The 122,167-nt window shown below is 40.5% G+C and overlaps 1 protein-coding gene across 3 annotated transcripts; it reads right to left on the reverse strand.

The window, feature by feature from the left end:
* Positions 1–2,605: 2,605 nt before the first annotated feature.
* On the reverse strand, positions 2,606–120,503 carry VCAN (versican). 3 transcript variants are annotated; one of them, XM_080372552.1, is made up of 15 exons: positions 120,093–120,503; positions 111,992–112,067; positions 99,748–100,119; positions 87,491–87,665; positions 87,253–87,380; positions 73,622–73,915; positions 58,279–61,452; positions 34,873–40,371; positions 32,586–32,699; positions 30,161–30,274; positions 23,072–23,230; positions 22,211–22,293; positions 6,752–6,896; positions 5,619–5,801; positions 2,606–5,156 (listed from the first exon to the last, which is right to left on the reverse strand). In XM_080372552.1, exons 2-15 carry the CDS (start codon positions 112,059–112,061, stop codon positions 5,026–5,028), a joined length of 10,641 nt encoding a protein of 3,546 aa, XP_080228678.1. In that variant the 5' UTR covers positions 112,062–112,067; positions 120,093–120,503; the 3' UTR covers positions 2,606–5,025. The 3 variants fall into 3 exon arrangements, with proteins under 3 accessions (XP_080228678.1, XP_080228677.1, XP_080228679.1); XM_080372551.1 differs by lacking the exon at positions 120,093–120,503 and adding an exon at positions 119,314–119,482; XM_080372553.1 differs by lacking the exon at positions 120,093–120,503 and adding an exon at positions 119,314–119,472 and having other exon boundaries at positions 61,036–61,452.
* Between the last annotated feature and the right edge of the window lie 1,664 nt (positions 120,504–122,167).

Genomic DNA, 122,167 nt, shown 5'->3' on the forward strand with positions numbered 1-122,167 from the left:
TGAGAACTAAAATTTGCCATCAAATTGCACTTTACAGGCTCTTGGGTTTCCTTCCAGGTCTACTGCTGGAGTATTCAATTTATACATCTCTTTCAGAGTGATATTTCTGTCCTTACAATGACTATACTTGTTTGCTTCACCAGGCTAACAAGTTTTCATGGCTCTGCAAGCTTTTGTCTGTGATTTGTCCAAACTGTTTGTATTCCTTTCGACATTTGTCAGGAAAAGCAGTGTGCTCATGGAGTCATATGTACATTACTGCTTACAATCAATAATATAAGTTATATGTTTTCTCTGAAAAAGAATACATTTGCCTTTGTGCATTAACACTGTTGCACTGAAGGCAGAGATTTTTCTGGTAATTTTTGATATGCTACACCTTAAATGTTTCCTGGTGCTATTTTCTGCCTGGAGAGCTGAAGTCTACAGACAGCTTGAGCCGTCTTCTACCTCTAGGACGGCATGTTGCAAGACTTTTAACTGAGCAAAGAACATGACCACCCTTTTTCCCTACCATCTGGACTATGAGATAGCTCCGGTTCAGACCAGGAACGATTCACACCCCTCTGCCTGCAACTGCCATTGAGGTTCACAGCTCTGCCTTTAAGCCCTAGGAGGCATCTCTACAGCCGCTGCTCCTTCAGCAGCCCTACTCATGCTGAAGAGGAACCATCTGGTGGCTGTCTTGCGACAACAGCAGCAAGACTTCTTAGCAGAAAAAAACACGGCTCTCTCAAATGCAATAAGTCAGCATTTACAATATGGAAAAAAGAAATCAAACCCCAAAATTACTAGAGGTGCAGAGCTTTGCTGAGGATTTCGTTATATCCACATGTGATGCTCTCAGCAGGATCCAGGTTTTCAGAAGTCACGTAACAAACCTTTACATTGGTAGCTGCTCCTCCTCTTGCTTCACGTCATCCTTGGTCACCCCATGCTGCTGTGCTGCTGAGCCTTTTACCGGTCAAACTTGCACCAGATGTTGCAGTTTCAGCATCCCAGTGCCAAGGGAATGTCTCTGCTTGCATGTGCTGGGTTTGTTTATGATTAGACCGAAGATGCTGCCTACTGAAATTAAGGCTTTACACTTCAAAAAGTGTTGCAGATAGAGGCCTTAACCATACCTATACATTGAACCTCAGACAATGTTCCTCCAGCCACTGCCATGGCAAAGCAATTCTAACTGCAAAGCCCTCTTTGCAGTCTGTTGTTTCCATTGGCAGCCCCTAGACAGCTCGTCTGCATCTCGCTGGCCCACCTGTTGCATTTCCAGGGACTTGTGTTTTCTCCTACGTGGTTCATCCATCCCCAATCTCTGATGAGTCACTACTTCCAGCTGTACCTCAGGTGAGAGGTTCCCTAGAAACCAATGTCCCTCAAGGAGACCTGCTATCAGGGAGCTGCCTCTTCTTCCCTAGCTTCAAGGAGTTGTGTATCTTTCAGGGTGTAGCTGGAATACAGGAATGTTTCCACTAACTAGCACCTTCTCTTGCTATTCGAGAAGCTCTACTGAAATAGGTGGCCTGGCTTACTTCTGTCCTGTGTGGTGTCAGCCTCCGCAGGAGGTGAACCCTGTGCTCTCAGGTTTGTGCCAGGAAATCAAATACTGTCAATAGCTGAAGGGAGAGGAGATGTTCAGAATAATAATAGCCACTCTGCTGAGATTTTCGTGAGCACACAAAACGCAGTTGCTGTCGTGTGGCATTTTGAGCTCGGTGCACAAACCTGCAGCCTGAGCCTTGGCTGAACCAGATGCTCCACGTGCTGCTGGCAGCAGCCCCCAGGGTACGCGGTGTGCATCTGAGCCCCTTTAGGCTGATGGCTTCAGTCAGTGCCCCATCCCCTCCTAACCTGTCTGGCTCCCAGTCTGCAGCTGTTTCTGTATCCTTTGAAATGGCAGACTGTGTTAGTAGAGACAAAAAGTTTATGCAACAGCGGAAGCAGTAAACTACAGGAATACCACTCTGATATTTGTCTTGTCTGTACTTGGAAAACACAACTGAAAACAGTCTTCTGCCTCTGCAGTAGATACAGGCTAACACTGAAAAGTAAGTTATAAAGAATTCTGGTTTAATTTGAAAGCAAGAAAGCAGAGCTAAGAGACACTCACTCAGAAAAGTCAGTATTAAAATCTCCAGTTTTATCTCCTGGCCCTCTATTCCAATCCCAACATCCTTCCACGTACTGGAGTTCCGCGATGCTCCACATAAAGGAACCACGGCACTCGTGCCAGTGTCCTGCCTGCACAGCAGACCTCGTTCTGTGATCTGAGTGGGTGCATTTTGCAGGGGTTTGGTATTGGAACGTTTGTGGTTTAGGTCAGTATTAGAAAAAAGTCTCCAGAGCTGAATAAAATTCCATTCTCTGTCTCAATAAACAAGCATGGGTAACAGGGTTTTTTGGTTTTGTGTTGTTTTTTTTTTTGTTTTTTTTTTTTTTTTTTAATAAGGAATGTTGTCAGTCCTATTTTATTATGCGTAATAGAAGGAGTTGAAAAAAAGCAATATAAGCACTGTATCTAACCTATTTAAAACTACAATCACAATGTTATCTGAATGCCTTACAACATCGTTTAAATCCAACAAGTAGACAAGAGAACAACAAATCTATGCAGGGTTTTTTATACATATGGTGAAAAAGTTTGCAAAGTGTTAAAATATATTTTCTGTTTCTGTATGTTTCTGGTACAAGAAAGTGATGTGTAGAATACTGTATATTTATGAACAGAGCCTTGACTTATACAAGCAATAATCGACTTCAAAACATACAATGTATATCTTAAAATATCCCCTAGAGCTGCTCATATAAAGTCAAATCCAGCACTACTAAAGTTCAGCCAGCTGACTTCTTTGACTCCAGTGGGCACTTGACTACGCCCATGATAACTGTGAAGTACCTGACAGTCTAATTGCATTCATATGAAAAAAATCACATTGCATAGATTTAAACAGGAAGACATGCAATAACAAGACAAATCACAGTATAGCAAAACCTTGTTTCTTTGGTGAAACAGAAGCAGATATAAAAGTTACAAAGATTTTAGACTTTCATTCACAAAAAAACCAGACATTCACATTATACACTATACAAGATAATAATATAAATAGAGAAAAGTATTATGTGCATTGTTTGGGGGCAAGGGGTGGGGAATGAACCAGCCAACACAGTGATGCACTGCCATGTGGAACGCACAAAGATCAGGTATACTCAATGGCGCAGTCACTGCAATTTCTTAAGAGATGTTGTCTGGAACTGTAGCTACTGTTCCCAATGAGCTACGGCAAGGTCGCTCCATGGGCAGCTCTGCCTGGTACAAACTCTTGCATGTTGGCTGGGTCTCAGTTCTTTTTCTTTCCCTTTCAACTTTTTGCATCGTATCCCCACTCTAACACAAAGACGTAAACCTCCCATCTGTGTTTGTATTTGTAATGTTATTTTTAAAGGTATATCATAGGGAACTTACTGTTGTTTATTTTCACTTTTTTTTTTTCTTCTTTTTTTTTTTTTTTGTCTTGTGCCCAAAGGTGTGCAAGGCACTTGGCAGAAATAAGGACTTGGTAGTCCTTTCTGTGGAGAGGTCGTTTCAGACGTTACCTTCTACACTTACTGTACATATCCAGGTCAGTCACCGAGCTGACTAGGGTAAGAAATCGTAATAGAAAACTCCTACGTACACACTGCACCAACTACAACCTATAATCTTCTTGTGCACACACTTCTTTCTAGAAAGCCAAGATTCTGATTTTTCTGTAAGTCACACCGTTCTCACCCATCTAACTGCAAACAAATGATCCTGTTTAGCAGGAATTTTGCTCTCCAGGGAAATAGCAGTTGAACTTGAAAGATGGTTGCAAAAGTGGAGCTCAGGGGCTAATACTGCACTGGTGAGCTCTTTTAATCTTCTTTGCATGGGTAAAATAACATCCAATAAATTAAATCAGTATGGCTTACTTCATTTATTTATGTACGCTTCACAGCTGCAGCATTCATACACAAACATTCATTACTTTATAAAAAGATTAAAAAATGGTTATATATACAAAATTATTTACTTTTTTTATTTTTGTTTGTTTTTTACAAAAAAAATCCCCCAAACACCAGGTCTATCTCCATTTTAGAATGCAGAGACCTGTAATATAGACCTTGTGGTTAATGTTGTGAAAGCAATTTTTTAATTTTTTTTTTCCTCTTTTCAAAAAAGTGGCCCTGGTTGATAAAGTTAATGTATTAGCACTTGGATTTTTACAGGCCCTCCTTGTCATACACAACTCCTCCATGCAGTCCTTTCTCATGAATGGTGAAGCTGGAATGGAGGGCAGAAAAAAATTTCCACATTGCAGTCCCTAGTTCATGCTTTATGCCACTTCTATGTGCTCTGTCTAAACTTTGCATCACACGGATGCAAACTGCCTTGGACGGGAATTGGCATAGTTCCCATTAAAAAAAAAAAACAACACCACCAAACAAACAGAACAAAACCTCATGTAACTTGTGTGTTTATCTTCACCTGATAATAGCAAATTTCAGTCAGTGAAGTTATTTCAACCATTTCCAGCCTAGGTAAACAACATAAAAACGACATCATAAATGACTGAGGACCTCTGAGGCCATTCTAACCATAAATATGCCTGAAATTAGTGTGACTTTTCATTTTATATACAGGATTTTAAAAACAACACACAATTAAACACATTAAAATCATCTTATTTACATTTTCATTGGTGCTAATCGAGCTGTTTAAATATTGCAGAAGGCTGGTATACATCATAAAATGGTCCACACTGATGGCATATAGAAGACTAATAATCTTTATAGGCTGGAAATGGTTTCCTTTTATCCCCATAAGCACTTTCCTTTTTTTTAAAAAAAAAATCTGATAAACACCGTATTTTTGCAAAATGCATTGTGAATACCGCAGTCCATAGTTTCAAAACAATTTGATAATACTCCTATAAGTGATAGAAAAGGCACAGAAAGTTATGACTTTGGCTGAAATGGTGGAAATCCCCATTCACCATTTAGCTCTCAGCGCCTTGAGTCCTGCCACGTTCTGATCCAGCGATGATAGTGTTTTGATGAATTTAATGATGTTCCCTTTCCTGATGAAGAGTGTTTATAGTAGTATTTCTTAGAGTAAGTCCTTTGGTATGTGGATGCTGCAATGAGAAGGAAGAATAAAAGGAAATTAATTTTAAATTATTTAACTTTGAATGGGCTGGTTACACTTCACATTACAGTTCCACTTATTCTTGATGAATTAGAGGGTTAACAAATGATTAACTGGTTCTATGACCATGTTACAGACAGGAGAAGCATCGCTTACACACGGTTAGACCACAGTTGGAGCAAGAATTGTTAGTGTTACTAGTAACCTGTTGATTTCAGGGGCTTTGAAAAAGTGCTTTTCAATTCAAAAGAATCTTAGTGGCTTCTGTAAAGACAGATATTTTCATTAGTTTTGAAGTCCTGATGTTTTTTTCCCACAGAGTGAGCAGTATTGCTGTCATAATCTGTCATACCAGATACACACTTCTCTTAAAATATAAGTTCATTACTTATTAATCTTAAATTAGCCTATTGCTTCTGATCCAGCAGTGGTTTGCTTTCAAAGAACTCACGATTCATGCAAGTAATTTTAGGCATATCCCATCTTCCATTCCCTTGACACCGGATAGTTGGAATGTGACGCTGGATGAAGCCATCTTTGCAGTGATATCTGATAAGGGAGTTGATCTCATAACGAGGTTTCATCTTCCCAAAGGTCTTTGCGTTTTCCACGACGGGAGGCTGACCACATGCAACTGAAAGGAAGAGAGAACATAACCCAAAACACGAGTTTGTAAATGCACTTCTGAACATGGTACTGACCTCGAAACTCCGGCTAAGGGAAGATGTCAAGGGACCTCAGTTAGATTCCCAAGACACATCCAACTAAGGACCGGGAGATCAGTCTTTTCTGTAGTTCTCCTCCAGTCTTGCAGAGCAAATATGATAATGATGAAAACTGAAAACCAGCAGATTGTATGGTTAGTATTCCCTTTCTGGTTTAAATTTCTGATGTAAATTTGAGCCAAAAAGGCTGGTATACTCACATAAGTGATTTTCACTGGAAAGCTGCAAAACCTAAAAACTAGTGAAGCTCTTACAGACATTTAAGAAAAAAGTCTCATTTTCAATAGTTCTCACTTCCTCAACAACAGACTATTTAAAAGCACTCAAAACTGATGGATCCATCAAGGTCCAGGGACCACGTTAACAAAAAGTTGTAAATGATAATTGGGAACAATGGAGGCAAACACAAGATTCTGGCTGCTTCTTTACTTTCCCAGTCTGAAGAGCCAGAGGCAATTCCTAAAATATTGCTGCATAGCTCCTGGTGGACAGTGAGGTTTCCTGTCAGTATCAGCTCTAACAATGTATAAACCAAATGCGCTTTTCAGATTCTAGAACTGCTATTAAACTAGATGGTTTTGGAAAACAGGAAGACATAGGTCAGCATTATTTGACGGTGAAAATGATGCCTAACTGCAGCTGAAAAGCTAACTGCATACCAGTGGTCAGCTGCCTGCTCTGATTGCCTACATACTTCACAGTGATGACATCCCAGGAAGGAAGAGCTCGTAATATTTTCATGGTGTTCATGCTGTAAAGCAGGCCTGCCAGCTCACCAGAAATCACTTAGAATTTGTCATTTTAACTTTACAAAACTGGAATTTACAGAATTATGCTATTGTTACTGGGAAGGTTTTACCTGTTCCTTTCTTGCAGGTATAGGTAAGGTGATAATTGCATGGTACGTCATTCCACTGCCCATTCTCATGCCATATTATAACAACACAGTCTTCTCCAGCAGAAAAAAAACTGTCTGGTTGGTTTGGTCGCCAGTTCTCATATTGCTGTGGAAAAGGGGAGCAAAACCATTATTCGCAGTGCAGGAGTATATTTACATTCCATTTTACAGAAGAGCACTCAATATTACCTTTGGTGAAGAGCAATCTCAATTGTTTGATTCAGGCTGTTAAGCACAAATTAAACAAAGCTGGGTTTATAATTTCCTCCCATGTCATTAACAGATTATCTCAATGGGAAAAAATATTCTGATCTAACTTCTCACCTACTGTAAACTGATGTCAGGTGTACAAAACAAAGTGACCCAATTCAGTGCAAGAAAAATCTGATCCCAAGTGTGCTGAAACACACTTTTTCCTGCATAGACAGACATGAGGTGGAACGCCAGGCAATGCACTAAATAGCCCATAACACTCATTTACTCCACATCTGCTAAGTGGCAAATTACAGAATAGCTTCTCAGACTCAAATTATTTATTCTCTGACCTCATTTAATGAAGTCATTCAATGCGATGATGTGCAGAATTAGGTGAAAAATAAGTAAAAGTGTCAGAATGTGCCTACAGATCATTGCAGATTGGTATTTCCCTTAAAAAGGCCTAGGTGGCAGACTGAGAATGTACAGCAGCCTTTCAGCTTTAGAAATGATGATTCAAACTCCGCCCTCTGTAGAAAAAATAAATCCAGACATCTATGAATATATATGAATAAAACTAGAAACTGGCACACTAGTTTTAGAAACAGAAATCTGATTGTTGGTATGTGACAAACAAACAAACAAACAAAAAAAAAAACACCAAAAAAAGCCTCCTTCAAATGGCTGAAAAATATCTTTAGCATTAACGATAATAATAAAAAAGAGTTTCTTAGCCCTGCACCTGGGACACACATCTGGCATATTGATTTGGGCAGGCTGCGTTCTTCAGGATCCAAGCTGGCTACATGCCAGTCCGTACTTACTTAGCTATACTGCTCTGCAGCTTTCACCGCTGCATCTAACCTAAAGACCTGTCTCTACCAAAAGCTGTGGATGCTGGATGCTGGCAGGCTGCGCACAGCTCCACACATGGGCTAAGCCCACCTTTATGCCACCGTAAAATGCACTCTTTTGAGCACAGCTAAGTTCATCACTGCACAATGTCATTTTCGGATGAAAATTAGAGAGGATTCAGTCTGTTTTTTGATCAACAAGCAGGAAAAATAGAAACAAAGGGAGTGTCACACCGATTGAAAATCTGTGCAGTAGTCCTTGGTAGGGGATGTATAGCCTACTGTCCTTGCAGTCAGCAGAGGTAGCATAATCTTTATTACAGTTCTTGTTTCATCTTGATCCTAAATGAAGCACAGTAATTCAAGATTTGCATAACATTATGTAAAGAAAAGCAAGAGAAGATTTGGGAAACTATTCTTAATGATTTTCTTTGGGATTTCTGTTTGTGTCACTCCAAGAAGAATTTAATGAAGGATAAAAATAGATAACTGAAAGAACTGGAATTCACATAAACGCCAGACATTAACCAGGCAGCTAGCCCCTTGTATGGTCAAAATGACACAGTTTCTACAGCGCCTATATTTTCCTCAGTGCTTACATCTTTCTGTCTAGAGCTGGCCCATATAAATGTCATAAAAGTTTAGCTTTCTATTTTCTTAACTTTATGAAATAGCCCCTATTCACTGCCTGGGTGAACACATTTTAGAAATAAAGTTAATATACCCCACACAAGTAGTATTTACCTTACAATGAATCAAACTGAAAAAACTGAGTTAAATACTTAACCTTTTCCTACCACATGTCATCTTACCCATCACAGGTTTTAATTATCCAAGCGATTTAACAATCATGGTCTAAATAAATTTGTTCTGCGCTGAATTTATTACCTCTAATAAAACATCCCCCTTGTTATGTGGAACTAACTTAATTCCATCACTACATTCCAGTGTTTAATAGTCCTAAACTACAATACTCCCTAACTCATTTACTCAGTTCAGCATTTCACATTAGCTTATAAATCAGAGCAAGAGTTTTGCGAGCACAGTAGCCAAATACCACACGTATGAGTCAAATGGGATCTGAGGGCGGGGGGGGGGGGGGGGGGTGGGGTGTGGGGTGGGGCGGGTAGGGGGGTGGTTTCCTGCAACACCTAGCGCAAAAAAGAAAGGCAAGCTCTGTGTGTACCTCCTGAGCCAGCGGGAAGGAAAATGGGGAGGAAGGAATATGCCTGTGAACATTGTGTATTAATATAACTCAGAGAGTGCCCCAACACTCCTTCTCCAAAAGGGCATTTTTGAATGGCAGTAGCCAAAGGTCTAGCACCTTTTTACAGGTTGTACAGGTTTTTAAGGTTGTAGGAATCTGATCAGTAAAGTTCATGCTACCGCAACACGGAAACCTACTGCCTGCTGAACCAGGCATAACTGAGCACATGCACACACTGAGAGCTTGGGCTCGCCGGTGGTGCTGCCCCAGATACCTGCTCCATCTCCTCTACGTAGGGGGCTGTGATGCACCTTCAGGAGCACCACAAACCGTAAGGCAATGAAGGAAGTTTGGTGTAAGTGTCACTCATGCTGCAGGGAAGTCTGTCTGAGTGCCGCAGAGGTGGGGTAAGCAGAAAGAAATGATCACCTCTCACTTTGACCCCTGAATGGCGTACTACCCAACCCAACTGAAAAGTAAGATTTGCTAATGTCAGTCACAAGTGTACGTTAGTTACATTGCTCAGATGATGGGCAACAATTTCTTAAACTGAGGCAATCCAATCACTTTCAAGAATATGCCCAGAAAGACATAGAAAAATTACAGAAAACAGCCAGGTTACTGGTAGAAAATAGCATGATCAGTAACATCCTGACAGCAAAGGAAAGACTTCAACAAGTATTGCAGCTGTTTCTTGTGGAAATTATGCTAGAGAGCCATTTGCTTCCATAGGGATCAGAGTGTGGGAATGAAGGATATTTAATAGCTATTGGGGGCATATGAGCTGAAGGTGCTCAGCAGCTTGCCAGCTCCCACCCTAAGCACATAGACTCCATATGCTCTTACTTGCCTGGCCATGACTCCAAAATTTGTCTTTGCTTTGCTGGCCGGGCTGCCATAATGGCAAAGGATTATATCTAGGCCCTGTGGTTTATTCAAGAATGTCTGATATCCTCCAGTGTGCCTTGCTGTTACCTCACATCTGATATCGTCATTGCACGGATTTATTTTGGCTGAATAACTCTGATTTTGCTTGGGGTTAGTGCCAGAATTGCTTAGCAGAGGAAGTTCCAGACTGTTGAATTGCTTTCTTAGGTCTCCACCCAGCTCTTCTGTAGTTTTTCAATTCCTTATTTAGCCACTGGTAATGGGATAATGATAGAAAAAGATTCTCACAGTTTGAGCAGCATATGTGCTAAACAAATAAACAAATATTTTGCTTTCCCCTGATGGATTACATTTTTGCATGACCATGAGCATGATTCTGGTTTTCACTTACAACAGTGTAAAACAGGCAGGGGTGACTGCACTATCTCCAGTAAAGCTACATCAGCAAAAAAATTGATAGGAAAGAACCAAATCACGTAAGTCACGTACTGGTTTGTACTGTTTGTTTTCAAAAGTATACCTTACAATCTCTCATACCAGGTTTGTTAAGTGTAAAGACTTCACTACCCTTGCAATAAGTGCAGTAAGCATCTAAGATACTCAGGTCATAATTATTCTGCTGGGAAACATTGCTCAAAATATCCTGAATAAGATGCCCTTTTTGAAGTGGCTATGTCATTTAAGAGCCTTGTATTTCAATGCATTACTGTCTTTTAGAAAAGTGTATTATACAAAAATAATAATAACAAAAAAAAAAAAAAAAACAAACAACTTCATTCCTTGGCAACATGTACTATTCAGGTTTGTTTGTTTTTTAAGATAACGTCCAAAAAAGATCATCCGTATTCACAGACAAGCCAAAAACTGCTGGCATTGTTCCAGCCACCCTGCTGCGAAGTTGTATCTTCACGTACATTGTTACTGTCCCAGCAGACCAAAAAACCATGCTAAGGAGCGCTGTGTTTGTACTGGTACAGCCCGAGACATCCTCTTGCCGACATCCGAGCTTCAGTCAACACCTTTAGCAATACTCTTAGCTGTATCGTTTGTAAGGTACGACTGATGTTTCTTGAAAACCTGAATTCAGATGCTAGGTTGATACACGGAAGAAAAGCTGCTACAACCATTTTAGTCCTCAGCATAAATAATTACACGGGGTGATTGTTACTACCCTGGTTTTTAAACAACTCTACCATAAGACCTGTGAAATTTTCCCCTGGATTTAAATGCAAAGCACTTCCCGACTGTACAATCTTAATTATGCACATGAGTCAAAAGGTACCTCAAAGGAGGTGTGGCCCACTACACTCTTCTCCAGCTATGAAGCATCCTTTGCTGAGGTGGCCGTGGAGAAGAAAGTTCAGAGCAACGCAGGGGAGTGAAGGCTGGAAGCACACACTGCAGGCTCAGGCAGATACCGCTGCACCAGCCACTCTGCAAAGCTCTCAACATCCATGATGGCAGGACACAAGTCTTTTTATCAAAAAAACTGAGGTCTCTGTGCAATCAGGTTATTGCAGGACCTAGAGTTGCAGGCAGGATTTTGGTCCCTCTTCATTCATTTGCTCCTTTGGGAGCCACAACACTAGCCTGTCTTGCCATCATTTCAGGCAGAAAAGTGAAGCTCCTGTTGTGCTCTTTACACCTTTAATTATACTGTAATAATTAATGAGTCTTTCTTGTCTAGTTTTTTCTTTGTTGTTGAAACCAAAGCCCGAGCTGACACATTGGATCTACTTGTTCTAGCTTTCTCTGCTGAAGATTACTAAAAACCTTCCTGCAGAAAGAGGGTGGATGGTCCACAGGTTAGAGTTGCATCTGGGACAGGGTTCAGTTCTTCAGGCTTCCCATGTGGCATGAAACAATGCACTTGGCTGTCTGATTCTCCGTCTGTAAAACTGACAATGTATTCTTTTGCCTCACAGGAGGAGCTTGGTTATGACGGTTACAAAACCCATGAAGATATTTTATTAAGGTCCGTAATTTGGGGGAGGATTTCCTTATATGGCATTGAATTAACTCACAGCCATAATCTGCTGGTTGGGTAACAGGCTGACTTTTCACATAAATTAAATGTAAGAATGCCAGGATTAGAGCAAGCACTTCGAAGAAGCTTTATTGTTAGTCACTACTTTTTCTCATTCAGATGGCTGCTAATTAAACTGAATGAGCATCGCCTTCCCATCACAAACAAGATCTTACCTTGTGGGAGATTTATTATTTAAATTTTCAGATAAGCAGCCTTATTTGAGGGACTCATTTCCTTATTAACGAGTAATCCACTCAGCTCTTTCAGATGTTTGCACCGCCAAGGTAAACCTACGAGTAAGCAGTATCTCAGCTTTGTGACACTGATTTGGAAATGTCATCTGTTCCTTTATCTCCAAAAGGCACACCAAGTGGCTGAGATCAATCGCTTGAATTTTGCATTCCAAAATAGTCAACAAGCACTGTGTTTAATAAGGCGTAAGAAAATAAACTATTGATGCAAACAGAACTTTACTGCTTGACCTCCTTATTGTGGAAAGGCCAATAATCTTTTGTACATAAGTAAAGCCAGTAAATAATTTACTTGAAATACATTTATTTAGATTTACAGGGTTAATGCTTTTCCTCCTGAAAAAAGGAAGCATGTTTTCAACATGTTTAAATAAGCTTAAAGTACAAATCCGTCCTCATACTTTTTGACACTTGTAATTTCCAATGTGATTTTTATTTTCTTGCATTCTGGCTGCTTCCCTATCTGATTGCTTCTTAATGCACGGCTAATGAGGCAAATCAAAAAAACAAGGAAAGATGTAGGGACTTGTCTGACTGGATACTCTCTGTGCCATTACATTTTAAAGTAAAGCAACATTTCCTGCCTGGTATTTATCACTAAACTAGCAGAAACCACCAGCAAAGTTATGGCTATTGTCCTTTTCCCTCCTTGTAACTGCTAAGAACAGGAATACACTTTATTCGTAACAGCAGACAAATTCTTAGAAATCTTTGTTAGGAAAGCCTCTGAACAAGTCCCTCACTGTGGAGGTTCTCTTAAAATTGGATAGCTTAACCAAAAATTACATCTCACTTTCAGTAAGACCTGGCAATTACCCACTTCTATAGGCTGGCTGAACTACAGCAAGATCAGCACAAGGCTACAATGAGTATATGGATCAGCTCAGAAAACCCTTGTTTGTGGCTCATGCTGTTATACAGCACTGACTCTGGTACATGAGACACTCCTGGGACGTTTGGAAGGGATGGCATTTCCTTTTGATCGAAAAAAAGTAAGACAGATTACTGTGAAGATCTGGCAGTGCCTGTAATACTTCCACTAAATTCACCTAGTATTTAAATGCATTTACGCATTGGGAAAGACAAGAAACGACCTTATAGCACAGGCCTTGTTTTACTTAATTTCACCCCAGTCCTGCAAAGGATTTTTCTGTTCAATCTTATGAATGGGAGCAGTCTGACAGAACTTATCAAAAGCATTCGTAAGATTAAAAAGTCCATTCATCAAGTGTTTAAGCATATAACTTGCTTTAATGATTTAAGTGGTGCCCTAAATACTATAGGGTAGATCACATGCACAATTCAGACACATGTTAAAATAATTTGCTGAAGGAGGGGCCAACCTAAGTGTGTTGGTAAATCTTTGCTGGGAGAAATCCTAGTCAGTTTGACTGCAACTGCTGCCTTTAAACTTATCTACAAGTACACCCAAAAATCACATGTCATGATCCTGATATTTTTTAGATCATAGTTGAATGGCTTCCCTCAAGCCCTTAATCTGAGCTTTATTTGCATGGGATTTGAGAAACTGGCAGGATTTGGATCAGGCAGACACCCAAGACTCCCCATTACAGAGTCACACTGTGAGCAAGACAAACTCCTAGAAGCAGCTTTGCGAAAGATTTCACTTGAAAGGGATTTTTTTTTTTTTTTTTTGGTAACAGAGCAGTGGGATGTACTGAAAAACTCTTTGATTTCCTATGCAACAGCTTGCAAAAAAAGGACTGAATAACATACATTCATGTTTATCTAGCAATATCCACAAGCACTGATTGCAGACTGAGTAAGCAGTAAGATCTATGCCAAAAATAAATAATTTGGGAAGGAAATCTAAGGAATACAAATGAAACAAGTAAAAAAGGCTAGCTGATGAAGCTGCAACATAAAAGCCCTACCAGCCCTATCTTTTGGGAGGAGCTGATCGTGTGGTGGAGCAGATGGCTAGCTCTTTGACATTTTTTTTTTAAAAAACACCACCATAGCCTGACAGCTTTTCCAAGAGCAGCAGAAACCGCCGAGTACGGCAAGGAGCTCCCACTAGAGAGCACTGTCTGCTCACGGCTGAGGTCGGACACCGAGGGAGCAGTCCGGAGCGGTAATTATTCAGAAAAGACACTACTTTTATTAACTCTTTAAAAGCTAATTAAAGCCAGTGGACACAACTCCATTGACTTTGACCTGATCTGTACTGACTCTTCATAGAGCAATAATTTTCATCATCGTTTGCACGCTGCACGGTTCAATTTAGCGGGTGTGCTGGGTGCGCTGCCGGGCTTGCAGAAGTCACCTTAGCAAAGACTGAACGATCAGTAGCAAAGAGCTGGCGAAATTTTCTTGCTAACGGGCAGGTTCTACTGTGGAAGGTAAGTATGGTTGATTGTTACATGTTGGTTGGTATAATCCACGTTTTTTGGGAGTCACACCAACATAGTTATATATTATCAACATGATGACAATTGCGTGGGGTGTGACTTTGTCTTTTTGTGCATAATTACCAGCAGGGTGACATAAAAAAGGAAAATCCTGCACTTTGTCATTGATGTCAACAATTTCTGCAGGTTTGAAGCTGTCCAAGAGTTTTAGCCCAGAGCCAGCCGAAACGAGACCCTGAATTAACTGCTGACCCCCCTGGTAAAAATGAGACAAAAACCCACTTTGTCCAAGAGGCCCTCCTTACTGCCTACGACATACTGAACTGAAAATATACCTGTCATTAATAACATTATGTAGCTCTCCTCCATTTAAATGCAGGTCAAATGAGCATCTTAAAAAGAGGCTGTAATGACTGACTGCAGCACAAAACCAAAACATTTGGTAGATTTAAAATCTCCTTCTCCAAGGATCCAGAGGGACATGGGCACAATGAGCTTTTTGTTTGCAGCTGACTACAGTACTTTTTAGTTTGTTTTCTTTATTTCACCCTCAGAAGCAGGCTCCTTCTCTACAATAGTCCATGCCTTTTGAAGGTTTTTGTGTTCGATAGTTACTCTTTCTGAGAGGGGTGCAGTTACAGATTTGCTCAAGTTAAAGCATTCTGATTCACTGACCAATAAAGGAAGGAAAAGAGGGGGCTTTGTTTTTGCCAGAATTAAACTTCTGTTTCGTTTTCCCCTTTTTTTTTTTTTTTTTTTTAAGTAGCTACCTAACACTGACAACCTGAGGTCCAGCACTGCAAAACACAAAGCATAAACGCTCCTATGCCGAAGGGAAGAAAAACTAACGGAGAGTCTCTGGACAGTTTTAAACGTGGCAATATGCCCCATTACTTTCCTAGCTGGCAGCATTCTCTGAGTGACAGACAATATGGCCACAGACACTAGCCAGCTCCTTATTACAGCACTAATCTTATGTAATGGGAGTGAGCTCACTGCCCTACAAAGCACTAATTATCAACAGCATTTTCCAAAGGATATGAATAACTCCCCTTGTGAGACGGAGGCCCAAGGCACAACCCCAAGTAGCTATATGCGCTTAATCCATAACATGAATAGCTCCAAAGGACTCCTTTACTGCTGTGCCTGCTCACAAGGGTCCTTAACAGTGAACCACCAGCAATCCAAATACAATGGAGAAGCTGCCAAAAGCAACACCAGACTTTTTTCTGTTTGGATGGGTGTGCTTTACAGCTGTAAAAGTTACTATTCACAGAACTAAGTGAATTATTTAAATTCAATTTCCCTAAGATATTTTCAAATGTCATGTTCGTTCACTCTTCATTTCATCAAGCCAATTATTAAATGTTTTCACTGATAATGTAAGTGTTGTTATTCTGTATTTTGCATTACATCAGATTTAAAGTATACAAAGATCCAATTAGGCATGAACGAATTCCTCTTTTCACATAGTTGTGTAAGTATCTATGCCTTGCTTTCTTTTCCTGTATTACTGTGATTTCCCCAAAGGTATTTGTTCTTATTACTTACAGCTTTTTATGATAATTGTGGGATGAGAATTGTCCATGATTCATCCTTAAGGAGCTGTTCACTATCACAGAAATGCTGGGAGAAAAGTCTACTGAAAATTGCAAGAATAATTTTAATTCCATAATTTTTAGAATGTAAACAAAGTCTTACATATAGCCATTTTCATTCCTGTGTAGAATGTAAATCAGAGGAAAACTAATGCTTTCCCACACCAAATGCCAACAGAACAGCCCTATAACTACACTGCAATAGAAGAAAAGCAGAGCTAGCAAAGCATGCTCTTTAAAATACTGTATTACTTTCTTATGCCTCTTGCATCTGTCAGTGTAATTGTACCTGAAACGTCATGAGCAGAAATTGGCCTGATTTTCAGGAAGTTATGAATAATGAAGCTCTAAAGATGCTGGGGTGCTGCGAATTCTCTGAACACACTTCAGTAGCTGCTTTCACTAAGGTTACATTTGAAACAAATTATCTGAAAGTGTGGACTAGGCAGATACACCAAAGTTTGAAGCTTACAAATTCCCTTCCTACTGGCCCATGAGATCTTGGACGTTGCTGGTATTCCGAGCCCATGCTTGTGGCAGTGGCCCCTGATCTTCAGCTCTCACTGAACTTGCACCACAAGTGAGGATCTAGGTTTTCAGAAAGAGCATGCACTTTTTATGTTGTACTAACGTGTCTGCAATCAGCCGTTCCCCTTGACACAAAAAGGGAATGGCTGCTGCTGCCAAAGCATTTTTCATGTGGCCCATCAGCTCCAGAACATGAATCCACCTCTCCCAACCACCAGAAACACCGGAAAATTATTTCTTTCAAAAACAAAAAAGCAAAAAGAGCAGGAACCTATTGTAGATGAGAAAAGATTGCTTCCTACCATACAGAGACAGTACAAATACAAATAGAAAACACAGTACAGAACAAATTAGAATCATATGGGTGGCCAGCAATGGATTCCACAGTTTAACATAATTATAGCTTATTTTGTTCTGCATATTGGACAAGGTAGCCTAAGCTTAGCCAAGGAGCTCCTTTGAAGATGTGCTCTGACCTTAGTCAAGATGCTCCCAATTTATTTTTTTTAAAGAAATCACAAAAAAGACGAATATAAGCAAATTGGCCTGGCCAATGAAACCCTGTATAATGAAATATCAGTTACCTGGAAAGGAATTTGTTTATGGAAAATTAACACCTGGACTAACAAATAAACTTTAGGGCATGTGAGGTATGACCTAACTTATTTATTCATGTTATTTTGCACTTTTCAAACACAGTCTATGTTTGGGAAGCTCTAGGTACAACATGCTGAAAAGGTGTCTTTTACCAGGAAACGGTGAGATTTTATCTGCACAACCCAATCCATTGCATAAGATTTTGCCAGTCCATTTTGCCTGAAAGACAGGAAACTGCTGAACAGTTTTCCATTAAAAAATACTTTACAATTAAGAAAATTGCATGCCAAAATCCCCTAAAAGCACATAGATAATTATGCATCGAACACTTCTGTAAGACAGATCAAAAAGCCTCCTCAAATTTCTTGCAGGAACAGAGCCTGCAACGCAATGGTTTAGGAGTGTGCCCATTTCTATATTATTGGGATAATTTTCTTGTCTTAAAAGTTCTTGTTGTGGGAATTAGGTAGACTCAATACAGATACGGGCAAATGTCATGTGGCCCAAAAATTTTTGAATACTATTCCTTGATTTCTCACTGAATTCATTGTATTTGCTTTGTTATTCAAGACACCAATATTTTTCTTGAGGAACTCTGAGAATCAGAGCATGTATTTTACATGATGGCTCTTCGTTTATTCTAAGACTTGCTTGCTGGCATTAATTTTGCAAGTTAAACATACATTCCAGTTGATATATGAAAAACTTGCACAGGTACAGAGGGGCTTTTTGACTGTTGCTGGTTTTGATCAATTGCTAACGCCCAGTATTTTCTATAATGTTTAAAAGAAAAGAATGCCAAGATATCAAAAGTGGCTGACTCTAATTACTCCACCTAAATAATTGTCTCTGTTTTCAGTAGGGCTGTGAGCCTGTCACGGGTAGTTTAGGGTCTGTGTAGTTTTCCCAGTAAGAACCTTAATTCTATGTGTTCACTCTTTAAAAATCTTGGTCACCTTAAAAACCAAACAAACCTCCCACACCACTGAAGGGGCATGAACTCCTCTCATCTGGACACTGCATAGAAAAAATGGCTCTTGCTTATTTGTTTGGCGAAACGATCATCCATGGGCTCATGAGGTAAAGGAAATTTCTGCAACCTCATCTAAGAATTTAAGCTTTCTCACATTACTAGGCCAATGACAAAGGTGAGTTTATCAAGCTCATCTCACATGAATTGGCACAAAGTGTGCTCCCCTGTATTTGGGGAGCCCGGGGGAAGTGAAACAGCACAAGATTTACATGCCAGTGCTGCATATGACTATGAAGTCCACAAAAAATAGCTGAGGTAAGCATGTGTACTCAGTAGCTCATTGTAGCTAGAAACAATGTGCAGTGCACTTGGAAGTACATTTGTTGGTTTACTCTAAGGAACTCATGTACGTGCTTTGTCCAACTATCTTACTTAACAGTGGCTGGCACTTAGCTTCAGTTTAAAGAAATCTGGAAAAACACAACTTGGCAGAAGCTGAAAATGTCAACAATGACTGATTTCCTTCCATTGAACTCATTGGTTGAAATACCTTTTAGGTGCAAGGAGGAATAAAAGTATTTGATCCCTTTTCCATAAATTGATAATAAAATACATGACAACACCTGGCAAGAGTTCCTTTCAACATACTGAATATTTAAGTTGTGGGTTTCCTTATGTCTGTGGGAAATGAGTACAAAAGTAAACCAAACCTTGTTCCATAATCTCCAATGATAGAGCCTGAGGTTCAGTGATTCCCAATTCTAGGGGAGTATTTTGGTTCAGAAAGAAAACTCGTGTGGAAACTAAATCACTAGAATGTATCACAGCCATTTCAGCTGGGCAGTACTGGGTCAGCTGCAGCACTGGGCCAACAATTCTACCCATAACATGTCTTGCTGTGGTGGTGGTGGTGTTCATTTGTTTTTTATTTTAAGTCTACCAAGCAACAGAACTTTTTTTTTTTTAATCCAAAACCTAATAAATTAATGTAAGCATGACTTTCAGATTAATTCAAGCTGTTATTGGCAGAAAATTCAAACAAGTGTCAAGACAAAGATGAATGTACATCACTTGTAGATGAACAGCCTAACTAAGAGCTGCAGTGACTTTCTAATACAGTTTCCAAGAAAACTCTTACATCAGGGGAATCCTCAGCAGACTTGACACATTTTCCTCTGTGCCAGACGTGTGGAATAGAATTGTAGACAGATAATACTATTTTGGAACAAGCATGGAGCTGGGCAACAAAAAGTTAGAAACAGCTGACTTACAGATGCACCCTGATATGTAAAACACAAGAAGGTTATTTAGACATTGGTTATATGCAAGAGCTACCTCTGATCTCAGAAATTCAAGTTAGAACCTGGGTGTTGACAATAATGCTGATTTTTATGATCACAAATTATATTAGAGCATTTAATGCTGACATGACTACTGTTCAGCTGCAAATACATAAATAATGAAATATTTTGACCTACACACTATCCAGATTCATTGGAATTTTAAGACATCATCAGGGAAATACATTTGCTGCAAATATTTTAATTTTTTTTGTTCCTATTAATTACTGGAGAAGTAATAAATCACTGTAACCAGAAGAGTGGTTAGAAAGTATGAAAAGTAAGTTAAAAACTAGGGAAAAGGAGCAAATGAGAAAGCTTCTCAGAGCCATGGTATCCAGAAAACATATGGAATAGGTTTTGAGGGAAAGCTATTGAAGCAACGAACACAAATGATTTCAAGAGACACCTAAATTGTTTCCAAAGGAAGAGACAGAGGGAAGTTGTTAAAAAGAAAAACACAATAAAGTCAAAAAAAGATCAATCAAGAAAGAAATCTGTTGGACAGATGGTCTTATTCTGGTCATAGAATATCTTCATTTCTTAAAAATGAAAATTAAAGTAAAAATGTAATACCACATTTGCCCAGTAGCCTTAATTTAAAAATAGAATCTCAGTCCTAATTTTAATTTCCTTGAAGTCATCATTCAGTGAGATATCAAATTCGTCTTTGGAATGTATGAACATGTATCTTGATGTATACTTCCTAATGTAAGATGGGCTGCCTCTTCAGGCACTACATCTATGCCCAAATTTATCTCACCTAACTTTAGATCCCTTAGTGAAGTGTAGGGTCCTTGACCAACCACTGCAGATGGCTAGGACCACCCCTGAACTCCAGCCAAACCTAAACCACGCTCAGAGGGTCCCTGTTACAGTTAGTGAGGTGTAAGAGCCGTATCAGGAGACAGAAAATTAACTCATCCAGAATGAGTAGAGTTCCTGGCCGTGGCCCATCTTGTGCTCTCAAAAATACATGAGGATAGGCAAGAGAAAATGATGAAATAAAACTCTTCTACCTGCAAGACTTTAGGGTAAAAAAGCTAGTGAGCAAGTCCTATGAGGAGCGGCTAGGGGGCTGGGGAGGGTTTAGTCTGGAGAAGAGGAAGCTCAGAAGGGGACCTTATCGCTCCCTACAGCTGCCTGACAGGGGGCTGTGGGCAGGTGGGGGTCGGTCTTTTTTCCCCCGATAAAGAAGGACAGGACAAGAGGAAATGGTCTCAAGTTGCACTGGGGGAGGTTTAGGTTGGGTATTAGGAAAAATGTCTTCACTGCAAGGGTGGCCAAGCACTGGAACAGGCTGCCCAGGGAAGTGGTGGAGTCACCATTCCTGGAGGTGTTTAAAAGCCTTGTAGATGCAGTGCTTAGGGACAGGGTTTGGTGATGGACTTGGCAGTCCTGGGTTAACAGCTGGACTTGGTGGTCTCAAAGGTCTTTTCCAACCTTAATAATTCTAGGTTTCTGTGACTTCGTGCAAGCAGAAATGGGTGCAATCGTTACCACCACAGATGCGCTGGGCAATCAGTCACACAACAAAAAAGTTTCATCTTTTTCTTCCCCCTGTACTGTCACCTGCCACACATGTTAGATTCCCTAAGAAATGCCTTATTTACAAGTCAGTTTAGAGGACTTTAAACCTCTGGTTATTTACATGAAATGGTAATAAATGAAGCCTGTCTTTGCCCCAGGTGTCTTTCTACATAAGTTGTAGCCACATGGTATGCAGCAATGATCATTGCGTGCATGTGTGAGCATGTGCATATATGTGTCCAGATGCTTTCTGCTTTAAGAATTCACAACTGGAAAGGAAAATAATAAGCATAACCAGTTTGGGGTGGTTTTTTTATGTAATGTTCTTCAATGGGTGTTAAACAGCAATAAATCACCTGTCCCTTCTACAAAAGAGACTGTTTTGAATTGGAAAGAGTTCAATCATTTCCAGCATCCATCAGCTCTTTGCTTTAGGTTAGTTAAAGGTGGGTAGAGAGTGATCTCCCTCTCCTACTGATTTTTCTTCTTATTTTAAGGCAATAAGAGGTATCAACAGCACCTTAAAATTTTATGCACAGATTATTGGTTACAGGCCTCATGAACCACCTAAGGATATCTGCTTCTCCATCTTAGCTGTAAAGCTGCCATATAGACTAGGACAGTACTTGGGAGGCTCCTTGGTGCACTCTTACAGATCCATCAAACACAAGAGCTTGAACACCATATCCTTGTCCAAAAAATGCATTCTGGTCCATGTACCCAAGGGAGAGGAGAATTGCCACATACACCCTTCTGTAAAACCAGAAGAGCACAAATCAGCTCCAGAAGACCCTTAAATTACAGTGTCAGACTTCTGGAGTTTTTCTGTTTGGAAGCTTTGAGAGCTCCCATATATAAAATAATAATAACTAAGAATAAGATTTTAGAACCATACCACAAAACAGCAGTTATCCTGAAACAAGAGTTGGCTGGCTGATTGCTTGGGTGCATATTTAGTGACTGCATTTTTTCATGCAGTTTCCCTCATTGCTGGTGGGAATTTGATAAGGCACCACAAAAATAAATGAATGAGTGATTTCATTTCAGAAGCATCTTACCAGCGGGCTACCATCAGTCCAGCGGAAGTCACGCTCAAACATCTTGTCATTGAGGCCAATCCACTGGTAGTCATGCCCAATACCTAAGGAACCAGAAGGATATTTTTATTAACCTTCCCATAAATGGAAGAGATTTCATCAAAGAAAATAAAAAGAATTTGCACAGAATGAATCAGACATCCTGTTCTCAACATCCTTCTACTCATTATGCAAACAACTATTTACAGGCTGTTTTTCAGCTTTTTAATTTTAATCTAGGATGCCTATAAAAATGCAGATTCTCATCTAACAGTTTTAAAGAATCCTGTTTCTTCCCTTCTAATGGCATCTCCCAAAGAAAGCAGACTGGTTTCCTATTGGAGCACATATGACAGGGAGGAAAAAAAAAAGCAAAAAAGAGTAAAATAAGAAAAGTACATATTCTAATCTACATTTTTCATGTTTTGGTTAGGCTTTGACCAGTTTTGCCTAGATTGTGCAACACAACATACAGGGAACATTTCTTTATGCCTACGGTAATACAATACATGGTGGTGGTGTCATTGATGTCAAGTGCACCAAAAGTCTAAAGCCTCCAGAAAAAGATGTTTCATCAATTTCCAATGCCAAAACAATAGTTCCTGTTCTCTTCCTCAAAAACAAAGTAATTTTTATGTAACAAACAATAACTTTCATATTGATAGGGTAGGGAGCTTGCATTGATTGCAGAAGTAAACGTGAAGAACGTGAAGCGTGCCATTTCAACATTCTAAAAGTCAATTTTAAGATGGAGATGTAAAAGGAGAGTGATCAGGAGGATATTTCACCAGCTCCCAACCCTCAGTGCCTGCTTTTGTTTAGGGGAACCTCAACAGTACATACGGTTCACAAAGATCTGCTCCTCATGAGACAAGATGCTAGTCAGGTGTGCTCCCTGAAGACGGCATTCCCTTTCAGCTGTGTCCCACGTACGCCGATGGGCAAAGTATTTGTAGCACTGTCCTTGGAACTTGTGCCAGCCATAATCACAGGTCTCCGTGTCTGTGACAAACAAATACATCACATCTCTGTTAATGGGTGTGAAGCACAAGCGCGTTTCATGCAAGTGGAAGGATTTTCTGCAGAGCAAATGCTCGAGAAAATACTTGTCAAGCAGTACAAATACAAACAATCAACACTCATTCTTGAGACCTCACTACTTTTTCAGGTAGTTCTATTTACTCATTTTCTGTACAAGCTGCAAGAATATTATTTATGTAAGGAGTATAATTGCAACTAAAAACTTTGTGAGCTTCCACTGGTGGAATTGTGCTGTATTTGGACATCTTCAGTCCATAGCTCTTGACGAATGAAATGCCTGGGTGCTGGACTGAAGTCAGTCTACATTTCATCTGATTTTTCTGAGTCTGTATATGGCCATGGGGATTTTTACTTGCAAAGGCAAATAGGTCTTTGAGTGACTGTACTGAATTTCCGTGATTTGGAAGAAACTGATAACTGAAAATAACATGAAGAAAAGTGCTTGTGACTGTTCAGCGCACAGATGCAAAGCTGCAGTATTATCTTTCTGAACTTACCCCTCCAAATTCTCCTTCAAAACTCATCTTCCCTGACAAAGTATAACTTAATAAACTTTAGGCATCACCTTCTAAGGAATGCTGTAAAGCTGAAATACAAAGTGATGAAGTGCATATTGTCTGTGCTTGTATGAGGGATGGTACTGTTAAGAATGCATTATAGACACAAGTTCACATCAGCCAGTATATCCTTTCATCTAAAGAGAAACAAACACGAGCCTTGGAACGGTAACAATCCTTGAATTTCATGTTGATTGTTTTGTCAGTTAGGCTGCTGTAAGCAGAATAGATTGCAAGAAACAACAAAGTTCCGTTTCCAAGTTTGCTTCTGCATCAACACTGCAGGAACGATTCAGAGACAAAAATCAGCATTAATAAGATGAGCATCACAAATGTGATGCATGAATGTGTCTGAGCTGTGATGGATGGTGAGAAGATCTTGCCACTGAGAAAAGAGTTTTAGGGAGGAATGGGACAAACAATAGGGAAAGCTCAAGCTGGTTTGAGTTATGGGAGATGAAATGGCACCATAAAGGACTCTTCAGCACAAGATTACAGCTTGTTCAAACTACAGCCTGTTTCAGCTATCTTAAGTACATGATGGCTCACCCTCAGGGTCTCAGTTGCAGGATGCTGAAGAACAGAAATACAAAGCTTGACCTTCCCCACCCACCAAACAGGAATTTGCCACTTCTCACCAAGTTTCATCAATCCCCACACAAAACTGTGCCTGAAAGCAACTCTCTAGCCTTTCCAGTGGTATAGATATGTTCTGGGTATGAAACTGAATTTCTTATTTTCAGTATGTCAATATAGTCAATAACATGCTTTGGTCAAAGGTCTTTTTGCATAGTACAGAAAAGCCAAATATTACAGAATATGCCAATGACGTATAACCAAAGATTCTTTAACTATGATATTTCTGACGTTTGAGCAGCTTTCAAAAATTTGAAAGACAATTGTGGAATAATTTTTTTCACAGCACAAGGCTGGTTCTTAATTCATAGCAGGCAGAGGCCATTCAGATCCTGAAGCACCAAACTGTCTATGTCTTTACCTTTTTTTTGAAATTTCCTAAGATAAAAACTAGACTTTACATGTACATAAAGAGATCTAAAAGTGCAAACATATAACTTCAGAGGCTTACCACAATTTCCCTGACAATTCCTGGCAACACTAATAGCACGGCTGTCATTGTCTTAAGAGTCTTGTATCAAAATCATTTTCTACTAGTCATCAGTCAGACATAAATGTACCGAATACAAAGGCATAATAGAGCTCACACTGATTATCTCTCTTCTATTTTCAACAGGTTAAGCTGTAGGAAACTGCTTGTGCTTTGAGTAATCCCAGCTAGGAGAACAGGAATACTACCGATGAAACAGGAATTTAATCTATACTACCAACTTGCTAGTTTTTTATATTTACCATCTTTGTGTTTGTACGAGGTTGAAGGCTGCAGATACAGCTTTAACCTTCGGCATCTAGGCCATTTTAAAGTTTAGTCTGCCTTTGGTTTTCGAGAACATGTGTTTAACCACACGATGCTGACTAACACTGCTATGTGCTTTGTGAAGGCACTTAAGATTTTATTATTCATCTTGTCCAGGGACTCCCTCATCCCACAGGAAACAAGACAGATAATAACAAGCAGCATTGCATGCTGAGCAAATCATGGCCAGAGAGCATTTCCAGGCTATTGTAGTCAAGCCTTCCCTGGCCTCTACTAAGGTGCATTATTTGAGACAAGATCTGCTGAAAGGTACATGGGGGAGGCAAAGAGGCTTGAAAACACAAAACCTAGAAGACTGGGTTCAAAGAATGAGATATCACGGCCTGAGCATGAATCACAAATTACAAAATTTCTGTTTTTAAGCTAGAACATGCCGAACAGTGACATAGGTGCACTCAGTTGAAAAGCATGCGCTGCAGTGCACACACAGCTCCTCCCTACCATCCAAAATGGCATGTGGTTTTCCAAAAGGGAGAAGCTGAATAACTTCTGCACCTGTTTGTAGCCCAGATCTACAAAGACAGAAAAACACAGGGCTGATGGCTATAAAATACATAGGAGTTTTAGAAAGGGAAGAGAGAATTTTCTCTTTTTTTTGAGAGATGTTGATCAGAAGAGGGGGAAAGGAATGGGGAAAGGGAGAGTCAGGAGGATAGACGATGAAATATGCAAACCAGGCAAGTAAAAATGTGTGAATGTTTCATCTCTGCAGTCCGTTGTCCTGAGGCAAGTAAATATGTGTGAATGTTTTATTTCTGCAGCGCTTTGTCCTGAGTTTGTGTATCTTACTACACTAAAAAAGCTGAAATGGTGACACAAAGGGGTAAAGGCTCCATATGGGTATAAGTTTTTAATGCCTTTACTGAACCAGTAAAGTCTAATTGCAGGTGGCTGTAAAATTTCCGACTAAATCATCTGTGAGCAGAGTAGGTGCAGGCACTTGCTGAACACAATATTCCATGTTCATTGTATACTTACCCAGGAAGGTAATCACAGTTATTCCAGCACATGAAGGAAAGACTGAAACGCTGCTTGCCATATTTATGGTGTTTTAAAAGTTGTCTGACTAGTCTTAAGATTTATGACAATTTGCAGGCTTTTTTCAGTGATGTGCACAAGGAGTTACTTACACAGCTTCTGTTCTCTGTGACTGCAACTGTATATGTATAAAAACATCTCTAAACACTGCATTAAAAAAAAAAACAACATTCTCTGTAGGTTTAATGCATAAATAGGTACCACTTTTTCAACAGCTGCAATAAGCTGCTGACAATAGATCCCTTGTCTTTAAAGAAATTCCATAAGAGGCTTAAAGAAAATAAAGACTGAAACACAGGTACTAGAACATAATGAGAGTCTTACTCAGCTGTAAATTTTGTTTGTGACTGTCTGCCTTCAGCTAATGAACAAATGCCTGAGGCCCATTAGCCCACACATCTTGAGGAGAAACGCATTTCTCTGGTAAATATTAAAAATAATCCCTTCTCAGCTGAAAGACATCAGTTAGAGACCATCTGTTTTCAGAAAGTATCTTTGCACTGAGCTTTTCTCAAATACTTCCATCCCAAGCTACCAAACCCTGGGAACAAACCGAATCAAATGAGACCAAAGTAATCACAGACATTTGAACAATGAACTTGGGTTATAAAAAAAACATCGTTCCTGACATGATGAATAAAAAAAGCCATTGTTTTGTTTTCAGAACCTGGAAGAGAGCAGCTGGTTGTATTATCCCAAGGAGGTATGTCCTGTAACAAACACATATGTGCCCTTTTGGCACGCAGGTCCATGCATGCAGCTGCATTTGGTAAACAGGCTAGCCTAGGTGTGCCTGCAGACACTCTGCAGTAGAGAAAGCCAAATCTTAAGTTTAAAACACAAACGCCATTCCTTGAAAGCAGGTAGACCCCAGTTAGAATAGCAAAAGGAGAAAAGAAAAGGAAACTTTAGCCAGCCAAGGAAGGAAGAAGAAAATCTAAACATGTACTCATTCAGTTCCCATAAAGAACGCTTATTCTTGAAACTGAGGCTCAGATTGTAAGTCTCTACCATTTTATGGTTTCCCACATAACTGTTTGTGAAGTAAGGTACTCTTCACCACAAATGCAGGTGGCCAGATAACGCAACAACAGCCTCAGACTCATGCACCTCACTAGTCCCTGGGAACTATTCTCTACAGTTGGTTCCACTAGCCCAGAGTGACTCTGGGTATCAAACAGCTCTGCTCTCCTCTTTCCTCAAACACGGAGCTTGCAAAGCAATGCTTCGGGCAGGGAAACCATCAGGAGCTGAGTTCTGGGCTCATTTATCTGGACACTGGGAGCTCTCGTAAGGGCTTTACACAGAAGGATGCAATGGAAAGACTGATGGCTCCGCCAGGATAAGACTCGCATCAAGATCTACTGTAACCCACAGTGCCACCCTTTGAAAAAATTGTTTTGGGGATATTTCTGCATTTTAAGAAGTGATGTTCAAATGTCACCAAGTGGCATGCAGAATATGCATCTGTACTTTGAAAAGATACATGTGGTTGGCAAAAGAGGATATTGTCTAACAGAGGTACTTCATTCACTTTTAATCTAGTCCGAACCAGAAACGATGCTGGCTTGCTGAGCTACCAATCTAGTTTAAAAAGGAAACACCCTCAGCTGCTCTGTTTCGAACATCAGACAACTTTAGCTCTTTTCAGGAAGAAGTTCCTGGGCTCAGATTGTCTGCTGAACTGTTTCCACCTGGCAAGAAAAATGTCTGTCAGGGAGCCAACTACAGCTCACTGAGTCTCAGGACTGATTCCCCTCACCCTAGGTTAGATCACCCTGAAGGCTCCTCTAACTTCCACCACCTGCTGGAGCTCCCTGTCCTCTGGTCACATCCTAACACCGACACAAGTGTAATACATCATCCAAAGATTTCTTAAGCCTAGAAAAATCTCACGGGGGCATTCGGGTGAAATTCTGAGCTCTACATTTTTTCCACACCAATATCATGGGACCAGGTCATGGTGGAGTTGTCTCCTGCTTTGAGCCTCATTTCCAGGGGCAATTCATGCTCGCTGCTTCTGTTCCTTTCCATGGCATTTTGAATACTCAGCTCTGTGTCTAAGAAAGCCCTTCAGCTTCATTTTCTCTTTTTTTTGGAAGTTTTCTAAAATTAGTATATATTGGAGGAAAAAAAAAAAAGTAATGAAATACAATCTTGGTGTGCTCAACTCCACCTTTTCCTGTGGCACCGAGGTACGCATTCTGTCGTTCTGGCTGGTCTTTAAACCTAGTGAGGTCAGGACTGGTGCCTTGAAATAAAGCCTGCTTGCCAGACAACTGTGTCTGAATCGCCAACACAGTTTTATTTTGTCTGGTGGAGTGGAAATTTGGCACTGAATGCTTTTCCCAAGTCCCAAACCACTGCAGGACTTTAAGTGGAGGAAATTTAAATTCCAAAGCTGAGTGAGCAGGGCTCTGGTTCTGATTGACAAACTAGGAAATGTTCCCATTAACCACCTAAAATGCACTCTCAGGTTGGTCATAAAAAGCAGCTTAAAACTACCATGGTACTCAGAGTCACTCGCTACTATGGATTTGCTGGAATGAAGGGGAGGAGGAAGGGAGTGAGAACATTTATTTCGTTTGTTGTGAAAACACTGTCAACTTATAATTTTGGAGAACAGATTCAGAAAGCCCTTTCAAATTACAAGGTTAACCAGACTACTGAAAAAGTTAAACATTGAAAAGTGGTAGAGCTGGTCAGCTTTAAAAGTTTTCAGCTCTAACAAATAAATCTCCATAGGTTAAGCTGAAAGAGCTTGCAGACTGCCTTTCACTGAAGAGGAGAAGCAAACATAAAAACACACAATATTAATTAAACAAATCCAAAGGTTTAGTTCATTCCCCTGTGACAGAAAAAATTCAGCTGAAGAAAAAGAGAAAAGTATTTTAATAAGCTTTAGAAAGTACACTTTGAAATATCATTTATTTTTCCCATGGAAATGCCTTCATTAATTTTACTGACAGAACAGATTTTGCTACCCTTATTCCTCCTATTGCATGCACATACTGAATAAGCATCTTGCACTGTAAATATTTCTTGTAAATACAGTGGGATTTCTTGCAGGCAATGTTTTAACAGTTACAGAAACTTGATGTTTAATCTGACCAGTTGTCCAGTTTAGAAAGACTTTTACAAGCTCCTTGCAATGGTGATCCTGCACTTGTTTTTCCTAAAATGATCACAGAAAAAATCAATTTGAAAATTCTGGGATGAAGTTGTCAAGGCTATGGTCCCCAGTGGATGGATTTATGATCTCGTATATTCAGTAGACTATTCCTACTTTCCAGTGATGCCTATTGGAAATGACATGGTCTGATATGTTTTTCACACTGTATATGATTTTTTAAGAGAGAAGTGTGGTCGTAGAGTAACTCTGCCCCTAGTCATTATCCTGTAAGCATCACTACAGTAATAAGACAACCTCGTTATGTGTATTCCCAGTAGTTTGCAAGCCAACATGAGCAGGCCGTGCTTGCCTTGGAGCCACCTGAAAACTACGGCTGTTGCAATTTTGACACAGAAACTGCCCAATATATCAGTTTATATTAGGTACAGCAATGTGACTTGCAGTCAGGTTAGCATGTGGATAGACTTTGCTCTTATCCCTCTGCAAAAAATGGTGCAGATGTAACCTTAAAGAAAAAATCCTGAGCTACAAATCACGGGAGTCTAACATACTCAAAAATCATAATCTCTCCTCATCACTGATGACATCCCACAGATTTTGACAGTTTCATCCAACCTCTTGTTTTTACTAGGCTTTGCCTAGTTACTCCACAAGGGTGTTGAAATGGAAACAGATGACCCAATCCCCACAGATTAAAGAATACACCTTACCTTGTTCACAGAGAGCACCTGTATAGCTTGGCAGACACAAGCAAGTAAAGGTATTGAGGCCATCTATACATGTGGCTCCATTCCGGCATGGGTTAGACTGGCATTCATCGATATCTACAACATAAAGATAAAAGTGTTTTTATGATACACCCACCTCCTGGAAGGGAAATGTTCTTCAGCCTTAGTCATGCTTATTACTAGGACCAGCGCAATCCAGAAGAATGAAGTATTGCAAAAGGTCCAAGTGACCGGTTTATTTGTGTGATAACTGATTTCACTATGCACAGCCTTCCTTTCTTTTCATCTGCAAGCCAAGAAGGAGTTTCCTCAGGAAATGTGACATTACTGATCCACAATTTTCTGTCCTGCACTTTGAATTCTGAGTTAATTCCTAAAATCCAGACCTTCAGTTCCTCATTGTGTAGCTGAAGAAGAAGTGTTGCTGTGCAGTATGTAGTATTTTCCTGTACTGGTGAAAAATTTGGCTTGAGTGAGTGACCACGGCATGAAAAATTTTCATCAGGTACAGGAGACCTCAAATATCTTCACGAATCTCAAATACTGGAAATCTTATCATACCATTAAACAGACTGTTAATTTCAGTCTGCAAAGCAGCATGCCTTAGCATCTTACTGGTTTGCATTTCTCTTTTCTTCCTTGTCTAATCTTATCAGGATAAGGACAAAGCATCATAAAGACAATCTCAGGCAGATAGTTTACTGCTGAGTCTATAGCTCCAGAGTAAACAAACATTTCTTTCCTCTGCTCCTCTGGCTACTAAAATACCTTGTCTTTGCCTTTTAAATTGGAGCACTAATTCATTTAATATAATTTGTGCATGTATTTGCACAGGTTATAAACTAGTATGTCTCATAAAGATCATACGAGGTTTTTTAATGAGTGCTGTTCCTCTGAAACAATCAGCTTGAACTTCAATGTAGATTTTGCAAACATCTTAGTCCAAAGTGAACTGCTGGTAGCGATCAACTATTAAAATATAAAAGAGAAGTTAAACATGACTACAGACCAACAAACAGCTGTGCAATCCTAGGAATCATTGCTGCATCGTTTGAAAGGCGCTTTTAAAAATACATTTTTATTTTAAAAAACTACTTCTGTTCAAATTTTAAGCTAGATCTTATTTGTTCCAGCCATTTGGAAAGCTCTCAATATATGTTTTATGCCTTATATCCAGAATATCCCTGAATCCAGGGCTAAAAATGCTGAGGTTTACTTTCTTTGAACACCACAGAACATATTTCTATATGGTGAGTGGCTGTGGAGTGTCTCACTCCAATTCATTAATAAACATAAAGAGTTCTGGGTGACAACTGGCCATATTATCCTTTTACAACCCGAAAAAAGGGGAGAAAATTATTATCTGACCTCTGGTTTGCAACCAGGGGATGCTGTATTCCTTGACAAAGAACATTTAAGATGCAACATCTAAAACTTGGTATCTATCAGCAACAACCCACTAAGGAACTAGCAAACTCATCAATATGAGCTAGGCAGAGAACACTGGCTAATTATATTTTAATCACATACTGTCTTGCAGAGCAGAAATAAAACCATAGCAATCCTAACAATTATGCTGCACTGATATCAAACTTCGGGTAAGGTTGGGGTTTTTTTTGTTATTTCCAAAGCCATATATATGAAAGGAGTTGAACCCATTTTATCAATGTTGAATGAGGTTTTTTCTTTCAAATTTGGCAGGCAACTGTGTAATAGAGAAATCCATGGTATTTATCAGGAAATGAGACCTACATCATTTCAAAAGACTAAACCAGCTGTACACTAAACAACAAAAACTACCACTTTTATCATACTTCAGTTTGCTGGTTGGAAGGAAAAGCTGGTTATTCTAAACTGTACTGGTGAGTTACTTGAAACCCACAGTCAGCAGGAAAACACAGATGTCACAGGCAGCTTGAAGAGGTCCTCAGCTAGAAAAGTTATCAAAATACTAATTTATACTAAAGTTGTATATGATTAGGATCGTACTTACAATTTCCTTGAAAAAATATCTAAGTGGCCTTCAGTGCTCAGCTTCCCAATCACATTTGGAATTAGTTTATTTTACTCCTCTTTCCAATAATTACACAAAGCTCCTCAGAACTATGCTAAATATTAATGTTTATTTGGCGTTATTTGATGTACTTATGAATGTAACGTTATGAATTCTGAGTCATGTAGTTTACTTACATTCTCTTCTGTGTGTGTACAAATCTGTGCGCTTCGTGGGGGGAAAGAAAAAGGATAAGTGGACCTCCTTCATTTTATTGTTCTCTTCTTAAGTAAGGCCTCACTGTAGGATTTTTCAAATGTCTATGTGTTCTTCAACTTCCAGACACAACACTTCTGCAGATGTCATGAAAACTTTATGCTCCATTTAATCAATACCTAGATGGCATCAGCTTACCTAATTCACACTGCTCGCCGTTGAAACCTGGCAAACATGTACAGATGTAAAATGAGCCACGTGGATAGCAGGTACCACCATTAAGGCAGGGGTTGCTTTTGCATGGATCTTGGCCTGTTAAACAAGTAGGAAAAAAAAATTGATTCTGTAGTTTCAAGGAACTGGTGTCTTCCTGATTTTTTGGAAAAATAAATCTTTGGCAATTCCTGCTTTGACATTGCAGACTTTACCATACTTAAAGAAATTCTATCGATATAATACACTACTGAGAATAAGATAGTTTTGTAAAACAGTAAAGCTTGTTTTCAGGCATCACTATTTTCAATTTTAACAACAACATGGCATTTACTACGAACCAGTATAAATAATTTTCAGAATTACATTTTTTCATAGCAATTTGCGGTATATTTGGCAGTCATGATATTCTATTGAAGATTTAGTTTGCATGACATGACAATTAATTAGAGCTGAAAAAAGTTAAACATATGCGAAATGGGTGGAAAATGCTTTTTTTCTTTGAACAGGGTTAGTTCATGTAGAATGATTGGGTACACAGAACATACTGGCTGGCTGCTGTTGTTTCACTTTGTTATATTTAATCAGTCAATGCCCATGAAGTCTTATTTCTTTGAAAGGATGTTGTCATACATACACATTTCCCACCTGTCTTCCTTAAAAACACATTTCAAGAATACAAATGAAGGTACTGAATACATTCATAGCTGAACTAAACAGTAAGATAAAAGCTTACCTGTTGTGAAATCCTCAGTTGTTACAGCAGTTACCATTTAAATAGCTTTTCCTTGCAGAGCTTTATGACTTCTAGTGATGTTTATTTCAACTGAGTTTAGATACCTAGATATTTGCATTTGATTTAATGCCTATTAATGATCACTCACACAAACAAGTATGCACTAGGTAACCATTTCTAAGTATTAGCTTCTCAGAGTCAGATGAAAGTCAGGAAGACAGTCCTGGGATACGAGAAGAAAGCCCTGGCTTTGAAAACTTACAAAATTGTTAAGAGAGTTCTGTGACCTAAGTTAATTCAGAGAAATGAGAATAGTTTAGATTTTTGGTTACATTTTTCCAAAACAATCTGATTATGATTTATGAAATAAAAGATAATTAGCATCTCTTTTACCCTCGCAAGTTAGACATTCAGAGAAGTCTTCTTAAAGTACCAAGCTCCCTATACAGTCACTGGAAAGCAGAAGCTTCTGTTGAAAACCTCCAGAAGAAAATCCTGTCTACATAAATTTGGGATTGTAATTAAGTGGGCATGATCTCACTTCGGAGATTTCAAAAAGAATCTGATCATATCCATAAAATAGGATGCTTGGTTTAGGACTGCTTCACTGCAAGTTCCCAACTTGGGGCTATGCTAAGTACTTAATGATGTTTCTTGTATGTTTACTGTCCATTTGTCCTCCTACGGACTGAATATTTTCCCAGTAAACATTTTCAAATTGACAGCTACCTGGATTATTTGAGGAAAAATAGTAGAAAGCCCTACAAAATTAAGCCAGTTCAGTTCTTGGTCCTCAGCTATATCTAAATAAAATATGAACTGAAGCAATGCAATTCATACCATCCTACTTGCATCATCTGTGTATTCGGTGAAATGGTGTCTAATAACCATTATGTAAACCAAAATACTATGGCAAATGATGTCTAACAATGAGACCTGTAATTTATAAAGAGACAGACACTGTATCGACCAGTTAGAACTACAGACAGGCTGAAAACATGAAGTCTCTGTTTTCTCTTGCCTGGAATGTTATTTTGTGGACTAAGAGTTATTAATTTTTATAGAAAATGCTGATCTTAAAATGTGCACTAAATCTACTCTCTAAGTCAACTGCAAGATGTTATAATCCAAACCTACCTGTAAATCAGTTGTGCAAGTCCTATCATCATGCCAACACAGAAAAGCTATCATACAAAATTATATATTGGAAATTGGAAAATTAAATAATTACAGATGAATTCTGTACCACAATCAGTGTTACCTTCCTGTCTTTTAGAACTGGCTGATCACCTCAAATCTGATCCAGAGCTCCACGATGCAAACACTCGGGAAATGTCACTGAGCTTGAGTTTTGGTACCCCCATCCTCCTGGATTTTGCAGGGGTTACAATCATGTTGATTTCAAAGCTTGAGGCTTATGAGTTCTGTTGTTATATCACACGGTGCTCTGATTATTATACCTCTTATCAGAGTTAAGACACACATTTACAAGTATCACAACAAACATATACAACATTGATCATATTTGAAAGTTACCTGGAATTTGCACTGCTGTGCCTTCAACTGAACCCACACTGGTGCCAATCAGGAAATCTGATCCATTAGTGACTTCCGAAAGGGAAAATGATGAAGTTACAAGTTCAATGGTATTTGGCTCCTCAGAGCTTATCGTTGACTGCTCATTTTGAAACGGGCTGTTTGCAGGGGCAGTGCTGTTTGTTGCAATGTTAGAAGCAATTGTTGTAAACTCCCCTTGACCAAACAAAGGTGATTGTGTTTCCATGCTTCTGTCCAAAGGTTGTGAAGATGAAGCTAGCATTGTAACTGCTTCCTGGTCAGGTTGAAATGCTTCGCTTTCAATATGACTGGGTGAATCTGAAACAGGTGTGGAAAAGACCCATGGGATATCTCTGTCAGTACTCCTGCCATCTTCTTGATGGGGTTTGTTCACTCTCCCTGAGGAAGCTTCAACTTCTATTGTGCTAACGTTCGGAACATCCGTGCTCACTCCTTCTCCAAAATTCAGAAAAGCAGTAGGCAAGACATGTATTGATGGAGAATCTCCAGAAACAGTAGAACCTTCCTCAACAGCCAAATCAGTTACAGAGGTTTCTGTCTCCTCTGTGCTGTCTGTTACAAGTCTAGTAAAATGAGGAGTACTTTCAGTAGCTGTGCTTTCTGAAACGGGCTTAGAAGAGAACTCCAACAGAGAAGACTCTGTTCTGTCAAGAAAGTCTGTAGTGGGTGGTTTATATGTTGCCGCAATATCAGAACTAACCTCTTTGAAGGTTCCTTCTGATGAATGATCAGACTGATCTGTATCCTTTAATGATGACGTACTTGGAATGATTACCTCAGGATACTCAGATACTCCATTATCTAACTGAACAGTTACTGAGGATTTAGGAGTTTGAGGTACAGAATATAAGCTCACTGGATCTATCTCTTCATACTCTGCTGATGCTGATTTTGTGTTTGTATATGCTGTAGGATGCTTTTCTTCATTCTTGCTAGATGATATGGTTGTCAGTTGGGATGTATGCTGTGTGGTGACAGTGCTTACATCAAGTATGTCAGTTGTCAAAGCTTTTTCTGCCTCAGTAGTTAAAACTGGTGTAACAGAAGGAACCACAGGCTGCTTATCATCTAGTTCTTCTTGGCCCATTCCAGAAAAGCCAGAGACAGAGATTGTTTCGCTTTGATCTGCTATTACTTGGTTGTTTGCTGAAGTATTCAGCTTGTAGATGTCTTCTGTTGTGCTTGTTGTATGCTTAGACTCATGCAGCACATGAGGGCTTGCCAGCGATGGTGCTGTAGGAAGGAAAATGCCCAGATCAGAGAACTCAGTAGTGATGAGAGACTCTGTTGCAAACTTCATGGCATTCCCTGAACCAGAATCCTTGTCATATGATTTTGGCCTGTGCCCAGCTGTTACTGACTCACTACTTGGCTGACTGGAAGTAGTCAAAGAAAGACTATCACTGGATCCAAGTGTCTTCCCTTTGGTTATGGAAAATTTAGGTGTTGAATCGTATTTCTCCCCTTCAGCTGTCATGCTATCATCACTGCCATATGTTGATTGTATAAAAGGATTTGGCATTGTCTGCACACTTATTATATCTTCAGGCATTGATTTTGAGTGATCCATGTCTATAATAGTTGTCTCTTCTGACAGGATTTGAAGTCGTTCTTCAATTAGTGTAATATCACCATAAACAGAAACGTTCAATATAACACTTCTTTTATCATCAATCACAGGAATAATTTTCTCATATATCCCAGTATCACTTGTTAGTTCTTCTGATGTAGCTGTCTTTGGTTGAACAGCAGATGGATTTGCCACATCTTTTTCTTCTGTAAAAAGGGATGGTAGTCCTGTGATCACAGTCTGTGATCCATCTACCGGTACCTCTGTTGTCATAACTTCAGAATAAACCTCCCCAGGAACACTAGATGAATCATTTATTTCTACTTTTGACACAGGGGGTATTGACAAATGAGTAAACATATCAGGAGAAGATGAATCCATAAGACCAACCCAGCCAGATCCTTCTCCAGAGCTTTCAGGTAATACTCTGCCTGGCATTGATGTTGGTGGTGTTACAGGCGATTCTTCTGTTTCATGATTAGGAGTTCTACTCAGTATTACAGAAACAGGAGTTACAACATCTTTAATCAACAAATGTGATGTCTCCTCTTGAGAAACAGCTTTAGCTGTGTCAGAAGTAGCTGTTGTCCTATCTGCTTCATTTTCTCCTCTCCTATAGTCAGTTTCTGTATTGTTAAGTTCTTCAATAGCAACAAAATAATGTGTCATGTCTTTAATCTCTTCAGAGCTGAAGGTCTTGGAACTCTCTTCTACTAAAGCTGGAGAACTGGTGATTGCTAAGCTGGGGAACTGGTCTTCTGTTTCTAACATCAGCAGCTCAGTTACAGCACTTGTAACTTCTTCATTCACTTCACCATTTGATTCAGTGCTTCCTCTTTCAAAGTCTTGTGTCTTGTCAGTTGAAAGTTTGGGTCCCATATTTGCAGGATGAGGACTTAAAGTACTCGTGATTTCTTTGACAGCCAATCGGACTATAGAAGGAATAACAGCAAGGTTGTCTCCTGATCCTTGTCCTGAAAATGGATCACTGATGAGATCATTACTTGTTAGCTCTTGTTCTCCAGGTGTCAGGAGTGTTCTGGGAATATTATTCGTAGGGAAAATGTTTTGTACCAACTCCTCCTCTTGCTCTGTGTCTGTAACTGGAGAGCTTATGTATTTCCTTTCAATCTTTACAGGCTCAGTTACTCTGTCATCATGAAATGGCAAAAGTATTCTTTTAACAGATTCAGTTTCTAATTCCTTTTCTTCTGAATATGGACTGACAGTCAGAACATGTAAAAATCCCGGATGTTCATGGTTAACCTGTGTACTTCTAAAGAATGGGTCTGTTGTTGTTTCTTCAGAAGATTCTATAGCTTTTGGTGACATTTCCCTTGGCCTGTTTTCCTCAGAATGTAGATCTTCCACCAAAGGACTCTCTGTAGAAAAAGCTTTCACTGTCAGTTCATCGGTTGTTTTCTCTTCCATTCTTATGTCAGCTACAGTTCCCATTGTGGTTACTTCATGATCGGTACTTGTGACTAGTTCATCGGTTTCAGCAGTGAAGGCATGATCTGTAGATGGCACGCTAACAACTGTTTCGTCATACTTCTCTCGTGTTTGTGCTCTCCCAGTGGGTGAAACTGCTGCTTTTGCAAGTGATTCAATGAATGTCTTTGCTTCTCCAGATCCCTGATCAATAAATGAGAAATTACTTCCAAGTATTTCTTCAGTAGGTCCATTAGACATTAGTTTTGTGGTGCTGGCATCACCTTTGAATTCTTCTCCAGAGCCATGCTCAATCAGGAGAATCTTGCCTAACGCAACAGTTGAAGAACTAACTTTTGCATTTTTGTTTTCTGTGGATTCAGCCACTGCTTTTATACTGCCAGTACCATGTGCCACCATGATGTCATGAGGGCTGTTACTGACTAGTGATTCTGGAGATGCTGTGACCTCACCTGTTTCTAAATCTTCAGGTTCAACTGCTGACGCAACATGAGACGCTGTCTCTTTTCTAGAACTAGGGCTGGATTTTACTTCAGAAGGAGCTGTGTAAGTTGATTCAGTTCCCTGGTTTTGTTCTTCTGGATTTCCTGTACTAAACACATTCTGAGACATCTGACTTGCTACTCCAGGCTCCTTTGTCAAGCCATCTGACCCAGTACTTGAAGCTGATATTGCTGATTCATCTGTTCGTGCATGCTCTTCATATTCTGTTGTTGCCTTCTTCAGTGAAGCATCATCTATGCTGTAAACTTTTCCTTCATGCTTTTCTGTTTGTATTTCAGGCCTTAATGGAACTGAAGTCAAAGTGGCAGACTCAATGATACCTTCTACGTCTCCAGAACCCAGACCAAATAATGGGGAGTCAGTACTTACCACTTTTCTTGTGGGACCCCCTGAAAACATGCCCACTGGTTCTTCAGCTGATCCTTCATTTATAAATAGCTTCTTGTCTCTCAAGAGAGGAACAGTGGTGACCTTTTTGATTTCAGAACTTATGGTACCTGTTACAGTTTTCCTAAGCAGAGTGGGCTCTTGACTTACAGTTCTGACTGCACTAGTAGTGCTCCCAAGTTCATTCAACTCCAAGTTTCCCTCTGCAGCGGTAGCTGAATTTTTCTGACTTGAAGACACAGTAGTCTGTATTTCTTTTTCATCTTGAATATTCTTTTCAGTTACAAGAGAGCTGACAAGTACTTTTTCCTTAATAAAGTCAGAGACAGAATCGGTGGCAACAGTCACTTCAGAACTTTGATCAAAGGCAGAATAAAGAGTGCCTGTTTCTCTGGGCAAAGTAGAGGCAATTCCTGAAACAGTTACAGAAATTTCTGTTGGCAATACTGTGCCAAGGCCCAAAGAAATATCTTGCATTGAAAGTGTTTCTGTTACTGCTGTTTCCGTTGTCACGGCTGAAGTTACAGTGATGTCCTCTTCTACATCTCCAGAGCCTTCCAGAGCTATAGAAGAAGCGCTCACCTGAGGCTTTGCTGTGTGACTACTTGTTTCCAGAAGTATTTCAACAGGGGAATTTGTATTAAGTTCAATTGTTGATTTATAATGATCTCCTGGAGCAGGGGTTGCCTTTTCTGGAACAAGGTCTTTCACAACTTTGCCTACTGTAGCAGTATTGAAAACTGCATCCAGAGAAGCAGTTACAGCAGAACTTTCCACAGTAAATGCATCAGGAGCAGAAGTTACACCAGATTTTTTTTCATCATCTTCCTTTCTTGACATTGTTAAAATTTCTGAGAAGACAGAACTGGTTAAATCAGATTCAGTGGATCCGTCTCCAGAAGATTCACTAGTAATCAAAAGCAAGTTTTTTATATCTTTAGTGGAAGTCTCCTCAGTTCCGTGCCATGTTACAGTCTCTTTATTTTTTTGCAGAGACTGCTCATAGGAAGAAGTAATGGCTATTACTTTATCTGTTGTGGCCACTTCTGACTCACCACTATAAACAGGCTCTAACATTGCAACATCTGCTGTAGGCTGTGTAACTTCAAATGCCCCTATTACTTCTCCAGCTTTGCTTGGTTGCATAGTACCAGAAGCTTCAGTTTCAGGTATTATAAATGTGTTGGTTTCATTGATTTGAGAAAAGGTTACATTTTTGGAATGTGCAACACTTTCAATTTGGTCACTTCTGGCTTCCTCAGCTTTTGTGCTCTTAGGTGCACTAGTAACTTGTTGCTTTCCATTGATGAACTGCAAAGCTGGAGGAGTTGTAACATCAGTAGTGTTTTCACAGTCTTCCTCTTCTTCAAAGTCTATAAAGTTTGGAAAGAAAGGATCCAGTATTATATATTCAGACGAATCCTGCACAGAGTCTGAAGTACAGGGTTCAGTCTGAGCTGATTCTGCATCAATGTGGGGTTCATCTATTGCATGAGGAAGCATGTGGCGACTGAACAGATCCAAAAATTCTTTCACCGGATGATCTGCAAAACAAAGAGAGCTTTTCATAATCCCTAAGTGACAGCGATGGTTGTGCATTATAGTAGACATTTGAAGCACAAGCAATCCATTGGAGAAAACCAAACCAAAACAAAACAACAAATTCAAAATGAAACATAGTAAATTCAGCATGTTCTTCTATTGACACAAAGTTAAATGCTGCCACCACATTTGACTTTCTAGTTGAAGTCTTTATGTATATTGAACACATTGATTATGTAATGCTGTCGATTGCCATGCATGTTTAGTCCCAAACCCACACCTGAACTAGCTTATCCCACGCTATTCAGCAGAGATAAGAAACAGACAAGATGAAAAAATTTTTTAGACAAAAACACTTATCCTAACCTGCAGCAACTGCTTCTATGGATTTGAACTAGCTAACCTTTACCAAAAACTGAACTTAGACGAAACTAAACAAGGCAAAGTCTAAAATAAAATATGACTTATACAATATGCCTCTGCAACTTGATTTATTCTCAGTATAGAGTAATTCAAATTACCAGGAACACCATAAAAACTACATCAATTGTTATTCTTTATACTTGGACCCTGGGTCAGTAAATAAAATCTCACTTTACGAATTTGTTGCTATTCAGCATACAGCATTGTGAAGCAAATAAGAAACAATAGCTCGCATTCGAACATCAGTCACCATTCAGGCAGCAATGTGAATAAAGTCCAGCTATTTTCTTATGCTTACCACTCACTTTGAATTATTTACACACTTTCACAGATCACAAACCTCTCAAACTTTTTTCTAGGTGGCCAAGTAGGTAAAAAGGAGGAAGAAAGTTCTAAGTGGGAAAGGGTTTAGCTGCAGAAGTCCTTATGAAGTCCTCTAAGAGTTATGATTCCAAATTCCATAGACAGTTTTAAAATGTGCCCTCTCAGCAGAAACATTACTGTAAACCTTCTGTCCCAGACAATAGATGTTACCATCATTAAAAGAAATGAAAAGAGAAGAGAAGAGAAGAGAAGAGAAGAGAAGAGAAGAGAAGAGAAGAGAAAAGAAAAGAAAAGAAAAGAAAAGAAAAGAAAAGAAAAGAAAAGAAAAGAAAAGAAAAGAAAAGAAAAAAGAAAAGAAAAGAAAAGGGGAAAAAAGCCAAACTTCAGGCTTGGCCAACTGACTTGAAGCTGGAAACTTTGTGCTGCAATCTTACTCCTTGAATGTATCTTTCTTCTATGTTTACAACTGTCTTGTCCAAAGCAAAATTACTGCTTGCTGATATAAACTGGTATAGTCAATGGAGCTTGGTTTACGTCTCCTAGGTAGAGGATCTGAACCAACATAAAGGACTCTGGTCTTACAGAACTGTCAGCAATGATTGCTCACCAAAGAATATTTGCAAGTATTCTGGCCTACCTAGTATAAGACAGAGACAATTTTTAAGTAAATCTTCCTCATTAAAACTGTTTACAAGATGCAAAAAATGAGAATGTGCCAGGTAAAGTATTTCATTAGTCTGAAGTAATTCCCCCACCTATGAACATTTAGCCTCTATGACCACTGAGCCCTCAGAGATAATCAGGTGACCATTCTGGAAAAGAATGTGTTAAATCACATTAAACTGACACAGAGCACTGTGAAAGGCTTCTGATTTTTTGGCTTGGGGTGTTCTGTGTGTGCAAATTGACCACAACCTGGGTCTTGAAAAGGTTATTGCAACTCTGTTGAGGATTAGTGTTCTAATATTTCATGTTTTATTTACAGCTAAACTCACAGAGTATTACTGAATCTTCATTTTTCTAAATGTTCAGCTGAAGATTAAATGGCAACTTAAGGGGTGTTTTACAAAGAACATGTAATAAGGTGCCCTGAATCCAAGGCTTTGATCTAATTGTTAAACAACTTGGCAAAAATTAAGATCCATGCCAGCCTTACAGAGAATAAACCACCTTCAGCATTGTGCATTTCCACTAAAATATTCCATTTGTACAGCACTAACCTCAGCGTTGCCAGTGCAACAAGCAAGGCTGATTTTAACCTCACTTCTGTCTGGCTATTCTATATTGTCCCAATGAAGTCTGGTGTATACTTTGTGCTATGACAGCTCTATTAGCTGACTACAGAATTGAAACTCCTCTTCCCTCCCTCACATGTGCGTGTTGGAAGCTGTTTTATGCAATGCTTGTAAAAAGAGAATTTCTCCCTATTCCTTCCTTCAGTAGGTTAGAAATATTTATAGAGGCTGCCCAGTGCCACAGAAAAATATAGCTTCTGCAGCCATTTATTTGAGTCTTCCCAGATCTCCCTTTCAAATTTTGTTCAACCAGAAAATCAGGAATTTAGTCTTTTGTCCAAGAGTTGCAATATGATGTGGAGAAGCGTGTCTAATAACATCACTTTCAGAATCCCCAAATCTGAGCAAACAGCAATGTTAGTCATACTGAGGAGTCGTATTTTCATAAAACTGGAAGCTCGCATTGACACAGAATTGTACACTTTCTTTACAAAACTGTGAATGCAAAAATACATAGGAATTCAATAAGTGAAAGAGGAATGGCTAGTGAGCTTTGAGAATTTCTGATTCTCAGTACATTCATGATAGAATAACTCTGCCAACATAGAGGACCAGAGAACTACATATAGAAATGTGTATGGGCAAGAAAGTTGGCTTGTACTGTGTGCACAGCTTAAGAAGGACCATGTAAAAATAACCCAGTATATTGACTAATGTGGCATAACAATTAATTATTATTTCATACACAGCTGTTAGGGTTGTGTGCACAAAGCGTGTTTTTGGCCAGAACTATACATTAAAAAAAAAAAAAAAAAAAAAAAAAAACAACAACAAACCCTGGATGGGACTGGATAGGCTGTAATTTGTAGGAGGGTACCATGACTAACAAGTTCTGACCAGTGTATTATTTTTGTAGCAGTGCACACCTGGGAGTCCCTCAAATTACTAGCTCACGCTAAATCATTTATGGTAGGTAATAAATTAGTGAACAACATCTGTTCCAAATTCACCTAGAAGACATACACAAATTCTTACATACGCAAAGATCTCTATCAGACCTTACTTTTACTTCGTTAGCTTTTTCAAGATCTCACATGTCACAAAGATCCACATAAAAGAACCTTAGCTAAAGGTATGATATTCCAAAAATAAACTTTCAGGAGGCTCTTTCATTTAATACTAAGGGGTTTTGGTTTGGTTTTTCCCAAGAAAAAAACAACCACCTTTTAAGAAAATAGTAAAGAATGCAATTCTATTATTTTTTTAGTCATAATTTCTTCTCCTTTCTAGAGCTTTGATGATTCAGTGCTAGCAATCAAGTTGCCAGTGCTCAGGGTTAACAGCTATGGAAAATTCTCTTAAAGCCCAGAGATGGGCAATAATCTAGGTAACAATATAGCTCATATAGCATAAAACCTTGTCCTCTAAGAATAAGCAAGACACTAGGATGAAAACCTAAGGGCTACCGTAAAATACGAATACAGCAGAGGAAAGTTTTATCTGTTGAACTGGTTTGTTAGACCCTTAGGGCAGACACACAAACACTTGCAATAGTTTTAAACTGGCTAGGTGCAGCCGACATAGGTTGCCCCTATTTATGTTCACGTCCATTCCAACTGCAGGTAAAGACATACAGACCTGAGACTATGAATAAGAGATGAAATGAGGGCTTTAAAGGAAAGGAATTGGGGTACTAAGTATGTTTAATGATAGTTCACATATTATCATGGCAAACAAGCCAAAAGGAGCATTTGTCCAAGATGTGCTTTGTTACTGTGACTCCCAGAAAAAGAAAGTAAAACCACGTAGATTAAAAGTAGTAAAACCAAGGGGTGTCAGTTCTGTCTGCCAATCCAAACAAGTCCTAAAGGAGATTTATTAGTAAAGCCTCTTACTGAGAAAAAGGGATGAGGTACGCACTGACACAGCGATGGAATAGATAGGTGGATGAGTGTAAGAGGCCTAGAGTGTTTCTTAATCCATGTAATATGCCTAGATGTTTTAAATTACCTGTATGGAATAGGTATCTCAGTAACAATCAACTATGTGTAAGAAATAGAAATCAATCTGGCTACAGGGTGCTTCTTGGCCACAAGAGGACTTGACTGCTACTACATACAACCACGAAGCGCCTGACTGAGGTGGCTTTAATTTCCATTACAACCATTCTAATGACAATTGGTTCTAAACCGACATTAATTTTTCACTGGATCAAATATAAAAGTTGCCTCCGTGTTACTAAGGGACAAGCTAACTTCTATACATCCAGAAAGTATGCAACATGTAGTAACTTTTTCTTGAGAAGACTTTTAATATTCTACAAAGAACCCTAAAAGGCTTTTACACAATCATTTTTGAGGGGGCAGGCAGTAAGAATTTCCTATCAAAAGTCCTTCAGATAAGCAGCTGAAGAAGAATTAATAAAGAATTAAAGAGAAAACAGATTCTGATGTTTTCCAAACTTTCAAAACGTAAAATATTTCTTTCAGAAGACTTACAGATTTAGCATGAATGTGTGAAGTCTAAAACAAAATGAGACCATTAATATCTAATCTGGAATCCTGCAGATAACAGAATTTCACCTATAAATTCCTGCAATTTGTCCATTTATTGCTTCAGAGCTACATGCTGAGTTGTGTGTGAGAAGTAAAAAAGTTCAGTCATTTGTAGAAGGACTAGAGTTCTGATAAACCCATGAAATTCAGAGAAAGATTCATAAAATCTTCTGTGGACTTTGAATCAGGCCCTATATTTTGATTAGAATAGAACTAAGAGAAATTTAAACAGAAGACCAAAACAATTTTGGACTGTTTGCTTTGAAAGTGTGTGTTTCTTCGCATAATGTGACAAATTCTGTACTGGAGCCCCTGGCCCAGGCTGCCCAGAGCAGCTGTGGGTGCCCCATCCCTGGGGGGGCTCAAGGCCAGGCTGGACGGGGCTGGGAGCAGCCTGGGCTGGGGGGGGGGGGGTGTCCCTGCCCGTGGCAGGGGGGTGGGACTGGGTGGTCTTTAATGTCTCTTCCAACCCAAACTGTTCTATGATTCTATCACAAACTCCATAATGTTCCCTACCATAACCACAAGACAGGTTAGCACAAAAAAAATAGTTTGTGTTAGTCTAATTTCTTCCTGCATTTGATAACCTGAAAATTTCTGGGTTTGGCTCCAACAGAATTATATCAAGGTGAATTTAGACCATAGTACCATAGTATGACTAAAATGTCGTTAAAATACTGTATATATGTGGTTTTGTCTCAAATTCCTGCAAATATAATATTCAGTGACTGTGACAAAGGTAATGTGGTAACTTGCAATGAAAGTAAAAAACATTTGATGCAGAGAGAAAAGCAATAAATAATTTAAGATAAAAACTGAGAAAAATCTGGGTGGTTTTCCTCCTGTGCATACTTGTTAACTACTCTGTTATCCATGTTAAGTCACCTTGTTTCTTCCACACAGATACGTACTCTACTTTTATTTTTATATGCCTCCTCCTCTTTACTACCATTGGTCTGCACAGTACCATGGTCATCACCTCCTGAAGAAGACTCCCATCACACACATGATGATAAACTTGCACTCCCTGGCAAAAGACTTAACTGTCATCTCCAATGGATAGGATGCTTTGAGATCAAGGTCAGAGGTGTCTGGGACTAGGACCAGGGGACCAGCAAAATACCTAATACTTAGCAGATCGCACAATGGTTCAGTTCATCATGGAAGAACAGATCATCATCTTGGGTAGGCTCTTAAATGGCAACTCAAGCCAGGTGTCTCAAGCTTCATAACAGCTATTGATTAGACCCTCACTTGTTCAAAAAAACATTTATTCTCAGAAAGTCATTGCAGGAACAATGCAATGAAAAGCACACTGATGGCGATGAGGACCGAAGGCAGACTCATGAATCATTATCTTTTGCCTTGTAAATTCATGGAATTTGCTGCAGATTGAAGCTGCTACAAAAAGCAGCTCCAAATGGACAATCCATGGAATAATTCAGCAAACATGCACACTATGTTTGATTAAGACTCGCTGAATAACGTAAATGAGTGTCTTTAATGGGTTATCCCAAAATCCCTGCACATTTGTGGGACACTCCTGACAGGTTTGCAAAGCTGACCTACCAAGAGCAAGCCTACAGTCAGCAGACTTAAAATCCAGCCAACAGGTGTCTCCACCTTGAAAATATTTAGGATTCCTCAAAGTAGAAGATGTTAAAAACGGTTTATTTAAACCCTCTGAAAACCCAGTGAATCCTCATATCCGTGCTGGGAACAGGATCTATCATGAGGGAAGACTTAAACAGCTTTATGTCAAATATTAACTCCCTTGAACCTCAGCTCTGCCAGGGACTAGATTTGCAGTCTGAGTAGATTCAAGCAGTTTTATGACTATGGCTTGCTGAAACTCTTCCAGTGAAACAAAACTAAACCAATTCAACAGGAATGTGTCAGTACCGTTGAACATGTTTTGTTTTAAAAGCACAGTGAAGATGTAAAGAAGTGATCTGACAAGATGACCCCCATACAGAAATATATATTGAATGTTTTTTCTTGCAAAACCTTTGTATTAAGGGGGGTTTCCCCCCCTTAAAATATTACATTTAAATTGGAACAGAAAGCTTCAATTTTACAGAAATGAAACATTCTGATAACATCTTCTGGGCCATTTTGTTTCATAGAAAAGGGATTTTTTTTTTAAGTGTTCTTTTCATCTCATTTCAAAAGAAATAAGATTTTGAAATATAGATGTTTCCTGCTGAAGGAAAATTCCAAGTGTCAGCCTTCGGTACACGCAATTTCTCTAACTTGTGCCATCTTGTAATATCATTAACCTACCTAAGCACGGTCAAAGTGCAGCAGTGCTTCAGGCATACCCCACCTCCCCTGTCAGGAAAAGGTGGGAATACTGCCAAGGAGCTGGTCTAAGGTGTTAAAGAAACATGGCTACTATTATACACACCTAAGTAAAAGACAACAAAGAAAGGTCCAGAAATAATTAAAATTTTTATTATTTTAATCCTTCTACCTCACATTAACATGACTAGTACGTATGATGAGGTCTAGTAAAATCCAGTTCTTGATTACTGTTCAGTCTAAATAAACAAAAGGTTTTATTTAGTTCACTTAAAAATGTTCCCCAGTTGGTTATATATTTCTGAAAGTTTTGTTAACTTTGGCTCCTTTCAGAAATGCTTAAGGATGTAGGGACATTTCAATAGTTTGGGGTTTTTTTACGTTCTAAATTTTATCCAAATTTATGTTTTGCTCTCCCTCTGACAGTCAAAAGAGACGTTTGCACTTTTAAAATCTCATCAGCAACAAAAAAAAAAAAACAAAAAAAAAAAAAAACAAAAAAAAAAAAAAAAAAAAAAAAAAAAAAAGAGGATCATATATAAATTGACCTTGCATAAAAAATCTCAACTACTCAAGTTAATTTCTGGAAGAAAGTACTCTAAAAGCAATTTTTGCACAGCTGGCTGGGTAGGAGTTGAAAGTATTTCAAGGTGGGTGGTCAGTCTTGCCTACTCAAATTAACTTCTCCAGTCTGCTTTGCCATATTTGGGTGTCTCTGTTTCCATGCAAGATACAGCCCTGTTGAAAACCTGAGTATCAATTGCTGGCATGTTCTGAAACTGCAGCCTTTTTACAGCTATACCATTCCCCCAAGCTCCATCTTGACAGAGTTGTTGGCTATGACCAGAAACACCTGTGGAAAGTGGATGTCACTTATGTGGACATCTGTTTTGCACAGGGCTCTGGCCTGCATGGCTGTGCTTAAACACCCCTGCCAAATTTTAAAGCAATACACATGATGATGCAAAAACCATGTCAGAAATAAAGGAACTGTTTTATTATAAAAGCGTATCATGAAGCCTTCTGGCAATCTCTGGTGTTTCCTTCAGCCTCATTGCTTCCTGTGTTCCCCCCTGACACAGTGGTAAACTTGTTAAGAAAAAACAGATTGAATAAAATGTCAAGTTGTTAAAAATGGCAGCCTCGCAGTGTCAAGTCGAAGTACCAGCAAGTGCAGGATACAGTTCCCTGAATGATGACTGAGTATTTGTCACACAATATTCTAAGGACAACCATTCCCACTTCCTTTCTACTCCAATCTGTCATTAACTACATGGCACTCCAGCCAGTGCTGTCTCCTCCTGAGCGGTCCCTGACAAGAGCATCTTTCCAATGACAACATTTTATTGCCTACAGAGAAGACAAATCTAAAACTCTGCAGGGCTAAACTACCCAAACCCAAACAACGGGCGAGTAATAAATCATTTTCTCCAGCTGAAATCCTAAACAAAGCAAAAAGTCAGACTGTGCAGTCACACGGTATCTGGGTTAGCTGGTCTGTCTGGAAATATATATATAGAAAAGTCCAACTCCACAGGACAACTCAACAGGCCAGTTGGTAAACAGAAGAGCTGGCTAGGAAGGAAAGCAAATGCTCACCAAAATGACTTCAACCTTGATCCCATGTGTGGTACTCCATGACTGAAGTGGGAAAATTGAGATCTGAATGGGTCTTGCCCTTTCCTAGCCCACTACACCACCAACCAGTGGTCACATCCACTCACACTGGGACAACCTCAAATGCTTCTGCCATTACACAGATGGAACAAGAAGGAACCAGTTCTAGCCCTATTAACATAAGAAGAGAGTGTCCCCTCCCAGAAGAATAAAAAACAGCTTATCACAACAAAAATTTGGGGAAAAGTCAAAATACTACAGTTACAATGTCAAAGTAGATGACCACCTTCCCCTGTCCCTTTCTTCAGTAATGTCAGCAATATTTGGCTTTAGGCACAAATGCGCAGTACCCTCCTTAATGTGATAGGTCTGGGAAAAAAAAGGTTGATCTCTTGTTAGTGTAGGAGTAATAAAGGTTGCTTTACATAGTAGGCATGTGCTCAATTTTACTTTCTTGATCAAACTAATTTTTCCTAAAGAAGGAATTTTTTGTACCAAAAAAAACCCTAGGAAATATTCTGATGTTCAAGCTCTAAGACAAATAGTAGTGTTTACATATGTGGCTGGGGGGGAGTAGGGGTGTGGGTGGGGGGGTGGGGGTGGAGAGAGAAGCGGGGGCGGGGTGTAAAGGGAGGAAGGAAGAAAGGAAGGAATAGAAAGAAGAGAAAAAGAAAGGGAGACAAGAGAAAGGGAGAAAGAACGAGACAAAGAAAGAAAGAAAAAATGAAGGAAAAGAAGGAAGCAAGGAAAAGAAAGAAGGAAGGAAGGGAGAGAGGAAGGAAGGGAGGGGGGAAGGGAGGGAGGAAAGAAAAAAATAGAAGAAAAAGAAAGAAAGAAAGAAAGAAAGAAAGAAAGAAAGAAAGAAGGAAAGAAAGAAAGAAAGAAAGGAAGGAAGGAAGGAAGAAAGAAAGAAAGAAAGAAAGAAAGAAAGAAGAAAGGAAGGAAGGAAGGAAGGAAGAAAGAAAGAAAGAAAGAAAAGAAAGAAAGAAGGAAAGAAGGAAAGAAAGAAAGAAAGAAAGAAGGAAAGAAGGAAAGAAAGAAAGAAAGAAAGGAAGGAAGGAAGGAAGAAAGAAAGAAAGAAAAAAAGGAAGGAAGGAGGGAAGGAAGAAAGAAGGAAGGAAGGAAAGAAAGCAGAACCCAAACATATTTTCAGGAGGATTCTCCCTATGCAAAATGGCTTTGTTCTGAATAACTCTGTTCAAAGAACTAAAGCTATGATGATGATTACCCCACCTTATCTACACCACAATTCTCTTTTTACAGCTATCTGGAGAAGTTTATGTATCTGTACTGCCATTTCTCATGATAATTTTCTGACATTTTATCCCCTACAATTTTCCAAGCATCTTTCAAGTACCTCATAAGCACAGCTTTAATTTAATGTCTGCACGTGCCCACTGGTCATGCAGCCAGCACTCAAAATCACAGCTGATTAGATACATAGTTTGGCTGCAGTCCCTGCTCCTTTTTGGAAGATATTTAGAGCTACTAATCAGTGTGGCAACATACACTTTTTTTCTCACAGAAAATATTTTTTTAAGCTCTAGTTTTCTTCATTGAAATATGACCAAAGCTTTGCTGGAATAGACCATTGCGGGGCAAATCATGCTTGCCCTACACCTGGCTGCTTGTGCAAAATGACTTGAGTTACTACAGCAGCAGGAGTAGTAACTCAAGTTACTACAGTATCTTCATCATGTCTTTCTATTAAGACTTTTAGCCTTTAAGCCACTTACAGAAATACCTCTATTTAAATTTCCAGGATCACATCCTTCATTCACTCAGAGTTTCGCTGTATCCAATGAATTATTTCATGTAAAGTAAAATGGTTTAGATAATATTCTCTAAAAGAGGCAAAAAAGATTATATCCTCATTATAAGTACTAACATTTGTTACAATCTGGATACATTCAGAAAACTCTGGTACAGGAAAACACTTTCCTCAAAAAAAATTAATTCATACTGTGTTTGTATGTAAAAGACAGCCCATCTTTTCTGCAATAAGACTTAAGACTTCTAAAAGGATTCCTCTCCTTCAGAACATAAGTATGAAAAACTACTTTGTACCTATGAATAAAATTCCTTCATTTCTCTGATGAATAAACAAAGAGCTATATGAAAGCTAGAAGTGTGTAATCCCTATGTCTAGATCTGAGACGTTTCCTTGGAAACAATGCAAAAACAGCAGGGAATGTGTAGGCATCCTCTGAACAGTATTTAATGTGAGGGCACTGTTCCTTGTATCTATGGAAGTCTGTAAAGGAATGTGAAAAAAGAAATTATTGTTCTATAATAAGTCTTCAGGAAGAGCCAGCAATAGTGGCCTAAAACCTACTTATTAATTCACAGTCTTAGCTTCTTGTGAAACTTTCTAAGTATCAAGTTTCAGCTCTGTTGGATATGAGGTTAGTTTTTTCTTTTCCTTTGTTTGGAGGAAGGAGCAGCCTACAAAAAGTTTGAATTTGCTACAATTACTTGTTTATTAGGGCTTGTTTTCATACAGGGCATCCTTGCTCTTGCATTTTAAATATGATTTACATTTGATGATGTCCAACCTATTTTGAAAAGCCCTCCACAGCACCAGTAACAACATGAGTATTCTAATACAGAAAAATTCCAACTGGTTTAATTAAACAGCAAGGCTACCAGTTTGGGTTAAATATGTGACACAGACTCGTTCTGAAGAAAAAATCACCTAATTATTGAGTGAACCAGAAGCTGTAAATGTTATGAAGACACTCTGATATCTACCATCTCCACATCCCCATAATAATTCTGCTCTCAATCACCTCATTGGAATTACTATGGTGTAATTACACTGGGGAAGATGATATCAGAATCTGGCCATGTTACTTAGCATTTAACACTTCAGTTACTCTAGACAAAACACGAACTTGGCTGTCTCTATGCCAGGTTTTACAAATAACACGGAGAATTTGGTCATTCAGGGCATGAAAATTACTTCAGTAGCTATTGAACATTGACAAACCTGTTTCATTTGGAAATGTGTTTCAAAACCACTAGGTGGTTTTCTTTTTTAGCTGAACACACAAGCCCAGGGCTCAAAACAAAACACTACCAGGAAGGACTGTATTACTAATTCAAACACTGAAATAAGACCACGTTCATTGACTGCAGCGCATTCAGGGCAGCAGGGAATGTGATCTTTCTCCAGGGTTGATGAGGAGCAGCAGCTGCCGTAGTCCTCATGTCAGCTGGAACATTACAGCTAATAAGGAGACAAGCCTGCCCTCCTTTAAATAAATAGGAGATTTTTCATTTAATAAGATGGGAAGTTGGTTCAGCCCACATGAGGCCACTTTTACTATTGCTTCAACGTCCCAACAGAAATGAATTCAGGTCAGTGTAGTTGCAAAATACAAATAAACCGTGGCCACAGAATACCATGTCCAAATGCATACAGGTTGAAATGTACTTGCAAATTAAAAGGTACTTTGCTTACCACAATGTTTAGGTAAATTGGGAACTCTTCTCTTGAATGTATGCAATCAAGGATTAAGCATTTGTTAAGAAAGCTGAACAGGTTGCACAGGCAGGGAAGTCCTATTCTTGCACATCACTTGGGTGTTATCAGTCACTGCATAATGTAGCAGAATGCAGTGAATGCAAGACAGCATCTTTCCTTTACACTAAACTTTGATTTGAAATAGGTCCTATGAATAAATAGTAGGTTTCAGTAGCATGTACTTCTAATTTGAGGAAAAACAAATGGTGATTTTCTCACATAAAAAAGAAAGTCTCCACACCTTCAGCAGAAGTCTCTCTAAACAATTATTAATACAGGTAATTTTTGAAAGGTACACCAAAAATTGCACGTAGCACATGTGTGTATACTACAAAGAGCAGTGTCCAGACACATATTTGCCAGTAGGCATAAATGAAATAACTTAAAAGAGAACAATGTGGGTACAGGTGCAGGCAAATAGAAGCCTACATGCTACATGCTTTTAAGCTGGTTCTGTTGCAATTGAGGTGCTGCCTGGAAATGGTGTTGTGAGGCATGCAGCTCCTGTCCCTCCACACCATCATCTGGTCTGGTCATAGCACCATCCTGACACCCACAGACTCCGGAGCCAGCATCTTTCCTCCCAGCATGCTCCCAGAGCATTTCCACTCTCCCCCACACACATTCCCCTCAGAAGCTAGAAAAATGAAGGCTGAAAAGGGACATGGTTATTCTCTATAACTGAACAGAGAAATAAAAGTATCAAGGGATAAGTGTCAGAAAGAAAAAAGACCTATTCAAGCTAAAGACAATGCTGGCAAGAATAAACACAGGTATAAACTGGCCAAGAAGCAATTCCAGCTAGATATTAGAATCAGACTTAAAGAGAGCCATGACGATCTGGGACAGCCCTCCAAGAAGGAGCTGAGAAAACAACAGGATTAAATGAATTTTAAGACAAAGCCTAAGACAGACCTGAAAAGACTCTATTCTGCCTTCTTTGTTAAGGTTTATGACTATGACTCATTACCATTCTACATTTCATTCAAATTTCACATCCCCTCTTACACTGCTAAGACAGAAATATGCATGTCAGAGAATTACATGTTGGAACACAAAGGTTTGTAACCTCTTTCCATAAAATTCCACATCTACAAAGCGCAAGTTCCTACAGTTTTGTTCTGTTCAAAGCTGGAGGGGACAAGCAACCAGACAGAGCTGGTGTGAGTCCCAGGGTCCAATAAGCACTTTGAAACGTATTCACTAAGTAAAGACTTTCAAATGTCTCCAAAAAATGCAGGTGTGCAAATTACTCCTGATACAGACAAGAGTTATGTTTCCAGCATCCCCTCAACCACTGTTAAACAACACCCCCACAAGCATTTTTCAGCTCATGAAAGCTTTATGAGCTGAAAGCTCCTTCAGGTTTGGGGTTTTTTTTCAGCTGCTAATCCATTACCTTCCAGCAACAGCATCACCCCTCACGCTACAACACATAGGAGCTATGGGAACACAAAAGGGCACGAGGTGTTGCGTTTTGCATCTCTGCAGTGAAAGACAAACTACTCTGTCCTATCTGATGCAGCGGAAAGCTGCTAATGTGGTAACACATCACAGTGCAGGGCTATTTTGCTTTCTCACTTCCACAACACAGTCACTAGCCCAAAGGAATAGCCTGTTGTTCCACTCAAGTGAATGAAGTTCCAGGCTCCTTCCATTGTGATACATGTGCCTGGTCCTTTTTGTAGCATAAAAAGGGATGTTTCCCCATGCACAAATATATTTTCCTTATTAACTGGGACACCTGCTCTAGATCTGCCCATGTGCCATAGGCTGTCAGAAAAACCATTTCTTACATCCCTCATTAAGTTGTGCACCTGCCTCACACTTGCTCACAGGAAAAGTATATGGATTGTTTGTACAATACATTTTCTCAATGAAAACTGCTGTATTCTTATACAAATAAGCAGCTTAATCCATTCAGTGGTATGTTCTTTCTTGCCAGCATTAGAGTGCATTTTCCAGTATTTAAGCTAATGCGTTTGACCTTCCACCAGGCCCCCAAATTACTTGTTTCCATGGGTAATTTTTTTTATCTAAAAGTAACCGAAACTTTCTTTATGAAAGTTTTAATCGATCGCAAGCATGCATTTTAAAAACTAAGAGTATAACTATTTACCTCTTGGATGGCACATGGAAAGAAGTCCTCTAGGACAAACTCTTTCTGGTCTAATAAATATAAGGTCTTATTGTGTTTAGAAGAATAAAAATATTTAATATCAAGTTTCAGTTATGTATTGTACTACTTAATGTTAAGGGGTGGGTTGTGGGGGTGGTGTCTAAGACAGCCTAAGATCCTTGCCACTATATTTAATTGAATTTAACCCAGTGAACATTCAACATCTTTCAAGTGCAGCTTGAGTCTACAACAATAATGAAGAATAATATCTTCCACATTCTATGTATCCATAACACATTCCATACATCGACAGCACATTCCAGTCACAGGCTTCAAAGCACTTCAGCAAAGTTGGTGCCCGTTTAGCAAGGGTTTGAGACTGAGAAGAAAAGCGCGAGAAACCCTTCCTGCTTCTCCCTCTACCAGTGCATGGCCACAGGTGAACTCACCAGAGACAGAGCAGCAACAGGCTGCCCTTGCCACACTTCACCGGGAGGCAGGACACCCACCGATCACAAAGGGACGCCTGCGCCGCAAGGGATATGCTCTCTCCTCCTTGCTGGGAACTGCTAAAAATGTCTCCGTCTCTCAAAACTCCATTCACTTGGCATGACCCTTCCCTTCAACATGGAGCATAAAGTATTGCTCACAACAACAAAGCCTAATGGCACCTCCATGGAGCACTTAAATATTATTATGCCTACACTACAGATGGAGCTGCAGAGAGTAATATTCAGCGTGTTAGTATAATAGCAAGTTTTTACTGCAATTAAGTGATACGGCTGATAGGAAACAAAACATGGTACCACATTTCTGCTGAGGCCTGCTTCACTATTAAACTGTTGCTTCTGGCAAAAGCTGAATAACAAGGAGGTGAAGAAAGATGGAAAAAAATTAATATCATCAATATTTCCAACACTTGTGTATACACAAGAAGGAAAATATTATATTCATTTATACGCAATACCGCTTGTACAGCCAACCTCTCGGTATTACTCCTATTTGAAACAGCTAGTATTTGAAGGGCTTTGGTAAGCAAGTTGTCATTTCTTAGAAGGCTGTTTTGGAGGCTTGACTTGAAAATCACGCTGGCCTTTGCTTGTAACTCTCCCTGATTATTTTATTTAAGAGTGTTAAGCTATATTATCTTGAAAACAAGTTAAAGTAAAGGAGGAAAAACCTTTATTTTATCAGAGAGATGTAGTGATGACAACTGTCTGTCTTTTTCCCATTTAGCTGAGAGCAAGAAGTGAAAGGTACAGTTTATGTAGTGGATCATTATGACTGTGGATCAGTTTTCAAAGAGTGATAGAATAAGAAGTTGAACAATGTCCTAGTGAAAGGCTTATGTTACTAAAATTTGCCAAATTCATTCCTCTTCAGCACCTCCTATGTACATTTTCTTCAGTACAAAGAAAAGTTTATGGATTGAGGAACAATGGAGTGAAACTTGGGCTTGACAGGATTTTTCAGATGCAGTCTTTCATTTCTGGAGAAAGGAGAGGAAACACTAATTCAAATCCTCAGACAGAATAAATCTTTGGCAGCTCTGACTTAATTTGTGGTAAGTAGGTATAGGGTGCCTTTTCTTTGTGGATAGCTAAATAAAAGAATTTCCACTGCCATACACTGAAAACAGAAAAATAAACTCCTTTTTGACCTTGCACCAGATAAATGATAAATCCCTTTATGTTTAAAGAGAATACAGATGCTGCCATATAGAAAATGTCATAATATTTCAAGAAAAAGATCTTTTTTTTCCATGCTGACAGACTAAATCATTCCTAAAGGCAATTTTATGGATGTATAGCTTTAACTCTGCTTATAAACACCCACACACATATGCACATACATACCTGGAAAATGCATGCACAGCTTTAGAAAGCCTGTGAAGGTACATAAGGAAAATACTGAAGAAAGTCTGTCCTGAGGACCTGGTCACCCAAGTGAAAGCACGAGTAGCTATGAGGAGCAGTTATGCATTTATCCACTGTCCTTTAGATAACACATTTTGAACTAATTCCTAATTTAATGCATCACATACCCACACCATTTGAAAAACTATAAAATAAGGCTCTCCTTGATGTATATGCAGATAAATCCCGCATTGTATATCCTGTGCACTATCTGAAAAACCACCAAGTTTCCACATCCTTCCAGACCATCCTACTTCTTTCCATCCACCTGGAATGTACAGCTGCCCAATACAATCCCCTCTGTCATATATAATAAACTGTAGTATAACTCAGCAAAGTAACAGGGAAAATTAGTTCACTACTACACAGTCCAACTATTAATCATTAAGCCAAAGTAACTGAATTTCCACAGGTACAAAACTATTTAATATGTGGCTTAACTTTAGTCTTCAGAAATTACCTTTCTGTTGGGACTTACCGGACTCGTCTCATTTAATTGAGACTTCCAAGACACTGGCAACATCTAAAGCTTCATACAAAACAATGATAATATACCACAGAAACAAAAGTAGTGTTTAACTGTTAAAATAGCAGAACTATTATTTTCTGAAATAGAAGGTTAAGCTACCACTGATATGACTTGTCCTGTATATATGAAGTAGAATAATAAGCATGAAGTGAATAAATATACAAAATACACTGTATGAAAAGTCTAATAGTGGCATGGCATGTCTCAAGGAAACTACTTCTGCCTTTTGATTTTTGAATGAAATTCTATCAAGCACCTACTTGATGAAACCAACAAAAAGACTTCCAGAAATTATGCGTTCTGTTGGATGAGTTCTTTAAAGACATGGATGTTATGGAAAAGAACCAATGAGAAAACAGTTTCTTATATAAACATTCAAAAGCATTACATATAGTTAAAATGTATAAGTCATAAAATGAATTTTTACTATGTTCTCTCAAAAACAAAAACCAAACCCCTATAAAATAACTAAACAGAATGCAACATTTAACCTAATAGATGTTTTGAGCTTTATCCTTATTGTCAGTTCTACATTCCATTTTAAAAAATAAGGTTTTACCAAAACATCTTAAATAATAGTTGGTTCACAGGCTTCTTTAATGCAAAATTGCATAGGCTTCAACTATTGCATTAAGGAGACACATTAGTTATAAAACTCAAGAGTACATTGCTACTTTAGGAATTTGTGTTCTGGATACCCATGGAACTGAAGCTACATACACATGTACAGGGCCATCAGCTAAAAAAAGTAATGAAACTAAAAATTATGTCAATTTGCATCACAGATTCTGTGAAACAAATTTTTGAAAGTGTTATGATATGCTACAAAAATGTGCAAAAACCCTTCCCCCAAATCACAGGACATCCAATTGTGGACGCAGTAGAGTGCCTTAACCCTTTTTAGCTGGCTACACTGTACATGGCATTGTTAATTGCTACAGACTAATGGAATGTTAAAATAATCTAGTGCTTCATTTAGGACTAGTAATGCATGGAATGGAAGCTGTGAAATTAAAACGCTTGTTTCACAGATAGCTGAAGTTAAATCAGTGACTTGACAACGTTAAATAAGAAAACTGTACTATAGCCATCATGACTTTTAAGAGGAAATATAACAGTTTCATATTCATTCTTACATAGAAATTAATCTCACCCCAAACCGTATATATGACACATTTCTGAGTTTTTTAAATGGATAGAAAAACAGACCTACCAATATCTAGTAAGTTGCTGTCTAGATAAAACTTGTGTTTTGCATTCTTCAGTGATCCGAGAAACATCTCCAGTATATGCTAAAGTACACCTGTTTGTTATGATAAATTGTCCATTCTGATGGACTGCATGTCTAAAAGGCAAAATCTTACCTGTATCATTGCCTGTGATTTGAATAACATATAATCTTATGTCATTTCCACTATCAGGGTGTGAAGTAGAAGGAGACACCTCTTGAGGTTGCAAAGCCTCTGTGGCCTCCTTCACTTTCGGTGGTGCAGTAGGTCGTGCAACTGCAGTAGCAGTGGATGCTGTGAAATATTCCTTATCGATTTCTGGTTCTAACATCTTTCCTGTCAGATCATCATCAGTAGTGGCTTTACTGGGAGAAATAGATTCATCAATTATGATGATGTCATTGCTTGTTACCTCCTCTTCTTCCTCAGGAATGATACGCGGTGACTTTTGAGCAACAAAAGGTTTGGATGCTGATGTAGGATGAATTTTGTCTATAGCACTAATGGAAGGTGTAGTTACATCGCTGAGAATTATTGCCTTGTCTGTTGTATTAGCTGAAAATGTAGCTGGTTTTATTTCTTCAGGTTCTTCTGATATTCCTGAACCTTCCAGAGTTTGGCTTGGAGAAGCTCCCAAAGTCAGATGAGTAATGCTTTCCACAGTAGAACGACCTGTTGGCATCATATGGGGAGGCAACACAGATTCCCAGCTCCCGACATCACTGTCTTCTTCCCTGGAGGGCATTCCTCTGCTTTCGTGTGCTTTTGCTTGGGTACCCACTGTGACAGGCATCCCTTCAGTGACCTTTTCTTGATCAGTAGCAGTTTCGGCTTTCGGAGTCACTGTGAGGTGCAAGGTCCTGGTGCTAGTTTCATCAGGTTCCAGAACTCTTCCATAATCTGTGAACTTCACTGCAGGCACTGATACTTCTGTTGCTGGATATGTCTCATCATAAGCTGAACCTGTCTCATCCTGTTTTTCTTGAACAGCTGTCTGAGATGCTTCAGATCCTGGTGCTGTCTTTTGTTCATCTGTTTGGACAGATGTCACAGATAAGGTAGAGTCTGTGGCAGTACCTGGTTCCTTATCTTGCTCTTTTGTGGAGAGTTCCTCTGGGAAGACCTTACTATCTTTCCCAGTTGTTTCTGTTGCTTCCGTATGAAAGATATCATCAAAATCAGTCTGATCAGTAACTGGCATATCTCTAGTGACCTCACTCTCTACAGTAACTGGAACTAGAGAAGCATCATGTTTTTTCTGTGGAACTGAAGTATCTACCTCTGTTACATCTGTAAATACAATAGATTCCTTTGTCCCTCCAAAGCTAGCTGATGGTGTTCCTTTTCTGTCTTGAAGTGTTGCCACTGACTGATCCTCAGCTGATGTCGCAGTGCGTGTCTGGCCTTCCTCTGCCACTGTGTATTTTGAGACCTCCATTTCAGCAGACACTTCTTCAGCAGGCGTTGTTACCGATGTCTCAGCAGCCTCTCTTTGTTCGGCCTCTGGGGTTGGAATGGACACTTGCAAAACATACCCTGATGTTTCATCTCCTTCATGTTCTGTTACCTCCATGATTGTGGGCATAACAGTAACACTTGAGGAGCTAAAAGACTTTATTGTTGCACTACTTTCATCCACTGATACTTTGGATACTGTGGTTCTTTCCAGGTCCAAAGAGCTGCCTGTGTGGGAGACACCTGTAGTATCTTTACTCTCAATAAAATCAGCTGATACAGCTCCCTCATCACTTTTCATTTCCACTGGCTTCATGCTTGTCTCAGTTCCATCTGTAACTGCTGTAATCAGAGCTTCTGGATGCTTTGTATATTCTGTAATTTGCCCTGGAGATGTAGGCTCCATTCCAGAGATACCATCTTCTGTATCTAACTCATGTACTCCCTCAGTACGAGATGACTCTTCTGTCATATACCCCTGACCTTCATCTGTTGGCAGCGACATGCCAGAAGCCAGAGGAGTCTGTGTGAACTTCTCACTTGCATAGCAACCCTCAGATTCTGCTGTAACACAAGTAGGAATGACAGTAGTGGCATGAGAGATCTTAATATCCATTGTTCTTGTTTCTGGCTCCTTTGTTTTCTCCTGCTCCTCTAAAATGGCTGATTCTTCTGTTTGCTGAGATGAGTGGATAGTGGATGTGGTGCCTTCTCCAAAGTTTTGGAGGGAAACAGTACTTCCTGAGAGAGTGATGGCCTCAGATCCTGTTTGATTAACAGTCGATACAGAAAAGGATACAGGTATTCCGGATGACACGGTAGGCTGCACATCTCTCAGGTCCTCTCTGATTCCTTGAGCTGATGCCTCATTATCAAACACCATCACAGAACTAAATTTAACATATGGAGTTGACTTATCTGCTGTAGAAAACTGTCCAGTGGTTACTGCATGCTCATCTACGAGTGTCTCTGATGCAGCAGGCACATCTGATTCTGGGGTGCTACCAGTAGCCATGCCAGAAACTCTATCAGGCATAATGGTGTACATGCTCTCTGTGCCCTCCCCCTCTGTAGTAAGATCATACTGATCAGTTAACAAAGCTTTAGGGATTACAACAGTTGTAAGTTTCTTGTCAGATTTTGCCTCCATTGACTTTTTTGTGGGTTCTTTTGTTGAGTGGGCACCAAGATACTCTTTTGTTAGTGAAACTGAAGTCCCTGTCCTGGGAAACTCTCTCCGGGAAGTTGGTAACAAGCTATCTGTAGCTGCCATCACAGGACCCACTTCTATTTGTTCAGTCTGATTATCAGCATCATGTTTTTGTGTATCTCCTGTTTCAGTATCTTCCCACAAACCAGCGGAACTCTTAGCTACAGCTGTGCTATCCTGAAAAATTATAGAGGTCAAGAAAGCGTCCTCAATGCTTTCAGACCTACCTTGTTCCTCGGGCAACTCTGCTTCAGAGTAAGTGTGCTCCAGTTCCAATGCTGCAGATGTGCTCTCTGTTAACCTAGGTGAAACATCGTATTCAGTCCTTCCCAGCGTATCGTAAGTGCTTATTTCACCATCTGTGACAGTCTGAGGTAGAAGGGTGGTTAACTTAATGTTCTCCATAAGCACCTCCATTTCCCTTTTTTCCTCAGCCACATCAGTAGTCATTTCTGTATCTTCTTCAGTTTCTATGGTTGTTTCCTCCAAAGCAGGGACCTCTGTTTTGGTGACAGCCACTTCAGTAATCGGAGTCTCAAAAACAGGAGGTTTAAGAGTAACTCGAGCAGATGATGATTTCACACTGTCGGTTTTCAGAGATGTGATCAGCTTAACAGTTGTAGGCTCTGATGTGATTTTTTTAGCTTAAAAAGAAAAAAAAAAAAAGAAGTTAGTGTATCGTTCAGTCAGAACACAAATGTTACTTTAGTTCAGTTTGAATGTTCACAACAAAAACTAGATGCTACACTGAGAAAAAAGCATAAAGGTCAAAGGCTTTAGGTAGCTGTTCAGCATACAACAGAGCCTTGAATGACATGAAATAACACATTATAAAGCTGCAGAACATCTAATTTAAAGTCAGATGAAATGACAAGAGCAGCAGTATTCTTCATATTCATTGTTTATATAATTACCCCTAGAAGTACTCATACGAGTACCAATCATACAACTAAGTACCTATCAGGGAATATAAAAGTTTATTTCATGATGACATGAATGAGTGTTACTGCAAACCTGTGGGTTTTCTTCAAAGCTTACTGTAGCATACAACTCAAATATATAAAGGGAGTGAAATAACATTTTCATTTATTTTCAGCACATAATTACAAATTGCAAAAAGGAACCTTCGCTGGTATGAGAGCATGCTTAAGCAACAGGAACGAACATGCCATCAGAAAGTACTGTTTTACAATGCCACAGGAGCTGCTGCCCTGCATTTAAATTATACTGAGAGAAATTTATTGTGGGGAAAGGTGAAAACAGAAAACCATAAGATCATAAACTTAATACTATAATGATGTTGATCTTTGGAAGACATTTCAAAGATGTACATCTGAAACTCCTCCAGACACAAAAGTGTTTCTATGGGAGTGTTGAACATGAAAAGGCAGCGTTGAATCTTCTGAATGATGGGAAGAATAAGGGGATAGCTATCCCAGATTCATAAAAGACACAAAGACAGACCTGTCCAGTGAACCAAATTGTGATGTTTTAGAGCATCTTGCTGCCGTATGCCTTGTCCACTACTTCTGCCCCAGATTTCCATCCTGTCTGAGGAGCAAATGTGTGCTGACAGCCATGACACTGTAAAGTCTGGTATCTGATTTTAAACTCCTGAAAAATGTGAGTTTGTGCTCAGAAAACAAGATTTACTCGGGAAAATCCTATGGGAACACCTTCCCTTCTTCCAGTTCTTCCAGCTCAGTAACCTTCAGAAGGGAAATGGGAGCAGACAGGTGGAAGATGTGGATGTCTTAAATCAGTGCTGTTAATTGCAAAGTGACTGAGAGTCAAAAGCCTTATATGGATGCAAGTAAAGAGCAAAATATGGTCCTTTAAATCACACTAAGCATATGAAGAATGCATTAAACAGGCTGTGTATATAAGGACTAACTGCTTACCAGACAGACACAACTACATGTATAGCTTCTTGCCAAAGAAACTATGCATGTGCTCAACTTCATACAGCAGTCTATTACCCTAACATGCAGGAAAACAGTTGCAGTATTTTACAAGAAGATACTGAAACTAAAGGTTCATTATTACAGCTGTGAATTAATAAAAGAGATCATGAAATTTTACTTAATGTAAGGTATGAATACCAGTTATCAGGGGGAAATGTGAGTTCTGAAACCGGAGTTGTATTGCCTTGCATATGGGGATGGAGACATTCTAGATGATGGCGCAGCCTCTGATTGACTTGGGACTTGCAGGAGCTAATAGTATGAGCAAAGAAGATGAAGGAAATAAGTGAAAAATTTAGAAAGACTCAACTTAGTCACATATTTGTGCAAAGACAGTTTATACTCAAGCATACGCAGTATGTAAGCACAAATCAGTTCTTTTCACACACCCATGTCTAATTAGGTGCCCCTTTGATATTTGCAGATATGAATTCCACATGTGTAAGTTAGGGTCACACAAATATTTGTTTAGTTTCACACACCAAGCTTTGAAAACGTCACCTTTGCAAAAGACCTATTTGATTTAACCTGAAGTAGACAGACTTGCCAGATGATGGCTGCTTAGGATTTCTAGAAGAACGGGTAGATTTACAGAGTAGAGAAATGAGGGAAAAGTTCTGGTATTTCAGCTTCCTTGAATGAGAAGTGAAAGTGAAAAGGAAATTGTGAGAGTAAGAAAATATGACGTCGCTATGTTTAGAAGCGGTGGTGTTCTTTGCCAGCAGAAAAAGGAATGGATTCTTTTCCCTACCATATGTTAAATCTTTTTGTGGTTTTACAAAGAAGACTTCTTATATACTCTTTCTTTTTTGTAAGTTAAAACATTCAGTTGAGCAAGAAGGAGTAAAGTTCTTGAAATCCCACTAAGCACAGCCTTAATGCAAGTGATTTTTGTGTTTTGAGGTTCTACAAACTAAAGTGGATGTGTATTGCCCTTTTCAATGCCTAGGTGATTCACGGGTGAGATGGTGTTCACACAATGAAGAATCAACAAATTCTTGTAATTTTTTTCCCTCTTTGCTTGCATGAGGGTGGTTTAAACCACAGTTTTGCTTCACAGCTAGGGAGTAAAGGGTGCACACAAGTTAACACTGTCCTGAGTGGTAGTTGTTAAATTTCTATCAAAGAATACACCAATTCACCTTAACAGCTCTTCCTTATAGCAAAATGGAAAGGACGCAGCACAGTCTGATATTGTTCCTTCCAACCATGGGATGAGATTCCTTAATGCAGATTGAATCTGTTTTGTAGCCAACATCAGATACTCATTCAGATCTTAATTACCAGATTTTAAGTGACTATCAAGATCACTGTTTGAAAGAATATGAAAATGTAATACCCTCTAGCAAAGTTAGACAAAAAATGAGGGCATGAGAATAGAGTCTAATATGTGGAGGAAAAAAAGGAAACTTTATCTCATCACTGCTGGGAAAACTTACTCACAACCATTTATGTAGCTTCCCATTTTCCAAGAAATGTCTGGAAGTCCCAAAAGTTCACATTTTTATGCCTGAGACGCAGTTATTTATTGTTCATGGCTCATTATCTCCTAATTACTTGATAAATTAGGTACATATTTATGAAGTAAGCCTGAAAAAACACCACACGTATTTGATTCACTTACGTTAATAAGTGACTCAATAAATATTACATTCATATACTGGTATAAGAAAAGAACATATTTTTTAAGAGTTTATCAATAAACAGCCAGATTTTCTCCTGTGGAAACTGACATGTGGTTACTAGTGTGCAAAGAACAGTTCTGGTTAAAATCAACTACAGGGCCTCGAAAACTGCTTTGTCACAAACACAAGATTTTTCATCTAGATCATTCAGGTTTGCAAACTTATTTGACTGGATCAAATGCAAACTTATTTGACTGGATCAAAAAAAGATGCTTCTTCAAGGAGAAATCTGTCAATGTTTTTTGTTTTTTTTTTTTTCCTGGGGAAACAAACAAACAAACAAACAAACCAAAAAAAAAAAAAAAAAAAAAAAGAAAAACCAACCAAAGAGAAGGTTGCTTCTTTAATAGACTGAACATCAGTTTGAACTGTCGTCCACTCCACCCAGATGTTTTGCATTACTGTACTCTTTGCATCATGCATGCAATATGCTATCTCCTTTGTCCTTCTGATTCAAGACATGAGGCAGATTTTCCTAATAAAATTCATGAACTTATTAGCAGCAAGAAAGCAAATTATCTCACCAACAGCTGCTCATATCAAAGACTATCTTGACATTTTTTAATCTATCCCTTTTATACTGAACAACCTGCATGAAGTTGATTTTGGATGGAGCATATGACTTTAAAGAGATACTGTATTTTTTTCTCTCTCTATTTATTTTATGCTTTCACTGTGCAGCATTTCCCCTCCCCCTCCCCCCCCCCCCCCCACCTTCTCTCTCACCACTGTTTAAATAAGGATTCAGAATAATGGAGGAATATTAAAACAATATATTTTCAAGGAAATCACACTACACAACTTTAGACATGGTTTAACTTTGTGATGACCAAATAAAGATTTAAATATCTTCTGTGATATTTAATAATAATTTCAGGATATCTGGGTATGCTTTGTGGAGGAGAAAATTATTATTTTTAAGATTATATATATTAAATATATAATAATTTTTATATATGCATTTTCAGCATAACCAGTTCCAGAAAATTTTTAACCATGTGTCTAATTTGAACCATTTGAGCAGTTTCTCTGCACTCGGAAATATGGTTTGTGTGTTTACATTTAAGTATGTACTTTAGAACCTGGAACAACACAGACCCTACAGATAGAAAAAGAAATCGGTTTGAGTCACTGCCAACTGCCAAAACAACAAAAAAATATTTTAAGTTAGAACAAAACTTGGAAATAGTGAATTATTTCTGTGAATAACAGCCAAAATAAATTATTTTAAAATATAAGTAATGTTGAGACAGTCAAGATTAATGGTTTGACATCTTCCAGCACGTTTAGAGCATGATGCCTATGCAGAGAAGTTGCTTTACTCAATTTTTACGTACTTTTGTATGTTAATTTGTTTGCTGCTCTGTTAAGTTTGTTCTGTCTGTCCTTTCCGTGCTACCAACTGTGGCAGAGGACAGTCTGGAATGTTCCTCTGACTCTGAGAGTTACGCCAGCTGGAGTTTAAATTACTTCCAAACTGGACAAATCTAAGAGTGAGAACAGACTAAAAAAAAATAAAAATTCGTGCTCTGGGTTACAAACTGAGCCAGAAACCTCTCCTTATGACACTGACTCAGTACCTGTTCATTCACTCATTTCAGGAAGCAGAAAGGTGGATAGGGAATGTGGAGTTTTGTTCATTACTTATGAGACATGTGGTAGCATAAGGATGATTCAAAATCTGATAGTGCAGCTATAAGAGTTTCTCTATAACTCCTACTGTATACTCCAACTTACCCAGTGTTTTGACATCAAAACATGAGCCAAGTGTAATGAAAAATAATTTTTAAAATCTAAATGCAGCGTTTATTCCCACTTACAAAATATGTACAAGATTAGAGAAAATTAATGGGATTCTTGTAAAAAGAAATTTAAAAACTATTAGTCTATCTTATTTGTAAGATAAAACTTAAAAACATAACAAAAGGTCATGCATCCTCTTCACACCATTGCCCAAGGTTCTTTTCTTCCAGCTAAAAAACCAGCAAAGGCAACAGCTCTATCAGCTCTATGAACACAAACACTCTTAAGTAAAACCACTTGCTATTTCCTAACTTCGGAAGCCAGACAGTTAGATGGGGAAAGATACTTTATTTCCTGGTTACCCCACATATAAACATAGTATTGTGAAAAAATTATAACCTGTCAATCTATGCACAAAAGAACAATAACAAAAAGCATTTATCTTTCCACATGATTTATACTAAAACTGCCAAAGAGGACAAAAAATCAGTGAGTCTCTTTAGTCAGCGCTTCCTAATGAAATCTGTATCCCAGCACCAAATAAAAACAGTAATCTTTCATTTCTGACCACAAAGAAACAATATAAGAACAAGGATAACCAAGACTGTCACTCGGATTAGGGACTAACAGCAAAATTGTTGCTGCTTTGCTCTCATCATCTAATGGGAAAGCAGACAGATTACCTGCATGTCCCATTACTGGTACCCAGTTCCCACAGCAGTGAGCAAAGGTGATAAAGAGCAAAACCAATTTATCTGTCCTGGACACCTAAAGGGATAGATCTTTTGCTTCTTCACCTTGTTGCTCCTAATCCTGTCCTTGTTACCTGACCCTTACAGTGATCTGAGGGAATGAAAGGCAAATTACTTCAACTGTGTCGTCTTTTCTTTCCTCTTTCCCTCTTTTCACAACATTTGCACTTAGCAACTATTCTTAAGGAACACAGATTTGAATCACTCAGATGAATGCAAGTTCACCTGCCCTGGCAAAGAAGCGTCTCCCCCTGAAGCTCTACCTCCTGAGGCTCCAAGTAGTTGCTCCACACATATCACTTAGATTAATAAATCAGGTTCTCTCTGTTATGCAGCATTTAAAAAGACAAGCTGCACCCAACCACCACCACCTCCTCCTTCTTAGGGTGAGGTACTAGTGAGGTCTATGGCACAGGATTGTCTGAAACAGATCGAGATCTTGCCATTTTCAGCATGGTCTGACTGACTTCTCAAAAACTCCTTCACCATATGACTGAAGCAGACCCGGGTAAGAAACGTGTTGCTGTTAGTGTGCACGGCCTCTGTGATGTTTGCCTGTTGCTATAAACCCAGCAGAGAGCTTCAGGGATTTATTCCTCCTATACCTGGTCCAAGATATTACTGGAGATCTCCACAGCTATGTAAGCCTTGCTAAACTGCATATCTGAAAGAAGTACAGAGATCTACCTTCTTAGCAAAATAATAAAAGTTAAAGAATTGTTATATGGTGGTGGCTGCTTTGGTAAGGCGGCTCAAGCCCTTTGCGTAGCTTCACCTTCACCGAGGAGAAAGGAAGCATAAGCAGAACCAACAGCCCTGTATACATTGTGGTCAGTGCCGTGACCTTGAGGTGTTTGCCTGCCCAAGGCATTTTATCTGTGTTGATACTGGACTGCGAAATGGTGGAGGGCACTAGCTTTATCATGTTCGGCAGACTATTGTGTTCCATCTAAGATAAGCTTTTTTTTGTTCTTTTTTTTTTTCAGATTGACGATTTTGTTCCCTGGGGGCCACCACGCCCTATGCCTTCAGTATTCTGTGGTCATTCCCAAACTGATCAAAAATCCACAGATCTCCCATAGTAAAGTTCCTGACCTCAGCCTGGAAATAATTCCCTCATCCAGGAAATAGCTGGAACATGTAGCTACCGACAGTTGCTGTGGAGAAGGACAGCACTGCCTAGTTATTCAAAGTTTTCCAATGTAAGTCACATGCAGCAAAAGGGAAGACAAGATTTCTTCTGCCAGCTTTTGAATTCTGCCTAAAAATCTTATCCAGTCTGCTGGTGGACAAGTGGAGTGCAGCTGACATTTTCTGAGCCTTAGCCTGCAATCACAGTGGCTCATGCTATGGAATCACACAAAGAAGAGACTTTCTTCTCTTTCCCTGCCCTGAAGTTCTCCATAGATGAGCACTGCTTGCAATTCACCTTGCATTACCAAACACTTCTGTCCTAGCGAAACACTCTTACTTGAACTGACAAAAACCAGAGGGTTTTGGTTGGAGAGGTCTTGGGCTAGGCAGTGGAGAAGTTTGCAGAGAGACAATTATTGTCCACTCTCATCATACAAAGGTCTGCCCTGCTACATACTATGAAGGCTGCTGCTTTCTACGTTTCTTCTATAAAAGCTCCAATTTTGAGCTTTAGACAGATGAAGCACTGAATAAAGAGTCCCTCGGTCAGCAGCAGTGGTTGACTTGGGTACATTCTTGATGTGGCTGTATTGAAACAATTAAAACAACAGGGACCCCATTCATGACAACAGTTTTGTCTCAGAATTGGAAATTTCCAATCTCCAGCTAAAATGAAATCATAATGCCAAACCAAAGTGGCATAACCAAAGAGAAATAACAAAGGTGCATGAAACAAAGTCAAAATGAAAGAGCAAATCTGAAATAAAACGGTCAAATCCAGAGCAAAATTGTCAACACATGTTTTGAGTCAAGCAAAACATGTTTTGCTGAAAGATTTGCCAAAATCAACACAGATCTAGGAACGAATTCAGGTTTAATAAATCAGTGTTTTTCAGCAAAAAGCAGATTTATGTTTAAAAAATTCAACCACCTCTGTGTATGAAGTTCACCAAGTTCAGTTTTGCTGCAGGTATGTAAGACAGATCCTGTATACTAGTGAGTTTGACTAGTGAGTTTCTGGAGTGCGGTTACACCAACTGCAGATGCTGTGGTTTAAATGCCCCATCCAAAGCCATGATTCCCACAGACTTCAGCAAATTAGATCTGGCAAGACCGGGGGGCTGTAGGATGGAATTAAATAAATACCCTACAGCCCTTTGCAACAACTAACTGTTAAATAGGTACCCATTAAAAACGATATTTTTTTTCCGGATTGGGTATTTTCCGGATACAATGTTTTATTCTCTTAGAAATAGATGTAAATGTTCAGCATCAGTTGTTCTGCCCTTTTTTTTCTTTTTTTTTAAATTGCAAATATGTTAATCTAAGTCCTATATGTTAACACTTGAAAAACTTTTTCCTCTGATGATGGTCTTCAAGGAGCTTCAAGCACTTAATCATGTGTCTAACGTGAAACTTCCATAAGCTCCATCATATACATAATTAGGTACCTTTCAGAAAAAAAAACACAACTAAAAAGTCTGGCAAAAGCCTTGGAGGGATGAGATGAAACACATGGATAATGTTTCAGAAATTCAGAGCCATGTGGTTTCTGTAGAGTGAAAACCACTTGTGATCAAAGTGAAGAAGGTTTTTTATCTTTTTTTTTTTTAACAAGATTTTTAGATTCTAAATCATGTATTATTAGTCTGGGCTACTTTTATTTTCACAAAGTCAACGAACTTTGTACAATGTAATTTTGTAACCAAAACACTGCTGAAGTTAAAATCCTGAACTTAACTGTACTGTTAGATGTTGTCCAGGTTGGCTCTTTTATTGAAACTAGTGCATATAATTTTCAGGTTGAATTTACTGCTTTGGTTACTGTTTTTCATGCATTTTAATGAATAAGATTCCTTTTTAAAGTAAGTAAAATACAGACTGAGCTTCCTTTTAACTGCAATTTAAAATTAATATTTTAAGATTTTCCACCAAAGAAACTTTAAAGAAACACTAAAAAATCACAGGATAAGAGTGAAGACTCTAAGCAGGGCTGAAGAAAGAGATATCCTCTTTGTCTTTGAAATGACTAAAACAGATGCCTGTTTTGCCACAAATCTATTGCTTCAGACATCAGACTCATCCTTTTTGTGGCTCGGAGGCATTTGTTTTGGTGGCTTTACTCAGGGAGTATAGTATTACTCAGCATAAGTAGAAGTGGCAGATGCGGGTCCTTCATCACTGCCATTTCACTTCAGACTAAATGTGCAACACGTGGCCGTTACCCTCAGAGCTGAGTCAACGGGAACTTCCCTAGCATTCACACAGGAGGCAGAGGGAACTTTATGGGGATGCTGTAAAAAACCTGAGATCATTCCACAAACTTCTGTGCTGCAGACCTTCGACGCTGGTTCTACCTGGATAGCTGGCTTGTGTTCTCACAGACACTCTGTATTTTCCCTGTAGCTGACCAAGATCTCATGAACACATGTAACAACATCCCTTTTTTTCTTCTTTTTCAGCAGCAGGCATGTTTTGCTGCTGTGACTGGGTATTTGGGTGAGGAGGGAAACATAGCAATGTAATGTGAGACACATAATGAGCACAGTAAGAGCTATAAGCACTGGACTGGAGTTACATGGAAGGAGTTAAGGTCTTGGGGAGGACAGTTTTTTGTCTGGCATGGTGGGAATTGCTGCGTAAAAGCTTCATATTGGGCTAAAAGCTGTCAGAGCTTGGGGCTAGCGGACTTCATGTGATAGACTACTGCACTGAAATTTTAAAGTAGACATAATGGGAAGTTCTGGAAGAAACTTCCAGGCAAAAGATTATTTGAAACAAGGACTTAAATTCAAGCCTCCTGTTATGCTGTAGAGACATTTTTTTTCTTTCTCTCCAGGAGAGAGTGACTCACTCTACAGCCAGTGCTTCAGGCAGCTGCTTGAGATGTGAAAGACCAAGATGTTAGGCAGCGAGTCTCATTACTCACCACTTGCATAAATCTTTTAGCAAAAGCAATAAAGAATTACAGCTGGTTCCTCTGAGATCCCAAGCACCTTCTGAGAGAGGGAGAGAGCTTTCAGTAACTTCTGAAATACGTGGTAAACAGGTACCCTGAAAGAGGGTACACGGTTCAGCATTACACTCCTTCATTTCCCTACACAAAATCAGATGTATCTGGCAAAACCTGAGTCATCTAGCTAGCAGCATTTAACTACTTCTGATGTAATGTTGATTGCAATTAAAATTGCTAGAGAGCAGCCCACTGTCTACCAAAATGTGTTTGTTCTGTTTAGTCTTCTTTTTTCCTTGCAGAAGCGTTGATAGTCAGACTGTCTACCTCCTGGGTTGCAAACATGAAATAACTATTCTCCATGTATCAAGGGCAAGAATTTGCAGAAAAAGCAGTTATACAATAGGCAACAACCCAATACTTATCAAGGATGTTTTTAGAATGAATGGTACGTCGCTAGGATTTGTCAACCAAAACTTCCAGAAAGAACATTGAAAAGGCACATGTTGTTCGAAAGGGGTGAAATTCACACAAACAAACAGAAAGCTGGAATTTCTTCTGACTAAAGGCAAGATTACAGGCAAAATGCCCAGCCCCTACTTTGGTCTTTTAGGGGGACTAATGAATTTCATCCCCATTAAAGTCAATTTTACCCATGACACCTAAACCCAATCATAAAACAATTTAGGTGAGGAAAAGAAGGAGTGATATGAAAAAACTCTGCTCTACAGATTAGAGCACACGCTCCTGAACTTAACTAGTCCTTATTCCTATATGCAGATCCCTTGAAGTCCATTAGGACTACTTCCATGTGCAAAGTTTTGGAACTTCTTACCCACAAGCAGTAAAGGAAAAAAAATATCCTGTTCTAAAATATGGTGAAGAAGAGTGTCTGAGAACAGCTAGACTGTAATATTACACCAGATGTTGGTATTTGTTCTCAAGCAGTAAGGTTTGCTCATAAATAAGTCTTCGATGCCTGAGTTGGAAAGATCTGCAGCTGCAGTTAGTTCATCATCCACAAAAATGGGGACAGTACAGGCTGAACATTTCAAACAGTTCTGACTTACAGCCACAGGACTACATCCAAACCCCCTAGATATTCATAGTTAAAGGCCAAGTACTGAACTTTTAACTCAACGCAAGTAGCCTTTACACATTCATGTCAATGGTACTACCTGCAACCACAGGAACTTCCTTGAAAAGAGAGGCCTGCAGGAAAACCATTGAGCGGTCCAACCTACTTTGCTGCTAAGAAGGCTGCACATCTCAGGGAAGCAGGATATTCAGCTGGGAAGAAGTACTCATCGCTTAGAGGTGACGCACCTTCCAACAGTATCAGTGTCCTCTTGCACCAAGAATGCTCCTGCACTGGAGGGAATCTTAAAGGACAGAAGTAAGGTGATGGGATCCTCTCTTAACATACACAGATAGCTGTCTGTGGTATTTGAAAGGGCTACACAGAAAGTGATATGTTGCACATCATGAGACACATGGATGGGGTTTTGGAGGTGTAGGGAAGGGGTAAGTAGTCATCACTAATGACAGAGAGAAATGTTGGAAGGATGTTCTGGAGGAGGCCAGGCAGATGAGGGCAGGACTTCCATGGTGTTGGTCTACGAAGCACTGCCAGTTCCAGGAAGGAGTGGGAGACAGGCAGGGATCTGGAACTGATGCACAAGTGAGATGATATAGGGAAGAGAAACCCATGTCCACTGGAAGCTGGTGAACCTTTTGGGACAAAAGGAACTTATGCAAGGATAGGCTGCACTGTAGTAATAGCAGAGGCAGGCTGTTGGCACTGAAGATGGAAGAGATCACAGAGGAATATTTAACTCCAAAGCCAGAGGAAAGCCGACAGGTGGGGAGGAGATCTGGTTTAGATTAACGTACTCTACCAAGTGAATGTGGCAAATGCTTTATGGGCCTCTGAAAATACCAGGAGTGAAACAAGGAGCAGTAAGAAAGGCAATTTAGACCATCCACAGTACTAGCCGACTGGCATACGAAATACTGAGTAAGTGAAAGGAGAATTTACAATTGCTTCAGAAGCCTAAAAAATATGATGGGACAAAATGCCCAGAATCCAGAGATAGGCCCCAAATTACTTGTGTCTCAGAGACCTGAAAAAGGCCAAGCTTGTATCCAGTCAGTATACAGCCTCTCACTGCCATCACTGGAGGCAGAATACCAAGTTAAATGACAAGTCATTCACCTGGATCAGTAGGACTTTTCTTCTGTTCATATGTTCATTGATATGACACAAAGATAACAGGGTGCACTCAGGCACCAAAATTTGTAGCATCCACAGATTCATGGTGACTGTAGGTACACTGTGTGTAAAAGCACTACTCAGTCTGAAATCTTACCTTGAAGCTTTGCCTATCTTTATCTGCCAGTGTTACTTTAAGACACTTGTTCTAGTTTGGCTTTTCTCTCTTTTTTGTAAAGCCATAGTGATCAACTATTTTGTAAAAAATCATGCACGCCACAAGAACTGAAACAAAAACACATATTAAAGAACACATTTTTCAGGTTTAACTTCATAAGTGTGCTGAAAATAATAACTAAAAAAAGCTTACGTTCATAGCAGTAGGCATCAAACTTGCTATCTGGGTAAGGAAAGCCTGTTTGGTTCTCATAGCGATACAGGGTTCTCACCCCAAGTAAACCTCCACCACACTGGGGCCTTGCCACTGAGGCTGGGTAACGAACACTGCCATCCGCCAGCCAGCCGTAGTCACACTGGTCAAAGCCATTCCTCCAGGCAACATACAGGTTCCCAACAGAAGCAAGAACACCATCTCTTTTCCGACACAGCTCTTTGGCTTCCTCAAAGGTGAGCTTCTCGGGGACTGAGACATGAACCACTTCATCTAGAGGAAGAAAACAAAGATTACAAAGACTGAGTATCACATTCCACCAAGTCAGCTTAGTTCCCTTCTTCCAGTCAGTGTCGTACAAAGTTGGGGATATTTTCCAAAATTTGTTTGAATACTTTTTTTGCATAAAAATAATCAGATAGTTGGAAAACCAAACATCCCAGATCTGAATATGAAAATGAACCTACCACAAAGCATGAGCATTTATATGCAAACTTTATGCCATGATGTACACTGTGGTTGGAGATTGAGTTCCTCCCTTGAAGTCTTGAAGCTTCTCTGTGACCTCTGTTGGGACTAGACTTTCCAACTAAACTGCACTAATTAAATCCAGTGCAACATAATTTACTTTCTCAGTAAAACAAATCTTTTACATCTGCAAGCCTCTTACCTCACCTTTTTAGTTATCACTAGAATCTCACCTGAGACACACAAAAAAAGCAAATGTTCTTTGCTGCTCCACAGCAGCTTCTAATGTCATATTGCCATCAGTCTTCATCTTGTCCCACAGGGAAACAAAGGTGAGGGAATGCACTAGACTTGTTGCATACACAAGGCCCCTTTCATGTGAAAAAGCTGAATTAGTCTAGTATGCTGGTAGTATAGTTTAGCTTCCACAGAATAAAAATTTGTAAATAATAGCCATCCAGTTGGAAACTAAATCAAAACAAATAGCACATATAATATTTTACTTCCAACTTAAAGCACTATTATGCAGTTGGCTTGGTTGCCTCATCCACCCAAACACTATAAACAAAATCGGGGATCTAATGTTCCTGTCCTGGGAACGAAACAGTAAACTGACTCCTTTCTAGTTTTTCCTCAGACTTCAGATGGAACTGGTGAGATCTAAAATCAACATGTTCACCTGTAGAAAACAGTGTGAATTCAAAAGATTTATTACAAGATAGAAATTTCTCTTCCTCAACTACAGTAGCCCAGAACACAACAGTCATTGTTGCAGAAAAGCACTGCCTATTCATATTGGACATGCAATCTGTCTCACCTCTGCAGTTGTCTCAAGGCAACCTACCAAAAGGCAGACAGAAACTACATCACCCCAAGCAGTTTCATTCACATCAATATTACGCTTGTTTCAGTCTTGAAAGGAATGCAAGTGTGAAAGGAGGCAATGTGCCAATTTTCTTTTTCCTCCTAGGTGGAAACTCTGATTTGTTATTACAGCTGTAATATCAATTCCGTAGTGTAAATTTCTTTATACATGTCGAAGGGAGTTTCTAACTTAGAAATAGAGACAGAGCATGTCTATTGGAGAGGGACAGATGAGGAAAGCAAAGAATCATTCATCCTCAGAAGTAACAGAATGCTTCATTTAGCTCTTCAGACCACACAGATAATGCCCTTTTTTTTATTAAACACTTCTGCAGAAGACAGTTTTATCTGCATCAAGGGTCAGGTCTGGTATCACAGCCAACACAGAATGATGGACGCAGTTATCCCACCATACTGTCCCAACACAGTTTCATGAAACAATGCAGCAAGGAAAGACCACTGCAGACCATCCTCCTTCATGCTCATTTATCCTCTCACACAATAGCCATGATGTATATGAAAAAACAGCACTTCAAATGATTGCAATGAAATAGCAGATATTCATCTGGTTAGCCAAGAAAATGAGACGAGTAAGAAAAACAATGTGTTTAAACGCTTTCTAGAAACAAATATGATGGATCAAAACTTAAATAATGTTAAGCAATCCCACAACATTCCTCCTGGGAGAAACTTACTGAAGACACAGGAAAATGCGTAAACAGTGCAAAATTACTAGCAAAGCAATTTTTCCATCAACTGATCTGGACACTGCCTCCAAATGGAGCTTGTGCATAACATCATTAAAATTAGGGTTATTTATTCCTCTGAGCTGTCATCTGCACTCTGCTGAATGAAAGAAACTTAGTGAAGTGTTATGTCTTCCTATAAAATTTCTAAATGCAGGGCTCAGTCAGTACTTGTGTAAGAGGTCCCTTTACAGAGAACTTACTTATCCAAGTTGCACCAGAGCATTTCTATATGGAAATCTGCCCTAAATTTGCCTTGGATTATGCCTATATATGCAATATTGATAATACTGCACATATCATATAAAATGAGTGGCGTATCTTTCTTTGTATTGAATCTATTCTACTGACCCTACATCTATTTATTTGGTTCATCTCTTAAAGTCAGCTGCTGTCATACAGATACCAGCTTTGCCAAAGGGTGTTTCAACAGGTAAACTAAGTAGTAAAAACCCCTATGTATTTAAGAAAAAATGCATCCTAACCAGAACAGTCCAATAAGTGAAGTCCAGTCACATTGTTTGTCACCTACTTGGTATATTAATCTGTGACAATAAATTCACAAAGAAGGCAAAAATGTGCCAGAGCAATCGGGAAAATGCCCTTATTGTCATTCCATCATACCACGTAAATACTAACTTACTTCAGGAATGCAGTGATAATATAAAGGGTACAGAGATGTTAAAACATGGCACCTTGCAACTGCTGTAGTTAAAGAGTGTTTTCATATGATTCCAGAATTCTTATTTTTAAAAAATCCAGCGAAGTACAAAAAACAGATTCCAAATAGCAGTCATTTATATATGACTCCACAATTTGTCTGTCCAATTTGAAAATAAATGAAAGTTCTGTATGATTGAGCGTGCACTTAATGTGCATAATAATTTTTGGAACGAAATGTGAAAAGACAAAGCAGGAGTTTAATAAAGGCCTTGCTTGCTATATAAATCCAGAACACTTAGAAGCTGTCCTGCAACCTTCCAAAAGCACCTTACAAAAATTTTTTTTCTAAAAAGAGAGAGAGAGAGAGAGAAGTTTATGTTTTCTGTTGAGCGCTTGGGAAAAAAACAGTGCTCAGAACACTTCTTCAGCTCAATGCCATCAGTTTGATTTACAGCAGATAACCTAAATTATGTGATGAGAAAGTTTAAGTAATCTTTCCAGCACTTCTTACCTGGAGTGGGCTGTGGGCATGCATGTATACCTCATCCAGAGCAGACTTAGCACTTCAGGGATATGGTGACTCATACAGCACAGAGACAACTAAACGGGACCTACTATTTGCATACAGTAAGTGCAAGCGCTTGGAACATGCAGGGATGACTTTCTGTTACCCATGTCACCTCTCTGACGTGATTACTGCTGAGGCACTTGCTCACCACCAGTCTCCTTGGTCAGAAAAAGTTGGCTACCACATTACTGATATTTTGGGTGCATGTTCTGGAAGCACTATCTAATAATCCCTTACTTTTTTATCCTCACAGCAGTGTGGAAATTCAGTTTACCAGTAAGTGAAAGAGCAATGGTCCTACTTAACTGTCAGCATGACTTCTTTCCTCATAGTGAGAACTTGGGTTAGAAACTACTTTTTTCCCCCCTCAGCCTACACATAAGCAATAGAGCAGGAAACACAGAAGAAAGCATGTGAAGAAAGGTGCTGATTGCTGAAGGGAGAAAAGCAAGAAGCTATAGGAACTTTCCCTGGCACTGCCAATCACTTGGGGAAAAATTGTACAGTGGAACTTAGGTTCTGCTGAGCTGTTTCATGGACTTGACCTCAAAACTGACACAGGCTTTCAAAAGGCCATGGAAAAAGGACTTTTTCTCCAATCCTGACTTCTAGCACGTCAGTCAATGTAGCTGAAACATCCTGACTCCTTCAAAGTACCAAAGAGAAAAGGATTTGACCCTTGCACAGAAACTTCCTCTAAAAATTAAAAAAAAATAACAGTGAAGCTCATAAAATGTATTTAATTGATGCAGTCTCTAAAAGTAACTGCTAGTCTTGGAAGCACAACAGGTTCCATATTTAGCATAAGGATTCATCCTGTCACGCTCGTAGAATGTCTTTATTATGATGTCTGAAAGCACCTAAATTCTCCAGCCAAAACACTGGAAACCAGGAAATTAAGAGACAAAACTGGTCAATAAACAAATGACATAGCCACCGATACCAAAACAGGGCAGATTCAATTTTGTGTCTGTTAAAAGTCATGTATGATGTTTTTATAGCTGGAGTACACTACAAGTAACTTAGCAATACTATATGCAGGCAAACCCCAGGGCTTAGACCAGCAGATGAAGAGAAACTAGTTCTATAGTACCAGGGGGTGAAATGGAGACCATGACAGTGTTTAGACTGCAGACAATAATATAACGTATATTATTGCTGGCTTCTGTTTAAAACCAAGCTTTAGGTTGACCATCCAGCCTCAGCAGTCAGACCACTCAAAGAATCCCCAGGACTTTCCTGTTACATGTGTTTGTTTTGCTAGGTTAAAATAGACATTTGATATAAGTCATGGTTCCCCCCCCCCCCCCCCTCTATTTCAAATATATCAAGCCAGATAAAGAAGCCAGGTTTTTCTCTTGAAGACAAAAGCTGATTCACTGCAACCCCCAAGGAAAAAACTTAAGATCTACAGACTTATCAGCTGGTTTTATAGCAAGCTTCATTCCTTTGAAGGTTAATTCACTTGTTTTCTCTCATCGGGAGATGTCTCACTGACCCGGGCATGTTTTTAGATGTGAATTTCATGAATCATACGTCTTCAAAGCAAGCACAGAAAAAAAGGCAGTCTAGAACCATAGCCGGGGGTCAATACACAACATGTATTGACTAGGGTAGAAGTTATGAATCTGGATGTAAGCCCTCCAGCACAGACCTCAGCAGTTATTTCTTTTTCCATAGATGAAATGACAATTAAGGGATTGGTGCGCTGCTACTTCCTGGAGGAGATCTCAGAGCCTGACTACATGACACTCTCCTCCCGGAGCACAGCATCGTCTCCTCAACCTCACTTACCATCACCCACCATGCCAGAAACAACAAAATGATCTTCAAGTCACTTTCACCTACCAGATGAAGGCATCGCATGCAAGTCCATGACAAAAGTTTTACAGATGTCTGAAGGATTCTCCCGAACTGCAGAGAAGCTTAAGAGGTAACCTGTCTCGTACTGAATGCTTTCGACACATCTGGTAACACACCAGCTGCTGTGGATGGTGGCTGGTCAGCCACCTATGAAATGTCCTCATTATTATCCAGTCCGCATGAGGGAATGACAAATACGAAGGAGACACTTATAATTATTTGATTGGAGTGTTTTTAGTCTTTTCCCCCATTTTTCTCTCACAGAGCAACAGGAGCTTTCATTATTACTATCACATCTAGAATTTGGTGCTCACTAGCTTTACTTTGTGGCTGGGCACTCAGATTACACAACTTCCACTACCTTCAGTGTCAGCTAAAGAAAGACCTAAGAACATCCAAAGGGATATTAAATACAAAAAAAAACCCCTAATCATTCCCATAGCTGGAAATGCTTAACTCTTAACAATTTTAAACAAAAACAAGACAAAAAAGTTCCAGTACCTTTCCATCTTAGCTTCTTGGTGGTGTTCTTGTTTAAGGAAAGAAACATTATGACCCACAAAGAATTTGGCAGCTCCTTTTTTGACCATTATGGGTCTGTGGTGAACAGACCAGATCTCTTCATTAGCTGTTTCTGAGAGGTGGTGGAACCCACTGAACTCATCAAGGAAAGATGCCCTTACAGGGATGTTAGAGCTCCAGGTTTCTGTGACTGCAGAATGCAGAATGCAGATCAGGGTGCCAAGGGACAGGTATGAAAGATGTCTAAAAGTGACAAAATACCATCTTTTCTTGTGTTATATGAAACATTTTAAGGACATTTCCCAGCCTGCAGCTATAACCTGATGTTACTGCTCCTCATGAACATTTGGTCACAGCCACATGGTTGGCAGTTCAAAGCTCAAGCACACACAAGACACTGCCATCATGACTTTCTTTTCCTCAGAAACACAGAATCTGTCCCAACCTTCATTTCTAGGACACAAACCAGTGTCCAAATAAGCAAGGAATGACATGGCCCCTTTTAGGGCTAGAGCATTTACCATGGCACCTTGAGGACCACGTGTCCCAAGAATTTCCATTTCCTCCTCCTCTGTTTCTCCCTTTGGCCAAAAGGCTGACACAAAAAGGCAGCAGCAGCCACCAACAGGACTACTAGACTGCTTGTACACCAAGAAGGGAAGAAAGACTGCCCACATCTATCTGTCCTCTCCATGCATGTGTGAAGATAATGGAGACCACACTACCCTTGCCTTGAACACTCTGGAAAAAAAGTTACAGATACATTTGAGCCAAAACACACCTGAAAACTTTCATCTGTCTTCACCATAGTCGTGGGCCCTGCAGGCTACATTCGGTTAGTCTGTTTATTGATCCAGCTCACGCTCCAGCCTTCTCCATCTTTCCCAAACTGCACAGGCAAAACACCTTGTCTCAGCTGCAGCTCTTTTCCTCCACCCTGCTACTGTTAAGGGCTGGTTCTCTGACACACCAGACTAATAAAGAGGTATCCTTAACAAAGTCACAAATTACTGTGAAACATTTTCTAGGACTGGAAAACCACAAAGACCTAAGCAGCTAGGTTCAGCTTTAAAGCAGAAGGCTAGACAAGCTGAAGAAGTCTTTTTCTCTTACATGTTAGAACAAGTTAGTTGATTCCTTCTGATACAAATCAGCATTGTTTTAATTAAACTCTCCTGAATGTCTTAGGTCTATTCTATGCAAAACCATAAGCTCAGCAGGAATCCGCTGCAGTTGACAGGGCTGGCAGAGTATACTTTTCCCATAGGCTTGCCCTCAAGCATGAAGAGTAGCATGGCAACTGCTATACCCCTACAGAGCTCTGCTGTAGCTGCAAAGTGTCGCTGGCTTTTACTAATACAGAGGGAGAAAATGAACTTTGCATTCTGTATGATTCTTCTTTTTTTATACCTTACTCTTACAAAAATCATTTAGACTTCAAGATTTTCAGATCTCCTCAAGGATGAGCTTTATCACATGATGAGCTCGAATACATGGTGCATGAAAACCACCATGGCAGTATTTCCTTCTTGGTTCACTCTGTCTGGGCTCTGTACCCATCTCGAGAACTCTTGGATCCATGACCCTGCATTAGGTCACACAGTTCAAGGCTGGAGAGGTGTCCAGTATAAGCCAATGCAAAGGCTGTGACTCTACCACAGGCCATGAACTAGGAAGAAAAGACCCTTTTCTCTGTGTCCTTGTTTTAAAATCAAATCTAGTAATTTCTCTAAAATCAGGATGGACTCCAGAGAAGGATTTCTGTTGTCCAAAACACAGAAGAAACTTCTTACCTGAAGCCATATTTTAGACTATGGTTTCTTTAATTATTGTTAGTAGTAGTCTCATAGAAATTTCCATGACAACAGCAAAACTGCATGAGACTAGGTGGAAAGTATTTAAAGGACATCTGGTTTTGTTTTTTTTTTTTTTTCTTCCCTGCACTCACTGTGGCGGGGGGGAAATGGTGCGTGGAAGGGAGATTGTATAATCTTCCCCACAGCCACCCCAAAATAACTTTCTTAGCATGAGTCCCCATCTGCATATTACATACACTTGTTAGACATATATGGCTTCTGGCTTTGGCCAGAAGACAATGCTGCATGGAGTAGTTTGTGCTTTGGCTCCACACCACACACTCACAGCCCCTCACTTCATCAGTGGGCTTTGGCAAGCAGATCTCACTTTGTCTCTATTTCTGACACCACAGCACTGTCAAATCAATCACATACACGGTTATCTGAAGACAGAATGGAAACCCCTCCTTCCCCATCACCCATTTCCATTCAAGGGATTACTCCATAGAAGACACTGGTGCAAACACCGCTTCAGCTGGAGGTGTTAATAGAACCTCAGAGTTATATCCAAGTGTTTGCAGCTCAATCACTTTAGATTAAAATCTTTATTAGTAAATGAACTCCCACAGTTAAAGGTATCCTAAATGTTTTTGTTAATGCTTGGTACACTGAATTATGCAATGAAATATGAGGAATGTAAATCAGTTTGTAATAAGAGACTATGCCCAGTATCTATTTAATGATATTTTGACTGCAGATTCTTATTTTTATCACTAGGAGCTCAGAAATTTTAAATCCTTCCCATAATTATTCTTCTGTGTGTTTTAGCAAAACGTAAAATATTTAACTTATAATTGTGCAGTCTTTAATCTCTCTGGCTTTCCTCAGAACAAGGAAATGGTAACAGTTAGCCTAGACAACTGGTTTTAATTTAAGCTAATAGTTTGGGTTTCAAGGAGAAATCCATGTCTCTGGCTAACTTCGTGATTTCATATGGCCAGAAAGGAATAAAACTGAAATGGTGTTGCTGCTACAAACCCTCAGTGCAAGTACCCAAATTAGTACTCTAAATTCAATACACATTTATTTTAAAATGTATTGCAAGAATTCCCACCACCATTTATGGCTTTCTGGGGTAACATGCTAATAGCAGCCAACAGACCAATAACTGTTCAATGACTTCTATGTTGACATTCTCATTATAGCCCAGAATTTTGATATCATTAATCAAGCACCATCTTATTCCATGAATAGTCATCCCACTGACACAGGCTTTCCAAATAAGGACCTTTTTAGTGCAAGTAAGTCTAATAGATTTGGCATTGATTTAGAATAGGCTATGCAGATATGAACTTTCAAATTCACACGGAAGAAATCATGTTTGAGTACAGTTCTACAGTATACCAAGTACCCCTAATGTCCTTTTATTAATGAAGTGTTGAGAGTGCTTATTACAAGAGAAAAATACCTTGCAGAATCAGCCTTTGGTGGACAGGGCAATCAGAAATCTGTCATAACCTTAAATCTTGAACTGCAAGTCTTCCACTAATGTATGACCATGTTACAATACAGCAAACAAAACACAGGGTCTACTTTACTGCAGTGTTCACTTTGTAATATCCTCTGTTGCCATTTTATCTAATTCTTTGTCTTCTGTGGATGTGTGGTTCCAAAGCATTATCTCATTGATGTTATATAACTTCAAACTAAATCTGCGTTTGAACTTAACCTTTGTACTTAGAGAAACTGCTTCCGTCATATAAGCAATGCCATCTTGGCTCCATAGCCCCATCTCAAAAAGGAAGTCTGGCTCAGAGGCTCAGGTTTCTGTGAAGGCACTGAAAAATAATTTATCCTGCACTATACCATGACGTGGTACTGTGTCTTCTTAACATATATATGCTTCTCTTCATCCAAACAGAAAAAAATTAACTTCTCTGCATGTCAGTATGTCTATACCATGTCTATAGCCTATATCCATAAAACCATCACTCCTTCTGACTCCTAGAAGTTATTTTCACAATCCAGTTCATTTGAAAACTTCTGAGAAAATACAAAAACCAAAAAAAACCCAGACAACTAGAGAAAAGGGTTGGAGGTGGGGAATTACTGTTGGTTAACTACTGTAATAATCTGGCATTAAAATTAATCAATATAATCAGAAAAAAATTAAATCTCTGTGCAGCTCATTGAGGCTGTACAGCTAATTGGCAATTAACACATTCACAGCAGTCGCCCCTTCACACCATACATAGGACCTTCCTGCTACACAAACAGGATCCTTAAGGATGAGTTTTCCTGTGTGTTCACTATTGACCTGACTATGCTTTCTTACTTGAAGTCGATGGTAAAGTGGTTAAGGGAATTCTCCGTTCTTCTCAGATTCAGCTTATTACTACAATAAAGTGCTTCTCGTAGCAATGCCATTATCATAACATAACAAACCATGCAGCCATCATTTATGACACTGTTTTGTCATAAATGGATTTGGGGGCACAGAAATTGCTACAGGAGCAAGTCAATATTTCAGAGCAAAACCACCTGCTTGCTTTTCTTTGTTTCTACTGCATTCAATGAAACAGGATTTTGTAGGCATATTTCTTAGTTAAACAGGATTACGCTCAAGAAACAAAAGTTTCTTCTAACAGAAACAGATCTGCAGGAGGCCAGATATTAACTAAGCGGTCAGTCCGGAGCAGCCATCCTAGTTTACATGTACCCTCTTTGGATGTGATTTTCTCCCTTGCTTAACCCCCATAGTTCCCACTGAATTTGTCTGGACTTCTGGGAGATTGCTATCCTATAGATGAGGTTGGGACATTTCTGTGGCTATCCAGCGATTCCACAGTTCTCACAGCTGTATCAAGCAGTTTGAAATACTATATTAAAATAGCCTGTCATTCTTGAAGCCTCGGTAGCAATCCCAGGAAGGCAGGCAGGGCAGCACACAGGGGCTGTGCCAGTACAATATGTACCAGTCTAAGATGGAGTGCTCTTTTTCCCTAGTTTCATAGAATCGTAAAGTGAATCATGGAATGGTTTAGGTTGGAAGGAACCTTAAAGACAATCTAGTTCCAAACCCCTGCCACAGGCAGGGACACACACACCCCCCCCAGCCCAGGCTGCTCCCAGCCCCGTCCAGCCTGGCCTTGAGCCCTGCCAGGGATGGGCCACCCACAGCTGCTCTGGGCAACATGCTCCAGCACCTCACTACCCTCACAGTAAGGATTTTCTCCCTAACACCTAATCTAAATCTAACTTATTGTAGTTTAAAACTATTACCCCTTGTCATACCACTGCTGGTCTTACTAAAAAGTCTGTCCCCATCTTTCTTATGAGCCCCCTTTAAGTATTGCAAGTCAGTTATAAAGGGCCCCCCAAGAATTTGGAAGAAAAGATCACAGAACTTTTTTATAAATGTGTATTTTGAGAAACATTTAGATAAAAGCTAGGTCAAACATATTTTGCCTTTGGGAAGGACGATAACTCACAGGCATCGTTGCTTCCTGCAGAGTTTCATTCTGAACCTGTACCCATCTCTGCGGTCATTCTGTCACCATACAATGGGTTTTGTAAGTCTTGGTGAGTTTCAATGGATCCCAGAGGTGAAGTGGCCAATCACAGCCTTCAAGTCAGACCTTCAAGCCCCTGTAGGTCTTGTTCCTGTAGGTCTTTAACCCTTGCCCCACGCTAGCCTTTTAAGATAAAGGCTGAAACTGTGCATTTGCTTTCATCAGTTATCCACAGGAAGCTACTGTGCAAGGAAGAAGGTAAAATGGACAGGCTTATTGTTAACCTGGGTTGATAGACCAGTTCTCCCCAATATTCTATGCTGGTTTGTATTTCTGAAATACTGAAGGTTTCGTATCCAAACAGATCACATTACAGCAGTACAGCTGACAGGCCACAAAGACATGCATATATTTAAAGAGATCATCATCCACATAAATAGGACAGAAACATACAGCTATCCAGACAGGAAAGCCAGGTCATAAGACCTGCTAAATGAAATTTTGTAACAAAGAAGAATCAACTATTTTTCATGAGAAACTAAAAACCTATGCATGTGCATATTCATCAAAAAAGACTGCACAGTCGCTGTAACCTCTTTGAACCTCATGGCCTGGTTCCAAGTTGTTCTGAGCACAGGACACTAGCCTCAGTGAAATAGGCTTTAGTTTTGAGGTTTTTTAGTTTTTATTTTTAAAAGCTCAGTGAGAATATTTGACTCTGAGAAACTGCTGGCTCACACGCATCCAGGATAAGCTTCTACATATTAGTTACATTTCTCTGTTCTTTAAGAGGGAAAGGAACAAGACATGGCTTTTCATCCAGGAATGATACAGATTAGTCCAAACTTCTTTTTTTAAGCTAGGAAAGATCCAAATTGAATTCAATTCAGGGATGATTCAGAAGTCAATCCCATCAAGGACTGATGGAGAATCAATGTTATAAACTCTAGGTGTTCGTATGTGCTGCTCACTGACAGATATTGATAGAACATTAAATAAAATTCAGACAATGCTGAGCACTAACAAAATTCCATCACTTAATTTTCAGATTTTCCAAGGTTATATGTTTTTTGAGTCATTGCAAGACTTGTATTGCTTGTATTTTATAGCTTCCCAAGGTGAACATAGTCTGGGGCAGATCCTCAGCTGCTAAAAGTAAGAGGAAAATACTCACTGATTTCAATGACTAAAGTCTCTATAAGTTATCAGCAGGAGTAAACTTTGCACGACCTGATTAATTTCTGCTCTAAGATAAAATACAGACATTGAGCACCTTAATTCTGCAGTTGCTTGTTACAAATATTTGTACACATACAAAGGCAGGCTTGCTCAGAACCATGGCTGATTTATTGTTCTGCTGACTCCAAGAGCACTGGACTGAATGCCTGTAAGTCAAATATCAGCCCAAAAGATATTTAATTAGTAAATATAGATATTTTTTTAAAAGGAAGAGTGAAACTGATATGAATAAAAACCTGTCAAGACAGAAGTAGTGTGACACACTCAGACCACTGCAGTAGACGGAAAATGTACTTTGGTTCTGGTTGCAAAGTATTTCTGTAGCAGAAGAAGTTCCCAAGTGCATAACCAGCACAAAACCAAAAAAAGAGACTGCAGGACAGCAAAGGCTATTTCTGCCTTTCTGTTTTAAGTATATGTATTTAACTAGTCACCGTAATTTCTAAGCATAGGGATATCTGGTGTCTGAAACGTTATCTATAGGTCCACTGAAAGGATATAGTTAAATTCACTTCCAGATGACAGATTATAAGAAGCAATTTCACCATTACAATATAATACAAAGATTTATGCATGCTAGAGCTGCCCAGTCACAGAAAAAAAATTACTATATTTTTCTTTTTACAATCAAACTCTTTGTTCAATAAATATCAATCACAAAGCCTAACCATGGATCACAAAGTATTATGGGGTTCACAGTATGACTCATAATATGATTCTATGTGGCAGTATCATAATAACTCTGCTGCATTAAAGCCATTTATTTAGCAGTTTGGGCAAAGGCTATAGTTGTACTATGGAATTGCGAAGAATTTTACTAAAGAAGATCCAGACTCCTCAATGGAAATTTTTTGCTTGTTTTTTTCTTTTTGATTCTGACATGCCCCTTTTTTCAAAAGATGTTATTAAACTTGGATTGCAATTAAATGTTTGTATTATTTTATGCCTGGCATGTAAAAAGCTTAATCACATACCTTATGAACTATAATATAGTTAGCACATGTACTATATCCATCGTGGTTTATATGTATCTCTCATACATTGTTTCTCAAACATTAAATTAGTTTCTTCGAAAATCCTTTTATAACATTCAAAAAATAAGATGCTTCAACAGCAACTTTTGTAAGTTCTACTGCACTAATTATAGCAGCTTTAAACCTGACTGTCTCTTTGTAGACTCCACATTCATCTTTAATTAAGGCCTGGCTAGACCACAAACTATAGGTTCACTTCAATCAGCAATTCTCTTTGGATTCAAAACAGCCCACACTTTTCTAAGACAGAATTACTTATCTCTTTGCCTTTCCACATTAGAATCTCCGGTCATTTCTGAATTTTGCAGTGCAGAGTAAATATGGACCTATCTTACCTTCCATGTGTTCCACATAGCAATATACATCATAAGTTTCATTAGGAAAACGGCGCCCATATGTTCTGACTCCTTTTTTTCCCATTTTATCTCCAAAGCAGCCAATTCTTGGATGTCTAATCGGATACCTGAAATGCAGCATGGTTATATTTATTATTATGATAAGTTAGCATTGTAAGTCTATGGTAGGCATATTAATTCTGGGAAACTGTGTCAAGGGGCCTTTTAAATGTCTTACCTAACAGTCTGGTCAGACAACCAGCCAGCATCACATTGCTCAAATCCATCCTCATAGGCTGCTTTCAGTTGTTCTGGGCTTGCTATGACAGCACCGTTGTCGAGACAAGTCTGCTGAGCTTGTGTAAAATTCAGAGTATACCTGCTGGTTGCTGCACGATAGTGAAACACAACACCTGAAAGACAAAACAACTGACATTAGTGGCACATTTTGCATCATCTCTGCAACCAGCATCATACTGAAACTTTACATAGGTGTCTTTACAATGCTGAAAACAGATGAGAAGAATAAAAATCATAAAAGGCTAAGAGGTATGCTATCATATAAATGATGTCCCCCCCTCTAGTGGCTACTACCAGTAATTCTGTAACACCTTATGTCATAAATAGTTGGTGAAATTATATTCACTGTACGCACAGAAAAAAGTAATTGAACCATATAGGTATTTTCACTGCTGTATTATAGGAATTCATGACAAAAAAAGGAGAATGAACCCAGGCTTTTCCAGTTGCAATTGCTGGTCAGTTGATTGTGCTGCAGGCAAGGTTGCTCATGTTAGCAGTGGTACCTGACATGTCGGCTTACTGGTCTACATGGCACATCCAGTTGCAAGTCAAACTGCGTGACCAGACAAGACTAAGCACATCTGATCCTTGGAAGAAGTGGGCTTAAAAACAGACTTTCCAAAGCAGCCAGCTGCAGGAACTGCACTCAGAATTGCCAACAGTGAATGGGGGATCCCTTGAGTGCTTGAGTTCTGCTAGATGCAGTGAGACAAATGACCAATGGGGACAGCAAAAAAATTGTGCTTTTGATGCAGAATTGTTAATCAGTGATGGCCTTGATGCCTGTTCCTATGCATCAAAACTTACTGCAAATACAACTCTTACAAATATATGGCTGTTGGTCAACTTTTCAAAACCATGTCTTCCTGCACACACTACAAATGAAACAGACAAAACAAAGCTTGCTTTTATTTGGGGCCTTTCTGGTTCTGGAAACCATCTTGACAATTTCAAAAGTTACTTAAGCACGTCAGTTTGGAGAGGGAGGCCTAGAGTTATCATGGCTTTGGCTAACACAGGATCTGTCTAGAAGCCACATTCTGGTTGCTATACACACATAATTCCCACTGAATTCAGCCACAGCTGCACATGCACACCTTAAAAAAAACCATAAAGGGCTCCAACTCCAAAGTGGCAGAAAACAGATATTCCACCTTGCCAAATCACTTCCCCCCCTTGCCAGTGTTTTAAACAGTTTAGCATCAAAAGGATGTTCCCTGATGATCTCTGAAAAAAAACATTCAGCCTCACTTACTGCACTCTAAAATCTTCAGACGCATTGCAACACCATAAAACATCCACTATACAAAATGGCTACAAAGCAAGAAAAATGAACCATAAAATCTTCCTTTTCTCTGACGATTTTATTGGAGTACTTCATAAGTAAATGACATACTGTAATACAGTTTGGGGAAATGGTGGCATTGTAGCAATAATGGAATTAACAACAAGCATTTGTTATTAGAGCACTGTTGAAAGAAAGAAGTCTGCTAATTTATGAGTAAACAGAAAAATGGGTAACTTGGAAAAATGTTGATTCAAGGGGTCCCAACATATTTATAAATACTTTTTCTTATGCAGAGAAATTCAGTAAAATTTTGCCACTTATCAAAGGTCTGGATATGGCTAATTAACAGAAAATACACATTTTGTTCTTCTTGTGATTCACTAAGAAGTTTTCTGAAATGAAAATAGAATACATTATCTGAAAAGTACTCACATATAGGTTAAACTTCGGTGATCAGACACCAATTTCATCAAAGCTACTGGCAGAGAAACAGGAAATGGAAAAGGAAATGCCGGGAATCCTCATATTTCATCATTTAATACGGAGCCACACCAGCTGCAGCCACTAACTGGGAGCTTACAGACCACCAACATCTCCCTAAAACGCCTTTTCAGAACACGGACTGCACCCATCACTAACAGTGCTTCTTCCAAGCAACGATGTAATTTCAACTTCAAATGGACCCAAGCATTGTTTGGCAACAGTGACAAGTGAGGAGTTAGACCCCGAAAAATTATGGCTATTTTTATATTAATAAGTTAAATATTCCAGGTGCCTGAAAATCAGTCATCAAGTCTTAAATTGTTAGATTAGTTCATGCATTGTTTGGCCCGGGCCCCATAACATCCTTCCAAATGATTTCTGGGCAGACTTCAGGAGCTAGCAAAGACCAGGGACAACTTCCAACAGGCATCTTCATCCTGTTCTGGGAGCCAAAGGACCATAACAGCACGGATGGGGCCACACTGCTCCAGGCAGCCTCCGTGCTAAAAGCACAGCCTCAAGGACATTTTCTTATTAATGTGAACTTGTTCTACCAGGAGAGATTGAAAGGGAATGTCAGAAAGATAACTTAACTAGCTCCAGTATCCCTGCATTTTCTCTGTTATAGGACATGCTCCATTGCCTGGTTAGGGCAAATTTACATACCATTTACATTGTCTTAAGATGTGCAAAACTTCATTTATACATATATGTATGTATTTAAACATGTGCGTGTGTACATATCTTGGCTTTGTGTACCCTAAACAGCACTGCCCCTTTCCACATGTCAAACAGAGCACTACCTCACAACTTAAGAAGAGCTGGGCAACAGCAACGAATCACATTTGGAATTTAAAAGCTTAAAATAGCAAAAATATTATTTGAAGATTATTTTTAAAGCTGTGGTATGCATTAAAATACTTATTTTATGATACTGAGACTTCAGTAACATTGGTTGACACTGTGAGCAAGTTAACTGCTGATGTAAGTGATCATTATTATATACAGTGGTACAGTACCAAATAAAAACATGAGTTCAAGTGACCTTCTTGGTGTTCTGGGTCTAGAAATAAGAAATGAGTAATTTTTAGAGAGCTTACCACAGAAGCAGATAAAACATTTACCCTGATTCATAAATATGAACCCAAAATAATATTCACAAGCTGAGCACCTGACTTTACCACAGGTTATTGTTGTATATATACAAATATTTTACACAGTTTGGGTTTTTTTTGTTGTTTTTGGGGTTTTTTTTTAGGGTAACGTTGGTGTTTCTATAGATACAATATTTGACACTGGCTCTAAAACTCAGGGTCAAACCAGAAATGCCCAAATACGTGAAGAAATTTGTCCATTGAATTTGTTGTTTTAATTTTAATTAAAATGTATTTTATATGCATTCAGATTAATTGCCTCTTTTTTTGTTGGATGGTTTGTTTGGCGGGGTGTGTGTGTGTGGGTGTGGGTGTGTGTGATTGTTTGGGTTTTTTTTCACAATTGCTTAACTGATGCTGTATGACTTCAACTAGGCACAAGAGCACTGCTTCTCAGTACAGCCACAAAAAGGTTCATTAACTTAGCAGTAGATGAAAACGTCTTTATCTGGACTTTTATTTTTTTAAAGCTTCCTACTGCTTAAATATATGAGTGCATTCTCCACAACCAGCTATCACTCCTCTCATTTCCTCCATGTCAGAAGCAACCACTGTCCTTCCTAGCTGGCATACGTTTGGGATCCCAGTGATACCTGAATAAGGCAGGACTAAAGAGTTAATATCGCTGCCAATTTAGAGTAGCTTTTGCAGGGCCGAGAGGAGACTTCGGTCATTTGTAAATCCTGGAAAGGAACTCGGAGAATGCTTTGTTCTCCTCACCCTGATCCAAAAGGTAAACTTCACCTATTGTTTAAGAGTTGAAGGCTCTTCCATTTCCAGTGAGGAGCTAATGTACATAAAAGAGCCTCCAAGATGAATGGGAAGGAGGAGGTCAGTATGTATAAGCCTGTGCAACAGCTGCAATAATTAGAAGACCCCCTGGGGCTAAGAAGATTAAAGTGCAAGTCTTTCATTGTTTCAGTTAGACACAGAGAGAGGGGCAAAAACCATTCTCTGAGGTTTTGTACTTTAAAATATTTGTCAAGGATTTTTTTCCCTTTGTCAATTTCCTCTCTGAAAGAAAAGGCAAGAAAGGAGCTGTCCTCGGAAGAAATAAAGCAACTGGAAAACAGACTACAGCAGTATAACGTTGTCACCGAACATCTGGCAAACAAAGTCAGTGTAATTACAGGAAGGAGTAGCAGCATCTGCAACAAAGAGCATTCACAGTAAAGTAATTTGTAGCATCCAGAATTCGCTTCTGCCTAAGCAAGACAGAATGTATTTTAATCGTTTATCTCTCTCTTAGACCAGAAAACAAAAATGTAAAGTATTTCAGTTTTAACAAACTAGGGCTTTCCACAGGTAATAGCCTGGTTCTGTGGTTTCACACCTTTGGGTTGCAACTTTGCTTTATTACTTGCCAGGGTATCATGTAGCAAAACCTCATGGAACTGCAAAGGAGGGGGTCCTGGTATGGTTAATGAATTACAGTTCACTTTCACTAGTGAGATCACACTGCTGCAAGATGCACTGTTGGAGACACACAAAGCCTCAATTTCAGAAGTTGTCTCACACAGCAAAGAATATCTGAAGTGAAATTACTATGATGGGAGTGGTTGTTATTGTATATTCTGTTGATTTCTACATTCTGTTTTGTGTTCAAACCTTAGCCACTGTAGTGCAGACCACTGCAATAACCCCCAGCCCACTGCCAAAGCTACTGCACAGTTTGGTGATCCTCCTCGTCTTTAATACCGAAGACAATTTACATTACAGATACATGCCAAGATACAGGTTACAGGACTGAGCGCTGTATGAAAGGAAGCAATAGGGCAGCATTTTCAGTTTCCTGCATGAATAATTCATTTGTGTTTCTTATTCGAGGTTTTGCACCCATCTTCTGACCCCTGTCTTAGGCTTTGGCAACCTGAGAAGAACAGGCTTGCCTTGAACCAGCAGTAGCTCCCTTGCCAGAGGCCTCAGGGTACTTCTCTTTGTGGGGAGAGAAAGTACATACCAACCTCTCTGCTCTCTCAGCCCCAGCACCTCCTGCTCTCCAGGGACAGAGCTCGCATATTGCTCCTCCACGCAAAATCTTTGTGTTTGTCCTCAGAGAGCAATGCAGTTGCATGCAGGTGTACACAAGGTCCTCTGACCAAGTTGGTCCAGATACAGAAAGCGATTAATGCTGAGCTTTACCTGTATTTTTCTCAGGGGGAGGACTTCTTTACTACATCTGTATTAATGTCTGAATATATGTTGGGATCAGCTGATTCACCCTGTTATCTCTGTACAGCAGCTTACTAGGTCACACAAGCGTTCACTGAGGCCAAGGCACTGCTACTTGAAATTACTTTTAAAAAAAAACAAAACCCAAACACGGACTCTCAGAACTGTCCTCACAGATGACCAACACCCTAAAACCAGTTTAGCCATTTAGTACTGGCCTCTGCTCTACCATCCCACACGTGAAGGCTTGCCACTCACTTCCTGGGCTCAGAGATCTCCCACCAAAGCTCCTCCATTCAGCCCAATGCAGAAACCCCACAAGCTTGCCCATCAGCTATGGCAGCTGATATGTTCCCTGTCCCTGTGTGAAGGACACAGCAGCTTGATCAGAACATTTCCTTCCCAGTTCCTGATGTGCACTGCACATAGGCACTGGGTCTTTCTCACCCAGAAGTAAATTTCCTTCTCACGTCCTGTGATAGCCACTACCCATTGTGCTTTTTCCTTCCCAGCTACAGAGGTTGGAGATTCCTTGGGATCCACGATGCAGGAGAGTAAAACACAAGCTTAAAAATGCAGCAGCCCATGTTAATTTAGTTAGCAAGGATGCACGGAAGTTCAGCATCAAGAGGCAGTAATATTTCAAGACAGATAAATCTGAAAGATTAAATAAAAGCATCTCTTCGAATGCCATACTTAAGAGATAATGAAGGGGAGTTCTGGCTGTAGAGAGAATAAATCAATTAGGTTGTCAACACACCATCTCTCAGGGCTAACAGCACAATTGTGTGGCAGCGTTCCCACATTGGAAACAACTCCCATTTATTATCATTATAATGCCTGCAAGAAAGAAGAGTTTGCATAAAAATGAAAATGTGAATTACCACTACTCTGCTTCCCTAATTGCTGCTTCTTTCCATTAACAAGGTCAGTATTTTAAGCCCAGGATTTTCTTTACTGGCTTAAAAAAAAAAAATACAAACAAAACCCCCAAAACCTACAAAGACTAAAAAACTATCTCAGACTTGCAGCAGAATCAAACAGAAACTACCAAAATGAGGCCCATGAAAACAGTGGTCTCCCAAAACATCAGTAAGAAAATAATAAAGTGTTCTCATTATCAGTGAAAAATATTCACTGACAAGATACGAAAAAAGAGCAATGAAACTGGAAGGATCCCATTTGCTACTCTGATCCACTTCAGTCCAATCACCTCCAAGGAGGATAACCATAAAATCAGCTCAAATGAGTAATTTGTTCAGACTTTTTATTTTTGATTACACTAGGTCACATTGCCCAATACCATGGCACCACACAAAATGAGAATTTCATTAAATACCCAGCTGTGTTCCAGAATGAACAGTGCTGTTACATTACCTTTCTAGGTCAGCTTTTTATAAGGCATCCCAAAACTATTTTATATAAGTGGATTTTGTAGTAAATAGAGGGAATAAATGTGGACATAGAGATGTACAGCAATACTTTTATAAAATCCTTTCTGGGACACAACTCTAACTAAAGTTTGCTTTGCCTAAAGGTTAGAAGTCTAGTCTAAACTAGTCATCTAAATGTCTCTAACTACTGACCAGGGATATGGACACCCGGAGAGCTCATCTCACCCAAGATTCTTGTCAGAGAGGAGCTGAAGGCAGTATGGGTCTGTGTGTTCAGCTTAGACTAGGCACATGACCTTAAACACTCCAAGGTGAAATAAATCACACCCCAACTTTATGTTTCCTATTTTCAGACCTGACATCCAAGTCAAGGCTGTGAATTTGTGTTTGGTAAGCTATTAGCAGGAACACAGACACTTGGGGATGATCTTCAGAAGGCATCACCTGCTGGTCGTCAACCTCCAACTTGTTCCCATGTATCTCTACTGGGATATAGTGGAAGCCCACTAGTGTCCAAAAGCAGCTTAAAGTGGGAAAAAAAGTGGCAGCTCAGTGTTACCTACTAAGAAGGGAAAAACATCTCTCTTACGTATCTGAAGGATTCTGAGACTTGACATTTTCAGACTAAAAACGAAGACAAAATAACATTAAGCATTCAAAAACTTTAAGGCCAAGGACTAACGTGAGACAGTTTGACTTGTGGGTTTAATAACATCAAGAAGTCTCAGAAGAAAAGCTCAAAACACTGTAGAAAGACAAAATTACAAGTGCTGACAGAGTGGCTCCAGAAAAAACGGGGGAAATTCAGAGAGACGTGCAGAGAAGGCAGAGAAGACAACATGTAGCAGGAAAAATTAGTATGAACGATGTGTCCTGCATATTTATTTCCTTGTAAGAAGCTGAAGCATGTAACACTGTAATACTGTTAGATACATCTTGAACATGAAATATCCCTGTCTGAGAGGTCCATGTAATTGTAACAGCAACCAGGGTGTAAAGGAAAGCAGTTCCCACAATTACTGAACAGGAAAGGCCGTAAGTAGTGTGATGAAACGGCCCGTCTGTGCAAACCTGCAGACCTCTCAGCACTGGCACTATCCCCAGCCTCAAGGACAAGCTCTGCGGTTGCAATTAATGAGCAGGGCAGGCTGCCCCAAAACTTTCTGCGCGGGCTAATCCTCCCTCTTACACTTTAACCAGCAGTAAAATGAAAATAGTAACATATAGGGTACAATTCAGTGTAACCCCACTGAACCTAGAGATGAAATATGCAAATCACCTTATAACCTCTGTGAATGGGTGCCTTTGCTTGATTTCAGGAGTAATAAAGGCACATAGCACAGCATGAAACATGGTTATTTACAGTACCAAAGGAAATACAGTAAGCGACCTAGCATGTCCTTCTAACCCTACATGGCTTGACTTTCAAGGATCAAATCCCCAGGACCGTACACAAAGCTGAGTCAACCTGGCTAGTAACATGAACATAACCACTTTTATACCCCTAGTAAAAACAAGTCAGTTCCAACTTAGCTTTAAGCTGGGCAGTTTAAAAGGAGTTCATACCAAACTATTTCATCTCTATCACAAGCTGCTGGTGCACATACAGGTAAGCACTGCTCAGCAGAAACAAGGCACCATGTTAAGCCACAGTGTCTTGGTGATGTCTCTGAGCTCCTAGTGAACAGCTGTTGATACCCAAGTAGTTGGCATAGGTTGTGCCTATAACCAAAACAAAGGAAAAGCACAGTATGAAGGCAGTTTCCAAGATCCTGCAATCTTTAGATTCTTTAGAATCTTTAGATTTTTTACAAAGATTTTACCTATCAAAAATCACGTAGTAGAAATATGCAAAGTAGAGACAAAGGCAATGTGGGTGCTTAAAGTATATCTTCCTTTTGAATAAGAACTAACTGAACCAGCTGTGGTTAAGTGGTGGCTTAACCAGAAGTCCAGCTATGGATACAAAAAATTTACATACATTCAAAAAACAAATAGAAAAAAAAAAAATCAGTGCAAGATTGTCTAACATAGAGTCACCACCACAGGAAATACATGGGTGACAGGTCTCTGACAGCAATGAAATACACACTAAAATTTGTTACGTTTGCCTTTTGCTGTCAGCTGTTACTGCTTTCATTGGAACAGGACACTGGGACAGACAGATCTTTTGTCTGAAATGGAACAGACTTGAGTTTGGTTTTGGCCTAATTTGTTAGGAACATAAAATTAGGCAACAGTTGATTATATTAAAAACAAAAACTTCTACTCAAACCCTACATAAATAACCCTATGGGAAGGCAGGATATGATGCTGAAGCATTTTGAGTCAAAGAACCAAAATATGGGTTTGTCACTGTTAAAGAAGGCAGTTTTGTATTTACATTCCATCTTCTTGGTAAAGCCAGCATTTATACAGTTGTTAATAACATATAAATCTGACTTTTCTGAACTTAAGAAGTTCACCTGACATCTAAAAAAATAGTAAATTAACTGGATATTTACATACAAATTATAAAATTTGTCTGTTGTGATAGCTACACAGAAAATTAAAAAAAGATGCACAACTACACACATCTTTTGTAAACAGTCTTGGTCTTGAAATTCAGGCATAAAATTTTTACTATTAACTTTCAGTGACTATTACCAATTGTTCAGCTTGTACAGCTTAACCTGGGGAAAATTATATGCTACAGAGAAAATTCTTTCTCAGAAATTCCACTTTTTATTCACAGCATATTCCATCACTGGTAAAATATGTTCATTTGCATGGGTTCAATAGCAGTTTCATATTCTTGGCATACCTAAAGGAAAGGATAGAAATAGCAATTACAGTAATTTTTTTCTTAGTCAAGTTAGGTCTCCCAGTTATCTTTTACTTGATTTATTTGAAAAACAAAGAGTACAGCTATCTAAACTTATCTGCCTGGCTTCATTGATGCTGGAATGGGCTTTCTGTTTGAAAATTTCAAATGAAGCAATGTCTGTAAAACAAATGAAAATCCTGAAAACATCTAGAATTTAAGTCCTACATTGGTTTAAAAATACTCTAATGAACAAGCATACAAACCCCATAAAGTTATCATAACAACAAAGGAGCAATTTTACCTACTTCACCAGAATGGTGCAGTTAAGTTTTGGCCTACTTCATTTGGCCATTTCTGAGAAATTCATTAGATTAGACTTAACAAATGTAACAGTGGTGGCACATAAAGAAAAGATGAATATTGTTTTCTGAAGCATTAGTAACATTTCTTCCCACACCTAAATTACCCCACAAAGGGAATTTTGCAGAAGCTTACTATCTTTAATAAAATTGTTCTGCTTCACTTTAGGATTAAGCCATGTGATCAGGCAAGTACGACCTGAGCCAGAGTTACCACTTTTTCAACATACATACATTCTACGTCTACTGAAAAACTAAAGCAACACGTACCTGCTGAGTCCTCAAAAACTGCTGCACAAATGCATTTTGTCTTTCATTTGGGATGAGTATAAAACATGCAGAATAGCAAAACGGGTGATAACTTTACCAGGACTTCATGGGTCACCCTGCAAGCACCATCCCCAGCTCCAGCCGGGAGAGCTGACCAAAACACAGTGCTGAACCATGCTGGCTGCCAGCTCTGAAGTTACCACAATTAATGTGGAAAGATCTCCCCACACCAGGCTAATGAGGGGCAGCGAAGCATGCACAAAAAGAGTGTCAAGAAGATCACATATTCCCAGTTGTGCAACATAATGGAAATAAATTACATTTGGGCCTAATGATTTGGTTTGGTTTGGTGTTTTGTTTGGTTTTTTTGTTTTTTTTTTTAATAAAAGCTGAAATCAGCTTTCTGAAATGAGCCAGAATATATGAGTGGCAACATTCACATGAAATCCTTAGGAGTCTGATAAATGGCATTTGTTTGTTTTATGTAGAAAATGGAGAACAGAGTGCACAAATGACAACCTAACAATATCATTTTCCATTTGGGTCAAGACCTAGCTTTTCCCCCTCCTGAAATCTTGACATTAAAGGAATCATGGAAAAGAACAGTTCCAAAAAAGTAAACAGAGTGTGTGAAATTTTCTTTCAGTTAAAAAAAATAATCTGATCAGTTCATCTCATTGCAGTGTTATACAGGAGCACTAACTACAGAAGCTAAATTATTACCACAAATCATCAGATATTTTACTGTAGTGAACATCTGCTGCTCCTGGATATAGATATGCAGTCAAGGGAGCACTTGTAAAGGAATGAGGAATGCCAGGTACACTAGTTACTGGAAAGTAATGTTCAAACCAGGATTTCTTTTGCTTTTGCCATTAGGACTAAGCAGTTTATGAAGTTATATAGACATTAATGGTTACATTGAATTATTGTATTTCCAAATCAAGACCGCGCTTCAACATTTTTCATTGAATCAATGCCAAAAGACTGTTCAAGTTAGGTTAAGCACATTGGAAGAACAATGCAGTATTAAGCTCACTAAAAAAACCCATCTTAGCCGAAGTCATAATTTCCAGCAGCAAATATTAGTGTTTTGGAATTCAGTCATCTGAGTAAATACTGAACTTCCAGAAAACACCTAAGTGCAAAGAAGTGTGAGGCAGAGTCCACGTGAGCTGGTACATCCACACAGCACAGTGTTGTTCTAAGCATGCAGAGTAATTTGGATCCAGAAATTGCATTTACATGGCACAGAGCCTGGGCTAATACGTCCTGTCTTTCAGCGCAGTTTGTTAGCTCAGGCTCAGTGCCAAACTGACAGGGCTATACAGCACCAGGTTCTGGAGTGGTCTCTATGCTGTACTTATGGTGCTGTGTAAGCAGGCTCTTAGCAGAAAAACACCTATAGATCAGATGTCCCCTCTGCCACTTTACACGATTTTGAAAGTCCCATCTTTTCAGTATTTTTACATGCACACTTCTCCCCCTCAAAGTTTCAGAGGTTATTTCTTTAAAGTGATGACCAGAAAACTCTTAGTCTTGGATCCTCCACATGGAAGAACATTAGCAGCCACCTCCCTATTTGTTTTCCTGCAGTTTCTGCCAGATGGGTGCCCTCCTACCTATCCAACCTTTATTACTGGGACAAAAGAAAATCCTCCTTTGTGCTTGACATTCCTGTCACAGAAAGAGTGGTTCCCAGTTTTGCTGGCATTATGGTTGTGTACATCAGGTAGCAAGACAGGCCCACCACAGCTCCAGTAGCAGGGCAGTTGCTCCTTTTCATCCTACGCAAACAATTAAAAAGAAACTGTTTCTGCCTGCCAAGTCTGTCATCTTGTAATGACATTTCCAGACAGATGCGTTAGTACAGTATGTATCATGTTTCAATGGGCTGGTCTGAGAAAACTTAAGAGGTATCTCCTTAAAAAAAAAAAAAAAAAAAAAAAAAAAAGAAGAAAAAACTTGTCTTGCAAAGGGTATAAACCAAATCAAAGTTTTAAACTACTCTGGGAATAAGGAAATAGCATTTGTTCCAGGAATCAAAAGTAGCCTCCCTGAAGGTGTAAGTGATAGAGAGCTACAGATTGCAAAATATGAAAAAGAATAAATAAGAGGCAGAAAGAGAATGGGAAGTGAACAGTTAAGGAAGAGTAAATTGCTAAAGATAATCCTTTAAATACCCTCTCTTTATATGTTAATTACTAACTTTTACTGTTTTAGCTGAAATCACTGTTGACTACAAAGGAAATGGATAAATCCTTACCCTCTACAGCCAATGATACAATGCCTTGTGTGTCTTCAACTCCGTACATAACATCACAGCGATATACCCCTGCATCACTTGCACGCAGCTTAGAGAAAGTCAGCGAAGCATCACCTGTCTCCTCTGAATTGGTTGGAACAGACACTCTGTCTTTGTAGCTTTGACCTATTTTGATGTTGCCATTTTGGGCCACCAGGACTGTGGTTTCTTTTGCATCTTTTCCACTTTTATCCAGTTCAACCTTTGACCATTTGATTCGAAGATACTCAGCTGCATAGCTGGAGGCTATAGTGGGTGTGGTTGAAAAGAAGCATGGCAGGACTGAAGTTCCAGAGAGGGAACCCTTTACAAGGGTTTTTTTTTCCGCTGTAACTAGAAAAAGAGGAGAGAGGGGGAGAGAAAGGACAAATCACATCAATCGAACAGCAAAATCAGAAACAGATACATTTCATTGTTACTTAAGATTCACAGACATGCAAGACCTGAAATCCATGACACTGAGCTGATTTGTAACAGGACTGATCAGTGTGAGCTAAAAAAGAGTTTGCATCAATATCCTAGGCTGCTGATGGAGCCCTTTTCTGTTTGGGCAAATCTAATTCACTGCTCTCTGATGTTTTTTCTCCATTTTTTATAGTCACCCAGTAATTGACCTTCTTTGGAAACTGTTTTGAAATTTTAGATGACAGATGAATGCTAAGAGCTGGCTTTGTACTTCATAGGAGCAAGACCCTTCTGAGTAAAAAACAGCGAGTTACCTCACATTTATTGCTGGCCAGTAGCATGCATACAGGAAAGCTACTGATGTTTACACCTTGTCTTACCTCACAGTAGCTTGTTCATTTGCTCCTATCCTAAAAGCAAAACTATGACTTTGCATATATGGCATCTCTTACTCTATTCTTTCAAGGGTTAACTCTTTTTATTGCACCCCCACAGTGAGATTCTCCCAAATAGCCATTCTTTTATAATAATTTCCTTGTCACTTCAAGGACTTGAACACTTTGCAGAAATAAAGTATTCCAGGGTGTTGAAGCAAAGAAGGAAGTACCGTGCACAGAAAGTCACAACTTGGCTCAGACTTGACATGATAGGACCTTTATAATTTTTTATAACATCTCCATCTGCAAACATTTTACAGTGAAATGCTTCCATCTGATAATATCCTGAGGGGGAATTTGACTACTGTTCATCCAGCCTGCACACAGTAACTGTCTGAAGAGACGAATTCTGTTAGATTTATTTTTATGTGATTTTGTTCCACCATACGCAATGGCTTAATGAAGATTAAAAGCTGATGCACAACAGTGTCTATCTTACCTCTTTCACTGTCCTGCAATCTAACATTTTTTGAAAGGTGGAACACACTGATCATTAATTTTAAGCAAGCTAGGATTCATAAAGTTTAGAAATACAATAACTTCAAATACTAGCCACCAGAATGATGAAATTTGAGACACCAGCACATGACAATTATGTATCTATTTATCTATCATCAAAAATATCACGTCTCCATAAAGAGCAGAAGATTTTTTGGGGAAAAACCACGAAAGTCAGAAACACAGAAAAACTGCTCAAGCTGATTATTTTTAACAGAGATGACTTTATGCAGGATAAAGTATTTAATAGTATTATTTTTAAAGGTTCAATACAAGAATGATCAGTTTGATGACCAAGCATTTTAATAAAAAAGTACTAACTAGAAAAAACAGAGAAAAAAATTAACTGACCAAGGAAGACCCAGAAGTTTAAATGGCTAGTAGAAGTTGTTCTTGAAGCAAAGCAGTCTTAAAACTCAGGGATGACTGTTTTGGAAGGACCCAGTTCTGCACTCTCCAAAGGAATTCCTCGGGTCTTTCCATCCATACCTACCTAACTGGAAATTCCTGGGAACACAATGCAGATGCACTTAAGATGACTGTATCAAAACTGATTAGACCAGAGAGAGTACATCAACAATGGGATAGTGCTGTGCCAAAACAGCTGCATTGCACCCAAAGCTCAGCGGAAAAGTTCACATGGAATGGCACTATCTAAGCAAATTTACCAGCAAGATGCTCACTCTGTGATTCAGGCATGCAGTGAGATTCTCGTTTTTCCATTAACTTGTAAGCAGAGACCAGTGATGGTACAACTCACATTTAATAGTTAAACAAACTGATCACTTCATACACTTTGGGCTCAGACCTAGCAAGAATCTAGCTGTAAAACGGAAAGACAAAAACAGGTCCAATATGAAACTGAAGACTGGAGAATTCACAAGACTTGAAGACAAGCCTGTAGAAGTTACTGAATACTAAACACTAGCTCAAAAGCTTTGGTTGCGTGCACATTAATTTAAAGAAAAAAATCCACTGTGTTTTTTGGTTGGTTGTTTTGGTTTTTTAATTTCCTTAAGAAAATAAAAACTTAACTCGCATAGAGCCAACTGGTTGCCAAAACCTAGAAAGGATTGATTTTATCCTGAAGATGTACAGTATGGAAATACCACTGGCTTTTATATAATTTTTAATTTATTGAAACTTCACTGAGTTACAGTGGGGTATATACATAAAGAAACAGAATGAATACTCAGTCCTCTCAGTTGTGATGACATTTCTGCCAAATTGCACAGGTGGAAGATTAAAATCAGTCTCAAAATATTTAGTAATTATTATGATCTCTTGTCATCTATATACATTACAGGAACTTCTTAAATGAAAAATGACCTAGTTATAATTATCCTGATTGACAGAATTTTAATAAACTTTTGAGAACGATGTTTCTGGTTATGAGTGGTCCGGAATATTAGCACTGAACCCTGAGGAAATTTCCTCTCTTTAAAATTTGTCTGCACATCAGCAGACTTAAACCCTTGGCAAACACAACATATCAACATGATATGCAAACTAGATCTATCCTTAATTGGGCTATATCCCAGAATAGGAGACCATGTAGGTACAAACATGTCCATCTAACCAATGCCCATAGAAAGCATTATAAAACTTTATTTTATACATGTAATATTTTATTACATAAAAGCACTCTTTGTTTTGATGAGAAGAGGGGAGAAGCAGAAAGAGAGGGGAGAGCTTTACCCTATTGAAAAAGAAGAATTAATATTTGGCACTGAAACATAAGATTAAGTGATGTTCCTGCACAGTTCAAAAAAAAGCTTAATTTCCTGCTGCAGTTCAAGTTAGTTAATTAGGCAGAATTTACTGGCCAATGCAGCAAGCATCGATACCTTCTATTAATGCATATAGCCCTTTTGTTCCTTTAGCATTTTCCCTACGCTTATACTCCATGTTATGTCTCCTTTTCAGCCATTGCCAACGGTATGTGATAGACTATTCCTTAAAAGGAACATGGCAGGGAAAAATATGAACAAAATGTTTTGTAATTGCTTGTGAATTGGAGCACAAGCTGAGAAAAGCAGATATTTGCCAACATTGTCTCATACCATATCCCCATCCCACCATGTAGGACCTAGAATACTTGTTACATCACATAGTCTTGAACAAGAGGATGGTATTAACATAACTAAGCTGGCTGACAATTAATATAAGCATTTTTTCAGTTGCTAACTAATATGTATCAGTCATGCATAATTTATTAGGGAAAATACATACACAATAAAGAAATAAAATACACAGCTAAGTCTAAATCACCTGGCCACAAACCATATCTTGCCATAACTCCCAGAAAAGTCAATGGAAGATTTGTAAAGGATAGTGGGACTGCAGCGCTGGGCCGAGAGCAACACAATGCAGTCAGATTACAAACAGAGTCAGTAGACAGTGTGCCTTAGCAGCTGAGTACTTTTGTTGTCCTCCCCTGTTTAAACATTAAATATCTCCAAGTAGCAGAAAGAGAATGTATAATGAAAACTTCTCCCATGAGATGTCCTGACAGAAGACAACTCTAACTTACTGCATAGGATTTTGCCATAATTTATTACTGTCTTATTTTCTCCAAACCTAAAACTACGGCTATGCATTTGTATTGGTTTATCATGCAGTTGATGACATGTGGCACACACTTTCTTAAAAAAAGTAAAATACCAGCTTGCCTTTTCATGCTTTTTTTCCCCCATCAAAACCACCTTAGGTCCTCCCAGTCCACAATTTCAGCTGCAAAGTCAGCTTATCCTAGCAATGACACATAGCTTGATATCTTTCCTTTGATGTGGGAGGCAAACTACAGAAGAACTTCTTGCTTAAGAACAAAGCCTCTTTCCCTAGAATTTCTACTTTTTTGTTTGTTTGTTTTAAATGTTATAAAATTCTTAAAATAGAAATCTAAAGAGGAAATAAAAAAGGACAAAATCCTGCTCTTTTGTATTACATTAACCATAACTATCAGACCAATGGGTCATAACGGACAAGAAGTCTGAAAAGAATGCCCTACATGAAGTGACACTGCTTAGAGCAATTTTGCTACGTAATTAAGCTCAAGGGAACAGAACGTTGCTACTGAGCATGCAGACAAAAACCACATGCTCAAAGAAAAAAAGATTCTATGTCTTTTAAGCCAAATTTATGAGACAAAAAAACCCTGAATACAATTTTTTAGTTCATCAACAACCTGCTTAGGCATATGGTATACTGCCCTGCCTACCAGCAGCAACAGAAAGGATCAATGTGTTCTGTTAAACTGGCTACTAACACTGAGCCCAAGTCTTTTCATTAACTATAAATATTTTAATGAAGATAATGATAAATTAAAATTAATGCACCACTTAAACTTGCATGAAACTGACATCAGAAGTAACAGACTGAGACCCAATAAAAACACTCACTGAGTTCTTTGCCAGGTGATTTGTGGTCTGAGCAAGCAGAATAAGAGAAGGAGGCACAGAGTGATGAAGAACTAACTACTTTCATATTCTGCAAGGAACTCACAGGAAGCCACACAAATGTATGTCTCAGCTGCAGAACTCAACGTAACATATGCAGACATCATAGGCAGGCACACATGCATTTTATAGCACCTACAGAACATAAATGTGATCAGATAAACTGATGTTTAGTATATTCTCTGACTATAGCCTGTTTGGAAGGGACGGGATCTGTCTGCCTAGAAGAGGCAAGGGAAGCTTCGGCAGCAGGCTGGCCAGCTTGCTGAGGTGGGCTTTAAACTGATGGACTCAGGGGATGGGGTCCAAAGTGGCAACGCTGATGCCATTGCAACCAACTAAAGAATAAGCCAGGCCAACCAGAGTAGCGATATAATCTACCTTAGCTGTCTCCCAAGATGAGTACCAGATGGCCAGCCACCTCACGGGTGTGCATGGCTATGGTGGACCCTCTTGTGCCCCTCCTGGAAAACCTGCATGCTCAACTGCCTCTCTGAAACACCCGTACACTGACACACGCAGCATGGGGAGCAAACGGGAAGAATTAAGAGGTCTGTGTGTGGTCACAGGGCCATGATCTCATTGCAGTTACAGAGACATGGTGGGATAGCTGGCATGACTGGAATGCTGTCATGGATGGCTACGTACTTTTCAGGAAAGACAGGCCAGCAAGGAGAGGTGGTGGAGTTGCTCTTCATTGGAGTGGGCAACCGGGCTGTATCGAGCTCTGCCTGGCGGTGGATGCAGAACAAATCGCGAGCTTATGGGTAAGGATTAAGGGGCAGGCCAGCATGGGTGACACTGTCGTGGTGTTTGCTACAGGCCACCTGCTCAGGAAGTCGATGAAGCCTTCCACAGATAAGTGGATGTAGCCTCCTGATCACATGGTTCTCATGCAGGACTTCAACCACCCTGACACCTGCTGGAAAGCCAATACAGCTGGGCATACACAGCCAACGAGGCTCCTGCAGAGCACTGGTGATAACTTCTTGATACAGGTTGTGGAGGAGCCAACGAGGCAAGGTGTGCTGCTGGACCTTGCACTCAAAACCAGGGAAGGATGGATTGGGGGTGTGAAGGGTGGGGGCACCTTTGCTGCAGTGACCGTGAGATGGTGGAGTTCAGGATCCTGTGTGGAGGAAGCAGGGCAATAAATCCGATTGCAACCCCGGACTTCAGGAGAGCTAACTTTGGCCTCTTCAAGGACTTACTTGGAGGAATCCCATAGGTCAGGGCTCTAGAAGGTAGGGAGCTCTGAGACTGGCTGATATGTAAGCATCACTTCCTCCAAGCTCAAGACAGATCCAATCTTATGAGTAAGAAATCAAGCAAAGGGGGAAGGAGGCCTGCATGAATGACAAAGGAGCTCCTGGCAAAATTCAAACAGAATACAGATTGTGGAAAAAGGGACAGAGCACTTGGGAGGAATATAGGAATGTTGCCAGAACATGCAGGGAGGCAATGAGGAAGGCTAAGGTCCATCTGGAATTAAATTTCGTGAAGGAGGTCAAGGACGACAAGAAGGGCTTCTTCAAGTACATCAGTAGCAAAAGGAAAACAAGGGAAACTGTGGGCCCACTGCTTATTGAGGTGAGTGCCCTGGTGACAAAGGACACAGAGAAGGCTGAGTTACTGAAAGCCTTCTTTGCTTCAGTCTGTACTGCCAAGGCCAGCACTCAGATTCCCCAGACCCTAGAGGCAAGAGAGGAAGTCTGGAGAAAGGAAGACCTTCCCCTGGCCGAGGAGGACCACATTAGAGCACATAGAGCACTTAAGCAAACTTGACACCCAGAAATCTATGTGCCCTGATGGACTGCACCCCTGAGTGCTGACGGAGCTGGCAGATGTTATTGCTAAGCCACCCTCCATCATCTTTGAAAGGTCATGGAGGACAGGAGAGGTGCCTGAGGACTGGAGGAAAGCCAGTGTCACTCCAGTCTTCAAAAAGGGTAAGAAGGAGGACCCAGGAAACTACAGCCCGGTCAGCATCGCCTCCATCCCTGGAAAGGAGATGGAACAGCTCATCCTGGAGGACATTTTGAAGCATGCAGAGGAAAAGAAGGTTGTCAGTAGTCAACATGGATTCACCAAGGGGAAATGCCTGACCAACCTGATAGCCTTCTATGATGGAAAGACTGGCTGGGTAGATGAGATGGATGTTGTCTATCTTGACCTCAGCAAGGCTTTTGATACTGTCTCCCACAACAGCCTCATAGGTAAGCTCACGACATGTGAGTTACACAAGTGGACACTGAGGTGGGTTGAGCTGGCTGAACGGCAGAGCTCCGAGGGCTGTGACCAGCAGCACAGAGCCTGGCTGGAGGGGTCAGTGCTGGGTCCAGCCCTGTTCAACTTCCCATCGGTGACCTGGGTGAAGGGGCAGAGGCACCCTCAGCAGGTTCCTGATGACACAGAACTGGAGGAGCAGCTGACACACCAGGAGCCTGCACTGCCGTTCAGCGAGACCTGGGTGGGCTGGAGAGTTGGGTGGGGAGGAAACTCATGATGTTCAACAGGGGCAAGTGTAGGGTCCTACCCCTGGGGAGGGACAGCCCCGTGCACCAGCACAGGCTGGGGGTGACCTGCTGGGGGGCAGCTCTGCAGAGCAGGACCCGGGAGTGCTGGTGGGCAGCAAGTTGCCCATGAGCCAGCAGTGTGCCCGTGTGGCCAAGGTGGCTGTGGGATCCTGGGGGGCACGAGGAGGAGCGGGGCCAGCAGGTGGAGGGAGGTGACCCTCCCCCTCTACTCTGCCCTGGTGGGGCCGCATCTGGAGTGTGTGCCCAGTGCTGGGCTGCCCAGTTCACCAGAGACATGGAACTGCTGGAGAGGGTCCAGCAGAAGCTACGAAGCTGATGACGGGCCAGAGCATCTCCCTTACGAGGACGGGCTGAGAGAGCTGGGCCTGTGTAGCCTGGAGGAGACCGAGAGGGGATCTCATCAATGTCTATGAATGTCTTCAAGAGCAAGTGTCAAGAGAATGGGGCCAGGCTCTTTTCAGCGGTGCCCAGTGACAGGACAAGGGGCAATGGGCACAAACTGCAACCCAGGAAGTTCCATGTCAATATGAGGAGGAAAAATTTTTTTACTCTGAGGGTGACCAAGCACTGGCACAGGCTGCCCAGAGAGGCTGTGGAGCCTCCTTCTCTGGAGACATTCAAAACCCTGCTCTAGGTGAATCTACTTCAGTAGGGGGTTGGACTAGATAATCTCCAGAGGTCCCTCCCAACCTCAACCATTTTGTGATTCTGCAAAAAAACATATCACACACAGCAATCTGGGGTTTTTTAAATGTCTTCTGGATTACAAAGCTTTCACAAAAGCATACTCACTCATGGCAGGACAAATAGTCACTTAAAATGGGTAAGATAAACTCCAACACTTATCATAATCATAAGGCCCAGCCTGTAAACGGCAAACCCTAACACCAGCTAGCTCAAAGTTAGTAAATGCCACACGAGCCATAGGCATAAACCTTGCTCTTGAACTTCTGTCATTAATCCTTCACATGTACCAGAGAAAACAGCAAAGGTCTCGCAGAGGGGCATTCCCGTGACCCCAGAAGCTTACACAGTAATTTCTGCTGCCTTCCTGACACACATCTTCTGATAATTTAAAGTCTCAAAGAAGCCATGCGAGACCATTCTCAATCTGCTCTCAAAGGAAAAATACTTTTGTTGCTACATAAAATCTAATAAGCATGCCATGCAAACATGCTAGATATTTATGAATGTGACTGTTCACAAAAATGAGTGGAAAAGAAAACAAAGATTGGAATAATGGATAGCAGTGAACGCATTAAACTTTGCATGCTTATAACTTGCTGTGTTCTAAATTAAGCTTCAGTTGTGTTATGGCTTAACATTAAGACTCACAACTCCAGGATTTACACTTTTAAAATAACTGCTGTTATTGACAAATTTCTCATATGACCCTTGAAAGAAAAATGTTAAACTTTCAGATCAATTTTGCCTGAAAGGTCTTTAAAGGAAATATTGCTATGCATCATATTAAAGTGACTACATGGAGTGATCCAATTAATTGTGGCACTGGGAGCATGGGAATTTGTGTTTCATTAAAGATTTCAAGGCTGCAATTTTATATTCAAATTCAGAACTTAAAAGGAAAAAAGTTGAAACTTAATATGTCTAACTCTTCCAAATGCAGATATATTTTTATTCTTCACGTATTTTTTCAAAGAAAAGAAACTTCTGTACTTGTAAAGGTTGTCTATAACCTTGTAACACTTGTCCTCAAAAATAGTCTGACATTTCTACAAAACAGAAGGATACGAGTTGATCCCACAAACTCTATTGGATCAATTAATGAAAAAAAAAAAAAAGTTTTAAATCTTTGCCTTCTTCACCATGGCCATACTTCAAATATCTTTAGGACTCTCTATGGCAAAAGTATGGCCCCTCCCCTTCAGACATAAAATACACAAAGTTCACAGGGTATTGTAGGAAGATGAGGGTGTTTCTGAACTTCTTCCAAAAGATTCAGGCAAATAGGGACCGGTCAGAACCTGGCCTATCTTCAAGAGGAGCCCTTACCAGGATGTTCATATGGAATTTGCTTAAGTACTAAAAATTCTGCTCTGGGGAAAACATAGCCATTTAAGAGGTGAGAAAAGGTGGAGTAAGTCAGAAGACACCTAAAGGTGCCATCCTAAAGGATTCATTCCAGCCACTCAGAGGATCCATCCTACTCCTCCCCACTCCCAGTGATGCACTCCCAATCCCTGAATTCTGCCAGCACTAGCATTTGTGCAAGGCAGTGAGTCAGATCACAGTTCTGACCCAGTGGAAAAATAACCTGCAAGAAATGCTACATGCTCTTTCAAACAAGTCGTTCACCTGATTCAGCTGGCCATATACCCACATAAATATAAGTGTCAGCACAAAGGAAAGCATAAAAACTAGCACCAGGGGATGGAAAAGGGGCAGGACTATGCCATTCAGTGCTAAAATGTATGTGTGATTAGACTGACCATGGAACTATGCCCTAAGTAAATATGTCCCTAAGAAGGGACTTTCAATATGTCATAACAGAAACATTGGTTTTAAATGTGTTGTCAGATTCCTTTGCCTTACTTATTCTACCTCCTTACATGTTCTCCATCCCAAGGTTGATTTTCAGGTAAAATCTTAACTTTAGACCTCTCTTCATGTGCATGATATACTACCATTTTGAAGCTGAATGGTTATTGCTAGCAGCTCTTCCCTTTCCTATACCTTAAAGCAGACGTTTCTGCCTCAAAGAAGGCTGCAACTTGGAACCACAGAGTGGTTTGGTTTGGAAGGGACCTTCAAAGATCAGCTAGTCCAACCCTGCTGCCAAGGGTAGGGACATCTTTCACCATATCAAGTTGCTGAAAGCCTCATCCAACCTGACTTAGAGCACTTCCAGGGAGGAGATACCCACAGCTTCTCTGGGTGACCTGTTCCAGTGTCTCACCACCCTTACTCTAAAAAAGTTCTTCCTTGTGTCCCATCTAAACTTTTCCAGTTTAATACTGTTGCCCTTTGTCCTGCTCTGGTAAAAAGTCTCTCTCCATCTTTCTTATAAGCCCCCTTTAAGTATAAGTAACTTATCAAATAAAAGTTTCCAAGTTCACCATGTAGACTTACGTTGCAAGTCCAAGACCTCTTCTGACAATCGCTTACTTTGCCTCTCCAAAAGCTTCATACAAACAAATTATTAAATGTCAGCTGTGGATCTGAGATTCATACACCAGTCTACATCTACAAACATTTTACTAAGTAAAAAAATGGGTGGAGAAAAAAAACCACAAACTTAACCTTTAATAACCAAATCAGTCTCAGCTCTCCAGGAAAAAGAAAATGGAAGCTCAGTTTTAGTGACTTGCCCCTTGCCTGAAGCTTTGACTCTATTGTCCCTGAGGACAAGCCCAGTCATCCCGGGTTGTTTTATGTTTAACGAAGAATGGAAAAACAAAACCAGAACCAGCTTTAAGGAGGAAGCGATGGTAGGAAATGGTAAAGGAGTGTGCTCCCAACCAGCTTGAGAAAAAAAAAAACATTTTTTGTTAGTTGGCTTCACTAAGCACAATGGTCTATTCCATTATCTTACAGGACTACCTGAAGACTTAGCTAGCAACAGTGTTCAAGTTGGGGGGGAAAATGAGTATATCTGACTTTCCCAAAGGCTAAAATCAGTCTGAGGAGTTCCTGGAAAGAAAAGGAAAAAAAAAAAAATCAAGGAAAATCTTGCTCTGAGGCTTGGGAAAACTATTATGTGAATTTTGTGAGTCTGTAGCAGGTGAGAGAACCCTGTCCTTTCTAAAGACTTGACTCAAACTTTCAAATAGCCATGGCAACACATGAGTACATGCTCTAGTGTTAGCATGTAATCACCAAGAGAAGTAGTAAGGGCTCCTCCTTCCCACCCAAACTGAAGACCTGCAGCTGCCTTAATGTGTCCTTGCTCCAGATCCCAGCAGCCAAGGGACCTGCCACCAAATTAGCTCATGGCAGCCTTGCCCCACCCCAGTACGGGGCTGGCAGCCAGACTGCCCGCTCCAGAGGCATGTCCCCAGCTGCTCTGTGATAGATCACAGGGCAAAGCAGAAACTGGGGCTACTGGTTTCCCCTGTATGCCACTTGCACGTGGCACCTTTCACCCTGAATACAGAGAGGGTGCAAGCTGTGACCTATAGACCCAAAAGGCTGCGGTGGCATGACATATGTGAGTACATGCATTGGGATCTGATTGGGAGGCATGCCAAACCAGTACTCCTATAGCCCCAAAACTCCCCCTTTTCATTCACCACTTCTGCAGCCTGGCTAGGTGCATCCCAGGAACCTGCTCCTCCTGTTCCTATGCCACCAGCACCATCACTGCTCCCTCCCTGGCACCAGGCTGAAGCCCCCATGGAAGGTGTCTGCCTTCCACTAAAATTAGCCCCCCAGTCAGCCCTTACCTTATCTACTGCAAGGAGCTCCTTTGTGGATTGCAGAAAATGAAGGTGCGAGACATACCAGGCCAACAGGACCAACATTTCAGAAGCACAGGTTAAAGGATTAAAATGCATTCTTGAATATTTGGAGAAGGCAATCTATTTTGCTTTACACAATGTAACTCTATGGCACTTTCTTTATTATTACCTGAATTATAGTAATAGCAGTTACAAACCTCAGGAGACATCAGAGAGGCATGTAAACCTTGTCAAAAACATGCCCCCTCAGTAGGAATTTCCTGTATATATCAGTAATGTGATGAGAACACATAAACAAAGTCAGTTACACAGTGCAGCAAAATGAGTGGCAGCAGCAAGACCAGAAACCGAATCTCCTGAGTCTGGGTTGTGTCCCAGGTCCTGGGAAGCACTCTACTGATTGGAGCATTAAAATGAATTTTAGTAAACGATTCTATGTATAACAGACTTACCTTTAGGTAGCATATATGTTATAACTAATGTAGAGCACATCCATAAGATACTTTTTATACTTAACAACATCTTGACCTACAAATAAAGAACAAAGGAGTAAGTAGTTAGTATTGCATTGTGTCCTTATCAAGTGTTGTAACCCAGTATATCAATATTTGTCATTGAAGAATATCTACTTAAAAAAGATGCTCAGCAGGCCAGCAAATAATTCTTACTATATTGATCTTCAGCTATTTTATTTACTGTTTTAACTTTATTCCCATACAGTGGTAGCAGTATATGAGTATAATCTGATGACTTTTCCCTGGTGTGGTGTTGCCAGTTCAGATCCAACCTCTGGATAATTTTATGTCCGTAACACAAACGACCTTGTCATTTAGCAACAGCTAACAACCCAGCTAATGTCAGAAGGAGCTCCCATGACAAACTTCTCGTGAATTTTGATGGTGAGTCACACCCACACTATGATCCTTCCCATCTGCAAGCAGGTTGCCAGATGACTTCCTGCTTTCACGATTTCTCCACATAGTACTTTACAGTGGAAATTTGTTATAATGACAATGTGTCCCTATCCAATACAGATTCGTAATGAGCTTCAGGTTATTGAGCCCAGAGTGATACTCAGACATGCCAATTCCCTTTGGGTTTGCTTCTCACCTCCTTTACAGGCTCCACCTTTTAACAGCTGAAAAGTTCTCCACATATATTGTATGTACATAAAAATATATTGCATGTTCATAATAGTATATCTTCATTTTTACTCCAATTCTGAGGTACACATGTTGAATCTGTAAATGTCCTAAAAATTTCAAAAGTACACTAACAAAAGCATTACAAGTCCCATAAACGTTGACTAATATAAAGGGTTTATAAATAGTCCCTCTTCCATATAGTTACACATATGTACTACCTAGTCTACATAAGAAATAACTTTCAGCCACACTTGGTCAAAAACTGCTGCTGAAAACTTTTACCACAAAATCCCGAGTTTCCTGATATTGCTGTCAAAATGTGCTTCTTGGGTTCTTTACTTGGGCAAGTAACCTGAATTGGTAGTTTTTTCCTGTCCAAGAGAGATTACGGTTGAATGGCTTTAAGGAACAGTGAAACAGAGATTTGATAGATACAGATCTTTGTTATAACTATGGAACTTGTATTGCACATAGATATTTTGGCATTTTTTACATTAGCATTTTAGTTCTTTAGTACTTACATAATGCTTTAGGGTTAAAACTAACTCATACATTCAAAAACCTTCACAAATTATACTGAACATAATAGCAAGACACACAGAGAAAGACCTTCAGAAAACTACTGGTGATATGTTCAGTCTCGGGAAAGTTTTCTCCACAGCTTACAGCTGCAGCTGAAACTTCACATGAGTCTGTGTGAATTGGCATCTATCCTGCAGTGGCTGAACAGTTCAGAAAAGGTGCAAAACATCTCAAACCAAGCCCTTCCAATGAGGCAAGCTCTACCATAACAGCAGCATGTTAAAAATTCCCACCCAAAAGGGCTGAAAACCCAAAAGGTTTTCATTCCCTATACATGGATGGCCAGAGCTAGCTGGTTGCACTGGGAAACAAATGCAGCAATCTATTCCCAGGGCGTGGAGGAAAGAATACAGCTGCTTTCTGTAGAGCTGACTGCACACTGCCAAAGACGCCCCATCTCTGCTTCAGCCGCTCAATAGAGCTGAGTGTATAATGTGATATCACTTATTTTGCAATATTAACTTCATGGAATTCACACTTTTTATGACTGGGCCCCAAACAAGAACTGGGACTTCTTTGACTTCATTCAGTTCGAGCCCTATATGCCATAAAACTTTTTCTGAAGACTCTAACACATACCCCAACACCATCCAGCCAGTTTTACCTCTCCCTACACCTCCACATGCCAAGCTGTACATGGAGAAAACAAAAGTGCTTATTTAATAACTAACTTTAAAAATCTGTAATGTGTCCTGTCATACTAGGTATGCCCTAGTAATCCTCTGTAGAAGGTTATTATGAGTGAGGAGGTTGCACAAGGTAAGAGCTGCAGACATCCAAGTTCTTTTAATGCAATGGACCAGCTCTGAAAAAGTCATGTGTTTGCTTAAACACTTAAATGATCCTCATTATTACACAACATTTTGAAAAAATGACAGGTCATGCTGAGCCTACATATGTGCATACACTAGAAGGCCCTTCAAGCAACGTTCTACCCTGAAACTGCTGGAAGCCTCAAGCACCAAAACCACTGCAGACTAGTTCCTCAGTAACACAAGCACTCTGAAGAGAACACAAGACAACTGACAGACTTCACCATCAAAGGTGGTGAACGTTGGGCCTGCCTGCAAGACAATGTGAAAGCTCTGGACTCTGTGAAAGCAGAGCACCTCCAGACCTCCTTTTGAGATGTTTTGTCCCCATGTGTTTCCCATGTGTCACACACCGGCTTCATCAACAGCTAAACAAAAATCTAGAACAAACTGTTTAGCCTTCCATGTTTACCCATACGATTTATCTCCCTTCTCCCCCAGAAGGCAACCTCAGCATTTGGGACTAGAAACAATGGACTTAAAGAAATTTGCCAAGAAAAACAATAAAGGATTTTCTTTTCCCTGGAAGACAAGCATGCTGCACCTAAATGGGGTTAGTTGCACATTGCAACCACCACCTGCTCCACTGCACCTGCCCTGACCAGGAGTACCTGAATATTTGGCGCAAGCCAACAGGAGGCCTGTTGCCCTCAGCAGCTCATTGCAATACTGCCGTGACAAGAGGTGGTGTAACCGCTTCCACATTTGGTAAGAAAACAAACCCTGCTCCTATGCTCAGAGCTGGCGAGAGCTCTGAATATGAGCTTCTGCCCTGCACCACAAGTCCAGAGTGCAGGAGGGACCTCATCTTCCCTTTCCTCTCCGCTTTGTGCACAAGCACAGAGCACTGATCCTCCAATAATGTGTTGGTGACTGCATTACAAAGGCAATTTGAGAAATCTTATCGATGAAAAAAACCCACAGCTTCAGCTTCCAGTCACTGAACAATACATACACCCACAATGAAATATGAAAACAGAAAGACAACTGTGGAAGGATAATTTTCAAGATATCCAGTGACTGCTGAACCCCACCATAGGTACAGAAGAGCGCACTCATGGCTGTGATGGCTACTTAGCCTTTTACCGAGTAGTGCAAGAATTACACCTGCTGCACTAAGAGTTTGGATAGCTCAAAAAAACTGCAGTTTGAGAGTGGAGCTTAATATGAGACACCTGCCAAAAATCCCCACCCAACTCTCAGAAAATCATCTCTCAACCGTTGTTTTTTTTCTCTTAAGTCCCCTCTAACCCAAGGTGCTTACTCAAGCAATGAAAAATATTGGGGGAAGGGTCTGGTTTTCAGCACTTAGGCTCACAAGCATGATTCCCATGCAACCCTCCATGCACAAGGGTTTTCGCACTCCAGTCCTTGGTGGGCTCCCATAAACACTCCTGGGTTACCGAGTGCTGTTCCACTACAGCTGCCAGAATTAAACGTGCTATTACCCTACTCTCAAAACAACAGCATGCAGATCGCAATGGCAGTGCCTCGATCAGCCCCTCAGGGCAGCCTAGTTTAGGAGAAAGCAGGGTTCTGCAGACCTGGTACCAGCAATCCTCCTTTAAAAGCCACAGGGAAGGCAGAGGCTGCTGCTTACATCTAGCACCCTGATTCCTGTTCAGTGTTGCCCGCACTCCCAGGCCACTGCTATCAGATGTGGCTGCTCCTGCCTCCTCCCTGTTTGCTGGCAGAAGCTGCAGCTGACTGTGCTCCCTTGTAGCCTTCTTGAGCAAAATCCCTGCTCTAAAACCAGTTTGTATTTCCCATTCTCGCACTTTACAGTTTACAAAAGCCTCTGCTGGCTGGCTGCCATACTGCCCCTAAGTCCACTGTAATCAGCCAAAATCCTTCTTAACCATACCTTTTTCCAGGAGCCTTTCCCCCCACCACCGTCCCTTGGTGTCTCTACACTTAGAGAAAGCCATAATACTATGGACACAGTAAGAAAATCCTGCCAACTCAGGACTGCAAGATTTGAGTAAGTGTTTAATTTCCACCTTCCTTCTGTTAAAAAAAGTACCTCACTTAACGTGACCAAACTCGGGTTGCCTGCTGGCTAGTTTCCAGCTGCACTGAGCCATTCTATTAGGAGCTACTACAGGCAGACCGATCTACAGTAGTCATTTGGACTAAATTTTTAAACTGGAAGCAACCCTGAGCGCAGCATCTTTTAACCCAAAGATGCCAAGTCCTTGACTAACTCCACATCTTTAAAAACTAGCAGCAGAGGTTCTCTCTGTGGGGAGAGCAAGGCTCCTGTTTTTGCAGGCATCACTACCTTCCCTTACCACAGTAAAAAAACTCATAGCTGCAGTCAGTTCTGATCAGATTCCAGCTCATGTTTAGTTTACAGTGTAAGCTTGATCTCACACCAATGCTATTTTAATTTAACCAGATGGGAGAACATCACGTCTCTCTCTCTCTCTGTTTTAAACTGCAGGTTAAGAAAGACAGAGAATTGTCCTGATGTGTCACACACTAAAATCTACCATCCAAGAGCTAGTCCCAGTTTCTCTGAAGTTGGGACAATGAGAAATTAGCTACTTTCATAGAGGTGACACCGTCTTTAAAGGCTGCAGCTTCTCCAGTCACACTGAGATTGATTCAGTGCATGATTTACAGCTGTATTATGAAAGCTGGACACATTCTTTAAACATTTAAAAAGCAGCATCTGCCCACTGATCCTCCTTGCCTCCATACTGGAAGTCATGTTCACATTAAAAAAATAAAATTAAAAAAAAAGGCGGGGGTGTGGTGTGTGGGGGGGTGGGGTGTGACACAAACCCTAGCAGAACATGGCTCTGTAGAAGTGAATTGGGGTTGCTGCTCCTACTAATGGATAAAACATTAAATTACAGAGCTTTCTGTGAAACCCCAGCACGCTAGAAATGACCGATCCCAGGTGTAGCACACCCCTTGTCCGCTTTCCAAGCTCTGCCAAACCTCCACGGCTGCTATCCTTCCCCAAGCGCACACAGTCCTCTCCTTTTGCTTTTGCAGTCCTTTGATCCTTTTATCCCATCTGACTGTTAATTGCTGACATGTATCAACCTCACCATTAAGTGCTGCCTCATTAACTTCACCGGTTTCACCACCTCTCTGCCATGTGATTAATTAGCCCACTGTGCTGCCACATGGCCAACCCGGCCTGAATCTGATGCATCGGTGGCGCCTGCCTAGCCCGCCATCACTTGCAGAGGTCCTCCTCAGGCCTCGAGAAGGTCCCGGGGGCATCTGCACCACCCCTTCCCCACCACCCCGGCACCCGCAGCCGCAGGGAACCCCTCCCGCCCTGGAGCCTCGGCAGCGAAGCCGCTGGCGCAGGCCGGGCGCAGGCGGGAGAAGCGACATGAGCACAGCGTGTTCTGGCGCTCCTCGCCCTGGCAGCTGCCGAGGAGCTGCTGCCTGAGGACATCCCTCCCAGGCCTGCGCTAATTTATGCCAGAAGTGGCTCTGGGCTCTCCGCAGAGACACAGCAGAAAATTTATGGGAGGCAGCGCGTGGAGCGAGGTGACGGGGACCGCACGGCTGCGGAGCCAGGGGTACCCCCCTGCTCCTGCCACCCGCCGGCTCTGCCTGCTCGCCCACCTGCCTGCTTCCCAGGACTGCTGTGGCCCCCTCCCGCTCCGGCGCCCACGCCACGGTGAGGGCGAGCAAGAGGCGAGCGTGAGGAGCAGCAACGGGAACACGCACAGATGCAGCTCATGGCGCCCGCGGGGCTCGACGCCGCGCCGTTCCCGCCGGCCTCCGCACACCGGCCGGCCGGCGCGCCGCCTGAACGGGCGAGGGTTTCCTCTGACATTTCCCCAGCGCCTCTGGCGGGATCGCCCGGCGTGAGCACGGAGCGCCCGGGAGGCCACGGGTGCCCCTGCGGCCCCGCCGCCCCAGCCGGGAGCGGCGCCCCCGGGCCGCCTCAGCCCTCAGCCCGGCCGGCGGCGGGAAACGCGCCGGGCCCGCCCCGCTGTCAAACAGAGCGCCCGTCGACAGCGTCGGCTCCCGCATCGGTCACAGAAGCGTGAGAAACAGCCCGAAATGCCACGGCGACAATTAAAAAAAATATTTTATTATGATTATGATTTTTTTTTTTTTTTTTTTTTTTAACACACACACACACCCCCGCCCCTCCCCTCGAAGCTGAGGGAAACCGGAGCCCTCTGGCGGGAAAGAAGCCACTGCCGAAGGGACGCGGCCCCTGGCTCGCCGCCAGGGGGCGCCGCGGTGCCGCCACCGCCGCGCCCGGCCCGTTCCTCGAGAGCGGCCGGGGCCGCGCCCGCCCGCGGCGGGACCCCCCTGCACCGGCCCCGGCACCCCTCGCCTGCCTCCACCCCCTCCCCCGCCTGCCCACGGACCCCCCGACGGACTCGGGACGCGTTTGAGCCGTAGCCGTCGGCGACCCCCACAGCCGAGCCCCGGGCACAGCCTCTCCCGGCCGCCCCTCCCCGCCCGGCAGCGCGCCCCGGGGGCACCCGGGTCCGCGCCGCCTGCGCGCATCGCCGCCGCAGGCAGGGCTCCCCGCCGGGCGCTGCGCCCCTCTCGCTCCTCCAAGTCTTACTCACTCCCTTTGGGAAGGAAACTTCCCCTTTCGCTCAGCCTCTTTGAGCAAAAAGCAAACACACACAAAAAAAACCCAAACAAAAAAAAAGCGGGGGACTGCGGTTACCCAACCAAAAACCTCCACAAAAAAAAAAAGATCCCAAACCCACCCGACATTTGCACTGTTCCATCCTGGGATGGGTTTCTGCAACACGTTTCAACACTCACGCCTTTTTTTTTTTCTTTTTTTTTTTTTTTTTTTTAAAAAAAAAAAAAAAAAGAAAAAGAAAAGAAAAGAAAAGAAAAGAAAAGCCATCGGGGCTTAATCCCAAAGCCAGTGCCCGCAGGGAGAGGGGGTGGCCGGGTAGGACGTGACAAGGGGGACAATGAGAGCTGGCCCCGGCCCTCGCCCGCTCCCCGTCGCCCCTTTGTGTGGGGACGGTGCCTGGGGGCCGGATGGAGGCTGCCCGCGGGGTCCCATCCCCTGCCGCGGGCATCCCGACCCTCTGCCGATGCCGCCTCCCCACACCCACCCACCCGCTTTTTCCCGCCGTCGAAACTCCCTTAATTCCTTCCACGATGCTCTCACTTTTTCTTTGTAAAACAAAGGCGAAATCCCCAGGAGCGGAGTGGGAAGGCAGTGCCCCTGCCCCAAGAAGCTGGCTGTGGGTGTAAAAGGGGGCGTTTTGCTCTACTGACCTTGTGATCCTCCTCCTCACCCACCGCCCCCCTTTCAGCAATGAAAATGTGGCTCAGAGGACGTCTGCTCTCCGTTTCCTCTGGAGAGATGCTGTCCGAGTACCTCAGCCCCGCTCTGCCCTGTGAGCAGCTTTCCAGGAACATCGGGGAGGAAAAAGAAAGAGGGGAGGGAAAAAAGAAAAAAAAAAAAAAAGAAAAAAAAAGATGGGGGGAATACACCAGAGCGGAGAAGACTGAGCGCACGCTTTTCCCAGCGCAAGAAAACCTGGTGGCCGGAGGAAAGGTCCATTCTTGTCGCTCCTGTAAGACGGGCGCTTTGTGTATTTAACACCCTCACGAAATAGCTTCCTCCTTTCTCCCTCCTGAGCCCCACCGCACACCAAGGTGCACCTCTACCTTCCCGGCCATTCAAACAACCAGTACCAAAGACTTCTTTCTGTCAGGGCTCCCACCCCAAAGTCTTTTATTTCCCAGTTTTCTTTGTTCTCCTCTTTGCACCAGGGGATTTTTGTGGGTCCCCGAGCATCCCTTCTCCTCTCCCCCCGCGTGTCGTTGAACTTACCCCAGGTTGTTTAAATTCACCAATCATCGCTATTCTCTCCCGCTCAAGATTTGCGGTTCAACTCTTTGTCCTAACAGGTACCAGCACTAAAACAATCGTCTTAAATCTTACACTAGGTGTTTGCTGGTAATCATATGTGAAGGCAAAAGAAAGAAGAAGAAAAAAAAGAACACAAAAAGCACAGAAAACCAACCCGCATTAAAGGAGTTATAGTTACCTTAAAAGGTAGCGTATTGCAGAGATTGCAAAAAATCACAACGTGGTGGCTAGGCTAGTCCAGAGATCCCAGTGGCCGCATGAAAGAGTAAATCCCCTCGTTAGTGCTGGAAAGGAGACGGTGGTTCCGGGGTCTCCCCTTCTCCCAGAGCTCGGTCTCCCCTCCCACCCCGCCGGCGAGCACCTGACTCCGAGCTGCGGAGCCTGAACCGAGTTGTGGGCAAAGGGAGCTCGCCTGCAAGTTCAAATGCGAGCCTCAGCCACCCATCATTATTATATCGTTGTACCGTCAGCGCTGCAGAGGAGGGGCGCTGGCTCGGGGAGAGGAGGGTTCACAAGCCTCCTTGCAATTTGCAAAGCTCCCGCAGCTGCTGGGCGCAGGAGAGCCCCCAGCGCCTGCCTCCGCGGAGCGGCGCGCCCCGGCCCCCCCGCCGCCCGCCCCCGCGCCCGCCAGCCCCGCAGCGCCCGGCCCGCAGCGGCCCCGCAAGCGCCGGGGAGCTCCGCAGCCCGTGCGGCGGGACGGGCCCCTCTGCTCGCCCGGCCCCGGCCCTCCGGAGAGGGGCAGGCGGGTGCGAAAGGCGCATTGTTCCCCAATTAAACAATTAACCGGGAAGAGAATGGAGAGACCTCCTCCGCCCTGGCTCCCGACGCCGGCTGAAATGGGGAAAGTGACTGGGACCGAAACCTCTTTTTCCTTTTTGCCTCCCCGATCTCAGCGGAGGCTGCAATGAAAGAACATAGTGGTGCTATGTTCCAAACTTCCCCAGCCGGTGCCAATTCACAGGCAGTCTCGCATCGGCAGCCTCCTGAGCCAAGCTTCTCCACCCTAGTTTTACGCATCTCCAGCCACTTTTCTTCCCCCCCCCCCGGTTTTTTTTTTTTTTTTTTTTTCAGATTAGACTCTGCGCTTGCTGTCCAAACCTCTCAGAGATTAAGTCATAAGCAGAAACCACCCTTTTACAAGGGACTTTCACCAACTAATAAAGGGTCTGCTGTGCTCCTCGAGCGGCTCCTTTCCTAAAATGTACCTATCTTGGCAATTAGCAGATGCTTAAGGCACCCTTAACCAGGCACAAAATGCTGGCAAGATCAGCAGCTCTGGCATGCTCCCTCTCAGAGAAGCGTGTGCCACAATCTCCCCTGCGCCAGGAAGGTGTAAACCTGGAGCCAGAAGAGAAAAGCCTGGAGAAATAGGTGTATCTCCTCACACTGCTCTGGGCATGTTTTTGTCAGCCCGCGGTACAACTGCTAGGAAGAGGCAGGAGTTTTCCTCCAGTGCCTCTCAGTGTTACTGTTCCAGCTACTCTGTCCCCAGAGTTATGCTGACAGTGAGTTTGAGACCAGCCCAAAGCCCTCATTTCCAAAGACAGCCCTCAGTGCCAAGTTGGAGGAGCTGGAGGTAAAAGAGATGACAGCCAAGCAGGGTGAAACGGAGACCTGGCAGCTTAAACCAGATCAGGTTTGTGCGAGCTGTGTCCTGGGTGTGAATGGAGCTGGTTCCGCTGTGAAATCCTTATCTCAGCTTCGCACAGAATGTCAGTCTTTCCTTCTTAAATAGGGTAAATCCACATTTGCTTACTTCCTAGCAAGGGCATTGAAGTGGGGATGATCCCCTTCTCCCATGTGAATGCAGACAGTGTGTAGCAAGCCTCCCTACCACTGCCACCCTTCTGGCACCAGTCCCTCCAGTTCTTCTTGCAGGGTTTGTCCCTACACAGCATGCGTGTCCCTTGGGCAATGCCCCATCGCAATAGACTGGACCTGCTCCATGCTGGGTTGTAGGTTTCATCCTTAAACCTTGTGCAGCAGAACTGTTGACAGATCCGAAACTCTGTGCTATCAAACAAGCACCGTATTTAGGCTTTCTGATGCAAATTCACACAAAAGTCACAGGAAAGGGGCTTGTCAGGCTTAACCCCCACTTTGCTAGGCTGTCCTTCCCTGCCTCACCATGTGTAGATGGCAAGCCTCACTGCTGAGGCTGTGGACACTTCCTCTGTAAAATAATGTGATGCAAGGAGAAAACTAACACTGAATTTCCCCAACATTTGTTCAGACAAGGCTCTCTCAGATGTA

This window comes from Falco punctatus, assembly GCF_963210335.1.
Source record: "Falco punctatus genome assembly, chromosome: Z".
NCBI classification, from domain to species: domain Eukaryota; kingdom Metazoa; phylum Chordata; class Aves; order Falconiformes; family Falconidae; genus Falco; species Falco punctatus.

What these genes read in the sequence shown, in the direction of transcription:
- VCAN (XM_080372551.1), bottom strand. Translation starts at nt 119,457, where the DNA reads ATGTTCCTGGAAAGCTGCTCACAGGGCAGAGCGGGGCTGAGGTACTCG. An exon ending in TGTATCATTGGCTGTAGAGG is followed by an intron (nt 87,666 to 99,747) that starts GTAAGGATTTAT and finishes TTTGTCTTTCAG; the next exon opens with GTGTTGTGTTTCACTATCGT. An exon ending in CACAGCAGTGCAAATTCCAG is followed by an intron (nt 32,700 to 34,872) that starts GTAACTTTCAAA and finishes CTTGTTTAACAG; the next exon opens with GCCAAGATCCATGCAAAAGC.